The 133,734-nt window shown below is 39.6% G+C and overlaps 12 protein-coding genes across 15 annotated transcripts in view; 9 read left to right on the top strand and 3 right to left on the bottom strand.

The window, feature by feature from the left end:
- The window catches only part of LOC144654679 (THO complex subunit 2-like), a 33,479-nt gene extending 18,983 nt beyond the window's left edge, over positions 1 to 14,496 (top strand). The window contains exons 26-47 of the mRNA XM_078514884.1: positions 1 to 134; positions 542 to 699; positions 1,398 to 1,458; positions 1,689 to 1,756; positions 1,859 to 1,981; positions 2,525 to 2,593; positions 2,674 to 2,789; positions 2,906 to 2,975; positions 3,445 to 3,510; positions 3,953 to 3,992; positions 4,086 to 4,127; positions 4,834 to 4,873; positions 5,114 to 5,281; positions 5,755 to 5,907; positions 6,547 to 6,824; positions 7,632 to 7,678; positions 11,071 to 11,115; positions 11,238 to 11,315; positions 11,974 to 12,099; positions 12,597 to 12,725; positions 13,083 to 13,147; positions 14,062 to 14,496. The exon at positions 1 to 134 is cut by the window's left edge and continues 8 nt beyond it. Coding sequence (XP_078371010.1) covers positions 1 to 134; positions 542 to 699; positions 1,398 to 1,458; positions 1,689 to 1,756; positions 1,859 to 1,981; positions 2,525 to 2,593; positions 2,674 to 2,789; positions 2,906 to 2,975; positions 3,445 to 3,510; positions 3,953 to 3,992; positions 4,086 to 4,127; positions 4,834 to 4,873; positions 5,114 to 5,281; positions 5,755 to 5,907; positions 6,547 to 6,824; positions 7,632 to 7,678; positions 11,071 to 11,115; positions 11,238 to 11,315; positions 11,974 to 12,099; positions 12,597 to 12,725; positions 13,083 to 13,147; positions 14,062 to 14,098 — 2,113 coding nt within the window. The 3' untranslated portion in view covers positions 14,099 to 14,496. The remainder of the gene's footprint in view (positions 135 to 541; positions 700 to 1,397; positions 1,459 to 1,688; positions 1,757 to 1,858; positions 1,982 to 2,524; positions 2,594 to 2,673; positions 2,790 to 2,905; positions 2,976 to 3,444; positions 3,511 to 3,952; positions 3,993 to 4,085; positions 4,128 to 4,833; positions 4,874 to 5,113; positions 5,282 to 5,754; positions 5,908 to 6,546; positions 6,825 to 7,631; positions 7,679 to 11,070; positions 11,116 to 11,237; positions 11,316 to 11,973; positions 12,100 to 12,596; positions 12,726 to 13,082; positions 13,148 to 14,061) is intronic.
- A 1,383-nt stretch (positions 14,497 to 15,879) lies between these two features.
- Positions 15,880 to 22,154, top strand: LOC144654753 (fibroblast growth factor 9-like). 2 transcript variants are annotated; one of them, XM_078514989.1, is made up of 5 exons: positions 15,880 to 16,203; positions 18,438 to 18,521; positions 19,504 to 19,595; positions 20,362 to 20,465; positions 21,650 to 22,154. In XM_078514989.1, exons 2-5 carry the CDS (start codon positions 18,448 to 18,450, stop codon positions 21,842 to 21,844), a joined length of 465 nt encoding a protein of 154 aa, XP_078371115.1. In that variant the 5' UTR covers positions 15,880 to 16,203; positions 18,438 to 18,447; the 3' UTR covers positions 21,845 to 22,154. The 2 variants fall into 2 exon arrangements, with proteins under 2 accessions (XP_078371115.1, XP_078371114.1); XM_078514988.1 differs by lacking the exon at positions 15,880 to 16,203 and having other exon boundaries at positions 18,387 to 18,521.
- Positions 22,155 to 22,773: 619 nt separating this feature from the next.
- LOC144654718 (uncharacterized) lies at positions 22,774 to 33,341 on the bottom strand. The gene is made up of 10 exons (XM_078514943.1): positions 33,215 to 33,341; positions 32,045 to 32,181; positions 30,757 to 31,060; positions 29,481 to 29,775; positions 27,774 to 27,839; positions 26,384 to 26,491; positions 25,373 to 25,483; positions 24,531 to 24,636; positions 24,165 to 24,361; positions 22,774 to 23,357 (listed from the first exon to the last, which is right to left on the bottom strand). Exons 2-10 carry the CDS (start codon positions 32,118 to 32,120, stop codon positions 23,280 to 23,282), a joined length of 1,341 nt encoding a protein of 446 aa, XP_078371069.1. The 5' UTR covers positions 32,121 to 32,181; positions 33,215 to 33,341; the 3' UTR covers positions 22,774 to 23,279.
- Positions 33,342 to 37,983: 4,642 nt separating this feature from the next.
- On the bottom strand, positions 37,984 to 46,846 carry LOC144654717 (protein kinase C-binding protein NELL2-like). The gene is given in 10 exon segments (XM_078514942.1): positions 37,984 to 39,241; positions 40,054 to 40,262; positions 40,771 to 40,876; positions 41,648 to 41,764; positions 42,464 to 42,571; positions 42,968 to 43,000; positions 43,002 to 43,034; positions 43,418 to 43,712; positions 45,368 to 45,668; positions 46,669 to 46,846. Coding segments are annotated over 10 exon segments (1,356 nt in total). The 5' UTR covers positions 46,745 to 46,846; the 3' UTR covers positions 37,984 to 39,163.
- Positions 46,847 to 50,529: 3,683 nt separating this feature from the next.
- On the top strand, positions 50,530 to 53,458 carry LOC144654166 (uncharacterized; the record flags this gene model as incomplete). Its single annotated transcript, XM_078514258.1, has 2 exons — positions 50,530 to 50,817; positions 50,924 to 53,458. A coding segment is annotated over exon 2 (2,139 nt), but the record flags the coding sequence as incomplete, so codon positions are not given.
- Positions 53,459 to 53,479: 21 nt separating this feature from the next.
- LOC144654685 (uncharacterized) lies at positions 53,480 to 57,028 on the top strand. Its single transcript, XM_078514895.1, has one exon. It carries the CDS (start codon positions 53,486 to 53,488, stop codon positions 56,531 to 56,533), a length of 3,048 nt encoding a protein of 1,015 aa, XP_078371021.1. The 5' UTR covers positions 53,480 to 53,485; the 3' UTR covers positions 56,534 to 57,028.
- Positions 57,029 to 67,635: 10,607 nt separating this feature from the next.
- LOC144654724 (uncharacterized) lies at positions 67,636 to 71,784 on the top strand. 2 transcript variants are annotated; one of them, XM_078514949.1, is made up of 4 exons: positions 67,636 to 67,946; positions 68,428 to 69,944; positions 70,048 to 70,488; positions 70,700 to 71,784. In XM_078514949.1, the coding sequence occupies exons 2-4, from the start codon at positions 69,668 to 69,670 to the stop codon at positions 71,173 to 71,175; spliced, it is 1,194 nt and encodes a 397-aa protein (XP_078371075.1). In that variant the 5' UTR covers positions 67,636 to 67,946; positions 68,428 to 69,667; the 3' UTR covers positions 71,176 to 71,784. The 2 variants fall into 2 exon arrangements, with proteins under 2 accessions (XP_078371075.1, XP_078371074.1); XM_078514948.1 differs by lacking the exon at positions 67,636 to 67,946 and having other exon boundaries at positions 68,141 to 69,944.
- Positions 71,785 to 74,408: 2,624 nt separating this feature from the next.
- LOC144654688 (uncharacterized) lies at positions 74,409 to 105,084 on the top strand. Its single transcript, XM_078514899.1, has 14 exons — positions 74,409 to 74,500; positions 87,683 to 87,813; positions 88,622 to 89,381; positions 89,609 to 90,088; positions 90,504 to 90,653; positions 90,858 to 90,941; positions 91,851 to 92,078; positions 92,623 to 92,676; positions 92,963 to 92,992; positions 95,222 to 95,338; positions 95,939 to 96,133; positions 97,549 to 97,578; positions 102,905 to 102,991; positions 103,676 to 105,084. The coding sequence occupies exons 3-14, from the start codon at positions 88,658 to 88,660 to the stop codon at positions 104,302 to 104,304; spliced, it is 2,808 nt and encodes a 935-aa protein (XP_078371025.1). The 5' UTR covers positions 74,409 to 74,500; positions 87,683 to 87,813; positions 88,622 to 88,657; the 3' UTR covers positions 104,305 to 105,084.
- LOC144654691 (uncharacterized) lies at positions 74,497 to 81,880 on the top strand. The gene is made up of 5 exons (XM_078514901.1): positions 74,497 to 74,657; positions 75,919 to 76,726; positions 78,935 to 79,438; positions 79,709 to 80,559; positions 81,442 to 81,880. Exons 2-5 carry the CDS (start codon positions 75,952 to 75,954, stop codon positions 81,637 to 81,639), a joined length of 2,328 nt encoding a protein of 775 aa, XP_078371027.1. The 5' UTR covers positions 74,497 to 74,657; positions 75,919 to 75,951; the 3' UTR covers positions 81,640 to 81,880.
- A 1,437-nt stretch (positions 105,085 to 106,521) lies between the features above and the next one.
- LOC144654703 (uncharacterized) lies at positions 106,522 to 113,200 on the top strand. Its single transcript, XM_078514922.1, has 6 exons — positions 106,522 to 106,851; positions 107,912 to 108,409; positions 109,117 to 109,703; positions 110,731 to 110,826; positions 111,255 to 111,521; positions 112,075 to 113,200. The coding sequence occupies exons 2-6, from the start codon at positions 107,967 to 107,969 to the stop codon at positions 112,377 to 112,379; spliced, it is 1,698 nt and encodes a 565-aa protein (XP_078371048.1). The 5' UTR covers positions 106,522 to 106,851; positions 107,912 to 107,966; the 3' UTR covers positions 112,380 to 113,200.
- Positions 113,201 to 114,432: 1,232 nt separating this feature from the next.
- On the top strand, positions 114,433 to 122,301 carry LOC144654731 (uncharacterized). 2 transcript variants are annotated; one of them, XM_078514962.1, is made up of 5 exons: positions 114,433 to 114,473; positions 117,618 to 117,809; positions 118,394 to 118,746; positions 120,332 to 120,535; positions 121,743 to 122,301. In XM_078514962.1, exons 2-5 carry the CDS (start codon positions 117,632 to 117,634, stop codon positions 122,079 to 122,081), a joined length of 1,074 nt encoding a protein of 357 aa, XP_078371088.1. In that variant the 5' UTR covers positions 114,433 to 114,473; positions 117,618 to 117,631; the 3' UTR covers positions 122,082 to 122,301. The 2 variants fall into 2 exon arrangements, with proteins under 2 accessions (XP_078371088.1, XP_078371087.1); XM_078514961.1 differs by lacking the exon at positions 114,433 to 114,473 and adding an exon at positions 114,762 to 114,799.
- Positions 122,302 to 128,078: 5,777 nt separating this feature from the next.
- Positions 128,079 to 129,625, bottom strand: LOC144654728 (uncharacterized). The gene has a single exon (XM_078514959.1). It carries the CDS (start codon positions 129,186 to 129,188, stop codon positions 128,112 to 128,114), a length of 1,077 nt encoding a protein of 358 aa, XP_078371085.1. The 5' UTR covers positions 129,189 to 129,625; the 3' UTR covers positions 128,079 to 128,111.
- Positions 129,626 to 133,734: the final 4,109 nt, after the last annotated feature.

Below are 133,734 nucleotides of genomic sequence, written 5' to 3'. Positions count from 1 at the left end.
CAAGAGAAAGAAGGAGAAAGAAAGATGTTCCCTTTTAGTTGAAAAATTAAAAGAAGAGTTCAAACAACAAGAAGAACACAACCAGCGAGTAATGGCTTCACTAAAACACGAAAGAGACTCCTGGCTTCCAGCAAGTTAGTTTAAACTTTAAACTGACACCCGCAAATTTTACTTAAGATATCATCAAATGCTTAAATAATTTTGACGTTTCTGGGGAAGAAGTAGCCTGCGAGAGCAGACGCATAAGCGACGGCCGGAAATGCGTCTGCTCTCGCAGGCTAGGGAAGAAGAAGATTAAAAAAATTTATGGGTTTTCTTGAGTATTGTATTTGCCAAACTCTCTTATTGGTTGAAAAAGTAGTGCAACGTTATGGTTTGTTTTCAGCCAATCAGAGACAAGAGTAACATCTAACATGGCTCGGTATATGCACTTTTCCTGCGCTAGGCACAGGTTGTACGTTTTCCCTCGCTTGGCACAATTGCTTTTTTCATAAGTCATCAGTAGACCTTTTTAATGTAATTTTCATTTGTTGTCTTTTAGAAGCGACAAAGAGTGAGACGATCACGCAATTTCTTCAGCTCTGTATGTTCCCAAGATGTGTGTTCACTGCAAGTGATGCCGTGTATTGTGCCAAGTTTGTTCACATGCTGCACAACCTCAAAACACCAAACTTTTCAACGCTACTTTGCTTCGACAGAGTAAGTCAGATCAAATGTTGCATTTCAAGTCCTGTTAACTTATCAGTTTTACAGTGGAACCTCGATTTAACGAAGTGCCAAGGGACTAATTAAATTTGTTCATTATATCGAGGGTTCGTTATATCGAAATTCCTCGATATAACGGATTCGCGGAAAAACAACCAAAATGTTCGTTATATCGAGGAAAAGTTAATCAGTTTGTAACGCTGTTACGTTGCACTACGTACACAGCATTGCCGGATATTATCGATTTCTGAAAAAAACATTTATAATGCATACTATATGCCCATAGATTTGGACATATGTATTTGAACTTGTTTCCTTGTTAGAGGATTAAAGGATTTTCATCCTTGTTGGTCTGATTCGCATTCATATTTTGTCACGTGTTGACTGAAATTCGTTATATCGAGATACATTTTACGTTTCAACTTTGGGCTTCCGGATTGTGTTCGTTATAACGAGGATTTCGTTATAACGAGGATTTCGTTATATCGAGGATTTCGTTATAACGAGGATTTCGTTATATCGAGGTCCTGTTCCATACATTTTACTGTAACTTTGGACGGGCTGAAGAATATCGTTCGTTAAACCGAGGACTTCGTTATACAGAGGTTCGTTAAATCGAGGTTCCACTGTAATAGATTTGTGTTGACTTTCACGGAGAGCAATTTTCAATGCATTTTTTATCTCTAACGTAGGTGTTTTCAGACATTTCATACACTGTAGCAAGCTGTACAGAAAACGAAGCCAGTAGATATGGTAAGTTCTGTGAATCAACATTGAGTTTCTCCTTACAAAGTCAATACAATGTCAAGGAGACAAGTGTTGAAAAAAGAGAAAATCATCAACTAGAGGATATTGTCTTTATGTAACACTAAATTCTCACAACTAACATTAAAAGAATATTATGGCGATCAGTAAGGAGAATTGAAACGTTGACCTTGGGGACTTAATTAATGGGTAATTTGTTTGCTAATACTCTCTTGTAGGTCGGTTTTTATGTTCAATGCTTGAAATTGTGATGCGATGGCACGCTGATAAGAAGACCTACGAGAAGGTACGTAACAGCATGCTGCTTTTGATGAGAGGGACTTGATTACTTGTGAGGAATATAAATTTAATTGTAATAAATGTTTTTTTTCGTTTTGATATTTGACAGGAATGCGGCAGCTACCCGGGATTTGTGACAGTTTTAAGAGCTACTAACAACGATAAAGCGGACCACTTAGACTACGAGAATTACAGACATGTTTGTCACAAGTGGCAGTACAAGCTCACCAAGGTACTCATCACTGTGTTCTCTTAGAATTGAGTCATTGACACTTAACAGTTTTGCATAATACAAAAGCGTAAATATCTCTAAAACTAAACACTTTTAAAAAAAAAAAAAAAAAACAAAAAAAGATATTTCAAAACGAAAAACACCATTTTTCTTTATTTTGAAAAGCCTTCAAAATAAGCAGCAATTATTTTTTACTTCGTATGCACTTTAAAGTTTTGTAAGTCAAAAGATTTTTTGTCACGTTTGGGTCTTCGAGCATTGATTGAGCCCGCGAAATTTGTTAGAGAGGCTATTATGCAACGTGCATAGCGTATCCTTACTACTTATAGTGGAATGATTCTCATTGGCTCATAAGAATTGGAAACCCTTCAAGCGGGTCGGACTTTTGAAATTCTTGGTTTGAATCTGAATTGCACTCATGCCTTGAACGAAACATATTTCTGTGGCAGTTTTGTTTGTAAGTTAGCCGCACGCACTGAAGAAAACATTTAATTACACTGTTTACTAATATGTATCTTGCTTTCTGCTTTTTCTTTTCCTTAGGCCCTTGTAGTGTGTTTAGAATCAAAGGATTATACTCAAATTCGAAACACGATCATGGTGTTAACAAAGGTATGTCTCAAGCTATATGAAAAGTCAAGTCTAAAATTTTTCACTGGTTCTTTTGTTGGTCGGTTTTCTCTTTTTCGTAGATTTCACCGTTTTATCCTAAAGTTTTAAACCTCGGTCAAGCTTTGGAAAGAAGAATTGATAAAATTTGTGAAGAGGAGAAGGAGAAAAGACAAGACATTTACACTCTAGCTGTAGGGTAAGAAAAGAGAATTTTTATAAAGGGTCAATTTTATAACTTGTTCTTACGGCTGATTCTAATTTTGTAGGAAATTTCGTAGAGCAGATATTTGATTGTTTTATTTTGAATTCCAGGTATGCTGGTCGTTTGAAGGTAAAGAAGCGAGAAATGGTTCTAGAAGGCGAGTTTCATCACAAAGAGAAGGTAAAAACTGTGGCGGAAATCTGAACGAACAAGATTTAGAAATCTGTTGATTATTATTCTGTCTCGAGCTATCTCATTAGCTTGTATCTTTCTGATTCTTATGACTTCTAAATCGTATCAAGATTAATTTTGCTCTTTCAAACTCTATCCATTGCTATGCTGTACAGCATCTGATGAATACCCTTCTCAAACAAACAAAACATAGCCTTGAATCGCCCTTACTGTGTAACTCGTATGTTTCCTTTTTCTAATGACTTAAAACATTTGTGTATTTTTTTTAAATCATGCATAGTATAATTTTTAATTCACATTCTTTGTATCAATTCTGCTTGGACAACCAAACTCATCTACAGGGAAAAGGTTGCCTAACAAACAGTGTATCTGGCGCCTTTGTTCTTTCTGTCAGTATTTAAATTACTTTTTATTGCTTTGACCATTCTTAAACGTGAGACTTGTATTGAATTTTCAGCCCCCTGCAGCAGCCACCCCATCATCAAGTCAAACTGAATCTGTAGCCGTCAAGCAAGAAAAAACGGTGAGTTTTCACAGAAAATGCAAAGATTTTGCTGTAAACCTATGTGTTGTAGTTTGGGTTGCCTATAACAAACTCCCCAGTGGGGAAAGGGTTGAAGCGAAAAAAGCCGAGAGGAAAGAGAGGGCCTGTTGAAAGCCCAGGGCTTCAGTTCAGGAGACCACTTTATCAGCGTTTAAATCCTCCTATCTGTTTCTCACATTTTCTATAAATTTCATGGGAAAATTGGTTCTTGGTCAAAATATGTTTCATTAGCTGAACAGGTCCTTCAATTTCCTTTCCTTGTTACTTGACTATGAGCTGAGGATTTAATAAATTGCCAATTGATAGACTGTGAAAATGGCAATCCAATGCACAAAAACGCGCGTGAAGCTAAAATGCTAAATAGGCAAGTGTTCAGAGATAAGCTGATTTTTTTTTCATGATTATCTCATTATTCCTCCAGGAAACTCCGGCTAACCCTGCAGTGAACTCGGACACGACAAGTAAGTATGCTGAGTACTTAAATTACATTCAGTCAGAGTAATTATGCGCCGTTAAAAGATAATTAACGCCAATTTCTGTTCTTTGTCTTTTAGAAAGTGTAAAAAGTGATTCGGATGTGAAACCCAAGGCAACAGGTTAGATTTATGATGATTTTGCTTAAGTTGTCTAATGTGAGTGTTAAATTCTATATCTGCTCGCCGATCCAAAACCAAAACGATCTGATAATTGCGCGATGCATGTCATGATGTGTAAGTCGGATTTGCGATGTAAAATGTTACCTTAAAATAAAAGGAAACCTTAAAAATTCAATTTACTCAGATAAGAAAACACCTAAGAGGCAGAAAATAAGCCAAAATAAAACAAGAATGATTAAAGGGGCAGTATCACGAAAAATCACTCCGAAGTCAAAAGAAATATTTATATAAATGGAAACCTTACTATTCCAGTCCACTAAAGTAGCAAAAGAGGTGTTATCATGAGTTATACAGGCATGAGACTTCAATCAAAAATTCAAACCGTCTGGCAGACGTTTCAAACTCTGTCCATGTGTCATGGATAAATCGTAAAAAAATAAATACAGTTTGCTCTCCTTTGAAATATTCACGTAATATCTTCACCTTGGTGTTCTAGGTACATCTTGTGAATGAGTGAAGCTATTGAGGGATAATTTTAGCTCTGTTTTGGTGAAAGTACATCAAAATCGCCATGATATTGCCCCTTTAAGACTGGAGATGATTGAGACAGATTATGAACGACAAATTAGGAAGTTTAGGAAATTGTTTTTTCGAGATGCACCATTCCTGTCGTAAATCCTTTAACACGTTGTTTCCTTTGTTACAGTGAATATCAAGAAAGAACAAGAGAGTTCGAAATCTTCTAGGTAATTAACAATACTGGAAATTAACGAACGAACGAACAAATGAGCAGGCAAGCAAGATAACAAACAAATACACAAATTAACAAAGAAACAAGCAAGCAAGCAAACAAACAAAGAAACAAAGCATCACGCATAAAAAATAATATTGAAGGAGATTTTGCTTTTTAGCCTACACAATATTGTTCCGTTGGTCCTCGTCAATTAATGTTAACTGACTTTTTTGATTGCAATTTTCTTGCGCAGTCCTAGTAAGACAAAAACCGAGACCACGCCTTCATCTCAGGAAAAATCCGCTGGTAAATTAAGTGCAGGCTCATCCAGTACAAAACCGTCAGGCACCAGTACCCCAAGCGGTCAGTCGTCCCGGTCAGGACCCGCTGACTCGCCAGGCAGGAACACAACCAGTAACAAGTAAGATATGCTTTTGAGAAAATACAGTTCAATGCTCGAAAATAATTTTCTGCATCTGGCGTATTCCGGCAGTTCTTTCTATATCTTGCAACGCAACTTGTAACAAACTCTATGGCACGAGAACAAAACAAAATGTTACATTTTGAAAACAAGATGTTGTATTCTGCAAACTCAGTTAACAACAAATAACTTTGTCAATGTTGTAATATCCCCTACTTTCAAGCCAAAAACTGAAGGCGTTAAAAACTTATAAAACTTTGTAGGACGCTTATGCATTAATAAATCAAAGCTGCTTTATAGTCTGTTTCTTATACTTTAGTTTTTTTTTAGTTTTTTCCCCTTGCAAATTTTGTGAACCGTATGCTCTCCTCTCTAGTGCTAACTTTTGCAAAGGTATATTACACAGACAATTTCATCTTGTTTCGCTATGTCCTCGCGCTGAAAATCATAACCTGTTCTTTGTTTAATCTAAGATCTAGCACTACAAGCGGTAGCTCCAGTCAGCAAGTGTCAAAATCTGCTGCGTCGAATGCGAGCTCCAAAGGTACAAGAACTCCAACTAATGTGAAATCAGAAGGAAACACAAACGGAAATGACGTGTCCACCAGCAAAAAGGCTGAATCCAGGTGAGTGAGAACATGGGATCTGGTACTTGGTAATAATGACAGCAAACAGGGGAGCAGGGATGGTGCAGTGGTGAGAGCGCTCACCTCCCACCAATGTGGCCCGTGTTCGATTCTGGCCGGTGTCATATGTGGGTTGAGTTTGTTGTTCTTGTTCTTGCTCCGAGGGTTTTTCTCCGGGTTCTCCGGTTTTCCACCCTCCACAAAAACCAACAGTTCTAAATTCCAATTTGATCGGGAATACACGGCCCCACAAGCTTAAAGCTTTAATCCTTACCGTGTCTAAATAAAGGTAATTTATTTATTTATTTATTTATTATTATTATAAGCGTGTTAGAGTACTGCGTCATAGCTTCCATAGTTTTGGAAGATGAAGAAGATAGCATTGAAACTCTTGTTCGGCCTTTGACGGACATCTAAGAGACCAGACACAATGCTTGTAGAAATAACAGCCTTTAAGTTTACTTGAACAATTAACGATCTTTAAAGAAGAATAAATCAAATTATAAACTTGTACATAGATAAATAACTAGCACATTTTCAAAAGGGGACATGTGAAACGTTCTTACATATTGAAATTTTGTAAGAAGTTTTTGAAAATAAATGTTTGTTCAAATATGCATTTTTACACCTTATTTTCAGCAAACAAAAGGTAAAGGAGAAAGAAAAAGATAAAGATAAACAAATTGATAAGGAACAGAATGACAAACCCAAGGAAAAGGTGAAAGGAGAAAAATCTGAGAAAAAAGAACAGAAATCAAAAGACAAAGAAAAGGAACGAAGTAAGAGTAAAGAAAAAGAAGGGAAAGATAAAGTGAAAGAACGGCTCAAGGACAAGGATAGAGAAAGGTCTGGGAGCAAGAGTAAACATTCCTCGCCAGCAGTTTCTGAGTCACCGCGTGATGGGGAATATGAAAAAGGTATTTTTACTGATTCATTCTTCGTTAATGTTCAATTTTGTTCTTAGCCATAACAGTCTTAGTCTCTTCGCAGCTGTTGTTTGGACTCGTCACGCAACGCTCGCTCCCCACCAACGGCTGCATTGCGTGACGTCCCATATAACGGCTGCGAAGAGGCTATGACAGTCTTAGCTTTAAGCTATACTGACGAGACCCAAGAATCTGGTTTCCAACACTGCTAGCCCTTGAATATCTTTCCTTTTTTTGGAAGGGACAACCTGTTTAAACAGGCCACATTACAATAGCCGGCGTTGCAGACGAACAGGCTACAACGTCTGCAACGCAGGCTACATCACAAACGCACAAATAAATAAATAACAGATCACATTTTTGTAGTACAGTAAAAACCCGCGTATAAACAAGTGGATTGCACCGGCCTGATACCATGCACATCACCAGACAACACCAACCCCAAGCCCCCCACATACAGTACCAATCAAAAGGGCATGATCATCATGTGCCTAGTAGTTCCTTATTGAACTGCACCACTCAGGCTGATTTCGAAACCCTTAAAGACCAAATCAGCCTGACCGCCAAAATAGGTGTTCTTATATGCGGGTTTTTACTGTAGCCCGAAAACAGCAATAGGGGCAGTGTGCGTGTCGGTGAATGTATTTTTTCGGCTCAAATTATTTCGTTTGCCTCAAAATCGATTCATTTGTTGTAGGTTGCATGGGTTTGGTGCTGTAAACAGTTATAAACGGAAAACGACAAACTACACATGATATGAGGTGTATAGACTACTGACTGTGTCGTGTTTTGTTTCAGAGGCGAAACGTCGGAGACTTGAAGGCATCTCGTCACCTTCCTCGCAGGTTTGTCCCTCATCAAATGTTACTAATGAAGTCTATAATACGACAAGTATAGAAGGTCAAGTAATGATAAGTAAATCTGGCGGGAAGAGCCAAAAAAAAAACCTTTTGACATTACATGTAATAGTCGTTGGCAACTGCTTATAAAAAAAAGGTAAAGCAACTTTATTTATACACGGTTTGTGTTTAAAGCTAGAAGCTTGTGGGGCCGTGTATATGAAACAAATATAATCCATTAAATAAACATTAATGGTCAAAAACTGCAGGAGGCAGACCAGTTGGCTATTTACAACACCGAGGATTTGAACTCCGTGTCGCGGACTTACCGCGATGACTGGGGCAGGTAGGCCAGGTACGGAAAGAAAAGGCCGTACCTGCTAACTTGTGACTTTTTAGAACGTGGTTACGCGAGTGTGGAATTTCGTGTGAACTTTATGTAGTGACATTTGGACATTTGAGTTCTGTTGTTAGACTCGGCATTTATTCTCACCTCGGCAAATGTGGTAGCAGAGCGAGGTTATAAAACCTTTCAAACGTGGAAATGGTGGATGTATCGTCAGCGTGGGCCCGACGAAGAAGCGACTGAAGGATCGAATCAACAGGTTGAACTTCTTCAACAATTTTCTCTGAGAAACCGAGTACAAACAACCAATTACTCCTCAATGAGGAAATTGAAACTTATAAAATTTACTGGAACAGCTACAAGAGGCATGCAAAGAGGACGAAGCTAAAAGCCAGCGACTGGAAAGTGAGATGGAAGACTTCAGTGTTCTCGCGCTTGATGGAGACGAAGCTATTTGCGATCTTAAAACACTTCTGATTAATATTGCCAAACGAAAACAGCAGAAACTGAAAAGGAGGGAAGAGAGAAGGAAAGGCTCATCAAAGAGAACTTCAAATGGAAAACTTCAACAGGAGAAGGATCTTCAATGGCAAAATAACAGAGAAAGAGATTCAAATGGAAAAGATGAAACTGGAATTGGAAATGTTGAGCAGAGTGAAATAGACAAACAGCGTGAACATGAACTAAAGAAATTGGAAGTGGAATTGGAGGCTAAGAGAAAGTTGGTTCAAACTGAGCAGGAAATGGAGCTTAAAGAGCGGCTACGATACAGAACTTAAGATGAAAGCAGAAATGGAAAAAAACGTCTTGATGGAAAACAATTTGCACTCAATTACTCATCACCTCCCATTACTTCCCAAACTAATAATATGGAGTGTCTGAAGTGGCAGGTTTTGGGATCTTTGTGCCTCCATTCACAAAAATCAAATTTCAACTGTGGAAAATTCAACTATTTGAGTTGTTGGAGGGGCTGCAAGTGCAGTTATCTCTGGGCTGGAGCTTACTAACTCCAACTATGAGTGGCAATAAATTTACTTCATGAGAGATTTGGGAGACAGATCTCAGGATGGATGCTCACTACTCACGTTGATGGATCTTCTTCTCTTCCCTTTCACTGCTAAACTCCGTGAAACCTATGACACGATTGAGAGCATCTTCGTTCTCTTAAACCCTTGGTGAGAATGTGGAACAGCCACATTTTTTTTTCTGATTAAATCAAAGCTGCCAAAGAAGTTGTGTCCCGTATGGAAGAGTACAAAGATATAGAGGAGAAATGGACGGTGGAAAGCATCCGAAAAGCTTTCAAACGTTATGTTTGTGCTCAAGAGGTTGGTGAGCGTCAAACTCCATTGATTTATAGTCCTGAAGACCAAGATACTAAAGTGAAGTCTCAGAACAGAAATCACTGTTTGCGAAATGGCCTGGAGGTACAACTACTGGGGCCTTACTTTCTGGAAATGCAGTATCTTCCACTAAAGGTCAAACATTAGGCTGTTTTTACTGCCAAAAAAGGATCACTGGAGTGACCAGTGTAAAACGTATCCAACTGTTGAGTCAAGAAAGGCAAAAATCAAAGGAAATTGTTTCATCTGTTTAAAGCCAAATCATTTACTGAAAGAATGCAAGGTTAGCAAACATTTTCCACTGCAGAGTTAAAAATCACACGTCTTCAAGAAGGTTTTTTTGGAAACTGAGTTCGTTCTGCGACAAGTACTTTGCAGACTGCACTGACAGATACTGTGAACCTCGGAAGCCACATTGTGGCGGACTACATATGAGGATTTAGTAAACTTAATGGCCCAGCATCTGATCTAACTGTTTACGTTTGGCTCCACGAAGCCCAAGGAACTTAAAACTACACTGGTTGAACTTGGTTTGAAATTAAAGAATGGAGAGAAATGAAATTCAAGCAAAGTAGTTCAAAGATTACTGGATGATTCAGAGGTCACTGTCAATTCTGAGTTGACCCCTTGTAAGGGGACATGAACTTGCTAACACTCTCCCAAATGAATAGAGGTATCAAGTGTGGAATTGCTGATTGGAATGATATAAGTATTTGGTTTGCCAGAAAGGAAGAAAGTGAGACCTGGACTGTACTTGCTTGGATCTCATCTTGGTTGGATTCTCTCTGGTCGACTGCCAACTGAAGAAACTAAAACGTCAGAAATTTCCTCCACCACTATGCATCCCACCCGAGCAGCAGCTACCCAAGCAAGGCAACTGATGCAGAATCTCCTTTCCTCGGAAATCGGAACTTTCTCCTGGGGGAGTGTCGCGGACTTACCGCGATGAACTGGGGCAGAGTAAAGGCCAGGTTACGGAAAGAAAAGGCCTGGTTACCTGCTCAACTTGTGACTTTTTAGAAAACGTGGTTTACGAACGAGTGTGGACATTTTTCGTGTGATACTTTAGATAATTTGTAGTGACATTTGGACCATTTGAAGTTCTGTTGTTAGACTCGGCAATATGTGATTCTCACCTCGGCAACACTCCGGACGACCGATAACAAATCCAGATAGTGGTCAGAACGGGACTTGAACCCGGGACCACCGGATTTCAAGTCCGGCGCTCTAACCACTCGGCCACGCTGCCTCCTTATTATAAACATCGGTACATTACTTTTTAGTGGGCACTTGAAGGAAAGTTTATTCTGTCACTATGTTCTTTACTTGTCAAATCATTTGTTTAGTGTCGAACAGTTCCCGGTCACTGTTGTCCATTACAGAATATCACAAGAACTAGAAAGTATTAACAAATAAATTCTCTATACTGGACTCCAATCATTTCTTTTACTATTTGTGGGGAGAATTTGTTCTAATATCAGGACAACTGAGTTTCTGTGATGATAAATTTCTTCAGTTCACGTTTTCTATTTGCTTGATTATGTATTAGAATTACCAGGAGAAAATCACTCTTAGGGACATAGTGCTGGGATGTCTTGATGATGCCTTGATACCTCTTTGCTCAGAATTAATTTAGAAGATGCCCGCTTTCAAGAATTTGGGCTTAAATGCATTGATCCACTTTGAAACATTTGAATGGTTCTTTTTAGGAAAACTCTCCAGCCCGGTTAGCTGGTGATTCCGACTCATTTAAGGTTAGTTCAGGGTAACACACATTCTTACTTGAAAGAGACACACTAAGTTATATGTTCACATCATGTTTTCGAATAGCTACTGAAAAAACGTACCAAACTTTGTTTTTGCGTTTTCTCCTCAGAGTCCAGAAAACCAGGAGCGTAAATCAAAACTCCCAGAATACGAAAAGGAAAAGACTTCAAAGTCGGAAAGGAAACGGGTAAGTGAATTTGTGTGTCATTCCCATCGCCGATAATAGCCCAATTTCGATATATTAAAATTCAGCCTAAAACAATAGACCTCAGGACGAGGCTCCGGGGACCAAACTATAGAGTTTGTGGGGTTTATTCCCCGGAGCCTCGTAGTGATGTCTATTGTTTTAGGCTGAATTTTAAAATATCGAAATTGGGCTATTACATTAGCAGTTCATTTTCTTATCTATAGTGGACTAAGTTTGAGTGGCTCGGCTGATTGCACCTGGCCTCTCTAATTACAAGTGCCATGTTCAGCAATGTTCATTAAAGTATTCGAAGGTTTCCCGATTCTTATTAGCCAATCAAAACCTAGTCACGTGTGTTCGGAAAATTGTAACGTGAGCATGACGCAATGACGATAGGACATGTTGCTTAGCAACGAAAATTACGTTTTGCCGTCAATTCTGGGACGGGATTTGGCACCCAGCAACGTTCTCTTACAGTGACCTTGAGCTATAATGATTGTTGAACTCAAAGAGGAATTAATCCTGGTGTGAACGCAAGACATTGAATCACTTGTGTTAAACTGTCACCTGGGCAGAAGATAACCATGGCCTTCGATTTTAAGGAATTGTGTTTTTTTCTGCTTTGTTGTTGCTAATGATGCTTTCTCGCTTGTTTTAGTCGTCATTAGAACCCGCTGAAGGGAAAGAAGCCAAAAGAAGAAGAGAAGACGCAGATGTCACGGTGGCTGTTTCCAAAACTTCCAACTCACACGGGTCTGAGACGAAAGTCAAGGTCAAGAGTGAGGTAAGGAGGGATACAAACTTACGTGACTGATTAAGGTTTGTCACACAATCTCGTGTAGCAATGATAAAATGGAGATTGCGTGACACGCAAAAAAGAATGGTCAAGCCTCAAGGTTGAGCGTTCAAGATTGAGGTGCTTCGTGTACCTTCATTGAATTAAGGATCTAATTGACATTTCATATTTTATATACAGTCTCTTCCAGATTAGTAGAAAAAATATATGGTCAATCCCTGACAGGGTGTAGAGAAATTACTTTTTTCGGGTTACCCTTTGTTGGAGTCACTGTGAGATTTTCCAAAAGGCCTTTCAAAATGTCTTTAATTCAACTGCGGACAAAATCGTCAGTTGTATTAGTAGTAAGGCACTATTAATAAGAATTTAAGTGTCAACGGTGTTAAGCTTTAAAATACCAATTGTGGACGCTAATACAAAGTAAAAAATTATGAAAAAAATCAAAAGGAATGTTATCAACATTTTACGTTCTGCTTTGGTTTTAGGATAAACCAAAAATAGTGAAAGTTGTGCGAAAAGCGACAGCAGATGGTTCACCGCCTGCGAAAAAAGAGAAAGAAAAAGATAAAGAACGAGAAAAAGACAAGGAAGTCAAACCGGCAGCAAGTAAAAAGGTATTTGTCATAATATTTGATATTAGAAGGCGACAACCGGTCCTGTCAACAATCGATAACGGTTAAAACAAATGGAGCCAGTTGACGTTACGGTCACAGGTCACGCAAGTGTCACGCCATGTTAAAAGGGATCCTGAACTAAAAAGTTTTACCTCCATTTATTTCTGGGTACCACTATACAGTATATTTTCGATTTTTCAACTTAAACTACCCCTGCACTCACGTGCAGTTAAAATAAACAGATGTAAATGGTAGGGCGAGTCCACAATTTTTGTACTTGTACTGTTGTCTTGCAAACATCAAAAAAGAGAAAATTTTGGTCTTTCCAATAACAACAATTGATTTTTCCCTTTGCAGAAAGAGTCGCGTCATCAAGAAGCGAAAGACTCCGAATCTAAGGAAGAGGAGCGATCCAGAAAACAATATCCTTTTACATGCGTTGCTCTCCAGTGAAGAGGGAAATGTTTAAGTGTTTCGTTTAGCTATCTTCCCTTGTGAGTTCAGTCGCTTTTTTTTGTAAATGGAGTCAAGGGGAGGAGACCAGGCTAGGCACTCGTTTGTCGATAGAAAAAAAGACCACCCCATTTGTGTTTGAACTTTCTGAATTTTTTTTCGAAATTGTTTGTCGTCTCTTCTTGGCCCGGTCCAGACGCCAAACTTTTCATGAGCCGAACCTAATAGATTGAATTAAGTACATTAAAGGTTTGGCGTCAGATTCAATTAAGAACGACTATTTCAATTTGGAACGGCTCACCCGTTCTTCCCACCTAGCTTGGCCGAGAATTTGGTTCATGTGCCGATCCTAATGCGAAATATTATTATAATGCATTTTGCAAACAGTTAAACTCACAACGCATGCTTCGTGGAGAGTGTTCACCATCAGACATATTAGGAACGGCTGCAGAGCGGCTAATTGTTAATTTGGGTCGGTCCAAATTCGAACTAAGTTCGGCTCATGAAAGTTCGGCGTCTGAACCGGGCCCTTAAATTATTCGTTTTCATTAAATTTTTATATTTTTTTGTACGTGAGTTATGTAATAGCCCTTCTTCTTTGAACCTACTAACTTGGCCATCGTGAAAGTTTGTGGCAAAATGTGGCGGCCAATGAAGGCTGTGTTAGACGTTATGTACTAAAACTTGCAACACCCGTATAAAAACCAACCTCTACCACTAACCGCTAGGGTCCTCGGCTCCAGTCTGGACAACGGCCAAACTATCCTCGCAATGCCGTTCCACACAAATTTGATGTGAAGTTTCCACTAAACCTCCCAACTGAGACAACTGAATCACACAAATGACTTTTTTCTAACGAGTTCCTTTCCTTGACACTTGTTACTCATTCTAGGTCAGCGTCAAGAAATCGAAGAACCTGAACATAGAAGAGCCATGAAAATATTTTTGTCCTTCGTCCTGTCACGGCTGCCGCACTATCAAGCATCCTTGCCGCGCAGATACAATGGAAGCCTTCACGCTAAGCAAAACATGCCGGTCATCTAACAACAGTACACAAGCTAAAACTAAGTTTTATTTTCACCGTCGAGTTAGCGTGTTATAAAGAAGTGTTTCTTAATTTTGTTTCACGTGTTCACATGCACGCAGACTGGCGTGCGAAGGAAGCATCGTGCATTCGTGGAACACTCCGTTTTAAACGTTTTTTAGTCTCCGCCACTGTACGTAGACACGTTGCTGAATAAACCAGCTAGTAATGAATGATAAATATTTTGAAGTAAGCGACATAATTGAATAAAATTCTACTTTGTACAGTAATAAAGGCCTTCCTTGTTTATATGCGCTTTTGAGCGCGTTGCGCTTTGAAGAGGGGTTGACGCTTTTCTAAGCTTACTTCTGCTTACTGTTAACCCTTTCTGCAACGGTCTTACCTGGATAGAGTTAACTGGCCGTTGTGTTCGAAAGACGGTCGGGAGAGAAAATTCTGGCCGTTTAAGAGATATATTTTTTTTAAAAAAAGAAAAAAAAAAAAAAAGGGAGGAAGGGAGATCTAGGAGGTGATACAAGGAACTGCTCTCAATCGAGGCTGACACTCGAATCTTCAACTGTACAAACCCAGATATGGCGGCAGCCATTTATACACCTTCAGGAAGGTATCGTAAGAGGAACTTGTATTGCTCAAGAACACAACAATGACCCGGCCGGAGCCAACCGAGACCGATGGGCCAGAGTTTAGCTTTGCAACAGCGCCTCCCAAAGAATGAATTGAAGTGTGGCTGGCTCAGCCTTGTCCCCGGCGGACCAGAAAGTTTGGATGTGACGTCTTACGCCAAGCTTGTTGGGAGAGTTGGTTCCAGGCCTCCTCAGCTCACTCGCATAGCGCGGATTGGCCTGGGGACTAGGCTATGGCTGGCTAAAAAAGATAACCCGTGTCGCCCTGAAAGGTGTCGGCAATTCTGAAGGAAATGTTCGACGTTTTACAGAAGCTACAAACTTTTCCTTCTGGCCAGTTCTCATTAGGGTTAGGAAGGGTAGGTATGCGTTCGAGCCTAGTGTCCCATCAAGCCGGTACCCATTTATACACCTGGGCCGGGTTGTTCGAAAGACGATTAACGCTAACCCAGGATTAAAAGATGATCAAGATATTAATTTTTCTTGTTTTTTAAAAAGGGTTTCCCAAAGCTAATATTTTGTTAAGTTTGAGATTGGTCCATGCCAAAACAGTGGGACAGAAAATATTAACAGAAAACCTCAACGAAATTATATAAAATTGAAATCAAATTTCACGCTAATCCTGGATTAGCTTAATCGTGCTTTGAACAACCGGGCCCTGGGTGGAGAGAAGAACTATGAGAGTAAAGCGTTATGTCCAAGAGCACGATGCAGTGCGCCGGCCTGGGCTCAAACCCGGACCAATCGATCCGAAGTTCAGCATAACCATTAGGCCACCGCGCCTCTCACTACAATAGGGTAAAAAAAAAAACTAAAAAACAAAACATATTTGATTTTATTTGCCCGATATTCGGTTTGCAAAAAAATCCTACTTGGGCTAAAAAGACTTTCTCTCTTTTACTTTGTCTCAAGATTTTTACCGATCTAGTACCACCAATGATCCGGCTCTCCTTATTTGTGTGTCGCTATGATTTATTAACTTGAGTTTTAACATACTTCACACCTTATTTACGGCAATCATAGCTGACAACAAGTCAATTTCAATACCACCCCAGGCATTCCTAACCGCATAACTGCTTCAAATCGTTTCAGTATTGTTGTTTGTTTGAATCTTTTCATGACTATTTTTCATCTCGGTGGGTTAGCAAGGCTGTGAAATGCGCGTTCACAGGAAAAACATCCAAACGAATTGATTGCTATGCGGGGGCACGTTGTTTGTTTAAGTGTCATTCCAGCTTAAACCTTGGGCAAACGTTCTAGCTAGCTTTCAGTGTTAGCCGTATCATTTGGACTTACAGAAGAGCTTTTCTCGTTGTGCACGGATTTCATTAAATTGAAGATTTATTTCTGGTGGCAAGTAAGTATTTCATGCAGTATCTTTGCCATTCGCGCTAAAAACTGGGCTGTCTGACTGATATTAATTGACCACTGTGTAAATTTGTTTTATTCTTGAAAACTCATTCCTCAATTCGTTTTATTGACCTGCTCCGAAGTTAAATAACAACTGTAATGCATATACAAGCTGAACAGCAATCTTTAGGGATTCATGTGGGATCAGATAGTTTTACATCAGCTGTCAAGTCTTACTTTTGTCTTTACTTTCAAAGATTTAAGGGATATGTGCATTTATCCATGCATTTACATGCATGAAGATTTGTAAATAACAATTAAGACTGAATTCCACGTCCGTTCTTTGCAAGCAGGTTTTACATAACTGCTAGACTGAACTATTTTGCAATGGCTCTAAGTCCTGAAAATAAGAAAAAACTTTGAACTTAAGCTAACAGTTTCTGCCAAAGAACTACGTTGCGTTGCTGCACAGAGCACGCGCAGTAAACGCGGACGAACTAGGGGTACACTAACCGACTAACTGACAATGACAGTTATATTTTTAACGTACTCGTTTAGTCACTTGTATAAATCGCTTCTGAAGTCGTAGGTTCGTTTTGTGCCTGTAAAACATTTGTTAATCAATGCAAAGTTATCTTAGGGCCTGTTTACATGATTCCGGAATGACTTTCATTCCGGAACGAGTTTCGTTCCGGAATGAAATTCGTTCTACATTTATAATTACATGACCGAGTCGACCGGTTCAACCAAAGGCATTTTCACGTGCACGATTTCCGCGCGAGATCAAAACAAGGTGGCGCATGTTTCGCGCGAGATCAAAACAAGATGGCGCATGTTTCGCGCAAACATGTTTTTGTGCCCATTAATGGCCGTATCTGCAGTTTTGACGAGTAATTTGACCATAGAGCTGCTTCTTTGGGCTAAACAGTAAATGCTATTACGTTTTTTCGCTCTGAATTCAAACTGTGGAGTCCGTATGCGGTTGAACAAGTTGCGAGTTCATCTCGGAACGAAATTCGTTCTGTGTTTACATGATACCAGAATGAAATGTCATCCCAGAACGAAACTTTCATTCCGGAATGAAAACCGGAATGAACTCATTCCGGAATGACTTGAGTTTCGTCTCGGTATCATGTAAACAGATACAGAGAAATGTATGGGGATGGAATGAACTCGTTCCGGAATGAAGATACAATGCACTCTCCAGTATAATTTCATTATACAACTCGCGAGAGCATACAGCCTACATTAACATAAACAGCTCTGAACAGAAGCCGGCTAACGCATAACATTTCCTTGTGTAACTCGATTTTAAGTTTCTCGTTTTCGTTCTGTTGTCTTGCTACTCTGGCAGAACATTTAAAGACCTAATTAACTAAGGGCCTGTTTACATGATTCCGGAATGACTTTCATTCCGGAACGAGTTCATTCCATCCCCATACATTTCTCTGTATCTGTTTACATGATACCGAGACGAAAGTCAAGTCATTCCGGAATGAGTTCATTCCGGTTTTCATTCCGGAATGAAAGTTTCGTTCTGGAATGACATTTCATTCTGGTATCATGTAAACACAGAACGAATTTCGTTCCGAGATGAAGCCGCAACTCGCGAAACCGCATACGGACACGTACATTGCTAATGATAGTGTAAGGGCCTGTTTACATGATTCCGGAATGACTTTCATTCCGGAACGAGTTTCGTTCCGGAATGAAGTTCGTTCTGCATTTACATGACAAGGTCGATCGGTTCAACCAAAGGCATTTTCACGTGCGCGGTTTTCGCGCGAGGTCAAAACAAGATGGCGCATGTTTCGCGCAAACATGTTTTTGTGCCCATTAATGGCCGTATCTGCAATTTTAACGAGTAATTTGACCATAGAGCTGCTTCTTTGGGCTAAACAGTAAATGCTATTACGTTTTTCGCTCTGAATTCAAACTGTGGAGTCCGTATGCGGTTTCGCGAGTTGCGGCTTTATCTCGGAACGAAATTCGTTCTGTGTTTACATGATACCAGAATGAAATGTCATTCCAGAACGAAACTTTCATTCCGGAATGAAAACCGGAATGAACTCATTCCGGAATGACTTGACTTTCGTCTCGGTGTCATGTAAACAGATACAAAGAAATGTATGGGGATGGAATGAACTCGTTCCGGAATGAAAGTCATTCCGGAATCATGTAAACAGGCCCTAAGTTTAACTATTTAATGCATGTTTCTCTCACCAAATTCAATGCAATTAGCAGCTGAACAATGTATATGCACGGGTTGATTTTATCCAGTCAAGCAAGCTCCCGAGAGTCATGTGGAGATCACAACATGGCCAGGTAAGTTAGCGTCTTGCATTATTAAGTTCTAAGAGATAGAGACCCGGTCGGTCGCCGTCAACAAACGAACTACCGAGGGATTGGAGCGAACGGACAAAAGGGAACGAAAGAACAAACGAAACGAGCTTTTCAACGATCAACCAACCCGCCTGCCACCTGTCCGTCCGTTTATCCGTCCACCCGTGTGCTCGCGCGCCCGTCCGTCTATCTGTCTGTCTGTCCGTTCATTCGTTCGTTCGTGCTTCCGTCCGTCCGTCCGTCAATCAGTCAAAGTCAATTGATAAGCATAGCCCAGTGACCGACTATTAGGCAAACTCGCAATGTGATTGGCTACTCTAGGGCCGTCAGTCAGTCAGTTGACACAAATGAATTATTTTCGATAGCCTGCCCTGTAAGCGCGCGCAAGTAAAATTGCCGAGCCACACCTATAATCAAACCACTTTTACTGAATATCATGGTAACATTGAAATCTCAAAAACGAAATTTCGTGTGACTGTGTAGCGCATATAATTAGTGCAAACGTTAATTTAAAATGTAAAATGTAAAATGCACCAGAGATAGAAAAATGTTTCCAGACGTTTCGGGGTTACTTCCCCTTCTTCAGTGGAAGTACATTTTAAATTATCGTTTGCACTTTTAATGAAGTTTAGTTGAATAGATCGGAGGACTCCCACATGAAAAAGACGGTGATTTTCGTCGAGAAATTGGAATTGAACCCTTAAAGGAGACCAAAAGATATCATTATTTTCGTTCTAGACCGCGATGACAGTATGACAGCATTTTATAATTCTTCACGAGTAGACTTTGACGGTTATTATGTGCACACTTGATAAGACCAAAATTCTTAATTTACTATTCGAGACGACGAGCATTCCCATTCCGTCCTTTCGTATGGGAGTTCCTCCCTCTGGATTTAAATTCTGGCTGATTCATCACCAGTCATCCATTTTCTAATGTACAACAATTTCTTCTTTTTCTTTAGAAGGCGCAAACTATACTGCATGAACGGCCAATATTTAGAGATTGGTAACAATGGACGAGTGAAGGGGACACAAAATTATCACAGTCCGCACGGTAAGGATCATCCTCGGAGACCCAGGGGCAGTTAGTGGGGCGAAACGAAGGAATAAACCGGGCTGAAATCGTAGCGACGAAAGTTTTCAAGAACGGCACGTTCTTAAAAAATTTCGTCGCTACGAGGATGGGTAAGGATTAGTTTGTTCAGCGTTTTTGTTTGGTTTTAATAATTCACAAAGTAGAGTATCAAGGGAAGGGGTGTGTACGAGAGGGGGTGTGGGGTTTGAATAGCCCTAAACATTTTTCAATTCGGTACTTTTTCCTCATATTTATACTCCAAACTCTCACCTCAAAGGCAGACTCGTTCCCAATCCGTACTTATTCGTTCTCAAAGGTGATGAAAAACTGAGGAGAAATGATATGAAGGTTGCGGGACAGACTGGGAAGGGCGAAGAAAATGCGCACTAGACACTAAACCGTCTCGGGAGCGACTGGGAACGAGTCTGCCTTGGAGGCGTCTCACGGGATGCCCGCTGGCACCTGGTACCAAGCTACAAAATGCTAAAGCTATAAGTTGCGATTCACGAAAGTTCAAAGCGATGTGAATATAGTTCAGACAGGCTGTTACAATCTAATTTTATTTTTGCAATTAAAATTATTGTGTGACAGCAAGAGAAAATGATATTATACTCTCTTGGTGACAGACATGACTGATACGAGCGCCGATTTACGCAACGATTTTCTTTTAAAAGAAAATGAAAGCGTAATAAATAAATTCTGCTTACAATCTTAACGTCTTTCGATCTTTTTCACCTCTTTACAGTCGTGTTGGAGCTCGCGCCGGTAGCAAGAGACCTCATTCACATAAAAGGCGTTCAGACGGGTTTCTATCTTGCAGTAAATAAGTATGGCGAGGTTTACACTACAGTAAGTAATATTTCTTTCATATGTAGTTTTGGAATTAATTAAAGGGGCTCATCATACTTATCGCCTTCCCGACGATGCTGACCAAGCACATTTAGTTGAAATCTAAAAAAATAAATAAAATAAAACCCTCAAAACTTTCCTTAAGCAGTTCTAAAAATACAAGTCTCAAAATAGGGTACGTTTGACTTCTTTTAGTGTTGCCCTTCTGAAGTCATAGTGGTTAAGATTTGTTTATCAGTAAAACCTTCACAAGTTGTTCATCAACATTAAGGGTGGCTGTGATGTAATTGTGATGTAATGACAAAAACGATGTAATAAAATTTAGCCTGGGAATACCGACTGATTTCTGCCTGTTGTTTCAACGGTGTAAATCCGCTATGGGGGGCGGGTGGTCCTCAAACTTGTTTATTTGAAATAATTCCTTATCATATCATCACAAGTGAACATACTTTACATTTTCTTGATCATCATGATTATATTCACGATTGTTTGCTTAATTTACGTTTCGGACGATTGTTGCGTTTCCTATCAGTTTACATTGAGAATCGGTCTGTGTTAATTTTACAGAAAGAAAGTTTAAAAATAGACGAGTAACCAGGGTAAGACATTTTAAAATATTAAAATGCGCTCTCTGGTCAAAAATATGATAAAAACGAGCTTTCGACTACCAGTCTGTAGTCTTTGACAAATAATGAATAGAAAGCCAGGAAAGCGCGAACGTTAAAATATATACTACAAAAAGTTAAGAGTGAAAAAGCAAAATTATAATAAAAAACATTGGAATCCTGGCACACAGCAATGCCATGCTGACAATAATGCGAAACAATTGCCAAGACAATATTCAATTTTATTTTGAACCTTTCATTAGCATTTTCACCCGCACTTAAACATTTTTATTGTTTTAATTATAATTTTGCTTTTTCACACTTTTTGTAGTATATATTTTAACGTTCGCGCTTTTTATTCATTACTTGTCAAAGACTACAGACTGGTAGTCGAAAGCTCGTTTTTATCATATTTTTAACCAGAGAGCGTATTTTGATATTTTACAGGAAAGAAAGTTATTGCTCAATTCAAACCAAGAGAAAATTTCATATATGCTTAAAACTGATTGCGAGCCATCTTAACATGTACTGTTCAACTCTGCTTTAAATAAAGCATTTCTCTTCCTTTCACACTTACAGGTAATGCGAAACGAAGAATGCATCTTCAGAGAAAAACTGACGCGGAACTTCTACGATAATTACTGTTCATATAAATACAGTCACAAGGGCCTGGCACTAGGACTCATGAAAACTGGGGCAGCGGTCACCGTCTCAAGAACAGCGGGCTCCGGAATAGACTACGAGACACAATTTATAACAATGGTAACCCTCTAATTAACTGTTAGTTGCAACGATGTAAAGTAAAGATGGCTCTCTCTGACACCGACAACAAGAAAAGGCTTTGCCTTTATTAGCAAAGCGCGCGAGGTCTAAAAATAGATTGCAAATTTTTGGATCCCCCGCGCGAGATTCAGATCCAGGCAACAATAGCGCGTTCTGAGAGAAATTGAAGCAACGTAGGCGAAGTTTTCGTTTCAGAATCAATATGAAGAAAGCTCAGATCGTCCACCATTCTGGTATGTTTGTCCGAGTCTTATCTGAGTCGATATCACTCGCGCGCTTTGCTATTCTCAGAAATTATATTAAAGAAATATATATGGCGATTAAAGAAGTGAAGAATATTATTTTACATGACACGAGCGTGGGACAAAGAAAAAATCTGAGTCCCCGACGACATTGCTGATCCTAGCAGTATGCAGGACGCGTGTCATATATCAACCTAGTAAATGGCCTAGCTCACAGCGAGTCTCACGTAGCTCAGTTGGTTAGAGCGCCCAACCGGTATTCTGGGAGGCCATGGGTTCGATTCCCGTCGGGGACTCAGATTTTTTCTTTGTCCCGCGCTCGTGTCATGTAGAATAATATTCTTCACTATTTATCACCGAGCTTAAAATCTACCATCTTTATTATTTACTATATTAAAGAAATATATATGGCGATTAGTTAAGACCAGCACAACATTGGAACATTCTAGAAGCACTTTATTATAGTTTTTAAAACGTAATCGCTACATAAAATTATATTAATACGATAAATTAAAAGTATGAGTCATGTACGAGTTGAACGCTTACTACTTTCTACTTTCTATATAACAACTACTATAAACATCTCTTTGTTCAATTTAATTAACAATGTCTTGTCTAGCGAAGAACGCAACGCAACAATGCCCAAGATACTGATTTCACTTAAATGAACTGAGTTCATTTAAGTGAAATCAGTATCTTGGGCATTGTTAAGGTAGCAGAACTACTCAGCTTTATATTGCTTTGTTTAAGTTATTTTTATACAATAAAACGTTTTAATGGTGATAGTTGTTTGTATCTCCCGTTATAACAAAGAACCAATGAAAGGCGCCCTCTGATTGGCTACAAAGCGTGCTCAATAAAAGCACAACGCGGAGTCATTGGCACGCGCTAAATGAAAGTGACGATATCACTTGCTTTTTTATAGTACAGAAAAGCTTTGTTTTCTTAGTGTAAAGAGTACTAAATTAATAATGTAGTTCGCATTTTAAAATTGGAATAAATGTTTTCTTCTATTTCTTCTAGCTGACCCACGTTCAGATTTTTATGACATGTGTTCCTTAAAAAAACGAGATGTTTTAAAATATTTTTCAGTTATATGTGAAGCGTCCAACTTTTTCGATGAATCAAACGTTCCTTATCCGGGCATCTTGGTTTTCATAATCCGGGAATCCTGATTTATGTTTTCAGCAGAGCATTTGGCAGTTCATTTTCCCGCCAAGACATAAGCAGAACTGGCAGGCGTCTTCGTAAGATTCATTAGGCTGTTAGGGACAGAGAAAAAAATAAAATGCTTCGTTAGTATAAACTAAATTACATTAGTAGAAACTCAGCTGTATTCTATTGGAAATCCGCGAATCTGATTGGTTCTCCCACTGTTTTCTATTCGCCGATAGAAAACAGTCGCGCGCGCGAGTAGCTTTTTAAGTGGTAAATTTTCTTGATTTTTGTCTTCAAAGTGCACAATATTGTAGGTTTTGGACTACAATCCTTTAAAGTTTCTACTAAAACAATTAGACTACTCGCCCTCGTTTTCTATGAACGATAGTCAACTCGGCTGCGCCTCGTTGACTATTTGCTCATAGAAAACTCGGGCTCGTAGTCTAATTGTTAATTCAAACCTTCACTGACAAACACCTTTCTAGGCTAGCTTTCCACAACGCCAAGCTACGATTCTCTCATTAAAACCTCTCGGCCACTTCTCTACAACGGTGATTTATGCTCTGTACCACGGTATTTTTGTAGAGAGGTTCAATTGAAGACTAAACAAATCACTGGAACAAAGAGCCTGACTCAAAAAAGGATCCAGAAAGTGTTAATACCTGCTCGGATTTTAAAACAAAGAGTGTCGAAGAGAACGTGCTTTTTTTCTAATCAAGCCACTTCCCATATTATTCTTAACGTACTTGCGTTTTCAGTATAAATTAAGCACATTTTTCTAGGTGATGGGCTTTGCGATCTATTTTTACTTCTTCAAACTGGAATGCTTTCTGCATAGAAAATTTTCGGAAGGGCATTTTTCCAAGTGATGCCAAGAGTTTTTATTATTCCACTTGAATGAACTTCCTTACCTTGTATTCCTTTCCCTTGAAAAAACATGTACAGCGAACCTGCGCGATGCATTTTTTGTCCTTGTTCAACACCTGTCCTCTTGGGCAGAAGCATCCTTCAGTGCATGATTTACACTGGGATGCTTGATCCTCAGTGGAACATGTTGTATCACAACCACAATTTTTGTAAACTTTTCCTGTTCCGTCGCATTGGTCCTCTGAAGAAGAAATCAAAAGAAATTGCACAATCAGTTTTTGTAGGAGAGCTACGTAGTAAGATATTTATAGTTTTGCTTTGGGTCTTTAAATGTATGTTTGATTTTGTATTTATGTCAAAAAATAAATTAAATCAACTTTTAGCCTTTGCTATATAAAGCTGTTCAGTACCTTTGCAAATTGGGCAGCACTGTCCTTTGAGGGTTATCGTATCCCCAGACTTTCCACTACAATCAGGTTTGGGGCAGACTGGGGGCGAGCAGGTAGTCTTGCCGTCCTAAAACAAGAAGATAGACACAAATTATTGGTCAAAATTCATCTTGTGCACTGAACCAATAAGACGCTGAAAAGTCCTTGCACTACCATAAAGAAATACTCTGGCTATAACTAAACATTTTAATCTGTGATTTACTTGGCCACAATCTGTGGTTTAATGGCCACACTTGCCTGTGGCCAGCATTTAAAGATGATTTCCAGTCCGTACTGCGCAGACTCAGGGTTTGTTTTCATTTTTGTTTTGAATTCGTTGAAACGTTACACTTCGGTGATAGCGTACATGAGGTTTTTTAGTTCGCCATTACGGATCGTTTCGTTCAAGAATTCACGATGAGCTAAAACGTCCGTTTGAAATACCGTCGAGCTTCTTTTACTCGTTATTATTGTTTTGAAAGGATATTTGGCGTTAATAATGAAGAAAAAGGTAAGTTTTGTCCCGGAATTTTTATTTTTGCTAGTAAACATTCTTCTGTTTGTGAGACTCACAAACATTGCAGGCGGAGATTGCGCAGTACGTACTGGAAATCATCTTTAAATGAAAGCTATCGAGCAGCACTTTCATGGGATAGAAACCCTGGAAACGAGGTTGCACTGTTCATGATGGTTCCAACGTTTTGGACTGCGAACTTTACCCTTGTGTGCCCATTCAAACAATATATATGTTTATTCAAAAATTAATTGCATCCTGCAATTTGAGTTAGCGTTCTTAGGAGCGAAAGAGAATGTGTACGACGCACCTCACATTTGCAGGTCTGACAGTTTCCTGATTTCCATGTCTCGCCGTGCAGATATGTTTGACCGTTGTCCTTACAGACTTGGCACGTGGACGTGCAAATCACTTGTCCCCACTATTAACAAAAAACAAAACAAAACTAAAATAACATTTTTCAGATTTTTCGACGGTTGTAACACATTTACGTCGAGCGCATTTGTAACACCCATTTATTTTTCTGGGTAGAGACATTCTTGAACTGAAAGAGTGAAGTGTCTTGCCAAAGAACACACCGCAATTATCCCGACTAGCGCTCTTACTCAAACAGCCTTTCTCTGACCCGGGTGGGGGGGGGGGGTACTCCCTATAATGGCCTATACGAGGAGGCTCCGCCCGAAAGGGGTACCTTTTTCAGGCTCCAGGTATTTAAAAGGATAGGGATTTCACAAGTTTAGGTATATGAAAGGGTAGGGAAATCTGCCATAATGATATTTTAAAAGGCCTTTACATTAAATATTTTGAGCAGACGCAACTTTTGGCTGTATCGTCTTAATTTTTTAAGCGCTACATAAAAATGACAAGAAAACCTCCCGTTTTAGGTAAATGTGATGTCGTCTAGGTATATGAAAGGGGTGCCTTTTTGCAATAAAAGGTATACAAAAGGGGTACCTTTTCTATCAAAATGGTATATAAAAGGGTAAGGGGTTAGATCTCCGGGCGGAGCCTCCCCGTACAAAACTTTTTCAAGTACCCCCCCCCCCCGGGTTCTCTGAAGCCTTAACCAAAACGCTATAAACCGCCAACTGTCAAATAAAACTCTTTGTACAGGCTTCTCGAGTTTGGGTGCTTGCAACAAGCTAGCTTTGATGGAAAGCCAATTGAAAGACTTTTAAAAGCTGGTTCCCATTTTTAACTTAGCTTTGTAATAACTTAGCTTTGTTGTTTTTTATCTATAATGTGTTTTTGTTTCTGGTTTAACTCCTCTTTACTATTGTTAGTATAAAAATGATCCAATGTTCTTAGTACGCAATCTTACCTTACACTGACACACGGTACATTTGTCCTTTGTCCAGCGGCTTCCATCTTCATACCTGAGCCCGCCCATCACACACTCCTTCGTTCCGACAAAATCTGAACATTGGCACTGCAGTAGAAGAGAATGTTTGTGTACACTGATTAGAATAATGAGTAAGCAAAGCGTGTATTTGTAAGTTGCAATTATAACACAGCAATCACATGCACGACAGAACAAGTGAGAGCTAGGAACCCACTTTTCGAAAAAAAAAAAAGACTCTTAAAGGGACTATGTCACGGAGATTTCGCAGATGTTTGGTCTAAACTGTTCTGAAATTAGTGGAAGGCAACTTAACTCATAAAAAGCAATATCTTTGAACATCTAAAGGATTATATAACCTTAATTTGCGGATAGAAATCAAGCTACGGCTAAAAATATCGATTTTTGAAGACGCGCTGAAACGATTTGAAAACGTTTGCCTAACGTTTTCAAATTGCAATCTGTTTCCATCCGCGCTATCCGCAGCCAATAATGCTAGTTAACAGTTTCAGTGCTCTAATATAGCAATTTTTAATAAAAACAGACTATTATTTCTAGGTTTCATGCGACACAAATATAAATTTTGGCTGTTCAAAAATCTGGTAAAAACCATGACATTGTCCCTTCAAAGCATTTTTTGTGTCACAAACCGTAATTTGACCACCGTTTCAGAATATCCTCTTTCCCTACAGAGTTTGAGCTTTTCGCCCCCGCCACCTCGACCCACCTTAAAATTACTCTCCCCCTTCCCTCATTAATTAAAGGATTCTTTATTTGTCCCTAGGACAAAAACCAATCGACAAAAGTTCGCATTTTACATGTCTTTTCTTGGCTAGGCGTTGTGTGGTTTTGCCACGAGCCCCCGGTAAGGATCAACATCGAATTTCTCATAAAGAGAACAATGCAGTGTGAAGAAGACACGTGATGAGAATAAGGAAAATAATCAACAACCAGAAATAATGCTTAATGCGACAGCAGATTGAGGTAACTAGCAAAAAATGTGTAGCTATTAAGTCGTTATTAGTAGAAACTCCGTCATGTTCTGTTATGTTGGGAATCCGCGAATCTGACTGGTATTCCCATTGTTTTCTATTCGCTGATAGAACACGATTTTCTTCGACTTCGGCTGAAAAATACATAAAATTGTAGGTTTTGGACTGCAATTCCTTAGACTGTCCCCAGCCTCTCTATTTTCCAACGCAAAAAAAGCGAGAGAATCGTTTTGTGCTGGTGTCCAGTCCTCTCGCGTTCTTTCCCCGCGCTCAATTCCTTAGAGTTTCTACTAAACAATTAGACTACTCGCCCTCGTTTTCTATGAGCGATAGTCAACTCGTTGAAGAATCCTTTATTTTCCTTGCGCGGTTGGCTTTACCTTTGGAGGTTTTGGACAATCGTCCTGGCTTGATCCCTTGCGAAACTTTACGTCTTGAAGATCCCCCTGCAAACAAAATTAAAAATAAAACTATTACTGTGTGTGCCGAACCACGATTTATGTAACCTGCAATCTTGACCTCTCTTACAACTCATCGTCCTTGTTCCTTAAAAAAAAAACCGCTGGATCGCAGGTTATGATTCAAGGTTTGCAAAATACCCAATTTTTTAAATTTCAGATTCCAAGGAAAGTAAAAAAAGAGGTTTAAAAATGCTAGGAGAAAAACGATTTCTCGTACAGAACGAATTTGAGAGTTTTAGTTGAAAAAGAATTAGGTCATTTTCACAAATACGCAATATTTTTTTGGTCATTTTCGAATAGATAACCAACTCTACAAACTTCCTGGAGAAGCATAATTAATTTTATTTTTTTCTTTGTTCGTGAGCGGGCGGTATTCTACAAATCCTGCGATCTGATTGGTTCCGGGAGCGGGCGGTATTCTCCAATCCGGCCCTCGACAGCGGGCGGTATCCGTTGCGAGATGAATCGTTGAGTGTACTTTCCGCGCGAAATCATTTTGCAGCGTTGTACGAACGAACACATGAAAGATTTGCTCAGCAAAATCGAAATAGCCGCTCACCAACTGTTGTAAATGCGAAAAGACAGAATAGAAGTGGAATTAAAGGCCTCGAAGTTCTTCTAAAGGCGAGTGTTGATTTTGTTTATCGACAAATTAAGTTCTAGTTGATAGTTTGTTGAGTTTGTGGTTGTTTGTGCATTTTGCAATCATTTGCACGCCATTTTAATACGATAAGCTGCGCCGGTTTTAAACTTCAATTTTGAGTAAAAACTGTCTTTTTATCGGCCACTTCTTTGCCAAAACAAAACACTTGTTGCCATCATTCAAGAAAATGAGATTCGTTAATTAAAAACAGCCAAAATAATTCTGACAATATTGTGCCGTACGTCCAAGCTTCGCATTTCATTTAGTTTCACTTTCGCACTGTTTATCACAAAATAATTATGCTGGGAATCAACGCAGAGCTTATTAATTCGTTAAATACAAGTGTGTATAGCTATACCGCAACTGTCTTTCCGTCAGATAGTTTTTTTTTTCGGGAAATTCTCAAACTTAACATCCTGCGAACAGAGTTCTTTATCAAAACATTCATCGTCAATTCATCGGGAAGCCGGAATCGGCGTTTAGTTTTGTCAATGATAATGCTTTGGCTCGATTTTACATTTATGATATATTTACTACTTCAATTTCTTTGATTGAATCTCTTCAGTGTTAATTTAATATGCTGAACCTTTCTGTAAATACGGTTCATTTAATTTATTTCGAACTAAATAACAAACAGCATTTTACACTCTTGCTACTGAACCCGTCGATCGACTCAACATTGAAATTAAATGGCGCGCGTATACAAACAAAGATTTTGTGACACAATCTTTCTAGGTTTCTTTTAAAAACAAATAAAGTGGGAAAAAAATAAAAACGTTATTCACCAGCCTAGGTCGGTCCGTATTGGGAAAAACTGTGCCCTCGGTCTTGGAACCGCCCTCGGCCTGCGGCCTCGGGCGGTATCCAAGACCTCGGGCACAGTTTTTCCCAATACGGACCTCCCGGCTGGTGAATAACCTATATTTCTTAGCGAGATTCCCACCAATTAATGATCAATATCCAGAAGTCTCCTTACAGCTTACCCTAAATCTTTCATTGATTTGAACCTGATTTTCCGTATAGGGTGCGGAAACTTGTGCGAGGCGAAGTGTGGCGTTCTGTGGGTAAGAAGCAATCTGATAATCGAAGACAAACGCTTTGAAAATTTTGTCGTCTACGAAAATCTTTAGCACATGTTGGGTGTCCTGTATGCGAACCGCGACCTTGTGCCATTTCCTGAGGTCTACGTATCTCTTAGTAGTTGTAAATGTCCTGGATAATCCTCCCTTCAATTCAATTGTTACAGAGATGCCAAGATCTGTGCCTTGACTGTTGGCACTAAAATGAAGACAACAAAAAAAGTCTTTAGATATACAATCCACTTCCGTTTCATCAAATCGAACCTTAAACCTGTTAGGGATAATTTGGTTCGATAAATCGGGAGTTAGAGATATCGGGGAACAAAAATGAAGGATCTGACTGAATAAAGCAAACGCAAGGAAATTTATTGTTGGTTCGAGTTATCGGGAGGTTTGAAAGATCTGGATTTTACTGTATTTCAACTTCCTTATGAATAGTTTTTCTTTTAAGAAACTTGACTATTTCCCTTTTGTCTTACGATGATTTCTTTGCAGATTATACTCTAACACAGGCTTTAATTTATTGTTTTTATTATTTTATTTGGCAAAGGTCACGCGACAGTTTCCCTTCAGCAATAAATCTACAAAAACAAAAACAACTACAAAAATATGCAATGTAATTATGAATTGTTCCTTATGGCTAAAGGAAGTTTTTTTTTTTCAAACTAACGAAAAGACGTTTACCGGTTGATCTTTCCTGTACCACTTCTAAGACCTGTCCTCTGAAAAACAGTTTGTGCCGAGAAGCGGAATTTCATCGCATTGTTATCAAATCTAACGGACTTATTCTCAATCTTTTCTGTCTTGTTTTTTTATGGAGTGATACCAGTTGGCCAAATAGCAAAAAACCTATCGTCAGTAACTTACCGAAAGTAGTTGTAAATAAGCAAAAATATATGGCTCTACAAACCAAACTCGGAAAATTTTTAAGTCGTTTTTATGCGGAGGGTCTTATAAACTTATAATTAATGAACTTATATTGCGCAAGTATCAATCAAGGATTTTCACTTGCTGAAGAGGGAGAAATTCGCTTCTTTTTATTGCGTGAAGAAATGAAAGATTTTTCCCAGTCTTGTACCAAATCAGCTTATCAGAGTTTGTATCAAACGGAAATACTAATCAATCTTTTAAATAAAAGAACATAGGCTGCAAAAATAAGTAAATCAAATGTAGAACTCACGAGACCATTAACTTGAAAAACAGCCATCCCTTTTGTGAAGAAATCGAAACAATTGGGTTGTCGGGGTAGTAGTCTATTGCCTTTGGATCAATCTTGAAGAAAGCCGAGACGATGAAATCATGGCTGTTATGGATCAGTTTATCGGTCCGTTCGAACGCCTTCTGACTTGCTATGAGGTCAGGTGTCTTGGAGGCGAAATGATACGCGGCACTTTTGTCGTTTTGTCCTGTGGTTTTCGTGACATCTGTGAACGCTTTGTCGCCAAGTCCAACTGCTTTGAAAAGATCGATTTCTTTGGCCAGTTCTGTAAACAAAATAACAAGTTTGAAATGCTTAGAAACACGCAACCAGGCGCAAGACGAAGGGCAAAATCTAAGAACTTGTAAAGAATTGTGTTTCAGCCCGTTTCATACTCCGTTGAATTGAAATGAAAGCTGGATTTTATATGGCTTTCAATATTTCTTTTTATACAAACAATCAATAGATAGTTGACTTCTGGAAGCAACTCAAATCATTTTAATTTTTATATTTTATTATTTTTTGATATATATTTTTTTTAATTTTCAATTTTTTTATAATTTTTTTTATTAATTTATTGGCTCGAAGTTTAACTCGAAGTCCAACTCGAAGTCCAACTCCAACTCGAACTCGAACTCGAATCCAAACTCGAGAATGCGGGATTCCCAATGGCCCACAAGACGATTATGAATGACTAAAGCAAGCAGCAATGAGGAAACATGTTTCAAATCGAATTTCTAATTGGTATAAAGTGGATAGAAAAACAAAAGGCACTACAAAGTCTTGACTGGCACTGAAATATGATCATGCAAAATTCTAGAAACGCAGAGATTTAAAGCTTGCGCAATTCAAACTATAAATCCTTTCTGAACTGAGGCACAATAAAACATACAGAAAGGCTGCTATGAACGATTTTTCTTTAAATTATTACAGTTGCTGTTACTCTTCGATGCTCCAGATGGTTGTTGAATTGTAAACGTAGCCAAAGAGACTTTGTTCAGCCATAAAATATTTTTAGAAAGCGTTCAACACTATTTTAGTTCAATTGACATAATAACATAACCCTAAGCCCTAAGACGACGTTGCTTGGGACTGAAAAATCTAGACAGACCTAAGTTTGGCAAAAGGCAGTCTCTTATAACGTAAGATCATCTTTTTCACCTCCAAAGCAAAGGTACAGTTTCGGTCACCCGACCCGCTAATGCGTTCCCAACGTCTTGAAAGCTAGGTTATTTACAAAATTATGTTTTCACTTGCAATCAGGCCTTACCTTCGTTTGCCGATGTCCCCTCTGTAAGGAAAAATACCAGAATTGCTGCAAAAATCATGTCAAAAACCGATGCCATTGCCGTGTCTTAATTGTTGTATCTGAATCTGATTTGCGTGTTGGTGACTCCTCTTCTCTGTCTGTCGAAATAGTAAAGATAAGATAAGATAAGAAACTTTATAAGTGTCAAAAAACCCTTATAAACTGGGGAAAACATCATACTAATTAGGGGACACTGCTAAAAAACTAAAAACTACACTAATGCTAACATAAATACAATAAAAATATATATAAGTCATATAGAAAATGTTATTATAATCTATGATATTGAAACATGTTAAAATCTTTAACTAATTGTTGAAAAATATATATGTATATATATAACTTCAAATTTCTTGTGTGGAACGATTTTCGGAGAGCGCTCAACTTTTAAGGAGCGGTACTAAGTTATTCAGAAAGGTTCCAGGCTTCAATAGTATTCCATCGATTTATTGCTACAGCTCTGTTTCGTATGGTCAAAAGATGACCACACTCTTCAGGCAATTTTTCGATGTGCAGCATAGGATGCAGCCCTTACAGCCGGTGTCCGTTAAGCGAGGCCCTTTTGCGAATACAGTTTGTAAAAGCCTACATAACGTCAAGAGTGTTTCCATAAGTAACAGTGTTGTATCTAGGAGTAGAAAAATCTGATTGACTCAGGTTATATGTGGAACTTATGCTCATTAAAAATGTTACAGATGCTATTAGGACATAATCTACGTTTAACTTTATACATGAGAATATATATGTCCTGTAAACGTCTGTTCGCTAGCGTTGGCAACTTGGCTCTCTCTGAGGATCGGTCAGGACATATCTTGCCTACTAAATCATTAGGCTAAAAACATACATAGGTTTCCCCACTAACAGAATCCAAGAAGAAGAAATTCTAGCATGAACATTTTTCTTTGACTTTGTAGATGTACGATTTTGCTATATTTTTTTTTATTTGCGGTCGGCTTTGCAAGAGTAAAATATGTTTTGGAGCCTTGTAATTTGCAAAATGAACAGGAACAGTTTTGAGTGAGAACTATCTTCATGAACTCGTTTGGCATGGCTTAAGAGCACGAAAACGCGAGCAACCATACTAACTAAATCAGTGTTAATATTGCAAAACTTGCCACAAACATGACTCACCGCAGTGGGATTTTCTCGTTCAGGTGTTTTCTTCTTCTGTAATAAGCCTTCGTTACTAGTTAGCTCGCTGCGAAGAACTGAATGCAATCGGTGGCTTTCTGTGCTTTACGTGGCCCTCGATAGTACCGATCAAATATAAAATTGGCATATGTCAAGAACGAAAGTTGTGTTTAATTGCTGGTTTCAGCTATCTAGACTTACTGGCGCCAGTTGGGCCTGCAAACAGCGCATTCTTAGTTGCATTCACTTTCCCATAAATATAGAATTTTCGCCGAGTTAAAAAAACTGCAAATTCTCCCTTTTCATATAATCTTCAACAAAAGTATAAGCAGCCATAGAGAGTGTGAATACTAGCAGTTATTTTTATATTTTGAAACTCCAATTTAAGGCTAAAACAAGGCGAAAATAACGCTCAAAAAATTTCATTTTCTTAAAATAAATGAACAAACACTACGAAGTAATGATGACGAAGCAGGGGTGCCAGTTGTTACCTACGAATATCATTAGTTAAGTTCAGAAGGCTTTTGTTGACATTTTAAATTCAAGGATACATAACGTGACTGTTTAAAAGCACATAGTAAATGAAAAGGACAGTTAATGTCAACTAAACTTACTTTTAAGGAAAATACTTTCTAGTTTCTCCTAAGCAGACGAAACGTTTATCTGAATTGTCTCACATGACATGGCGCTAATTGTTCACCATTACAGATCACGAAATGAAAAAGCGAAATGTTGTTCTTCTAACCAAACCGGGTTTAGCGAGTAATAAATTATTTGAAATGAAACCTACTATTTGGAAACTGGGAAACTGTTTCACGGTTGCAAATCACAATTTTTGGAGGGTGGCGATATTGGTTTTGAGTCGATGCATTAGTTTGGTAAATTTCGGATAAGCTGATTTTTCCCATAGCAACATATTCTCATTTTACAAAATTTAAAAGGTCTGTAATTGAACCAGTGCTTTGATTGCTTTTGGGTTACATTTAAAGATGATTGGTTAAGTTCAGCGAAAGCTTCTATTTATGTTAACATTCGAGTTTCAAGGAAAAATAACGTGACTGTTTAAAAGCACATAGTTAATGAAAAGGACTGCCGTTAACCCCCCCTGACAACTAAACTAAATTTTAAGGAAAATACTTCCTCTTATAAAGCAGACGAAACGTTTATCTGAATTGTCTCACATGACATGGCGCTAATTGTTCACCATTACAGATCACGAAATGAGAAGGCGATCAGTGTTGTTGTTTTTTTAACGAAACCGGGTTTAGCGAGTAATAAATTATTTTGAAATGAAACCTACTTTTTGGAAACTGGGAAACTGTTTCACGATTGCAAATCACAATTTTTGGAGGGTGGCGCTATTGGTTTTGAGTCGATGCATGATTTTAGTAAATGTCTGATAAGCTGATTTTTTCCCATAGCAACATATTCCCATTTTACAAAATTTAAAAGGTCTGTAATTGATCCAGTGCTTTGTTTGCTTTTGGGTTCCAAGTAGGGATGACGAAGGAGGTTTGTTAATGGTTACATTTAAAGATAATTTGTTAAGTTCAGAGAAAGCTTTTGCTTACATTTGAGTTTCAACGAAACATAACGCGACTGTTTAAAAGCACTTAGTAAATGAGAAGGACAGTTAATGACAACTAAAGTGACTTTTTAAGAAAATACTTTCTCGCAAACAGACGAAGCATTTATCTTAATGGTCTCCGCACATGACATGGCGCTAATTGTTCACCATTACAGATCACGAAAATGGCGATTAATACTTCCTCTCAAACAGGTGACACATTTTTTTTCGGAATTGCCCTCATATGGCGCCAGTTGATTACCTATTATAAGTCACGAACTAAAAAGGCGAAAATTAAAGGCGATCATGCAATGTTGTTTTTCTAACGAAACCGGGTTAAACGAGCAATAAATTGTTTGTTTGAAATGAAACCTACTATTTGGAAACTGGGAAACTTTTCACGATTGTAAATCACAATTTTTTTAAGGTTGGCGATATTGGTTTAATTAAAGGCGAATGAATAATCATTCTGGTAAATTTCTGAAAGGCCGGTGATTGTAATGTTTCCATTAAGAAGAGTAAAAAGGCTTCTAGTGATCAAGTGCTTTGTTTACTTTTGAGATCTTTTGATTTCCAAGTAGAGTACAGAAAGCTTTTATTGACATTTTGCCGCACTTAGTAAGTACGACAAACGGTCCTCTGAATACTGCAAACTGAGTCCTAACTAACAATGAGTTTGTTATAAATGTGACCCTCAACGGGAAAACAGGGACAAAAGTGAAAGCACGCTCACAACACGCTTCCACTTTAAAACATGCAAAATATTTCAAATTAAGCACGCTTTAAGTGTGTTCAGAAACTTGCCTCATTACTGAATTTTTTGTTTCACAGGACACACAAACACAATAAAGCGTGCGCAGCAGAACAAAGAAACGTGCAAAGCTAAAAAACAAAAGCTGCGTGCGAAATAACACAACACGCTAAGTACGCGAAAAAGCACACAAAGCATGACCAAGGTAAAAATAGTTGAAACAATTCTCAACCCATTTTCAACCCTCACTCTCGTCCGAATTTCTCACCAGCAAAAGGACGTTGGCCAGCAGCAATCCTGGGAAAAAAAACAAAGTTTTCATGCACGGAAAGCGAAACATCAGTGCGCGATGGAATGTTTTATAACATAGCGTGTGCAAGCCCTATCTAATTCCTATCGAGCGATCATGGTGTGTTTCGTTATCTATGCACGGCCGTGCGTATATAAGATGACGTGTGCATTTGCAGTTAGCTAAGTCGAGTTTTATAGCTGCAAGTTCCCGTCGTTTTCTCCGAGTTGGCTATAACTACTCGTAGCCAACAAGGGCGAATGGCATAATTAGCAAGTGTGAGAGTTTTCTTCCGAAGATTTCCCTCGAACAATCACCTCCAAAGTCGTCTACGCATCCTAGAAAATTGTGAAAACAATTAAGGCTTAAGGAAAGACCCGAAGCAATCGTTATTGTGCAAGCCGAACGAAGCAATGGTTTACAGAATTTTGTTAAGCCGGCGACACACTTGGCGATTTCATTCGCCAAATGTGCCCGCCCGGTGGAGCGATTTCGATTTTCGCCGATCGCCGCGACCAGCTTATAAAATCGCCGATATCTGGCATGAACTGATCGGCGATTAAATTTGGCGGCATTCGCTGGCGTTCAAAGTCGCCGCGATCGGCGAATAAAATCACCTAGTGTGTCGCGGGCTTAAGCTTACATGTTTACGGCCCCAGGGCTGTCATCAAGACTACTAAGTATTTAATTTATTCATTGCTGAATCCGAAACGAAAGTGAGCTGAGAGTCTAACAAGCTAATTGATGTAGAGGTACAAACTTTAGTGTTGAGCCTAATGAATGCATTAATCGTGTTAGTTTTCGTGTCTTTTTTGCTGCTTTTCTTCTTCATTAAGTCGCTCTTTTTGTACCTTTACAAGTATTTTGAAATAACATGTTCGCATCAATCCTTTTGTTTTGCGTTGTTGAGTTAACTACGTGCGGCCTTTTTGCAGTTTTGTGATTTTAGGAAAGTCACTGCCGATTACTGTACTTCTTGCTTATAAAGTTCGCCAAATTCGCTCTTTTCAGCCAACTTTGGAGTAGCTTTGTTATTAAAGATTTGGAACATGAAATCCCGCTTTTTATTTAATTTGTTGTGAAGACGCGACCTAAAGCTTTGAACATGAAATCCTGCTTTTTATTTGTTGTGAAGACGCGAACTAAAGCTTTGAACATGAAATCCCGCTTTTTATTTGTTATGGAGACGCGAACTAAAGCCTTTGAACGTGAAATTCCGCTTAACTTTTTATTTCTTATGAAGAAGCGAACTAAAGCATTGAACATAAAATCCCGCTTTTTATTTGTTGCGAAGACGCAAACTAAAGCTTTGAACATGAAATCCTGCTTTTTATTTGTTGTGAAGAGGCGAACTAATGCTTTTAACATCAAATCCCGCTTTTAATTTGTTGCGAAGACGCGAACTAAAGCTTTGAATATGAAATCCCGCTTTTAATTTGTTGTGAAAACGCGAACTAAAGCCTTTGAATATGAAATCCCGTGTAACTTTTTATTTGTTATGAAGAAGCGAACTAACGCATTGAACATAAAATCCCGCTTTTTATTTGTTGTGAAGACGCTTCTTAATATTTATCGGAGGAAAAATTAAGCATAAAAATTACTGTGAGAGTTTGCAATTTAAAGCAAAAGGCAACAAAGACTGGATGACGAAGCAAGTTTTCATTTGTTACCTAGGAATTTAAAACGTCTTTAACGAAACACTACTTCCGATGAGACAAAATACGATCGTTTAAAACCTGAGTGAGGTTGGATCAGCTAGACGTTTTTTACCACCGAAAATGTCTAAGAAGAATCCTTGGAATATTCTGGCCTTACACCATCTCTGACTGTGATCTCTATGAAAGAACTAAGCAGAGACCCATTTCAGAAACCGTAAGGATCTGGCGATGGAGATGGATAGGTATATCTTGAGGAGGGAAAAATACAACAATTGCCGAGTTGCCCTCACCTGGTCCCCTGAAGGTAAGAAAAAATCGAGGAAGACCCAAGATTTCGTGGAGAAGAACTGTGGAAGGTGAGCGTAAAGACCTGGGCTGGACTAGCTGGAATGAGGTGGAACAGCGAGCAAAAGACCGTGAAGATAGAGGACGTTTCTGGGTAGCCTTATGCTCCAGTTAGAGGAGCGAAGAGGATGAGTGAGTGAGTGAGGTTGGATCGAATGATTTAATAGGCAAATTATAGAATCACTTTATTATTGTTTTTAAAACGTAATCGCTACACAAAAATATATCAATACAATAAATTAAAGTACGAGTGATGTACGAGTTTGACGCTTACTACTGTTTACTTTCTATATAACAACTACTAACATCTCTTTATTCAATGTAATTAACAATGTCTTTTCTAGCGAAGGACGCCACGCAAATTTAATTTAAATGAGTCAAGTCAATCATTTACATACATTTTTTCAATCAGTAACTGGGACATTGATGAGTTAGCAGAACTACTCAGCTTTATGTCGCTTTGTTTCGGTGAAGTCTGCATACAAAAATGTTTAAAATGGCAATAAATGTTTATTTCTCTTCTTATAAAAAAGAACCAATGAGACACACCCCCTAATTAGTTACGAAGCAGGCTCTACAACAACCTAAAGCATAATCCTTCCATGCGCTTAATGACTAAGGTCGACGTTGCTTATGTTTGTTCTTTCGTAAAATAAACGAATGTCAGTTCAGCAGAGTTGATTTTTCTTTCACTGAGCGCGGTTCTGTCACTAGCGACGGCGTCAGAGTCGGAGTCGTAATCAGAAGCGCAGACCGTTACGATCTAGTGAAAAACAAACCGATGGATTTGTGAATAGTTTCTTATTCCGCCTAGGGCGGACTCCGTCGCTTATGATCTGGTGAAAACTAGGTTGTCGGAGTCGCACGTAGAAAGGAAATACTTGGAGGGATTGAGAACTAGCATTGTGACGGGTTTGTTCTTGTGCTTCTGCTTGTGACACCGTCAATCTACTGGATCATAAACGACGAAGTCATATAAGCGAAATCGAAAGAATTGATTGCTCTTGGATGTAAGCGCTCTTACGGTTCCGAATCCGTCGCTAATGTTTTTTTTTTTGCTTCTTTATAGCATAGTCAAGCATTGTTTTCTTAATAAGCGAAAATAAAAAATTGATATATTGATAATAGTTTAACTTTTAAAATTGGAACAAATGTTTTCTTCTACTTCTTCTTGCTGACCCATGCTCAGATTTTTTTATCATTTGATCCTGAAAAATATATATATAATAAATATATACAGTTATGTAAAACATAACGTCTGTGCTAACTATGCTGATGAATGATCGGTTCCTTATCCCGGATCTTGGTTCTCGTTATCCGGGAATCCTGGTCTGTGTTTTCAGCAGAACTTATGGCAGTTCATTTTCCCGCCAAGACATAAACAGAACTGGCAGGCGTCATCGTAAGATTCATTAGGCTGTTAGGGACACAGAAAAATAAAATGTTTCGTCAGTATAAACGTAAATACATGCAAACCTTCACTGACAGGCACCTTTCTAGGCTAGCTTTCCACAACGCCAAGCTACGATTCTCTTATTAAAACCTCCCGGCCACTTCTCTACAACGGTGATTTATGCTCAGTCACCACGGTATTTTTGTAGAGAGGTTCAATTGAAGACTAAAAAAATCACTGGAACAAAGAGCCTGACTCAAAAAAGGATCCAGAAAGCGTTAATACCTGCTCGGATTTTAAAACAAAGCGTGTCAGTATAAACGTAAATACAGGCAAACCTTCACTGACAGACACTTTTTTTAGGCTTTCCACAACACCAAGCTAGGATACTGCCTCCCGACCGTTGCGCCTATACATACACTTTTCTCTTATTAAAACCTCCTGGCCACTTCTATACAACGGTGATTTATGCTCTGTTCCACGGTTTCCGTTGTAGAGGGGTCAATTGAAGATTAAAAAAATGAGTGGAACAAACAGCCTGACTCAAAAAAGGATCCAGAAAGTGTTTATACCTGCTCCGATTTCATAACAAAGCGTGTCGAAGAAAACGTATTTTTTTTCTTTAAATCAAGCCACTTCCCCTTAGTACTATTCTCAACGTATTGTGTTTTTCAGCATAAATAAAGCACATTTTTTAGGTGATCATGATGGGCTTTCCGATGAATTTTTACTTCTTCAAACTGGAGTGCTTTCTGTAGAAAAATTTTTCAGGCGGAAATTTTTCCAAGTGAAGCCAAGGGATTTTATTATCATTTCAGTTGAATGAACTTCCCTACCTTGTATTCCTTTCCCTTGAAAAAACAGTTGCATCGAGCAGACGCGACGCATTTGTTGTCCTTATTCAACACCCGTCCTCTTGGGCAGAAGCAGCCTTCGGTGCATGATTTACACTGGGATCCTTGGCTCACAAAATCTTGATAAGTGGAACATGTTGTATCACAACCACATTTTTTGTAAACCTTTCCTGTTCCGCGACATTGGTCCTCTGAAGAAGAAATCAAAAGAAATTGCTCAATCAGTTTTATGAGAAAAACATACGTATTTATAATTTGAAGTGTCGTTTTTAGCGCGCTCGACTACTAGTTGAACGGCCCGAGTTCGAGTCTTGGCCGGGGCGCTGCGTTGGGCAAGACACTTTACTCTCAGTGCCTCTCTTCACCCAGGTGTATAAATGGGTACCGGCGAATTTACTGCTGGGGGGTACCCTGCGATGGACTGGCATCCCATCCAGGGGGGAGTAGCAATACTCTCAGTCGATTAATGCTTCGGAAACCGGGATAAGCTCCGGCTGTATGAGCCACTTGGTTCGGACACAGATGCTTGATTATGTATCGGTGTTGGGAAGAGAAGCAAATACTCATGCAAGTGGAAGATGATTTAAAAACCTCAACTACATTTAACGCACTAAGACAGTTTAAAAATGGAGGCTAATTAATTAAGGCTGGCATTATAAAATCAACTTTTAGCCTTTGCTATATAAAGCTGTTCAGTACCTTTGCAGATTGGGCAGCACTGTCCTTTGAGGGTTATCGTATCCCCAGACTTTCCACTACAATCAGGTTTGGGGCAGACTGGGGGCGAGCAGGTAGTCTTGCCGTCCTAAAACAAGAAGATGAACACAAATTATTGGTCAAAATTCATCTTGTGCACTGAACCAATAAGACGCTGAAAAGTCCTTGCACTACCATAAAGAAATAATGTGGCTATAACGGAAATTTTTAGGTCTGTGGTTAAAACACTTGTCTGTGGCCATTCATAAATGAAAACTATTGAGCAGTACTTTCATGTTGTACTGTTAACTATACAGTACAAGGTGGTTCTAACTTTCAAGTCTGTGGTTAAAACCCTAGTGTGTGATCATTTAAATGAAAGCTATTGAGCATTACTAGATCAGGTAGTATAGTTTATTTTGCTGTACAAGGTGGTTCTAACTTTCGAGTCTGTGGATAAAACCCTAGTGTGTGATCATTTAAATGAAAGCTATTGAGCATTACTTTCATAAGGTAGCATAGTTTATTTTGCATTACAAGGTGGTTCTAACTTTTGAGTCTGTGGTTGAGACCCTAGTGTGACAATTCTGTCTATTTAAAATATAGATCTATCGTGCCGTACATGGTGATTCTAACGTTAAGCTCGTGGTTAAGTCCCATTAGTTCAAATGAAAGCTTTCCTGTTATATAAAGTCTTTAACTTTAAATTCCTATAGTCTATGATCACTTCACATGAGAGCCATCAAACATGATGGTTCTAACATTTTGGTCTGTGATCTTTTCCCTATTGTGTGACCAGTCAAATGTTTATTCAAAATTGATTGCACCGTGAAATTTGAGTCAGCATTCTTAGGAGCGAAAAAGAATGTGTACGACTCACCTCACATTTACAGGTCTGGCAGCTGTCGTTTCCTGATTTCCATGTCTCGCCGTGCAGATATGTTTGACCGTTGTCCTTACAGACTTGACACGTGTACGTACAAATTACTTGTCCCCACTATTAACAAAAAAACAAAAACAAAACAAAACTAAAATAAGCTTTTTCAGATTTTTCGACAGTTGTAACACATGACGCCGAACGCATTTATTAAGAGACATTCTGGCACTGAAAGAGTAAAGTTGAAGTGTCTTGACAAAGAACACACCGACTAGCGCTTTTACTGAGAGGGGTGAGGGGGGGATAGGGGTGCGCAAATCCACCGATCCGTGCTATTTCTTGGCCAAATCCGTTTCGTTCAAATCCGAATCCACATTATTTGAATACTTTGTTTGGTATAGTTTCTCTGCAACCGACAGTAGATTTTTTTATGCCACTTTTTTTTAGGAAGTATCGCCTCCTGTGTTATAAATAATTGAGATGGTAAACTATTGCGTCAGTTCTTATTTTTACGAAAATTCCGCCAACATACCGATCGATCCGAAAACCTATTAAGCCCCCTTCTTACCCAAACAGCCTAAAACAAAACGCTATGAAATTACCCAAATGAGAAATAAAACTTTCCGTGAAGGCTTCTCGCCTGCATCCTTGAGACAAGTTAACTTTGATGGAAAGGCAAATAGAAAGACATCAAAAAGTAGGTCCTAGTTTAGCTTTGTTACTAGTTGTTTATCTTTAATGTGTTTTTGTTTTTGGTTTAACTCCTCTTTACTATTGTTAGTATAGTAATGATCCAATGCTCTTTGTGCGCAATCTCACCTTACACTGACACACGGTACATTTGTCCTTTGTCCAGCGGCTTCCATCTTCATACCTGAGCCCGCCCATCACACACTCCTTCGTTCCGACAAAATCTGAACATTGGCACTACAACAGAAGAGAAGATTTGTGTACAATGATTAGAATATTTAGTAGGCAAAGCGTGTGTTTGTAAGTGCAATTATAACACAGCAATAAAAAGGCACGACAAAGCCTTTTAGCATTTTTAAAGTGCCAAGAAAACCGTAATTTGACCACTGTTTCAGTTCACATAAAATTGTAGGTTTTGGACTGCAATTCCTTAGAGTTTCCACTAAATAAATTAGACTAGTCGCCCTCGTTTTCTATGAGCGATAGTCAACTGACTCTCAACACGGCTGCGCCTCGTTGACTGTTCTATTATAGAAAAATTCGGGCTCATAGTCTTAAAAGTTACGTTAAGGCGGTTTTCCAACTGGCCCAAGAGTTGAAGAACCCTTAATTTCCCTTGCACAGTTGCTTTACCTTTGCAGTTGTTTGACAATCGTCCTGGGTTGCATCCCTTAAGAAACTTTACGTCTTGAAGATCCCCCTGCAAAAAAAAAAAAAACTATTACTGTGTGTGCCGAGCCATGATTCAAGTAATCTGCGAACTTGACCTCTCTTACTTCTCATCGTCCTTGTCCCTTAAAAAAAGAAAAACGCTGGATCGCAGGTTATGATTCAAGGTTTGCAAAAAAAAAAACTTTTTTTTAAATTTCAGAACCCAGGAATCCTTAAACGAAGAAACGAAAAAAGAGGTCGAAAAGTGCTAGGAGAAAAATGATTTCTCGTACAGGGAAAAGCGAATTTAAAAGTTTTAGTTTAAAAAAAAAAAAAAAATATATCAGTTGAATTTCACAAGTGTGCAACAATTTTTTTTCTTGGAGAGATTTCCACCGATAGTCAATATCCATAAGCTTCCTTTCAGCTTACCCTAAATCTACCGGTGATTTGAGCAGTATTTTCCAAATAGACTTCGTAAAATTGTGCAAGACGAAGTTGGGCGTTCTGTGGGTAAGAAGCAATCTGATAATTGAAGGAAACCACGGAGACCATTACGTCGTCTACGAAAATCCTTAGCAAAGATTGGGTGTCCTGTACGCGAACCGCAACCTTGTGCCATTTTGTGAGGTCTAGGTATCTCTTAGTGCCTGTAAATGTCTTGGATGATCCTCCCTTCATTTGAATTGATGCAGAGATGGAAAGACCAGTGCCTTGACTGTTGGCACTAAATATAAAATGAAGACAACAAACAGAGTCTTTAGGTCTTTAAAAAGATAAGTATGTTTATGTGGTCATGCACTTAGCTTCATATCTCAACGAGATAACTAGTTTACAGGCATGCCACTGAAACAGAGAAAGGTATAGATATACAATCGACATCCGTTTCATCAAATCGAACCTTCAACCTGTTAACGATAATTTGGTTCGATAAATCGGGAGCAGAGATATCAGGGATCAGAAATGCAGGATCTGACTGAATAAAGCAAACGCAAGGAAATTTATTTTTGGTTCGAGTTATCGGGAAGTTTGAGAGATCGGTAGTTCACTGTACTTCAACTTCCTTGCTAATATATTTTACCTTTAAGAATCTTGACTATTTTCCTTTTGTCTTACGATGATTCCTTTGCAGATTATACCCTTATGGTGGATTTCCCGACGCGTAATTTTTTACGTGCGGGAAAATAGGACAATGTATGAACGACTTGGTGAACGTTTACGCAAGCCGTTCATACATTGTCTCTAATTTTTTCACGCACGTAATACGGTCGGAAATCCACCATTACACAGGTTTTAATTCATTATTTTTATTATTAATTTTATACGGCAGAGGTCCTGCGACAGTTCCCTTTCAGCAATAAATCTTGGAAACAACTACAAAAATATGTAATGTATTTATGATTTGTTCCTTTTGGCTAAAGGAAGTGTTGTTCAAACAAACGAAAAGGAGTTTACCGGTTGAATTTTCCTGTACAACTTTAGACTGTCCACAGCCTCTCGATTTTTCAACGCAAAAAAGCAAACGCCGTTTTGCGCTGGCGTCCAGTTCTCTCACCGTTCTCACCGCGCGCTCATCGATCAAAAAAAAAAACACGAAAAAAAGAGGGCTGTGAACAGTCTAGTACAACTTTAAAGACCTTACTCTGAAGAACAATCTGTACCAAATCTAACGGACTTATTCTTAATCTTTTCTGTCTTGGTTTTTATGCAGTGATACCAGTTGGCCAAATAGCAAAAAACCTATTGTCATGCTGGAACAGTACCTTACTGGAAGTAGTTGTAAATAAGCAAAAATATGGCTCTACAAACCAAACTCGGAAAATTTTAAAGTCGTTTTTATGTGCAGGGTTATATTAAACTTGCTCACCACATAAAAGCGTCTGCGAAATTCCCCGACTTTATAATTATTAATTATAATAATTAAAATTTGCATAGCGCAAGTTTCATAAAAACCCGCGATCAAATGCGAGTTCACTTCTAAAACTTTGCGATTTGCCAGATACGACTAACAAACTTGGCCTTTTTACTTATTTCGCTACATGGCCAATATCATAAGGTGAAAAAAATGCCTGGAAAGGACTATTTATATAAACTAATAGGGTAAAAAGAAAAATAGGAAAAAAAAAACACAAAGCAGAACTATGTGTCTAACCAAGGAGTAATGTATTGGACAAAAAAAGGATACTCCAAAACAATGAAAATATTTTTTTTCCAAGAGGGAGAATTTCGCTTCTTTTAATTGCGTGAAGAAATGAAAGATTTTTCCCAGTCTGAACCAAATCAGCTTATCAGATTTTGTATCAAACGGAAATACTGATCGATCTTTTTAAATAAAATTACAAACGCCGCAGAAATTAAAAGTGAATCAAACGTAGCACTCACGAGACGATTAACTTGAAAAACAGCTCATGTCCATCTTGTGAAGAAATCGAAACAATTGGGTTGTCGTCGTATTTGGAGTTTTTATCAATCTTGAAGAAAGCCGAGACGATGAAATCATGGCTGTCATGGATCAGTTTATCGGTCTGTTCAAACGCCTTCTGACTTGCTATGAGGTGAGATGTCGAGGAAGCGAATCGATACGCGGCACTTTTGTCGTGTTGTCCTGCGGTTTTCGTGACTCCTGTGAACGCTTTGTCGCCAAGTCCCACTGCTTTGAAAAGATCGATTTCCTTGGCCAGATCTGTAAAGAAAAAACGTTTGAAATTCTTTATAGGAGCGCGCAACCAGGCGTAAGACGAAGTGTGAAATCCAAAAACTTGTAAAGAATCGGCGTTTCAGCCCGTTTCATACTCCGCCGGTTGTATTGAAATAAAAATAAGATTTTATATGTCTTTCAATATTTCTCTCTATACAAACAATCAATTGATAGTTGACTTCTGAAAGCAACTCAAATCAAATATTCTTATCTGAAGAATAAATAACTATTGTTTATTTCAGTATAATGTAAAATCACATAAAGTTATTTCCGTGCAAATGGCCTGCGACATGAATATGAATGACTGCGTTAAGCAACAATGGGGAAATAAGTTTCAAATATAATTTCTATTTGGTAAACACGTTTTGTAAAAGGTTCTACAGTATCTGGTCTTCTTCGAGCCAAACAACGGCTGCGAAGGAGATTGTGAGTCTCGACTGACAAAAATGTGATCAAAATTCTTGAAATGCAGAGATTTAGACCTTGCGCAATTCAATCTGTTTTGTAAACCCACCTATCCTTTCTGAACTAAGGCACCATTAAACATACAGAAAGGCTGCTATAAACGGTTTTCTTAAATTATTACAGTTGTAAAGGCTGAAACCGTTACCCTTCGATAGAGTCTCGATACTCCAAACGGTTGCTCGAATTGTAAACGTAGCCAAAGACATTGTTTTTCCATAAAATATTTCTAGAAAGCGTTCCACCTCGGGCGTTCTACACTTAGTTTAGTTTATTGATCATGCTATAATAACATAACCCTAAGCCCTAAGATAAGAGTATGCAATCACATTCTTAAGTTTCGACCTTGCTTGGGACTAAAGACCACTAAACAAATCAGTACAGACCTAATTTTGGCAGAAGGCATTATCTTTATCTTCTTTACCTCTAAATCAATCGGTCACCCGACCCGCTTATACGTTTTCTACGTCTTGAAAGTTAGATTATTTACAAAATAATGTTTTCACTGGCAATCAGGGCTTACCTTGGTTTGCCGATGTCCCCTCTGTAAGGAAAAACACCAGCATTGCTGCAAAAATCATGTCAAAAACCCGTGCCATCGCTGCGTCTTAATATGCGTTGTTGTATACTCGAGTAGCCTTTCCCAAACTGATATGCGTGTTGGTGACTCCTCTTATCTGTCTGTCGAAACAGTCAATTAATGGTCGTATTTATTCAATACGCAACTTGAGAAACAATAGGGAGGGGCGCGATCCAATAACCTTTGTGACGTAAATCTCTTGTCACACAGGACAGGAAACATTGAAACGACGTAATGGCCAGTTTTGGAAATATTTGGACACAGGCACAACAAAAGAAACAACCACTTATGAGCAAAGGAAACAATGTGGTTTGGAAAAATCTAACAAATCGGATTTGACACCGCAGTTCTTTTGCACGAACGTGCAAACGTGCGACAATAACATTTCATTTCGCTTTCATCACAGGAAATAGCAAGCGTTCTAGAACAGACTAGCAATTCCCAAGAGACGAATAATGATCATGACATCTTGCTGTTGTTATTTTTTGAGCTTCGATTGCGCCTGTGTAGTTTCGAGTGCGCGTATTGGAAACGCGAAAGGCGCGAGACTGCCACGCGATCTAGCGACCTTTTTGAAACGCGCCCTACAAAAAAAACTACCGTCAGGCGCCTTCTCATTACGATATACCTTATTACATAAAATTACTCCTTCGCGACACGTTAATGTTCGCGTAACACGTTTTTAGGTGCGCAAATTTCGCGACACTTAAATTTCGCGAAAATTTTGCAAAAATTTGTAGTTTGAATCACTTTAATTTCGCGTTTTTGAGCATGACACAATTTACATTTCCTTGGCAATATTATTCTTCATGCCCTTGAATCGTTTTTGAAACGTCAAAATTAACAAAAAAGCAAGGGTGGGACTAAGTCTCGGTAATAGCTTCCGGCAGAGCAGTTCCGTAATGTCTACAACTCAGTAGGTTATGCTTGTACGTGCATGAGTTATTGTTCTTGAGTCAATTGACGACAACATCCATTTAGATTGATTTCCTTCCTTCAGTGGCACTAAACTTATTTTTCTTAATTACCGACATAATGTGAGTCTGAGTCACTTAATTTTCGCGTCATATAATGTTCGCGACACTTATTGTTCGCGCTCACTTTAATTTCGCGATTTTTTTGGAATCGCGAAATTCGCGAAATTTAAGTGTCGCGAAAATTTCATGTAATAAGGTGCACACGGTATGCTGTTTCACAATGAAAAAAGAACACGTCATTTTGCTTCAACAGCAGCCACACCCAAATCTCCTGTTCCGCTTTCGATCGAGACGTGATAATTTCCTAACCGGAAGTATATAGTTTACAGAGGTAACAAGAATCAATTTGTCGTCATTTGTTTTGCTAGCAAGGCTGCTAGGGCGTAAAGAACCCAGGAAAAGCGCGCGAAAAAATATAAGATCGAAAACTGATGATAACGTGATTGACGTGATTCGTATTTGATTTATTTATAGACTTAAAACATTCGCTCTAATGTTTGGCGCCGAAATGAGTTCTGAAATTTTGGCCGGGTGAAGGACAAACGTCGATCCCGATCCCTTGTTCTCTTATACAGTTACCGTAAAATTCCGGTTATAAGCCCTCCCGCTTATAAGCCCCCCCGATTATAGGCCCATCTATCTGGCGACAAAAAAATACATCCGATTATAAGCCCTACCGGATATAAGCCCCCCTCTGCCGGATGACAGTACTAGACTGAACAGGGCTAAATGTTGCTTTATTATGCGTTTTTAACCTAAAAACGTATTTCGATCAACACTCCCGTGGCTCGTTTCGAAACGTTTTTTTTTTTCGCTTATAAGCCCTCCCGGATATGAACCCCTCCGTTTATAAGCCCACCCATAACCCCTTACGAAGTTGTATAAGCCCAGGGCTTATAACCGGAATTTTACGGTATGCCATCGCGCTTGATGCCACTCGGGGGGTCTACGATCGAACGCCGGGTGACAACGAGTGTGACGAACCGTTGATGTCAGCGCAGAAATGTACAGAGTCTCTGCGAATTCTAATTTTTTCATAATATCGGAATGTTCTGAAATATATAAACTCAACATACGGTCCCCGGGGGGGGGGGGGTAGTCCTTGGAATTTTTGGTGGGGGTGTGCCGCCCGCATCTCCAAATCCAGACCCAATTTTAGACCAAAAAATGCAATTTTTCACACCCGTTTTCAGACCTGGCCTAAAAAATCAATACGCGTTTTCAGACCTGACCTTAGGCGGGCTGCTTACTGAACGGAAGTCAACGTAACAAAGATGAATAGGTAAAAATTTAGCTGGAATGGTATATTTTATCTGTTTCTCTTTCTCTCTTACCAGTTACTCGCCCCGGTTGCTGGGAAGAAAAAAAAGTTTATAAGCTTTCGTGAACGTTCCCCCGATAATCATACCCAATTTCAGACCAAAATGTTTAAAATCTATATGACCCGTTTTCAGACCAAAACGGCTCAAAAACTATACCCTTTGGGGTGGCACATTCCTACCTATATACCTGATATACGGAAGTACCCCCCTCCCCGGGCATACGGCTCATTCGAGTTGCTATTTCTCTGTGTCGCTACTAGAGAAAGAACGAACTGTAAACAAAAGAATGCCCGTTCGTTGGTGCCGGCCTCAAGAGTCCTCATGGGCCCGATGAGGATAAGTAAGTAAGTAGTTTGTTAATTGTGTGAAATGGAGAAAATTAAAATTAAACTACAAAGTAAAAATAGAAGCAATCAGTCTGCCGACTATATCTGACATTTTAAGTAATTTACTGATCCGACACTTCTTCGGCACTATTCATGGGTTAGTCGCATGGTCGTGAATATTACATTCGTTTAACAAAAAAATAATGCTATAGGCATTCTCATCCCAGAGCCGCTTGTCCTCTTAGCCGGCAGAACCTGGGGCACGAAGAACAATCAAATCATATGTCCCCAGAGCCACTTGTTCCTCGTGTCCCATGTTCTGCCGGCTAAGAAGGACAAGCGGCTCTGGGGACGAGAATGTATGATACCGTATTTACTCGAATAAGCGCCGCATTTGGGACAAAAAAGATAATAAGCGCCGCCCCCGATGAAACAAACTTGGTCATTTCTTTTCGTTAAAAACGATGTTTTGCGGTTCAAAGTGATTGTTTTACCGCTCACCCATTAGTTTTTCCATCCAACATTCTAAAAATGTGCGGTTCTGTAAATGTTGTGAAGGCCGCGAACTTTGTCAGGACAGCTAGCGCCACCTCTCTCTTAAGCAAGAGACAAAGACTGACAATCAAAATACGCTATTTTCAATTATTCTAAAAGATTAGACTCTTTGCGGCGTCCAAATTTTAAATAAGCGCCGCACTTGAGACGCAAAAAATTTAATAAGCGCCGCGGCGTTTATTCGAGTAAATACGGTAGGTTGTAAAAAGATTTAACAGTTATTGGAGCAAAATATCGTGATTTGTCAGTGGCGAGCAGATCACGATATTTTGCAAGAACCGAGTTCAATAATTGTTTTATCATTCGATCACTGAATTTGTTTCGCACAAAGTACCTTCGGGAACTGCGTGGAAACTGCACTATTTCTTGCTGAATTAATGCAGACGAAAGTGTAACTTTGCCTCCGATAATACGAGCTGGTCTTCATCCAATTCTCTCTCTTTCAGATATTGCCGAAATACAATAAGAGGAAATTCCATTGCCTTCTATGTAGTTTCGCTGTTTTTTCGGGCCAAGTAGACAAATCCAACCGCTCTTCTTCATCTCTGGAAAATGAGCTGCCATTTTTCTCGGAAGTGGACGCAACTACGCATGAGCAGAACATTATTTGTAGGCAATTGTTTCGTTGATCAAATAGGCGTTGTCTCCTATTGACAGACATTTACTTGATTACTTTATGATTGAAAATCTTGATTGACATTTGATCTAGACATTTATTCAAAGTGTTTCACAATAGGTTAAAAAAACACATTTCAGTTCAGTTCAGTAAAATCGGATGTTGAAGTAAGAACGACGTTTGTTTTGTCGTCACTGTTAAATGCGCTAACCAGGACTGAGAATTTGTAAGGAAAGCTAACCGGAAAGCTAACCTGTGAAGTGAAGTACAACTGATGTTTACGACCCGCCACAGAAGTAAGTTTCGATCGGGTTGATTAAGTTTGCTGTGGAGTTTTCTGTTACGAAATCAAGTATAAGGTTATGTTTGTTCTAATCACGACGTTAAATGTATCTCTCTTAGATCGAATAATTATATTAAAGCCTGGATTTGATATTATGCGGTTTGTGGTGGTTGTCTTCTGTGCTAACCAGTTCCAAGAGGAAACATTTCATTCGATTTCTGTGTAACTTGGAGGCGTTCCCGAGGATAAACAATGGCGGAAGATCTTGAAGCCGCGAAGAAAACGGCAAAAATCAGCAGAAGGACTGCCAAGTCAGCACTTACAAGATCGGGAAAGCTGGTGAATAACCTTATCGAAGGCAAGCGCCCGAGGCAAGAGGTAAGAGAGATGCTCGATAAACTGCAAGCTAATTTCGATGAATTAGTATAAAACACGAAGCTTACACGTCACTCATAGACGAAGATCCCGAGTTCGAAGCAGAAGAGGCATGGCTAGGAGAATGCCAGGAAAACTTTATGGATGTGGAATACAGGGCTAAGATTTATTTAGACACGATTGTTGAAGGGAAAGGGAAGGCCGTAATAGACGGGAAAGGGGCTTCGAATAAAGAAACAATTGATTTAGCGGGAAGCGATGGAATTTCAGTTATGCCTGCCAGCGGCACACCCTTGCCTAACACAAGTAATGGAAGTAACAGTGACATTAACCAGATCACCCCTAGCCCTAGCGACCCCAAGAGTGAGAGTGTCAAGGACATTAACCAGAACACCCCTGGCATGAGCGGTACGCAGCATGGCACTACCGGTGACGTTATCCAGACCGCTAACCCTTCAGGCCCAAGCGGCGGCGATACACACAGTAATAAGGACAGTGTTGACAACATCCAGACTATTAAAGACAGTGTTGACAACATCCAGACTCAAATGCAAACAACAGACGTCACGGACGGTGTACAAGCTACAAACAAAACAGGAGAACAGTTACCATGCAATTTCAAACTGGAAAAACCCAAGCTTCCAAAATTCACTGGAGACGTAAGGGAATACGCCATTTTCCGTTCAGATTGGAAACACATTGTCGACACGCGATATGCAAAGCGAGACGCGATAACTCTCCTTCGCGCAAACTTAAGTAACAAACCACTTGAACTCATCAAGGGTATCGGGACGGATTATGACGCTGCGTGGGATTATCTGGACGCCATTTATGGAGACCCGCGCTTTGTGTCGGATAGCGTCACGCAAGACATCAGTAAGTTTAAACCGCTACAAGACGGAGAAGACGCGAGGTTTTGCGATCTTGTGCACCTCGTACGGCGATCGTACAATACCCTAAAGGAAGTCGGAGTGCCAGGAGACATGGATAATAGCCACATGTTGTCCATAATCGAGCGTAAGATGGGCCCCGACGACAGAAAAGTGTGGTCACGCGACCTCGAGCGGGAAGGGAAGTCAGCGACTCTCCAAGGGCTACTGAGCTGGATGACATCTGAAATGAAGTCACGCATGCGCGCCATCGCACCAGTGAGAAGTGATTCGAGCCACCGGTCGATCAACCATTTTAAAACAGAGGAGGGTAGCCAAGAAAAGCACAAATGTTGGATCTGCAAGGTCTCGACGCACTGGCCAGACCAATGTCGTACATTCCAATCACTGAGCATTGATGATCGCATTAAAGCCATTAAAGATAACCACGCATGTTTTAGTTGCTTGAAAAAGGCCGGAAGGAATCATCGAGCGTTTAACTGCAGCAGACGCAAGAAATGTGTTAAATCTGAGAATAGCCAGGAATGTCAGGCATACCATCACCCACTCCTACACAAAACAGCAGCCGTGGGCGTCGCATCAGCAGCTGCACTTGACAGCATTGGAATCATCTTACCAGTAGTATCCGCCACACTTCAAGGTCAAGACGGAATGCAAAAGCAAGGGAACATTTTATTGGACTCTGGAGCACAGATCAGCTTGATTCGAAATGAAACCGCCGCCTCGCTAGGCTTGAAAGGAAGGGACACTTCCATAACGATCACAAAGGTTGGTGGAGATGAGGAAACGATTACGACTAAAGTTTACAAGGTACCAGTTTGTACTCCCGACCTTGGTAACACGTACTCTGTGAAGGCAATCGGAATTACCCACATCAGCGACGATGTAACACCAGTGCAGATACGGCCAATGGCCGAGCAGCTCTGTATAGAGAACGAGAAGATTCGCCGCGGAAAGGGACCGGTTGACCTGCTCATCGGCATCGACCACGCCCAGTTACACACAGGCGAAACAAAGCAGTCCGGACAGCTGGTAGCAAGAAAGACGCCCCTAGGATGGGTACTATTCGGAGGCAATTCATCAGGTACCGAGGTAGCCAGTCAAATCTACCACGTGACGTACGCAACACCAGTGGAGTTAACCGATTTTTGGAAGACCGAGGCCATGGGGGTAGAAGTGAAACCCTGCATCTGCGACGCGGACAAGTTAAGTCAAATTGAGAGAGAGGAAGCTGAGATTATTAGCAGTTCATGTAAGAAAATTGGAGACCAGTGGCTAGTCCCATACTCCTGGAAAAAAAACCCGAGGCTTCTTCCAGATAACATGGCCGTAGCAACAAAACGGCTGGAGGCTACGGAGCGACGACTCAAGAAAAATCCTGAGCATGCTACCGCGTATAACAAGCAGATGAATGAGATGTGTGAAATGGGGTTCGCCAGGAAGCTCACAGAGGACGAACGGACAAGCTACCAGGGACCCGTGCATTACATAAGTCACCATGAAATAGTTCGCCCTGGAAACCGAAGCACCCCAATCCGTATTGTCTTCAATTCTTCTTCCAGTTATCAAGGACATGTTCTCAATGAATACTGGATGAAAGGGCCGGACTTGTTGAATGACTTGTTTGGAGTTATTCTGCGATTCAGGGAGAGAGAATGTGCATTAATGGGAGACTTGTCCAAGATGTACCACAGGGTCTTAATACCGGAAGTGCCAGATCAACACGTTCATCGCTATCTATGGCGAAACATGGAAACTGAAAGACCGCCAGATGTCTATGTCAAAACGGTTTTGACATTTGGCGATAAACCCGCACCGGCTATGGCTCAAATTGCGTTGAGGAAAACTGCAGAGGAAGGCGAGGAGTTATATCCTGAGGCAGCGAAGGTGCTGAAGGAAGACGTATACATGGATGACATTTGCCACTCAGAGGACACTGTACAAGAAACTCGAAAGGTAGCTGAAGACTTAGACAAGATCTTAAGGAAGGGAGGTTTCAGTGTGAAAAACTGGAAATCAAACAAGCCATTGACACCCGTTAGCGAGGAATCAAGCGAAGAAGAAATGAAGGTGTTCCATACAACGAGTTCTGGAGAAGAAGATAGTGTATTAGGAACAGCATGGAATAGTGCGACAGACACCATCTCCCTGAAAGTCCGTTCAGACCTCCTGAAGCTCTCCGCAACAGATCATCAAAGAATGGAGAAAATCAAGCTAACAAAGAGAATGTTGCTAAGGAACATAGCGAAGATTTACGACCCCATCGGATTAGCAGCTGCGCTCACCATTCGCGCCAAGATTGGAATGCAAGAGCTCTGGCGAATGGGTTTCGACTGGGACGATGAGTTACCGCTACAGGTGAAGACAAAGTGGGTGCAACTCCTGGATGAAATGCAAGAGCTTGGCAATGTTACATTTGCAAGGTGTCTTCTAACAACCGGAGCCGTGGAGCCGCCACTTCTGTGCGTCTTCTCAGATGCGTCGACCGAAGCTTTTGGGTGTTGCGCATACATCAGGAAGAAGAATCCAGACAGCACTTATGAAGTTAAACTAATAGCTGCCAAGTCACGAGTGGCCCCCCTCAAACAGCTGACCGTCCCGCGTCTCGAGCTGCAAGCAGCGGTACTCGCCTCCCGACTCGCCAAGACAATACGGGAGGAGTCTAGGATACAGTTCAAGTCCGTCCACTTTTTCACAGACAGCACTATCACCCTGGCTTGGATAAAGAGTCCTTCACGCGCCTTCAAGCCGTTCGTATCTGCAAGAATTGGAGAGATTCAAAGTAATTCCGAACCAAGTAAGTGGAGGCATATTCCTGGTGAGGTAAACGTGGCTGACGACCTATTCAGAGGAATCAGCGTTCAGGATTTGACGGGGAGATGGAGTGAAGGACCAGAGTTTCTACGACTTCCGGAAGAACTCTGGCCACAGCCAGACGCAGCGCAGGCACCCCCAGAAGAGCACATGGAGCGCCGGCGAGCAGAAGCGGTTTGTCAGCTGAAGATAGCTGAAAATCCGATTGACCCTCAAGCATTTTCCAGCTGGAGGAGACTGATTAGAGTCACAGCGCGTATAAGGAGACTGGCCGAGAAAATACGTCTCAGGAAACACGCCCAAGAGGGGCGCCAGGGTTCGTTAACCCCCGAGGAACTCCTGCAAGCAGAAATGTTCTGGATTAAAGATGCACAGAAAAGCCTACATGATCGCATGGCAAAGGGCGAGTTCAAGACACTGAGTCCCTTCACTGACGACAAGGGAATCATAAGGGTTGGAGGAAGACTGGACAAAGCGATTGTGTCCTACGAGATGAAACACCCCGCCCTGCTCCCGAGTACACACTGGATATCACTCTTGATAACGCGACACATGCATCAATTCGGCCATCCAGGAGTGGTTACTACAACCGCCAAGATAAGACAGCAGTACTGGATCCTGAAGGCCAACAAGCTGAGCAAATCGGTGAAATCCCGTTGTGTTTTCTGCAGAGAAATGGCGCATAAGACCGAGGAGCAACTGATGGCTGACCTGCCCGATCTACGTCTGGCTCCGCATACCCCGCCATTCTACTATACTTCATGCGACTACTTCGGACCTTACAACGTCAAGATTGGAAGAAACAAGCAGATGAAGCACTATGGCGTAATATTTACCTGCCTGAACACTCGAGCAGTCCACCTGGAGTTAGCCGTGGACTTGTCTACGATGGAGTTCATGCAAGTCTTGCGGAGATTTTTCTCCATTCGAGGTCGTCCAGCGCTCCTGATGAGTGACAATGGGTCACAGATGGTTGGAGCAGAGAGAGAATTACGAGAGATGATCGAAGGTTGGGATGTTGACGAGCTGAAGACGTTTTGTGCAGAAAAGGGAATCCAATGGAAGTTTGTAACACCTGCAGCTCCGCATCAGAATGGCTGTGTTGAGTCTCTCGTCAAGACGTGCAAGAAAGCGCTGAAAGCTGCCATCGGTGACCAAGTGTTAACGCCGTTTGAGTTATACACCTGTCTGATGGAAGTCGGTAACCTCGTTAACCAACGCCCGATCGGTCACATTCCTAACGACCCGGATGACGGTGCGTACCTGTGCCCAAACGACATGCTGCTAGGGCGAGCTTCATCGACAGTACCACAGGAACCGTTTAAGGAGACGAAGAATCCACGGCACAGGGTAGAGTTCATTCAACGGATTGTGGACTCGTTCTGGAAACGCTGGGCCAGAGACGTCTTCCCGACACTCGTTCCGAGGAAGAGATGGCACGCAGAGCGCCGTAATGTACGAGTCGATGATGTCGTAGTCATGGCTGATAACAATGCTGTCCGCGGTAACTGGAGTATCGGCAGAGTACTTGAAGTTTATCCTGGAACGGACGGTTGTGTGCGCAACGTCAAAGTGAAAACATCAGCCGGGGAGTACAATCGACCAGTCACCAAGATAGCAGTGATCTACCCTGCAGAGGGATATGACTAAAGACTGTTAGACTGAGTTCAACTAGGATAAGGACTACGCCCTTATCGGGGCGGAGAGAATGTTTCGTTGATCAAATAGGCGTTGTCTCCTATTGACAGACATTTACTTGATTACTTTATGATTGAAAATCTTGATTGACATTTGATCTAGACATTTATTCAAAGTGTTTCACAATAGGTTAAAAAAACACATTTCAGTTCAGTTCAGTAAAATCGGATGTTGAAGTAAGAACGACGTTTGTTTTGTCGTCACTGTTAAATGCGCTAACCAGGACTGAGAATTTGTAAGGAAAGCTAACCGGAAAGCTAACCTGTGAAGTGAAGTACAACTGATGTTTACGACCCGCCACAGAAGTAAGTTTCGATCGGGTTGATTAAGTTTGCTGTGGAGTTTTCTGTTACGAAATCAAGTATAAGGTTATGTTTGTTCTAATCACGACGTTAAATGTATCTCTCTTAGATCGAATAATTATATTAAAGCCTGGATTTGATATTATGCGGTTTGCCTGGTGGTTGTCTTCTGTGCTAACCAGTTCCAAGAGGAAACAGCAATCTCGTCCCCAGAGGCCGCGATCCTTCTGATCTGCGCCAGGGATCGTGACCTCTGGGCTATTCTAAAAAGCCGCTGAAACAATGAAAACACTTCTGATTGGTCGATCTGTAACGCGCCAAAATTTGAACGTGCGTCGGGATGGTTGTCCTGGCCCCTGGGGAATTGAATGTCTGTGCTTTATGCAAATCAAAGATTGTGCACGCAATCAAAATATCATTCTCGTCCCCATAGCCCTTTCGTTTCTCTTAGGGCCTGTTTATATGGAGGAGAGTTGTCCCAGGTAGGAGGGCTACCCTCTCCCCTGAGCTAACTTTTGCCAAGCGTTAATATGAAAAATAGGTCCGCAATGCGTACGTGTGCCTAGGGCTGAAAGCCACTTGTGATTGTAGAAATTGGAAGTCTCCCTCGTACCTCTAATTTGCTTTAAAATATGCGCGGATATTTGTTCGTGTACAGGATTGCTTGGTTAAGAAGCATAACAAATGATTGGTTAATGATTGCCCTTGGTTGTTACCTAAACAATCCTACAAAATTGCTCAGTCAGCTTAAAGTATCTGGAGTGTGGAACTGAGTGTAATGATTATATGTAATTTGTAATAACAAATATTTCAATAAAGTAGACTGTTTCCCAACGTTGTGCCATATCTTTATTAGGCAATAAGAATGATAAACCTAGTATAATGGTAACAAATGATTATTTATGAAATAAATGATCATATAACAGCAATGGTATATGTAAATGTAGTCGAGAACAGAACAGAATGACAGGAACAGCATGAAATAAGTACATGCTGCTGAAATAATGTACGTCTTTGATGGCAAAAACTGAGAATTAGGCAATAAAAATAATAAAATACGAGTATGATACTGAGAAATTATGATCATAACAGGAATGTTTCTTAAAGAACACAACAAAAATAACAGTAACCAAACAAAGTAAATTAATGCTGCCGAAACAACAGTGAATCAAGACACATAAAAACTATGGTACATGTAACAATAACAGGCAGTCGAAGACTGCGTGAGGATGCTGGTAGTGGTATAAAGATATTTTAAAGCAGTGACAGAAACGATCAGAAGACCGTGGTACAAAAAACTCAAAACTTTTAGCGCACCCACCCTCAGTTAACAAAATTTCTTCACCTACAAATATCTCAAAATGAATTGCTGTATTTTATCGAATTTGAATCAGTTCTCCCGAAACTTCGCGATTTTATTAAATTCAACATGGCGAATGCAATCTATTTATGTACCCTATTAAAAATGACATTCTGACCGCGAATAGTGTTAATTTCTGACTTTTGTGGCCTTGATGGAGAAAGTCAGTAACTCAGGTAATTCGAGATGAAATTATTTACGAAACACAGCAGTGTGTTTGAGCAGCGTGAAGCAGCGTAAAATTGGCTTAAAATCGTCCCTTGAACTCGACTCACGATACTTTCAATTGCTTCCATTTAACCTTCAATAAAAAAAAACTCAATTTCCTTTTTGAAGTACTGTAATAATTCTCAATTCAAAACAAAAAGCGGCTTACCTGAAAGTAAATAACACAAGACGTACGGCTCGCCGTAAAGATGCTTATCGGCTATAACTTTTGTCTTAAATCTTATTAATAAGTTTATATATGTTGCCTAAAATTTCGAACTTTTAAGTTTAAGAGATATAGAAAAATCAAAGAAACTTGAAAGAAATTCTGTTTCAGATTTATTTTCATTCATACCAAGATAAGGAATGTATTTAAAACCGACAAAATAGCGAAAACTTGAAAGACGTGAGATTCCGCTACACAAGCAAATGTTTTGAATTTTGGCTGCTCGCGGCGGCTTTTAATAACCGATTCTTCCAAAAATTCCATCAAAATTCGAAGCAACACTGTACATTACCATTTTGCTTTGTAAAGTGTTCAGAATCCGCACAAAGTCCACGATTACGGCGGTGTCACACTTGATATTGGTTAAGAAGCTCTGAATAGCATCGTTGAAAGCAGTGTACGTAACCATCTTATCCCCAATCTTCATGAGTAGTTGAGAGGAATTTCGCGGTGATCTTCCACGAACCTTCGTCTTTCTTTTTCCCGAACTGAAATTATCTTCAACGAAAATACAGCACCTTTCGAAGAATACAGCAATACACCTCTACAAGTTTTACCAGATCGAACGAGAACGGGTCGACGTATCGCTGACGCAATGACGAAATGCTCTGTTCTGATTGGATCGATTGACAATTCTATTGTTAACAAGAATATCTTCCATCACAAAGTGGTTCGATCACATATTGCCTAGGGGCTAGGCGGCCTAGGCCCTAGGCACAACTAGGGGCTAGGCGGCCTAGGCCCTAGGCACAAAAAGTTGTCCCTGTTGACCGAGCAAAAACTTTGGCCCTCTCGGTTCAATATGCTAGTCCGAACGTGACAAAATATCAAGTGGGATAATGTTTTATTTTAAGATATATTTTTATACATCATCCTTTTTATATTTATGTCAAGTTGTCATTTATTTATGTCAAAAAACATTTTCCTTTATCATTGTGTTTTTTGCTATATCAAATGATGTTTTCATTAAAACAAAAAACACTGTTTCATACATAACGTGATTGATCTTGATGCCAAGTTGTCGCACATTTTTACACATCAAGAACGTTTCTTACATGACGTAAGTATTTTTTTCATGTCAAGTTGTTGCACATTTTTATATATCAAGAAAGGAGATATCGTCTCTTGATCAGCAAATATCGCGGTCAGGCAGGAGTCTGGGTATGACCAGTTGAGCACAAACAAAATGGCGGCCAGTAATCGGTTCGAATATACCGGGTAGGTCGTTTATTATAAGCCCCCAAGACATTAAGCGCCGGGTCGATTAGCCGCCAACTGAAGTTGTTTAGCCCCCAACCCGAAGTCGATTAGCCCCCAAATAAAATTTGTCTACAAACTAAGTAAACTATCGAATACTACAAAGAAATCAATTCTATATTTCGTTTTAAAGTTTCGCTTCTAGTTTTCTGTTCAAAGTTTCGCTTCTAGTTTTCGCTTATAGTTCTCTATTTACATTCACATCAACTCGACAAAAGGTAGGCTACCGGTACTTGGTTATAAACATTCGATAAGGTTCGGTTTCGGTATTTGATTGAATACACAAAACCTCGCAATATTTGTGAAAGCAGTTAAATTGAGTTTCGCTTCTAGTTTTCGCTTCTAGACTTGTTATCTATTTACACTTTCAACTCAACTCGAAAAAAGTAGGCTACTTGTTTGTTATCATTCAATGAGGTTCGTTCTCGGTATTAATTGTTTGAATTGAATACTCAAAGCCTTGTTAACATTCGATGAAGTTCGATTTCGATAGATACTTGCAAATTGAACGACAGTTTTGAAGACAAACTGGGGGGCTAATCGCAGGTCCGTAACTAGCAAGAGGCAAGACGAGGCACTCACGCGTCGTCTAAATTTTTACCCAAACTTAAAATAAAATATATTTTGTTGGCAAAATAATCCCCAGTTAAACAAGATTGATTTTTCTCTGAAAGAGATTCATGCCTTCTAGATTTCTGCAGGGCATGCCCTTAGAACCCACTAGCAAAATCTTGCCACGTCCATGGAAAAGGTCTGGTTACGGCCCTGAATCGACTTCGGGTTGGGGGCTAATCGACGTCGTTGGGGAAATCGACCAGGGGCTAAACAACCGACGTTCGAACCGATTATTGGCCGCCATTTTGTTCGTGCCCAACTGGTCATACCCAGACTCCTGCCTGACGGCGATATTTGCTGATCAAAAGATTATCTCTCCTTTCTTGATATATAAAAATGTGCGACAACTTGACATGAAAAAATTACTTACGTCATGTAATAAACGTTCTTGATGTCTAAAAATGTGTGACCACTTGACATCAAGATCAATCACGTTATGTATGAAACAATGATTATTTGTTTTAATATAAAGGAAAATGTTTTTTGACATAAATAAATGACAACTTGACATAAATATAAAAAGGATGATGTATAAAAATATATCTTAAAATAAAACATTATCCCACTTGATATTTTGTCACGTTCGGACTAGCATAGTTCAAAAGACCGGCGAGAGTTGTTTTAAAACATATATTATGTCTGCCTTTTTAAATAAGGAACGCTGAAACATCGACCACGACCATTTTTTGGACAAATTTACCGCCGACTTCGATTTCAATGTATCTGCAATTTTGTTTTGGTCGACTGCAGCGTTTGCGCATGCTCTGTATGTGTCAACTTGTCCCTGGTAGGCGAGGCGAAAGTAACCAAACTGTTTATATGGAAAAAAGTTGGTTCGCTCCCCAGGGTCACCCTACCTTCAAAGCGAGTAACCCTCCACCCAGGGTCACCCTGCCCCCCGAGCCAACTTTGCAATTTCTCATATAAACAGTTCGCAGCTATTTATAAAAAAACGTATGAAAAGCTCTCTCGTCCGGGGTGGCTCGGTATGGAGGGTAACCCTCCTACCAGGGACAACTCTTCTCCATATAAACAGGCCCTTAGCCGGCTTGGCACGAGAAAACGGAGGGCTCTGGGGACATAGGATTTTGAATTAATTCGCAGTTTTTTTTGATTGGCTGTTTGGAACAAAGAATTCCTAAACGGAAGTCCAAAACGTAACGACTCTCTCATACATTCTTTTGAAACGTCATGACTGCATACATGAAGACTGGAAGTCCTAGAATCTAGGACTGGAAATTCTGTGTCCCCAGAGCCCTTTGTTTCCTCGTGCCAAGGCCCAGTCGGCTAAGAGAAACGAAAGGGCTATGGGGACGAGAATGTCAAAATATGTCTAACTTGATTTGATAAAAGGTGGCTATCGGGCTGTTAAGAAATGTATGGGGTTTCATTTTTTTTTTTTTTTTTTTTTTTTTTTGAGGATACGGAGAATTGTTTGGCTTTCTTCCAATGAAATGTCGCCCTGTCTAATGTAGTGAATTCAATCTTACTTTTTTTTTCTTCCTCCCTGTCTCTCCCCCCCCCCCCCCCGTCACCCTCCCTCTAGATTTACTTGTGGTTAGTCTCAGTCTCTAACTCCAACCCCTCTCTATCATTTGAATGTTAGTTGCGCGCGCTAACTAGTAGAACAGTTGTGATCTATAGCTTTCATTCTGCTGTCTAAAGGAAGTTTGCCGGAGGACATCATTAAGTCCCGTGAAGGTGAAAGTCTTACGATTTGCAAGTTGTGCGTCGGCTGTTATCGTACCTCAAACCGAGCTTTAGGCGGTTAAACACAGATAACCGGTCGGCTCGTTTTGCCAGGTACAGATAATGTTGAGCTTGCTTTAGACAGCAAAGGTCTTTAGCCACATCAATTAGGACTCGGAACTAGACTATACGGGCTGATTTGAAGGCGGTCATAACGATATTTGGCTTGAACTTTACCGTGGCTAAAGACTTAGTTTTTTACTGTTGAAGTTTGGGAAGCGGGCGTTACGCGCTCGACGACATTCAAATACATCCGGGACATTGTCGGTTATTTCTAAAAGAAACATGTCGGAGTGGATAGCCAAGGAATCGCTTCAAGCGCTGATGTGAGTACATAGTTTTCTTTTTTCCTCAATTTTAGGCGTTCTCCGCCTAGCTAACACTCATAGTTCATAGTTCTCTGTGATTCGCTAGTGGGAGGCGATGCGATCGTGTGCATTTCCGGCCGCGACAATGAAGTTGACAATTGAGATAACACATGCCCGCTTCCTCAGATATTTCGCCTGATTTGCTTAAAGTTGAATCGAATGTCGATGTAGAATGCTTTAGTTCAGTTTATTTGAGACGTGCATGCTTTAAGAAAGCTACAGTTCAGCTCTCCGCCGAGTGTTTTCTTATGTCTATCTTGGTATTAATTTTGACTCACATTTCAAGTTGTAAACACTCTTAAGAACGCCTTCGCGTTAATATCAACTATACTTGGAAATAGGCCAAAATGAAATTCCTTCAAACTCGGCCTGAATAAAGCCCCAGGGGCACTAGTTACAAAAATATAAGTTTAAGATCAATCGGTTAATTTTCGATTTTTTAACAATTTTTTTCTTCTCAAAGCCCGAAACAGGACAAAATCGAACACAAAAGTATGGTAAATTCGAAGGCTTCTACAATCGAAAATAAAGTTTGTCATTAAAAACGAATTTCATATCGTCTTTGTACCTCCATTCTACTATCCTCAAAAATAATTAGATCGCAATTTGATAAGAAGGCAAATATTTTACAAAATTTTGAAAGTCGCTACCTCAAGACAGCTAAAAATAGGCCAAAATTTACCATATTTTCAACTGCTTTAAAAGCCTTCTGGTACATCGCTTTGCCCAAAACGGCTTAATCAGCCTGAAAGAGCATGTTTTTTACTACAAATCTGTGAAATAAAATTTTTGGGTAATTAAAATCGCGAGCGCTGAGGCGGCGAAGTAAATGCAGCTATCTTCCTAAAAACCCGACCTTTGACCTTGCCGCAACGAAATCGCTAATAACGAGTTGTGGCAATCTTTTCCTTAGTTTGCGTAGTTTTCTTGTTTTATCGGTTGAAAACACGTATTACGTGATGAATGCAATCTTACTTGATGCATGAAACGCCCAAAAGTCACATATAGACTTCTGTTTGGACAAAATAAAGCACTTCGTTTATAAATACGCATGCCGAAATTTAAACTTGAACGAATTCAATATTGAATTTGGTTTATGCGTTAAACTGCTTAAATCACGACAATACCCACCTGAATATTCATATTCACAGCGGTGCCATATCCCTGGAATAACGTTGAAAGGGAGCTGAATCAAAACTTTGCAATGTTTGCGACTGATACGAATCGAATTAATGTTAAAATTGTCACGCGCTGATTGTTCATGAGAGGTAAACGAATGTATTGTTTCCACGGGCAACCCAAAATAGGCACTTCCGTAACATGAGCGATAAAGTTTTTTTTTTTTCATTATAGGCTGTCTTATAGGATAAACAATATAAAACCACACTTACAAATTATTTTCTTTTTAAGGGACCTTTTTTTTATCTAAAGTAAATTAATTTGAAATTGGTTTACGCTGGAATTTACACAGAATGTTTGTTTATATAAAGCTCACTTCACATAAACTAGCGACACTGCTCCAATTCAATCTGAGCGGGAAAAAAACTACAAAATACATGAACTATTTACAGTCTGTTAGGCCAGAAGGAGTATGGATGGAAAAAAATACTGTAGTAGCAAGGGACCCTCGGATGCTTTCATTTCTCTGCATAACTGCTACTGCTGCTCATGGCAGGAACATGACTCTATAAGTTTGCCTATTAGCGCAATATATCGCGGCTTCCTTCGTACTGTTTCGTACTGTGGGAGGCGCGGTGGCCTAATGGCTAGCGCGCGGGTTCGAGGCCTGTTCTTGGGCAAGACACTTTACTCTCACATTGCCTCTCTCCACCCAGGTGTATAAATGGGTACCGGCGAATTTACTGCTGGGGGGTAACCCTGCGATGGACTAGCATCCCATCCAGCAATACTCCAAGTCGCTTAATGCTACGGAAACCGGGATAAGCTCCGGCTGTATGGGCCTCATGGCTCGGAGAAACACTTTACTTTTTTTTTCCCTTCGTACTGCAAGTTGTTCCTTGTTTACGTCAAAGTATTCACAAATATACTTTAACATGTCAACACTGAGCTTATTCAGCCTGTTTGCATCATACATGGCGCAAAGATCAAAGTTGTCATAAATGACAGGATGCTGAAGCTGGACCTCTCGAAGAACTTGTTCACGAGTGTCCCAGTATTGCTGTTGCTCGAGAGCAGCCTCGTGATCACTCACACCGTCATCCTCTGTGTGCTGATGACGTAGCTTGGCTGCGTTGCGTGAAAAGTAAGATTGTACTTGTTGTGCAGTTAGGAATTGATCTCTGGTAAAAAGCGGGTACCCTCTGAAGTTTTGGCATAGCGCATGTCACAAGCTACTGACCCTGGATCCATTTTGTGACCCGTTTGCTGGCCGATGTTAAACTTATCGTCAAGGTACTTCCTCTGCGCTTCACTGAATCGCCCAGCTTTTTTTGTTTGCTTTAACGCCCACCCTCTGATTGGAAATTTCGGCTATTCCCCGGGCAGCGGCCTCTTCATCATGGCTTGTTACTCCTCCGCTCGTTCCCTCTGTTAACTTAATTAACAATTACCCTGCGAAATCGCGCGGAACATCGCCTGATACTTAGCCGACGAGGCCGTAGGCCGAGTTGGCTAAAATCAGACGATATTCCGCAAGATTGAGCAGGATAATTGTTTTATTATTCAACAAATTGTCAACGAAACACATTTTGCAGAAAGAAAAACTGTAAATTATGCAGCGCTTTACAAGATTTCGGAATAATCTTCGCAACCTACGTATAACGCAGGATATCTGTTATGTACGGATGACAGATATCGTTAACATTTTGACCATATATGGGCAAGAAGAAGAGATAGTTATTTATCCACTTAAAATAATAATTTTTTTTCTGAAACTTAGGACAACTGACATTTTCATACTTTCGGGACTTTCGTTTTCTTGCGAAGAGATATTTGTAAGCTAGTGCGTGTGGAATTATATTCAGCATACGTAATATGCAAGATCGTGAACGTGAATAAAACAATGAATGCATGTCGTACATGTCTTGTCAAAATAAAAACTCATTCATTCGACCTTGAACCATATGTTATACAAGGATTTTATTTTTAGTAAATGGTTTGAACCCAGGAGTATCAGAAAGGTCGTATCGTGTGATCGTCCGGGTGACAGTATAGTTCTGTCGTATGAAGAACAGTTTTCACTGTTGTTGGTGACTGACGGTTCGACAACCTTAGGGGAAATCATGTCCTGACTCTGACTCTAAAGATTGCTTTCACTCTGATTGTGACTAACCCCCTCGCGATCGCGATTGAATATTTATAATAACTGCACTCTGTTGTTTTTTTTAAGGTGTTTTTTGTAAAGAAGAACATGTTTAATTTATTTTGTACATTGCTTTGATTGATCACCGTTTACAATTCCACCCATTTCACACGTTTCATACAGTGTAAAATAGACTTTCCTTAATCGAGTAGAGTAGGTAGGGGGGGGGGGGGGGGCATGACAACACACTATTGGGAAAATACTACATCAAAACAATAAATAAAATGGGGGACGTGACATTTTTCTCACCAATAAAAGGGATTGGTAGGTGGCTGTTATTTGTAAGGCACTATGAGTAATTTTTCAGATTGGCTTCAAAGCACTAATAAATGAAAGCCCCTTCGTTGAATCCTCAGGTTCGTCACGCAATCTTTTCTCCCCAATGTGGGAAGAAAGGCGTAACGAGACCAAAGGATATTTGCGTTCAATCAAACAACGGGTGAGGGTAAAGTGAAGGTCGAAACATTTCTCACAAGAAGTTCTAAAAACGTACTTGAACCAACAGGGATTATGACTGTGGTGACTTTGTAAAGGCGACGGGACTGCCCAAGTGTTATCCCTCGCTCCCCTTTACATTAGGTTTTCTATGCGCTGCCCATGAAGTCGGAATTGAGCAGGTTTTTCTGTTTTTTTTTCGCCACCTTAGCCCAAATGCGTCGCGGTGTCTTGGGCAAATTGTTAGATTTAAATTCGACTCGTCTTCATCAAATATACCTTTAACAGGGAAAGATAAAAACAAAATGTCCAGAGACAAAATAAAATATATTTGATTGTGTAAACAATGCAAAAACTGCATTAACTTGAGTTTCACTTACCTGCCCTAGCCAGCAAAAGTGTTGCCTCTGAATTTAATGACGAATCAGAAACACAGCAAGTTTTTAGGTGGACTTTGATATCTTTACAGCATTCAGCTACTCGTACACACTCATCATGATCGTTCGCTTGTCGTTCTGTACTCGAACCACAATCACCGCCAACATGTTTTGCGTATCCACAGCAAGCCATAATATTAAACGCTCAACGAGCGAACACAAGAATTTTTTTCGAGTAAACGTACTTACTTACTTACTTTAAACTTTTCGCCTTTTTTTTCCTCTTATGTCAAAAATGCAATCACAGTTCAATGAGAAAACTAAAAGAAGATTTCTTTTTTTGCAAGTTTCGATACTGAAATGAACATTTATCGGAAAACTGGTGACACCTGTCAATAATTCTGTGTAAATTCCAACGTAAACGAACTTCAAATTATTTTACAAAAGATAAAAATTGGTTCATTGAAAAGGAAATGATTTGTAAGTGTGGTTTAATATATTGTTTATCCTATATTAAAGACAGCCTTTAATGAAAAAAAAAACTTTATCGCTCATGTTACGGAAGTGCCTATTTTGGGGTTGCCCGTGGAAACAATACATTCGTTTACCTCTCATGAACAATCAGCGCGTGACAATTTTAACATTAATTCGATTCGTATCAGTCGCAAACATTGCAAAGTTTTGATTCAGCTCCCTTTCAACGTTATTCCAGGGATATGGCACCGCTGTGAATATGAATATTCAGGTGGGTATTGTCGTGATTTAAGCAGTTTAACGCATAAACCAAATTCAATATTGAATTCGTTCAAGTTTAAATTTCGGCGGGAAAGCAGTATTTAGCATAATATGCGAAAAAATTCCTTCGAACATAATGTGATTTTGGAAGCGAGTCGCACGTTCCTATATTGTGCGCGCGGAAGCGAAACGTTCCGCTTCCAATGCTAATGGGGACTGGAAGCGAAACGTCTCGCTTGCAGGCCCACAATACACTATTAGTCAGGGGAAAGATGCGAAACGTTTCGCTTCCACGCCCACAATATATAGATTATTAGTCAGGGAAAAGATGCGAAACGTTTCGCTTCCAACAGCCAATGGGCAAAAGTATGCGAAACATCTCGCTTCCACGCCCACAATATATAGATTATTAGTCAGGGAAAAGATGCGAAACGTTTCGCTTCCAACAGCCAATGGGCAAAAGTATGCGAAACATCTCGCTTCGACGCCCACAATATATAGATTATTAGTCAGGGAAAAGATGCGAAACGTTTCGCTTCCAACAGCCAATGGGCAAAAGTATGCGAAACATCTCGCTTCCATGCCCACAATATATAGATTATTAGTCAGGGAAAAGATGCGAAACGTTTCGCTTCCAACAACCAATGGGCAAAAGTATGCGAAACATCTCGCTTCCATGCCCACAATATATAGATTATTAGTCGGGAAAAAGATGCGAAACGTTTCGCTTCCAACAGCCAATGGGCAAAAGTATGCGAAACATCTCGCTTCCATGCCCACAATATATAGATTATTAGTCGGGGAAAAGATGCGAAACGTTTCGCTTCCAACAGCCAATGGGCAAAAGTATGCGAAACATCTCGCTTCCATGCCCACAATATATAGATTATTAGTCGGGGAAAAGATGCGAAACGTTTCGCTTCCAACAGCCAATGGGCACAAGTATGCGAAACATCTCGCTTCCACGCCCATCACCTTGAAGCACAAGAGAAATGCTGCTTTTCCTGTGAGATTGAAAGTGCTTCAGCAGTTGATATTTCAAAGTATTTGCTGATGTTACTAACTGCCATTCGTTTCCAGAGGTACGAGCAAACAAGTCGCACCTTGACAGTTAGCTCAAAAGGAATGGAATTCGTTGAGAAAGTTTCACCTGTCAATGTTCCAGAACCGTGTTCGCTACAGCATCTTCTAAAGCCGCATCAAGAAAAAGTGGAGGATAAAAAAGGAGAAATCCCAAAGACGCAACACAAACCCTCTAAACATTTCTTGCCTGGCGTAAAGGAAATGATGGAAGATTCATCTACATGGGTGAAATGCGTTGGCAAAGAATACCAGTACCCTGGTTTTGACACCGAGCCTGGTAAACTGTTGTACGTGGAGAACTGCAAACAGTTGCCTCAGTCATCACAATTCGATACACATTTTCTGTATAATGATATCCAACTGTCCAGAGGACCGGCCAATAAGCCTTCAACCAAACAATGGTTTGTCGATGGTGCATCTTCCAAATTTGTAATCAAGAAGAGTGGTTGTGAAGGCGTTAAGAGTTGTAGTGAGCCCGACTGCACTTATATAGTGTCTCGGCGGCAGCATCTAAATCGTTGTAGAAATCTGAAACCTGTAACGTCATGTTTGTCTACATTCACCCAGAAGATTGTGAAAATGATACAAGACGTTGGCTTGGAGTCGTTAGCTGTACCCCAGGTGAAGCATCTCACTCTCATGGAAAACCAGCTCCAAGCAAGATACCAACCATGTTAGAAGAACAAATTGTGGAATGTGTACAAAGCGACTTCACAAAGACTGCCAAAGACGTGCAGTTAGGTTATGGAATGTCCTACATGCCTGCTGATGTATCTTCCGTAGCAGCAAATATAGACGTTATAAATCGTGTAGTGAAGAAAGCAAGAGTGGATCCCAACTTGGTGAAAGCTTACAGCATCATACAGAACTATGAAGCAATGGTTCAAGGTCGTGTCAATAAAGATGCCCACAAGAACCGTACGTCTACTGACAGCGAATTGCAAGACAAGACCAACTTTAACGACGAAGTGGATGCCTACTTGTGCCCTTACAAAGTAGAACACTACTTGACAGACAACCTTAATACAGTTTTTTTTTTTGAGCAGGCTTATGGCCAAGATTCTGTCAAGTGCAGATTTCATTGTCGTCGACGTTACTTTTCCATCCGTTGCCGACTTTCCATATCTGCTGAATGTTGTAGCATTCAATCACCTAACCATGGAATACATGATCTGTGGCAGGGCAAATTTAGACCGATTGACAGCAGAGGCATATCAGGTGGCCTTCAGTGGCATATTCAAAGCAGTTGGAAAGTACTACCCACAATTTGATCCTAAAGATTGCCTTCAGGCGGTAATTGTGGACTACTCAGATGCTCAAGTACAAGGTATGTTTTTTTTTTATTTTGATATATTTTATAATTTTACACGTATAAAAGGTGTTAGCAAAAAATTAATCAACGGTTGGCTTTTATTTTTTTTCAACTTCAGGTCTGATCCAGACTGTTGGACAGAATAAAGCTTTTAGCGTACTGAAAGGTTGTCAGCTGCATTGGATGCGGTCAGTGCTACGTGTTTCTAGTCGGGTGTGCCAGTCAGAGGATGAGCAGTTTGTTTTCAAAGCCATCGGAAGAGCTATTCCTCTGGCAGAAACAGAAGAGGATGTCCTTAAAATGCTCGACGTGCTATGTGGGAGAGCCAAAGTGTCCGAACTGGATGGAATTGTGAAGTTTGAAGATGTATCAAGTTCCGCAATTATAAACACTCACTGGAACAGAGCAGAATGCTGGTGTCAGTGGTGGATGCAGGAAAGGCACCTTAAACTATTATGCGAGGCCACGACAGACATGAATGCAACTGTTTGGGACACGACACCATTCACAACGAACGCAGTAGAATCAAAAAACAGATTGAGTGTGCCATCCTCAAAAGGTAAGCGTCCCTAGTATTTTAACAAACATAGCCAAATATCGTACATTTTGCTCCGGCGAACCACCAACGCTTAGTACACTATCTGCGTCAACATTTAAAATCTTTTAGCTTCAGTGGTTTTGTAACCTTTATCATCTTTTTGATAATCAACATTTGTTACCGCAGTACAACAATTTCTTTTGAAATGAATGACTTGGTTCATCTTTTTAAGGGTCTAGTAACCTACTTTTACAATTGGAGCACCAATACAGAATGGACAGGCTGGCTACTAAAAAGCATGTGGCGGCTGAGCATGATGTAATGATTCATCATCGATCAGATTCACAAGAGGCTTTGGCTCGGCGAGCGATGGCCAAAGCAACATGGAGGAGGCAGAAATTCTCGAAGACCTCAGACAACAGTGGCCCTCCCGAAACCGTGCTAGAAGCTAGCCCAGTAAGTGCACGTGGTAAAAGACCTAGTCCAAGCCAGCATAAAAACAGTCGCAGTAAGAAGACCAAAACGGAGCTACTTGGTCGACTTGTATCTGTGGAATGCATTGGGGATGACAAAGTTGCCTTAGGATGGTTTGATGCTAGAATTGAATCATACCATAAAAGTCTGGGATACCTTTTGCGATTTTTGGCGAACGAAGGGGAGTACATTTATGCCAAAAAAATTCCAGACAAAGACATAAAGCTTCTGTAAACGCTCTCTGTAAAGGGCTAAAGCCCCTCAGTTATGTGGTACAAACGCCTCAATAACTGATAGACTCCCAGGTTTCGAGTTTTTTGAGTTACAAACTTGAACGTACAAAGTTAAGCGGACATCGCATTTCCATTTTTCTTGTTATTAATTTGTAAATCCTATTATTACGATTGTCAGTCTAACGTAGAATATTCTTAAGGTTATACCGTTGCTCAAGTAGTTATTCAAGTAAGTTTCTGAGATATTTAAAACAGACAATTGTGTTCAACAGCCTTAAAGCATTTTCGTTTTTTAACATTTTCTACATGATCGAATTCGCTCGGGAAGGGCTGTAATTGACGGAATAACGAATGCGAGGCTTTTTGTTGTATTTTATACATAAGACGTAGGGACAAATACAAGTTAACTTGCGGCATGGATAGAAATATGTCAAAAAATTTATATTTATGTGGCTCTAGATCTTTTTATTAGGAAAATGTTGGGCTTTCCACAGAGGGTCTGTGCAATGAAATGTTTCGCATCTTTTTGCCCATTGGCTGTTGGAAGCGAAACGTTTCGCATCTTTTCCCCGACTACTAGTGTATATATTGTGGGCGTGGAAGCGAGATGTTTCGCATACTTTTGCCCATTGGCTGTTGGAAGCGAAACGTTTCGCATCTTTTCCCCGACTACTAGTGTATATATTGTGGGCGTGGAAGCGAGATGTTTCGCATACTTTTGCCCATTGGCTGTTGGAAGCGAAACGTTTCGCATCTTTTCCCCGACTAGTAATATATATATTGTGGGCGTGGAAGCGAGATGTTTCGCATACTTTTGCCCATTGGCTGTTGGAAGCGAAACGTTTCGCATCTTTTCGCCGACTACTAGTATATATATTGTGGGCGTGGAAGCGAGATGTTTCGCATACTTTTGCCCATTGGCTGTTGGAAGCGAAACGTTTCGCATCTTTTCCCCGACTAGTAATATATATATTGTGGGCGTGGAAGCGAGATGTTTCGCATACTTTTGCCCATTGGCTGTTGGAAGCGAAACGTTTCGCATCTTTTCGCCGACTACTAGTATATATATTGTGGGCGTGGAAGCGAGATGTTTCGCATACTTTTGCCCATTGGCTGTTGGAAGCGAAACGTTTCGCATCTTTTCCCCGACTACTAGTATATATATTGTGGGCGTGGAAGCGAGATGTTTCGCATACTTTTGCCCATTGTCTGTAGGAAGCGAAATGTTTCGCATCTTTTCCCCGACTACTAGTATATATATTGTGGGCGTGGAAGCGAGACGTTTCGCTTTCACCCGCCATTAGCTTTGGAAGCGAAACGTCTTGCTTCCGCGCGCACAATATAGGAACGCACGACTGGCTTCAAAAATCACATTATGTTCGAAGGAATTCTTTGGCATATTATGCCAACTGCTAATGCCCCAATTTCGGCATGCGTATTTATAAACGAAGTGCTTTATTTTGTCCAAACAGAAGTCTATATGTGACTTTTGGGCGTTTCATGCATCAAGTAAGATTGCATTCATCACGTAATACGTGTTTTCAACCGATAAAACAAGAAAACTACGCAAACTAAGGAAAAGATTGCCACAACTCGTTATTAGCGGTTTCGTTGCGGCAAGGTCAAAGGTCGGGTTTTTAGGAAGATAGCTGCATTTACTTCGCCGCCTCAGCGCTCGCGATTTTAATTACCCAAAAATTTTATTTCACAGATTTGTAGTAAAAAACATGCTCTTTCAGGCTGATTAAGCCGTTTTGGGCAAAGCGATGTACCAGAAGGCTTTTAAAGCAGTTGAAAATATGGTAAATTTTGGCCTATTTTTAGCTGTCTTGAGGTAGCGACTTTCAAAATTTTGTAAAATATTTGCCTTCTTATCAAATTGCGATCTAATTATTTTTGAGGATAGTAGAATGGAGGTACAAAGACGATATAAAATTCGTTTTTAATGACAAACTTTATTTTCGATTGTAGAAGCCTTCGAATTTACCATACTTTTGTGTTCGATTTTGTCCGGTTTCGGCCTTTGGGAAGAAAAAAATTGTTAAAAAATCGAAAATTAACCGATTGATCTTAAACTTATATTTTTGTAACTAGTGCCCCTAGGGCTTTATTCAGGCCGAGTTTGAAGGAATTTCATTTTGGCCTATTTCCAAGTATAGTTGATATTAACGCAAAGGCGTTCTTAATTAAATTGATAGAATTCTTGATTTAAACAAAATGCCGTATATGCAGTCTTTTTGGTTAAAAAACACATAAACTAGAGTACCTTACGTTAAACTTGAGCTAAAATTAGCCCTCATTCAGCGTTCGTTACAGAAATAGGGCTTCAGAACTACGGTGTCATGTCAAATTTCGGGAGACACCTTTTGTCAAATCAAGTTAGATGTGCAGTTTTTGGATGTATTTCTGTTTGGAGACGACATCAACAGTCTCAGAGCAATTCTTTTTCACTTAAATAAGCATGTTTAATGTATAACGATGTTTAACAGTAGAGAATGATCCCAAAACAGAGTTAATTACAATTACGTGACACAACCTGAATTTGCATAAAACCGCAGACATGTCTAGTCTCCTGTGAATGAATTAACGGTCGAATGACTTTTTAATTATTCAGTGGAACGTGGAGCGTGCGCAGAAGAGTCTTGCAATCTCTGGCGCACGCGCACAATCAAACCGGAACCAGGATTTCCTGGTTCCGGTTTGGATTCGTCCAGAGCCGTTGAGTTTCCTGACCGCTAGTCAAGGGGAACACAGGCTCTGGGGACGAGATTGTATTTGTAGGCAGTTATTTGCAGATCATGTGGTGGGCTCTCGGCCAATGAAAAGGAAGAAAAAATTGCATCGAATGATAGTACTATTTAGCTGCAAAGAGAGAGTAGAAATATTCCACGTCTTGTAAAGGAACGTTTATAATTGCTGGAAATTTGTTGTGCTGTATCCTTTTATCACGTAGTAACTGTGATCAAGGAATCAAAGCTCGCGTCCTTCTTTGTACGCGTTACGTGCCTACCTAGTTTTGACCGTCCCGTGAATCTTTGCAACTTCCGCCCTCTCGATCGAGGGATCGGGACAAGATGAGACGCGGTGAGTATTATTGTTGTTCAAACTTCCTTATGAAATAATTACATGTACAAAGATTGCCAACTTTTCTATGTGGCACATTGTTTTTACTCAATTTAAGCGGCTTTTGCGGAGCGAACACGAATCGATCTCTTTTAATAGACAAACTGCTTCTAATTTAGCAAACATGCTTTCAGTAAAACACAGTTGAAAGCCGAACATAGTATTAAGCTGTAGCTTTTCATTTATCTTTACTTATTATGCAGGTGATAACTCGACTTTAGCTTCGAATTAAGGCCTTGTACAGAAGAAAAGAAGATCTTTAGATCCTGAAAAGTCAAAACGTAACCTGCTGAGGGAAGACTTGAATACTCGCGCAAACATCGTCACGCTCTGTAAAAGGTAATCCTAAGACAGGCAAGTCTAAAGTTTTCTTTGTTGGTACCGTAGCCAGGCACAGTCTCGCTCCATAACATTCGCTATGATTTCCGTGACAAAGACAAAGTTTCAGTATCATTTTGTAAAAAAACTTCAAGTTTGCTATTGCTAAATACAAAAACAGCCATTTTGTGTAAACATATCTCAGACATACTAGTAACTTATGCATGTATTACCGAAAGGACTACAATGGGTCACGCTATTGGGGTCTATTTATAGGTCCACGCAAGATGCTTTCGTTGTTAATACGGCCGACTTTCTTTTGTTCCGAAGAAAAGTTACGCAGTCGTTTTCGTATTAATAATAATACAGTCTCCCAGTTACGAGGTTTTGGTTGGTAGATCGAGCAAGCGTTTTACGCAACGAAACTCCTCAAGATTGCATAAACCTTTTAAGGCATGAGTTCATGTCATGACCAAAAAGTATATTATGTACGGTAGTGAAGACATATTAAGTCAGTTAAGTCGATAAAAATATGATATAATATCAAATAACTGTTTTTTTCGGGTGTTTTGATTTAATCCTTGATTGGCGAGGACAAAATCTTGTAGCTCTGACTGTTTTTAAAGCGTGTTCTACAAGTTTCATCAAGCGATCAAAAACTCAGCAAATGCAAAAAGCTAAGAGAGTTACTTTCTTTCAAATGAGAACTATTTTATCACCCGAAAGTGTAGAGAATCAGTTGCAAAATATACAGGAAATCGTCAAGGGAACCTGTTAAGCAAAGGCCTAGTCAACTCATCTTTGACAGGAGTTAACAATACAGGAAAGCTAGGGGGATGAAAAGTTTTAATTTCTTGGTAAGTTTCATTCGCATCTCGCTTGTTGGAACTTACTTTCGCGCGGATTGGCTGCTCTTTATCTGTCGTCATACCAATACCGTTAAAGCTCTATCAAGCTAGGGCCGGGGAATTCTTTTCAAGATTTCTTTTAGAGGGGATCTAATTAAAGAGGGGGTTATCTCAAATCATATATCAGCAGTTACAATACAATTGCAAATAAAGAAATAAATTGGAATTTTTGATATTTCAGTGCTGTTTGACAACACATTTTCAAAAAGCAGTGAGCATAAAAAATAAATGTGGTGGATAAATAACTTAAAAAGTGTAATGTCAGCTTGTTTATTAATGATAAATCGACTACTACCGCCCCCACTAACAATTACAGTTCCTCGATATTTCTTAGTTTCTTTAAACTATTACTGAGAAAATCTGAGATAAATTTCCTGCTTACACTTTAGGAATACTTTTCTTGTATCCAGCTGCCGATCAGCTGTGACATGGCATCCGTCGCAGATGCAGAAGAAACTTTGCGTTCAACGAATGCCAAAGCAAATTTTCAGCGGTTAACAAGACTTCTGATGTGCGGGGGACTGAGGCTTTTGAGGGAGACGTTTGATTCCATTCACAAGCCAGCTGATCTTCCATTGAAGCTGAGTGATCCTGCCATACAGACTCAGCTGAGGGGAGCAAGACTTACCCGACCGGAGTGCGCTTGCCTGTACCCATCCACAGGGTTATACGGCAAGTCGAGCGACTTTGACATCACGTTAATTTTCAGGTTATTAAGGACAATATGTAACCTCACCCCTCCTCCTGGCCCCAGGGGATGGGACGATTTGCCAAACAGCTCAGACCACAGTCTCGAGGCAGATTTAGTGCGAATAAAATATTATCGCAATGAAGTTTATGGCCACAGCAAGACCATGGAAATATCTGACGCGAAGTTTACTGGCCTTTGGAAAAAAATTAGCGAGTGCCTGATAAGAATTGCTGCAAGCATCAGTCACGCCAAGAAAGACGAGTGGAAGAAGGCCATTGATGAATTTCTTGTTAATCCTCTAACGCCAGAAGAGGAAAGATATGTTGAAGAACTCGATAAGTGGTACAAGCAAGACATGGATGTTAAAATTGAGGTTGAGAAACTGGGTGATACAATCAAAACGTTAAAGGAAGATATGAAAGAAGGACATGACAGCATTCAAGAGGAAGTCCGAAGCTTCCGACAAGAAATGGAACAGACTAATCGTCCCGTGTACATGGCAGGACCTGTAGGTGAGTTAAAAAAAGTCAACGATATTTGCTTGAGGCCTATGATATTATAATGTTATAACGGAATACAAATTAAACAGGGGAGGGAAAGTGTTCATTTTGCTCGGATTGCCTCATTCAATTTGAATCTCCCAAAGGGATTGAAAGTTGTCTTCATCCCTTCTCTAGTCTGATTGCCAACGAGACAGCCGAGCCAAGAGGCGAGGCTGTAGAGGCATGAAAATCAAAAGCGGACTGTTGACTTCAAATAGAGTTTTCTTGACTTATGAGAATGCTGAAGTCGGGTAAATGCTTCCTTTTAGTGTTGATTGTGTTTATAGTAGTTGTTTGACCGATGATTTATTCCAAATCAAATACCGTTTATATTTTTTTTGCCACGCATTCGCTCCGCGTAGGAATAACATGAATACAAAGCGACGCTCACTAAAATTACTGCATGTCATACACACAAGAAAGTCAAACGTTTTTTTGCTTCTAACGGCAAATGTAATGTTAACTTGAATAAAAATGTTGTCTCCAAATAATCCTCGACCGTTCAAGTTTTGTTTTCTGTTCAAATTTTTCAAGTTTTGCGTAACTGAACATGACACTTCGCATGCGAGACTGAAATCTGACCCGTGCATTACTGTCTCTGATTACTGAAAATTATTTTTAAAAAAGCATCTTAGCAGTTTTGATTTTGGGATTTGATTTATAAGAAGTTCTTGAAATGCAACTATCCCTTTTGTGGACGGAAACATTTTAACCATCGCTTGTTGCATTTAAAAAACAGTGATGAAACCTCATTTATTGCCTACATTTTGTGACATTTTAACGTTGAAAAGAATTTAAAGATTTGTCAAGAGTTATCAATCTGTCAAACCCGTAGCCTGCGTAGCAGACATCTGTGTACGTTTTTTAGTGTGTTTAAAAGAGTGCGCGATCGCGAGAATACGCGCGCTGGAAACTACGACGCCTGCTACGCAGGCTATCAGGTAATTGCAATAAAAATGTAAAAAAAAAAGGCTATCAAGCCTGTGTCATTTATGAACACCAGAGAAAAAGCACTTTTTTTCGCATATTACCTAAAATACAATTTACCATGTTTTGGTCATTTCAAATATAGTTCTATCAAAAACCATTCAATATCTGTTCTTATGAACAAACATGAGTATTTCGCTCGTTGGCACTTACCGATAGGTACAACTAGTATACCATTGAGTTTAGCTTGATGATGACTGATTTGAGTACAATAGCTTCAAAATAGTTTTGAAGCTATTGTTTTTGCATTGTTTTGACTGAGGTAGACCGCCTCGTTGCTTCAAAAATTAAAGCAGTTTGAATCTGAGTCGTTTTCGCGTGTTTTTTTTTTCAAGATGTGTGATGGGGTGTTGTTAATGTTTTGCTGCTGGCTTGATTCGAGCTCAATGTTCATTTACGTTGTTTGGTACAGAAGTTGTTAGTTCTTTCTTTTTAAATTAACTTTTTTAAGTTGTGATAAATTTAAGCCTTTGACAGTGGCCTTTACGAGCGCTCCTTCGGTGAACCGAAAATACTTACCAACTCAAGGCCAGATCGTCCAGACTGGTATTACAAACACAGCCTCTTAAAGCTTTATCAACATGGCTTTACATGGAGTTGACTTACTCGAGTACTAGCAGAATGACAAAAAACGTATACGAGCTCCCAAAAAGACCATGGAAAGTATGGAAGTTCCCATCCTTGGAAACTCCCATCCTTACGAAATTCTATTGATTACTAATTATTATTCTTAGTTATGTGACTATTTGCACCTTCCGGCAAAAACTAGAGCATATTTTGTATTGGGAAGGCTTTGTTGTGGTTGTTTTGTGATAATGGAGATTTCGATATTTGTGAATCGAATTCCACTTCAAATGACACGTCCCAAAACATAAAGTATTGAAGGCCTACTGTAGCTTTCTCGTAAAGTGGAAGATGGAGTCGTAAAACTCGTTTCCAGCCTTAGGAGGTTTCCCTTCACAGATGACGTCCCAATGGCTAGAAATTTTGTTACACACTTGCTTATGACTGGTCAGGTTTGTGCCGACAACGATTCCACGGTTTTCGTAATACTGAATAAAACGGTTAAGTCAGAACTTTAGAGAACGAAAGAGTTACGTGCTGCCCCTCCCTCTAAGCCCTTCTCAAATCGCACCAATTCCCCGTACCTCATAAATTGCAGCGTATCTGAATGTCTCTTTTATTTTTAAGTCATACAGATACAATTGAACATCTCCGAGGGCATCACAAAGGCTGGATTGCCATTCAGGCCTCAGTTACTTGAAACAGTCGGGTCTGAAAGGATGTGTACCTCAATACCTGACCAAGAACAGGCTGCAGGAGTGGAGGATTCTGACTTCGAAGAACTTCAACTAAATCCGCTTGATCCTCCAACGGAGTTACAAATGTGGAACGTTATTTTATCATTTAAGAAATCTTTTGAATTGTTTTTACAATACCTAGGATATAAACTGAATGTTTTTGTGCGTGGCCACGACGTAGGAAGTTTGTTGATAAACGTTGAATATAGCTCATTGCAGGTCCTTGAAGGATTGTGGAAAGATTATAGCAGTGGCCATCTCAATGAAATCGCCCAAGAAATGCTTGTAACAGCAGAGGTTTTGGAGAAGCTTGGTGTTAATGAAGTGAAGCTGAAAACCTTCATTTCTGAGGACGAATACGATAACGGCAGACAGATCTTCATGACCAATCCAGGTGAGTCAATAGAACGGGAGAGAGGGGGTGGGGAGAACTCACGAATAAAGGTGTCATGAAAGCGCGAAGGATTTTTAGGCAATGAAAAGGCAATTTCCGTATTTTAAGTCGGAGTAAGTGGACTGCTGTGAAAAATAATTTATTAACTTTTACATCTTTTGTGATCATTGATATGGGGTATTCATTTGGGTATAAAATGGTTTAGTAGTTTTTTGGGTTTATTTGGGTGTTGAAAATGGCTTTACTTGCATCTCCCAACATTTTTTCAAGATCCACAAGGAAGGCAAATGAGAGGGGTGGAACAGCAACTGTCAAATGCCCAAGGACAGTTGCGAGGAATCGAAGAGATGAAACAGTTCCTCTTGCTACTGCATAAGCAGCTGAACTTTAAAAACCAACAATTGACTGAGTTGGAACAACAGGTGACAAACTTACAAGGTAGACTAAGAGAAAAAGAAGAAGAACTTGTTGATTTAGAGGAAAAACTAAGGTTCAAAGACAAAGAAGTGAATGACTTGAAGACTACTGGGCAAGAACAACGTGAACATCAACACCAACCGTCACCCGACTGGGTCATTTCCCGTGATCAAATTCAGCTGACAGACAAACTACTTGGTAGGGGAGGCTGGAGTGTTGTTGTCGAGGGCAAGTATTGTGGCTGTGCTGTAGCTGTGAAACAATTACACGAGTTAATTCTTTCTCCTCACAACCGAAGTTTGTTCGAAAGAGAAATGGACATTGCTTCAAGATGCCGCCATCCTTGTTTGCTGCAGTTCATTGGAGGAACAAATGATGAGGGAAGTCCTTTGTTTGTAACAGAGCTCATGGAATCAAGTTTACGAGCATTGCTAGAGCAGCGACCTCTCTCTGCTAAAGAAGTGTTCGTTGTTTCCCTGGATGTGGCTCGAGCATTAAGCTATCTACATCAAAAGAAACCTCCAATCCTTCACCGTGACATCAGTAGCGCTAACGTGTTGCTATGGCGCCAGGGTGACCAATGGCGAGGAAAAGTGTCACTTGGTATGAGCGCTACTTATTCCGTGAAACGAAGAATGTCGATTGGCCCTGGGTCTGTCATATACAGTGCACCTGAAACGTTGACTTCAAACCAAACCTTCAAGGTAAGCTATAACGTACTTATAGATGGTTTCCATTCAGTTTGTCAGGATTCAGTTCGGTTGTATGCACATACATATCTATGACAGACGTAAACATTGTACAAACAGAGTGAGTGGCCAGCGAGACAACCTTCTAAATTGGATATACAGTAGAATCCCGATTTCTTGAACTTCCGGATAACTCGAATCAAAAGTCGTCTTCCTCCCCCAGTGTTTTGAAGCAATTTTCTCCAACGCCATTTCTCGAACTCCTAGATTTCTCGAAGCAATTTTAGCCTCCCCTGGAGATTCGAGAAATCGAGATTCCACGGTATTTGTTGTAGAATACCAATGAAGACTTGAAGTTTAATTTAAAGAAGGTTGCTTTTAATTGACAAACATTGAAGACCTTGTTTTTATGAAGTGACAAGAAAGAAGCTCTTTAATAGCCCAGTGAGAACGAAATGGGACAATATCCAAAACCTAATTTCCTTAATTGAGATACTCTCAGCGTACATCCAGTTTTCATTGCCGGTGAATAAATAAACAATATCTTTCATATACAAATTATATCCACGGAACTGCCAAGAAGAGCAGCAACGAGCTTTGAAGAACAAATTAGGTCTGAGGAGGCATATTTCTGAAGCCCCATCGAGACAAGCAATTCTGTTGGTGTTCAAGAAGCAAACGTCAAACGCAAGTTTTGAATACGCTTGGGGATCTCTTCTGTGGGTTATCTTATGATGTTCACTGACCAGTTAAGGCTGCTTTACGTGACATATTTAGAATACTCGCTTGCCGAAAAATTTAGTTTTATATTGAACTTCACAACGTTAAACATCATTTTACAGTATCAAAAGTACTTGTACTATTGTATCTTTCTCTAAAAGTTGTTGTTATCTTTAGGTCGACGTGTACAGTTTTGGTGTTCTTCTCTGTGAAATGTGCATCCGGGAGTTGCCAGATCCTGAAAGGCGTGATCAACAGATTGCAATGGTGATGAACCGTGTGCTTCGAACCCTCATACAATCATGTGTGCAAACAGAGCCTGAGACAAGACCAAATATGGAAGTGATTATTGAGGAACTTGAACTTGAACTTTAAGGACCAGCTCAGTGGCATGTCACAGTTTAATACATTGCTCTCTTCAAACTGTATGAGTTTGAATATTCTTTCCAATGTGTATTTTTCAAACCGATGTGTTTTAGCAAATAACGTAATGGTAATGTTGTGATATTATCAAGAAAATAGCCAAAAAATACTTTTTGAATCGGTCATGTTTGTGTCTAGTGAAGTAACCATATACGTTTAACACGTTTTTGAAGTAATATATCAAACACGAGAGGCAGTGATTCATTGGGATATCCAAACACCGAGAAGAGAGTTGAAAAAACGATGCGCAGCGGAGTGTTTTTGATCTGACGTATTTTGAGGTGTTTGGATAGCCAATGAAACACTTTTTCGATTGTTTTGATTACGAAGTAAACGGAGAAAAAAATCGTAAAAATCTATGCTAATTAAGACCGGGTATCCAATCCTCCTTCACGGTTATGATTTTCTCTGTTTTAACTTGATGAATTATTAATTAGTTTGAGATCGGTTGGTGGACAACTACTACTAGAATAATGAGACTGTGTGAGATACTACTGACTGGAGTGATTTAAGCAAGGTTTTGCAAAAATTACGTGATTAAAAATATCATTAAGAATAAGTGTAGCAATTGCCACCATAGCATTCCGTAACTGACTCTGAAGAATTCAAGTGATCAGCGGATGACACGCCGATGAGGTTCGAAAGTTATTTTGAGATTCAACGCCGTTTCTAGCACGTTCAGCAAATTTCTCTAAAAAACTTATTAGACCCCCTCCATTGCGAGTGAATATCATTAAAAAGAGGTTCATGTCATTTGCATTTAAAAATATTTCTCGCATTAGATTTGAATCATGCAGTTGACCTTGCTTCCAAATCACCTGTGCCTGATCGAGAATTTGTTTATAGCTATAAGCACGTATCATCGATCAGATACGCGTTGTTTCCCTGTAGTCAATGCTGTTTCCAACAGAGCTTTAGCTGGCGGTTTCTTTGGAGCACTGTGACAAGATATACGAGTAGAAAAGCCCTAAGACAACTGATGAAGCGAAGGGAGTGAAAACAGGCATCAATCAATCATATCAAATCAAATAAAAAAAAGGTCCCATGGTATGCAGAAAACATAGCCTGCAGAGCAGAACTAGGTCGATACCCTTCAGCAATAGAGGTAAAAGCGTCACTTTTCTGCTATCGGCAAAGGTTAGACCATAAGAGAAACAGCCCTATATTATATGAATCACTTCTTTACGACAAAAAACTTAGTCCATTTGTTAGTTTCTTAAAATAATACATTGTAATGAAATTATTCCGATCATGACAAATCAGCTCAACAACTTTAAACGAATATAACGGGTAAAAAAGAGTATTTCCAAAATTGGTTGAAGGTCCGAAATAGCGCGTCATTCAGCTTTAGAGAAAAATTCACACACAAAGAAGTAAAAAAAAACTATCAGTTGGAAGAATATCTCACTTCAGTTAGAAAACCAGCACATCCAAAAAGTATTACTAGGCTACGATTAGGAGTACATTCTCTACGCATACTGGAAAATATGAAAATACAGGAGCCTCTATACCAGTTGAAGAACGGAAATGTTTGGCATGGTATGTAAGGAAAACCATATAGAGGACGAAAAACATTGTTTAATTGAAAAGGTCAATTGCCTTCCATACATGGTTTTTTCGATATAAATCTGGTAAATAGTCCAAAAGCAATCTGAAACGAGCATTAGTTTGCTTGCAAAGTGATATTGGGATTTTATGCTTAACCCTTTCACTCCTAAACGCGCATTCAGGCGCTATTTGGAGGTGCAGTCATTCATTCACTTGTGACGTCATTAATTAGCACGTCAGTGGAATTTCGTGATAAGAATCTGATAGAGCTTGAATCGACCTTTCTACAGGACTGTTCATTTTGAATATTAGTTGCATTCTGACAGAGCTAATCAAAGAAAAACAAAATCCATTTTTGGTGCAAAATCGTTGCTAAACACTCTGACACCTGTAATTGGTCAAGGTCCCCTTTTCAGGGTTTTCCAATGATAATGTCAAAACTTTTTTGGCCAAAAGATAGGATATGAAGAGTAGAAAGTAACGAGAATAAGGGTGTTTACCATTTACAAAAAATTTCCGGAAATTCCGGGTGGGATGTAAATGGAACACGACTTTTCGGTTCGTTCCACTGGAAAATTCCCAAAATAAACGGACAACCTGAAAAGGTAGTCCCGTTTTCCCGGTGGAAACTTCCCAATGGAAATTCGTGTTCCATTTACAGATTTCTCGTCTTTCTCACTAGTCCCAAGCCTTTTTCACAGCGGGTCTCACGGCTCCTCAACTAAAATGGCGGGTCAGTCTTATGTAAGTTTTTCATAGGTGAGTTTTCAGCGTTAAATCGAGTGCTCTACTCAAGTATTTGCATCAGATCTGCAAAATATACTGCATCACGATAAATGGTAGGTGAAATTTGTGTCTGAAGCCAAGCTTTCTTTGGGCAGAGCAAGTATATTGCATCGATCGAATTTGCCGACAAAGAGCATTGAAAATAGCGTTACTATTGAGGCACAGGTAGCGTCTCATGGACGTTGTAGCCGCTGCAAGGATACTTATTTCCCCATCATTTTTTTTGAATTTATACGCTTTCCTCGTCAACTAAGAACTTTATGATTTCATGCATCGATTATCACTTGAGTATAAACACCTTTCGCGGACGATTTGAGAGAGCAACAGAAACTGAACAGTGAGGAGCCTGTGAACGAATGAGACCCGTCTAAATGGAACGCACTCTTTCCAACGGAAATTCCCAACGGAAATTTTCTGAAATTTCTTGTAAATGGTAAACACCCTAAGAAAGCGAAAAAAAAGGAAGCAAAAGGGGCAAAAAAGAAATTTGGAACGGTTCAGCAAAAAAAAAAGTCCAAATTTTGGCTTATGCGCATGCACCAAAGTAAAATATTGTACATTTTTACACAGAATCTTTATGAAAATGTTGCTGAAGTGTAAAATAGTGCTTCTTTAGCAAAGTTGAGGTAAATTCCAGACCATAGCACCAAAATTTCAGTTTAGCGGCTAAAAAAACGCGTTTTTTGAGGAAAATTTGGGGGTCGAAGGGTTAATGTATTGCAAAGGGTATGATGATATTAGAAAGGAGCCTCATCGTGTCTCCTCAATTTGTCAATTTAGCTGATCGTGACAAGATAATGTACCTTCTTAAAGGCTGGTTCTCGTATAATCGCTTCGATCGTTTCTATCGCCTCTGCTACTTCGAAAAGTAGCAGGGCGATCGGGGCGATTATATGAGAACATTACTCAGACGATCGCTAACGTCTGTGGCGGTTGAGGCGACCACGATCGTTTGGATCGCCCGTGTTCTATCTTTCTAGCTTCTCTTTCCCTTCTTCGCCGTAAAACTACAATAACTAAGAAGATATGAGGCCACGAGTTTTGCTCTTTCTTTGAAGGCTGCCATTGTTTTGAATCTAGAGCCAAAATGATTGTTTTTCGTAGGTCTTCTCTCATACCAGGCGATTGGGACGATCATACGAGAACCCCCGATTGCTTCCAATCACTTTGATCGTCTCAGAATTTGCAAACGATCGATGCGATAGAAACGATCGGGGCGATCATATGAAAACCAGGCTTAAAGAGACTGCACTGTCACGAGCTTCACTTCAAAAATTTAAGCGCCTAAAGCGTATGGAAACTGACAAACAGTGGTCCAGTTTTGTTAAAAATCACCTTGCCAGTGTACTGAAGCTATAAACAAGTGATATTCTTGTGATGCCATTAGGAACTTTAGATCTCAACTTTAAAAAGTTAGGCCGATTTTTTCAAGTTCTGCCCTTGTGGCCTGAAAAAAAACAGCTAAAATCTAATAACGGCTCTCCACTTCCTCCAACAAAAATTTACTTTACATCTTCGTCCTGATGTTCTGGGTGCATTTCGTGTACGAGTGAGAGTACTTTGCCAATTTTAGTTCTTTTCACAGAAAAAGTGGAAAAATACCCATGACAGTGTTCCTTTAAACTAGATAATAACACTACCTCTAGAATCATAGCTTAACATATATATCTCATGTTTCAAAAAAGAAAGAACATTTTAAATCCAAAGTGTAATTGATTAATAGTTACATAATCAATAGTTCCATTGTTATCGTATGGGATTGCATTGTAATTTCGTTGCTTGTTGTAAGGTAACTCGTTACCATAGTTGCTACGTACGTAAACTTTATTGTAACTAGACCAATACCTCCCTTTGGAGAGTAAGGTGCAATAAAGATATACTGGTACTGTCAATCAATCAATCAATCAATCAATCAATCAATCAATCAATCAATCAATCAATCTTTATTCGCTATATTTCATTTTCTAAGTTCTAAGTTACAAGATTTCATTAAGTAGACTTATGGTGATTTCCACTGACGCGTAATTTTTTACGTGCGGGAAAAATCTAGAGACAACGTATGAACGACTTGCGTGAACGTTTACGCAAGCCATTCATACATTGTCTCTAAATTTTTTCACGCACGTAAAAAATTACGCGTCAGTGGAAATCCACCATAAGGGCAGGAACTCTCAGCAAACCCTATTGGGCTTTTCGAGGAGAGGTTCACATGGCTTTTTGAACTATCTTGCGTATAATTACAATGTATATAAGACGTAAGGTAGACTACGAGCAGTCCCTATTTTTTCGTAGAGTCCGTCCAGCTTGAAGCGAGATTTTTTTTCGAAGAGTTCGTCGAGCTTATAGCGAAAAAAAAAATACGCGCGGGGGGAGGAGGCGGGGCGAGGCGAGAAGCGAAAAAAATAGGTTTTTTTCGCTTCAAGCTCGACGAACTCTTCGAAAAAAATTCGCTTCAAGCTCGACAGACTGCGAAAAAAATAGGGACTGCTCGTAGTCTAGACGTAAGTATTTTTTAGTAATAAGTGCAATAATAATTTCTAATTGAAGAGTAGACAATCAATTGATTATTTCAGTTATATATTGTCAGTAAATCGTGTGAAATGGAGAAAATTACAATTAAACTACAAAGTAAAAGTAGAAGCAATCAGTCTGGCAACTATATTTCGAATTTTAAGTAATTTATTGATCCAGATCCGGCACCACTCATGGGTTAGTCATATGGTCTTGAAGATTTGATTACATTCGTTAAACAAATAGAATAGTACTGTTGGTTGTAAAGCGATAACTATTTACTTTTAAAGAGTTTACAGGAATATGCCACTTGTAAAAAGGAACATTTTTAATTGCTGGAAATTTGTTTTGCTGCATCCTTTTAGCACTTAGAAACTGTGATCAAGGAATCAAAGCTCGCGTCCTTCTTTGTACGCGTTACGTGCCTACCTAGTTTTGACCGTTTCATGATGCATCTCCCGTGAGTCTTTGCAGCTTCCGCCTTATGGAAGGATCGGGACTAGATGAGACGCGGTGAGTACTTATGTGCATTATTGTCACTTTCCATCAAACTTTCTTATGAATTAACTACATGTACAAAGATTTCAAACTTTTTCTTGTGTGCCACAAAGTTTTTAGTCAGTTTTAAGCGGCTCTTTTAGAGCGAACATGTATCGATCTCTTTTAATAGACAAACTACTTCCAATTTAGAAGACTTCAGTTAAACATCGCTGAAAGCCAAACAAAGTATTTTATTATACATTGGTGTCACCAGCTTGATTTTGATTGGCTATAAGCACGCAGCTAATTCTTGCTTGCTGTTTCTCTTACGTCATACCTACAGACATTAGATTTTACATATGTAGAAGTGACGTCATACCTACAGACAATAGTTTTATGCATTCAGATTTTGCAGATTTTGTGCAGATTTTGTGCGCGCTCTTGTCTTTACAAGTGCAGCTCAGGAATGTGCATAATAAAACAATTATTGGATTCGGTTTTCGCATGATAGCGATAATTATCAAGGCCTCAGTTTCTGTTATCCGCCTCAGCCTTCGGCTTCGGCAGATAACAGAAACTTTGGCCTTGATAATTATCGCTATCATGCTCAACCTCATCCAATAATTGTTAAATAACTGTAGCTATTCATTAATCTCTGCTAATTATGCAGGTGATAACTCGACTCAAGCTTCAAGAACTTGCACACAGGAACGAAGATCTCTAGATCCAGAAGAGTCAAAACGTAATCTGTTGATGAAAGACTAGAATATTCACAAACACTGTTACGCTCCAAAGAATAAGGTAATCATCAGACATGAAAGTCTGTAAAAGTATTATTAGACATGCATATGTATCTTAAATGCTCACGCTTCGCAAACGTTTTATTATCATTTAGTGAAAAAACTTCTGTTTCAAGCTGTTTCAATTATGTTATTGCTAAAGATAAAAACATCCATTTTGCATAAACATATTTCAGACGTACATGTACGAGTAATTATAACTTGCGCATGTATTATCGAAGCGGCAACAATAGGTCACGCTATTTGATTCAAAGTGCACTAGAAGTCCGCCTTACGGCCGTCTCCTTATCAAGGCCACTTTCCTTTGGCCCAAGCCGTACGCATTCATTTTACCCAGTAACGAGGATTGGATTAACGGAGTTCCACTGAAAATCTAGTAGATCAAGCCAGTCTTTTAAAACTCCTCTTGCACTGAATAAACTATAAGCTAGGCATATTACTGAATTTTAATATGTCGTGACCCAAAAATATATTATGTACGGTAGTGAAAACATAAACTCGTTGAAAAAAATAGCTGTCAATAATATCTCTGATTGCCATAAAGCGTGTTCTACAAGTTTCATTAACCGATCAATGGATAAATAACTTTAAAATTGTAATGTTAGCTTGTTTTCTTGTTGATAAATAGTCTACTAACTTGTAAGGACGGGGACAAAGATTGCCAAAAAACATGGAATTTGTGAAATCTCGACTTCTTTGAATTCCGTTTTGATAACAGCTACAGCTCCTTGACCTTAATTAGTTTCTTTAAACAATTACTGAGAAAAACCTTCGAAAAACCTAAAATGAATTTCCTGCTTAAATTTTAGAATTAAACTTGCATCAAGCTGCTGATTAGCCGTAACATGGCGTCCTCCACAGATGCAGAAGAAACTTTGCGTTCAACCACTCCCAAAGCAAGTTTTCAGCGGTTAACACGACTTCTGGTGTGTGGAGGACTGAGGCTTTTAAGAGAGACATTTGATTCCATTATCTCACCAGCTAATCTTCCTTCAAAGCTGAGTGATCCAGCAACAGAGGCAGCTTTGAAAAAGGCAAGAACAACCAAACCAGAGTGGGATAAGCTGTACCCATCCACAGGGGTGTACGGCAAGTCCACTGATTTTGACATCACATTAATCTTCAGGTTATTAAGGACAATATGTAACCTCACCCCTCCTCCCGGTCCCAGGGGATGGGACGATTTACCAAACAGCTCAGACCACAGTCGTGAGGCAGATTTAGTGCGAATCAAATATTATCGCAATGAGGTTTATGGCCACAAAAAGACCATGGAAATATCTGACACCGAGTTTGTTCGTCTTTGGAAAGAAATCAGTGAGACCCTGATAAGAATCGCCGGAACCATAAGTCCTGCAAAGAAAAACGAGTGGAAGACGGCCATTGGAAAATTTTTACACGATCCTTTGACGCCGGAAGCAGAGCGGTATGCTGAAGAACTAGACTCTTGGTACAAGAAAGACTATGAAGTAATAGAAGCGGTGGAGCGACAGATTGAGGGCCAGGAAAAACTTCAAGAAGAAGTCCAAGCCCTGCGAAAAGACGTGAAGCAATTGACAAAAAACAGAGGTTAGTTTCGAACGTTTTCTTTTATAAATAATCAAGAATAATTCCTGAACGAACGCTAACCACAAAATCCCTGGTCGACATAATACAAATATGTTTTCTTCCTGTTACAACTATCAATTTAACACTGGAAACTCTTTTTATCCTTTCTAGTAACAAACCCTGTATGATACGTTAAGTTTTCTGAATTTCGCTTACGTCAAGAAAATTGTTTCGTTATTCTCATACAGAGCTGCATATCCACATCCATATTGACAGCATTTCACAAGGTGATGTTCCAATCAGCTTCAGCCATTCACCGAGGGTGGTCGAGTCAGACATGACGTGCACCGTGCCTATATCGCCAGAGCAGCCACAAGAAGTAGGGACAGAGGGTGAGCATCACCAGAATCCTCCTACAGAGAGTGAAGTCTGGAATGTTATAAAGAAATACGTCGACAGAGTTTTTGAATACTTACGAACGCTTAACGTCATCGTTCGAAGCATTGCACCGGGAAGTTTATTAATTACAGTTGAATGTAGCTCATTGCAGATCCTTGAAGCACTGTGGGAAGATTACCGTAGTGGCCATCTTGGTGAGATGGTTCAAAAACTGTTGATAACACCACAAGTTTTGGAGAAGCTTGGCCTTACTGACGTGAAGCTGAAATCTTTCATTTCTGAGGAGGAGTATATGAAAGGCAAACAGATCTTTATGGAAAATCTTTCAGGTGAGTATATAATCCAATTATAAGGTTTTGCCCGTACTTTTTAGCCAGTCGTCGGTGGTGGAATTATTCCTCCACATTAGTTGTCACATTAATTATCCAGGCTTATTTTATAAGAAAAATAAATTTTAATGGGAAATGGTTTTAGTAGAAATTTTCTGAGATTATAAAGCTATGGCCTCGGGTCGCATCTATCAAGGAAAAATGCTGTTTCGCTTTAAAGAGGCCATAAAACGAAACGGGCAACGAATATGCCAAAAGATTACTTGTGAGTAAAGTGCTAATTTAGGCTAAAAACGAGATAGTTATTTTAGTAGTAGTTCTAAGTGACTAAGTGAATAATCTATAAGAGGATGATTTTCTGAAGTCAAACATTTGTCGTCCATAGCCTCTTCCTGTTTATCATTTACAGATACAGACAGAAGCGAAAGCCAAGTTGAAGCACAAAATACGTTTTCAGAATCGGTTCCTGGAGAACATACCACGCCGAAAGAAAAGGATATTGTTGATGTCTCCGCAAAGAAGCCTAATCCAAGTGCTCAAGTGCATGACTCAGACAGCGGTCAAGGTAACAAAATATTACTTTCAAATGATGCCTTTAATGTTCGAGTATGAGTGAAAGTACCTGCAGTTGTCGATTCAGTGGATTGCATCTTGGTACAGCCACGATCATGGCCATCAGCTGGATAAGTAGCTATAAATGAAAGTAAAATCTTTGTTAATATTGACCTATGAACGTATTTCAGTTTTAATTTTTTCTTTCACAAATAAGATTACTTGCAGAAGATATCAAAACTTGAGAAGGAGAACAATGAGCTGAGGATTAGAGTTGAAGCTATTGAAAAAGCGTTACAAGGTAAGGCAAGCTGACAAAATGCGAGTGACTGTGAAAAATCATCACTGTGGGGGGTAGGAGAAGAATGGGATGACGAGGGGTGAAAATCCTTTGGAATTTGGCTGCTCACTAATACTTTGTCTAGAAAATGACATACTTGTACAATGGCTAGAAACAGAATACTTAGTATGCCGTAAAGAATATGAAGTAATTCATATAATGTGAACTGCGGATGAGATGTAAAGTGAAGAAATGATCCTCGCAGTGAAATGCAATTAAGGAAATTGCCAAGGAAGAAGCTTCTTCCTTGGCAATTTCCTTAATTGCATTTCACTGCGAGGATCATTTCTTCACTTTACAGAGTATTTAGTGCTACCATCTCCAAACAAAAATCTTGCTAGTCCGCTAACGTATTTTTGTAAACGCCCTTTACTTCAGACTATAGGTAAAATAATTAAGTGAGTCAAACTGCACACCTTTGCCCTGGCAAAGGCTTGTAACCGGCAGGTCTGTTACAAACGGGTGCTTTTGACACCGCAGAGGGTCTGATCCAAGCTGGCCAATGTTATGCTGCTGAACTTCAAAGTTAAAAAAAATCATTGAGAACCAAGGGATTGTGAACAATGCGATGGTGCGTGTCAAAAAGGGGCGAGTACAAGTAAAGCACTTTAAAGAACGATGTCGTCCGGAAATCGCTAGATCATGATTGGTTGGAGACAAAATACGCTCAATACCTCACACGCTTTAGTCTATGGCATGGGCCGCTGCCTTTACAGAGGCCTTGTCATAAAATACATTGTGATGTTGTATTGTCATAATGGTTTCTTTTAATTTTGCACATGACAATTTCCACATTCCCCGCATATAAGCAATGAACGGGTACTTAAATGCTTTTTTTCTCATATGATTTATTGTTTTTGTGATTTCAAGGCAAATGGGAGGATCAGCGTCAACGAAAAGAGTCGAGAAAAATGGTCCAGCTTGAGAGAAAAATAATCGAGCTGGAGTCGAGTTTGTCAGTCGAGCTCAGGCAGTTAAAAGATGAAGTTCGTTTGACCAGAAAGCAACCCGAGAAATACCAAACTAGCGAATACCATGGCGAACCTTTCGGTCAACGCAGTTTCGCAGAAAAACTCATGCTGCCGGCCCGTGGATCAAGTATGTTAATATTTTATTAATTGAAACAACCTTAATTAAATTATATGTGACGTGACCAGGACGTGGTTATATGTGTTTTAAAGTTGGGACTGTATTGCTTTTTCCGAATGTGGGATCATTTTTAATTAGGGCAACCAAAATGCACCCTTTGTACCTTCGTTAAAGCTTTGTTAGTTTCAGACACTCTTTTGTCAGTGCACCTCGGGATAGATCATTATCATCAGCAATTCAACGTGATGTGAAGACACCAATATAGTGCGAGATTTTGCAATGAGTTCGTTCCGGTAGTAAGAGTTTGGAGCTTCATCTCCTAGACCTGTTCCCTTCACGAGGCTGACAAGTCTGGTCTGCCTGACTATTTAACCCATAGTTGGGATTGGGGTTGCAAAGAAGCAAAGCATACCCATACGGTAGTGGGTTGTACCATCGGGGTCCCAGCTCCTCCACTCATCATATTTATACTCCGTAACGTAAGGGTAGGCCTCTTATTCCCCCTCTCACTAGTCCCCTTATGGTTGACGCCTGTTTATTGGTTTTTCCACAGGTCCCTTATCTCCCGCGGGCACCCCGTGGGAAACCTGGGAACAATTACCAACAGGTTTGTTTATGAGATAACTTGTAGAGCCAAAACAACTTAAGAAAAATAATGTGACGAGTTATGTGACACTTTGTCAATTACGCGTTAACCAGTAAAACAAAAAGAGAAACATAGCGGCATGTAAGACCAATTGATAAAGGAATAGATCTTTGCTTCGATTATTATTTGCTTTGCCTCAGGACCTCTGCTCATCATACTTATACCCCGTGATGTAAAGGGAGGCATTTTCTTCACCCGCCCACTGGTCCCTTTATGGTTGACGCATGTTTTTTGTGTAATTCCACAGATTACTCCAGTGACAAAGACAGTCCTGCAGGTAGTCCTCCCCTGACGCATCCTCAATAAACTCTTCACATTGAATGTCTCGTGTTAGTGTAGTCAGAATAACCAATAAACAGGCGTCAACCATAAAGTAGCCAGCGTAGCTTGGCGTTCTAGTCAGTCGGGGAGAGCGAGAAATCGCGCGCGCGAGTAAAGCGACGGCGGTTGCTCTCCCCGATTGACTAGAACGCCAAGCTACGCTGGCTACTTTATGGTTGACGCCTGTTTATTGGTTATTCTGACTACACTAACACGAGACATTCAATGTGAAGAGTTTATTGGGGATGCGTCAGTCAGCCATCTGATGCAAAATGTATCCTAATACGGTCATCTGATGCAAAATGCATCCTGATTACAATCTAAAATTTAGCAAAAAACAACAGTTCGTTTTAAGAGTATAAAGGTGTGTGCTACGCCAGAATAAGTGGAAAACGTATTCCTCATCTAATGCAGCAGCACGAGACCCCGAGGAAAGGGCACTAAATAATCTAAAGCATTTTTCAATAGACTTCTTACAAAATCTGAACAAACAACACTTTAAAGAAAAAAGAAAAGCAAGCGAAGACGAGGACTGACGACGTAGAATGACCTAAATCTCCCGCCAAAACCTATTTAACAAATCGACCACATTTTTCCATGGTCTACACTCTTATAGACCATAGAAATGACGTCAGAAAATGTTCAAAACTTAAGTGGAACCACGAGGCATCAGCCGAGTGGTTTCACTGCGAAGTTTTGGACATTTTATGGCGTCATTTCTATGGTCTATTTAACAAATCGACCACATTTTTCCATGGTCTACACTCTTATAGACCATAGAAATGACGTCAGAAATTGTTCAAAACTCAAGTGGAACCACGAGGCGTTAGCCGAGTGGTTTCACTGCAAAGTTTTAAACATTTTATGGAGTCATTTCTATGGTCTATAAGAGTGTAGACCATGGAAAAATGTGGTCGATTTGTTTTATACCATAACAAAACTCGAACAAGTATTTATCAAAAGCAATGCCTGACCGTGAAGAAATTTTGCCGGTTGGACGTAAAGATTCCGGTCCGACACGTAAAAACGACAATGATACGAAAGAAGATAAACAAGAATTCAAAGAATAACAATTTTAATTACCTTTTATTCTCTCGTTGAGTGTGTGCCTATCGCTTGATGCGAGCAAGATGATTTTTCTTTCTAAAGATCTTGTTAGAGCTCGTTCACTAAACATCGACAGTCCCCTGCCGGTTCGCTAGCACCCTTCTTCTCAGTTAGACCAAAAATTCAAAACCCTTGTCAATTTTCTTTCGACAGATCACCTAAGTAGAAGTCCAATCCTGAATTCCGAAAACAAATGCGTACTTGATTCAAACAAAACACGATGAAATTCGCTTTCATTCATGGAGACCAAACTCACACATCTTTTAGCCCGCGCGTGTGCGTGGCGTGATCTGACGTCACTTTCATGGTCTATACTCTCATCGACCATAACTTTGGACCAATCAGCGCGCGAGAATTCTCTCGGTTATGGTATAAAAGAGTGTAGATCATGGAAAAATGTGGTCGATTTGTTTTATACCATAACAAACTCGAACAAGTATTTATCAAAAGCGATGCCTGAGTGAGCGTAAAGAAACTTTGCCGGTGGGACGTAAAGATTCCGGTCCGACACGTAAAAACGACAATGATACAAAAGAAGATGAACAAGAATTCAAAGAATAACAATTTTAATTACCTTTTCCTCTCTCGTTGAGTGTGTGCCTATCGCTTGAAGCGAGCAAGATTATTTTTCTTTCTGAAGATCTTGTTAGCGCTCGTTCACTGAACATCGACAGTCTCCTGCCGGTTCGCTAGCACACCGTTCTTCTCACTTAGACCAAAAATTCAAAATCCTGGTCAATTTTCTTCTCGATAGATCACCTAAGTTGAAGTCCAATCCTGAATTCCGAAAACAAATACCCTTATTCGCACTTGATTCAAACAAAACACAATGAAATTTGCTTTTATTCATGGAGACCAAACTTACACATCTTTTAGCCCGCGCGTGTGCGTGGCGTGATCTGACGTCACTTTTTATATGGTCTATACTCTCATCGACCATAACTTTGGACCAATCAGCGCGCGAGAATTCTCTCGGTTATGGTATAAATATACCTAGACATCCCATAACAACCCGCGAACCATTCAATCGTGCCGTCAGAATAGTAAGTTCTGTCTAATTCATTCATTCATACGTCAGAAATGACATATTCCACAGATTACTCCAGTCTGCCATACAGTCAGCCTATTTCTTCCCTAGTTTCGCCACTGTTTGACCCAACTGAGGAGTATACAGAGACGTTCCAGTTAGGAGAAGGTTTGTTAAGGGGACTTCTTGTAAAGCCAAAATAACGTAAGCATAATATGCGAGACTTTCTGTGGCCTTTTGTGATTTAACGGTTAACCAGTAACCTCATTACTTGAGTCAAACTGCACACTAGTTAAGCTATTGAAAAAGCGTTACAAGGTAAGGCAAACTGAAAAAATACGAGTGACTGTGAAAAATCATCACTGTGGGGGTTAGGGCAAGAATGGGATGACGAGGGGTGAAAATCCCTTGGAATTTGCCTAGAAAATGACATACTTGTACATTGCGTGTCCAATAGTGGCGAGTACAATGTAAAACACTTTAAAGAACGATGTCGTCCGGAAATCGCTAGATCATGATTGGTTGGAGACAAAATACGCTCAATACTTCACACGCCTTAGCCTCTGGGCCACTGCCTAGGAGCTCAGTCACTGACAACTCATCTTGTCCCAGTTTTTTCAAGTTTGTCAGTCGTAATCCGTCTTAATCTTCGTCAGACAAACGGCCATCCTTGGTAATTTTCGGGTTTTGATTACTTCTTTGTTGTTTTTCTACATTACACAACTATTATTTTGAGGTTTCCTTCAATTTCGTTTTTGTGATTTCAAGGCAAAAAGGAAGATCAGCAACGGAAAGAGTCAAGCAAAATGGTCCAGCTTGAGAGCAAAATTATCGAGCTGGAGAAGAGACATGAGAGAGTGTCAGTCGAACTGAAGCAGGTAAAGGATGAAGTTCGTTCGATCAGAAAGAAACCCGAGAAACACCAAACTGTGGCTTACTATGGTAAACGCCCCGATTGGCTCGGTATGTTGATTTTTTTTTTATAATTGGAACAACATTTATGTAATAACATGTGACGTGGCTGAATGTGCTTTAAAGTTGGGACAGAAATTTTCTTTCTTATTTGAACTCAACTGTAATTTAGGATGCCTTGTAAAACTAAATTTGAGATCATTTCTAATAAGGCCAGCCAAAATGCACCCTTCATACCTTCAGTAAAGCTTTGCTAGTTTCATATACTCTTTTGTGGATGCTCCTCGGGATAGATCATTATCATCAGCAATTCAACGTGATGTGAAGACACCAATAGTGCGAGATTATTCCACATCTCGTTCCGGTAAGAGTTTTGAGTAGCCGTCACCTAGACCAGTTGCGGTTACCCAGCTCAGTAACGAGCCTGTTCTGCTTGACTATTTATGGTCGGGATCACAAGCAGAGCATACCCATACGCCGGTGGGTCGATCGTGCCATTGGGGTCCTAGCTCCTCTACTCATCATATTTATACTCTTTTTTTTTTTTATTCATCCACAACACAAAGTACAAAACATACAATTACAAATGGTTACAAATTTTTGGTAGCCTAAAACAGCCGCGCAATTGCTGTTTTGGCAATTAATATGTTCTTAATTACTTAACAATATAATTACTTACAATAATATTTACTTAAACAATAATATAATTACAGATGCTCTCTTTTACTATTTTACATCAAGTTACATGTATACAAAAAAGTAATGAAAATGAGAAAACAAATGAAAAAGGGGATAAGTTAAACTAAGATTGGAAAATTTCTCGTCCATTTCTTATAAAATACTTCTAATTCGTTATTTTTGGTCGCGATGTATTTTCCTGTCTGATATTTACGGCCGTACACATTTCCTCCTGCAATCCCAAATATAAACTTTACCGATTAAAATAAGATAGTTTAGTAAGAGGCATGATGATGCTGTAATACCTATAATGATTTCTTGAAGGCTGAGAACTTTAAGTTGTTTTGTTAGGTCAAAGTAGTATTTTTCCAGATGTTTTCAAAATAGATTTGAGTGGGGACAGTCACTCCGTAACGTAAGGGTAGGGCTCTTATGCCCCGTCCCACTAGTCCTCTTATGGTTGACGCCTGTTTATTGCTTATTCCACGGGTTACTCAGCTGCCGCGGGAACCCTGTGGGGGAAGCGGGTGACGAGTTCTGTGGCACTTTGTCAATTAAGTGTTAACCAGTAAAAGAAAAAGAGAAACAAAGCGGAAATTAAAGGGAAAAAATAAATAAGGCCAATTATATTGATATAGGAATAGAACTTTGCTTCGTATTATTATTTGCTTTGCCAGTCAGGTCCTCTGCTCATCATATTTATACCCCGTGATGTAAAGGGGGGCATTTTCTGCACCCGCCCACTGGTCCCTTTATTGTTGACGCCTGTTTTTTGTGTAATTCCACAGATTCCTCCAGTGACGAAGACAGTCCTCCAGGTAGTCCTCCCCTAAACATAATTTCCCAAGCTCCTCACTTATTAGAAATTTTTGTAGCAATTACAAGAAATGGTTTATTTTGTGTAACTCTGAACATTTTTACAGTAAATATGTTTTTTTCATAAACAAACAGAAAGAGAAAAAAAGATACAAGTATTGCACTGGTAAACAGAAAGAGTTATCAATTGACATGCTTCAAACAAAGTCTGACTACAGTCACAATAGCGCTTTTGGTCATATTTTCCAAAGTTCAAATTTAAAAGGAGGTATGCTTCCTGCAAATGAAAGTTGTAATTTGCCTTGGGTATCTCTTAATGAGAGACTTTCATTAATAAGTTTAATGCCTTATGATGTTGGTGGGAGTGGAGACTGTTTTGTTAGGTCAGTTTCACACCAACTGTAAGAAACTGCAGAGTTGCATTTTCAAATTCGTGCTGCTGGTATTAGGCACTTGAATAATCATCCAGAATTTTATGTTGAGAGCGTTTCTGACAATAGTTGGCAGGGACACATATTCAAGCGGGTCAACAAACATTGCGACTCATGCAAAGCTGCCTAAACTCGAGTTGAAGAAATTTTCCGGCAATCCTATCTACTGGCATCCCTTCTGGGAATCGTTTGAATCGGCTATTGACAAAAACACCAGCTTGAATGATGTGGACAAGTTTCAGTATCTGAAATCACTCCTAGAAGGTCCCGCAGCTCAAACAATTTCTGGATTAACGCTGACAAGCTCGAATTACAGCCATGCGGTTGAGTTGTTGAACAAGCGCTTCGGAAGCAAACAAGTCATCATTTCGAAGCATATCGAATTGTTGATGCAACTTTCAAGGGTAAACGATGGAAACGATCTAAAGCAATTGCGGCAACTTTTGGACAGAACAGAGGCAGCAGTTAGAAGCCTTCAAGGAATCGGCGTTCCAACCGAAACATATGGAACATTCTTGACGCCTGTAATTATGGGAAAGATTCCGCAAGAATTCCGTCTTATCCTGAGTCGAGAGGCATCCGATGAATGGGACCTTGATACTATCATGAAGTCGTTCACAGAAGAATTACGAATTCGCGAGAGGTGTGCTTTGGGACCGGTGACCGAACAAGAAAGGTCAAAGGAAAAACATGGGTTTGGACTTGGATTTCGTCCTGGTCAAAACAGAAGACCCCCCACATCGTCAACTCTATTTTCAAGCAACGAAGGACCGCCGCTAAACAAGGATACGTGGTGTACTTTCTGTAATGGACCACATCCTACAACCAGATGTGCTGTTGTAACCGACCCCGAAGCAAGAAAGAAAATTCTCCGTCGAAAAGGGAAATGTTTTGGTTGTCTGAGGAGTGGTCATTTGAGTCGTGATTGTCAGGCTCGATGTTACCGTTGTGGCGGGAAACATCATTTAGCATTGTGCAACGTCCAAGAATATCCAGGTCAACCTTCTCCAGCCGGACAAGCGAGAGGCAACAATCAGGAACAAACTGTGAGTACAAATTTGTATTTCACTCAAGATGTTAAGAACAACTGTGTTTTGTTGCAAACGGCTAGAGCGATTGTCAGAAATCCTAATGGAGAAAGTTCCTGTAATGTGAGAATCCTGCTCGATTCTTGTTCTCAGAAGTCTTACATAAACACGCGATTAAGGAGCAAATTAGGCCTATCGCCGATTGCAACTGAAACAGTCCTAATTAAAACGTTTGGAAATAGTGAAGCATCATTGAAGAAATGTGACGTTGTTCAGTTTGCATTGGAATGTCAAGACAATTTGACAGTGTTTGTTAATGCCTATGAAGTTGATTTGATTTGCGGCCCTATTGCAAACCAAACGATTGAAGTTGCACAGCAGTGTTACCCACATCTGCAAGGTTTACCTCTAGCTGATTATTCACAAGGGGATGAGGAACTTGAAGTGGACATATTAATTGGAGCAGATTATTACTGGTCAGTCGTTCAAAACCATGTGGTACGGGGGGAGATTCATGACCCTGTTGCAATTCGCACAAGATTGGGGTATGTGTTGAGTGGTTCTGTAAATGTCGCAAATTCATGCCAAAGTCCCTCAAGTGTTAACATGTCACATGTAATGAAGACGGAGTGTAGGGTGGTCGAGGAAGATTTTGTCTCAAAGAATGATTCCCTCAAAAATGAACTGAGCAAGTTCTGGGACTATGACACTCTTGGAGTTAAAGAAGAAGAAGAATTTCTTGGAGATTATCTGACCAAGGTGAAGTTTAACGGGGTCCGTTATGAAGTGTCTCTCCCATTTAAGGAAGAACATCCTGTTATTCCAGATAACTACTTGTTGGCACAAAACCGTCTCGCATCTTCCTTGAAGAGATTGAAAGCTAAGCCGGAGCAAATGTTTACATCAAGGTGACAACCTCTAATGTCTGCTCTTCACATCTGCTAGCCTCGAAGACCCGAGTTGCCCCCTTAAATGGAGAAACAATTCCTCGACTGGAGTTGATGGCTGCGTTAACGTTAGCAAATCTGATGACAGTTGTGTATGAGGCACTGGTCCACACTGTGAAGGTAGATGCAGTGTTTAATTGGACAGACTCTCAAATTGTGTGGTGGTGGATCAATGGAGAGTCTAAGCAGTTTAAGCAGTTTGTGCAAAATCGTGTTCAGAAGATCCGAAGTCTTTGGAAGAAGGAACATTGGAGATACTGCCCATCTGAACTTAATCCAGCTGACATAGCTTCACGAGGAGCTAAGAGTTCTATCATCGCATCCAGCGAACTTTGGTGGAAGGGAGCACCATTTCTAAAGGAGGAAGTGTTTGACTGGCCAAGCTTACCCAACTGTCCAGCAAGTGGAACAGCAGTCCCAGAAGAAGCTCTAAGTGAATTAAAGAAAGAAAGTTCATCTGAAATCTCAAGAGTTATGACAGTATCAGTGCAAAGTTCTCAGAGCATCTCAGCAGTTATTCAACCAGAAAGATTTAGCAGTCTCAGCAAACTTCTCAGAGTGACCGCTCTTGTGCTGAAATTCCTCCAAAGGCTCAGAAAGAAGACAGAAAACATGATATCAGCATGGAGGACATGAATGCAGCTAAGCATCTCTGGTACAAAGAGGTCCAAACTAAACTTGAAGAAAGGGAGAAGTCTAGCTCTACATGGGAACAATTAGCAGTCTTCAAGGATGAACAAGGAGTTCTACGGTGCAAGGGAAGGATCCAGAATTCTTCATTACCGTATTCAGCTAAATTTCCTATCCTGTTACCAAGGAAACAGCACTTCACAAAGTTGGTGATAATGCAAGCTCATGGGAACGTGAAACACAATGGTGTTAGAGAAACTCTTACTGAAATCCGAGCCCAATTCTGGATTATCAAAGGTCGTCAAGCGGTCAAGGATGTACTCTCGAAGTGTGTCACATGCAAGAAGATCCTAGGAAGAGCCTACAGTACTCCACCCGCTCCACCTCTACCTTCATTTCGAGTTTCAGATGATCTGGCATTTTCCAAAGTTGGAGTGGACTTTGCTGGTCCCCTGTATGTAAAGAATATCTACGAGTCCAAAGGAGAGATGTTCAAATGTTACATTGCTCTTTTCACGTGTGCCAGTACAAGAGCTATTCACGTTGAACTTGTTCCAGACCTCACCGCTTCCTCGTTCTTAAGAGTGCTTAAGCGATTCTGCTTTAGAAGAGGATTACCGAACTTGTTCATTTCAGACAATGGGAAAACCTTCAAGGATGGAAAAGTGAAGAAGTTTGTTCTTAATCTGAACATTGACTGGAAATTCAATGTGCCCACAGCCAGTTGGTGGGGAGGTTTCTTTGAAATCTGCGTCAAACTAGTAAAGCGGTGTCTCAAGAAAGTGCTTGGAAACGCAAAGTTGAGTTATGAAGAACTGGAAACAGTCTTGATTGAAACTGAAGGAGTTTTAAATTCCAGGCCCTTAACCTATGTCTACGATGAGTTATCAGAAGGTCCTCTCACTCCTTCTCATCTTGTGATTGGCCGTCGACTGTTAGACCAGTCCCCTGTTGTCACTGCACCTATGAACACGTTGGTCAGGCGAGAAAGATATTTGAACAATCTCCTCGCCCACTTCAGAAACCGATGGAAGGAAGAATATCTGACTGGGATCCGTGAGTACCAGAAACTTAAGGGAGGAGAGCCGAGAAGAGCCATTCAAGTAGGAGATATTGTTCACATCTATGCAGACAAGAAACCTAGACAGCAGTGGAGACTGGGGAAAGTAGAGAAACTATTGCGGGGACGAGACAACGTCGCGCGCGCAGCAGAAGTGGTGACAGTGGACAATTCTCTCAACAAGACTCTTCTGAAACGTCCGATTCAGAAGCTCTACCCTCTTGAAGTTAATGAACTTGACGAAGTCACAGCTAATGCGGAAGCTGTACAGCCAAACAGCGGATGGAACATTCAGATGGTCAGGGATGAAGACATCCCAACAGTTACTGTTGCATGAACTGTCTGAACCAATTTGAACACTGAACTGAATTTAAGAGTCATAGTTAAAGTTTGTCTCGCCTTATGATTGACTCCGTCAATCAGGGGGGAGTGTGTTGTAAATAAGCTAGGGACTAGGGCCGATTTTGACCTGCGAGGTCTGAGTCGAGTCTAGTGATTGACAGTTAAAAAAACGTGCTCAAGGAAGGAATCGAAAAAAGAACGGAAAGGAGTCTAGAGTGAACATTGGTCTATCTCTGTAGTACGGAATATCTATCGAATCACGGAATTATCTCTTAGGATACTATTGTCATTTCTCGGAATCTATCAAGGAGTCGAAATAAAGAGTATGGATCGATACAACAAAGGCTGAGAACTTTAAGTTGCTTTGTTAGGCCAAAGTAGTATTTTTCCAGATGTTTCCAAAATAGATTTGAGTGGGGACAGTTACTCCGTAACGTAAGGGTGGGGCTCTTATGCCCCGTCCCACTAGTCCCCTTATGGTTGACGCCTGTTTATTGGTTATTCCACAGGTTACTCAGCTACCGCGGACACCCTGTGGGGGACGCGGGAACAATTACCAGAAGTTTTGTTTAGGAGATAACCTGTAGGGAAGGAAAATAATGTGACGAGTTCTGTGGCACTTTGTCAATTAAGTGTTAACCAGTAAAAGAAAAAGAGAAACATGGCGGAAATTAAAGGAAAAAAATAACTAAGGCTAATTATATTGATATAGGAATAGAACTTTGCTTCGTATTATTATTTGCTTTGCCAGTCAGGTCCTCTGCTCATCATATTTATACCCCGTGATGTAAAGGGGGCATTTTCTGCACCCGCCCACTGGTCCCTTTATTGTTGACGCCTGTTTATTGGTCATTCCACAGATTACTCCAGTGGCGAAGACAGTCCTCCAGGTAGTCCTCCCCTAGTTTCGCCACGGTACTCACCTAGAGTACCTACTGAGGTCACCCTGATGGAGCTCACGGAAAAGTTACAAAAAGGTTTGTTAAGGGGATTTTTTGTAAAGCCAAAATAACGTAAGAAAAGTTTGGGAAGCTTTCTATGGCCTATTGTGATTTAAGCGTTAACCAGTAAAAGAAAAAGAGAAACCAAGCGGCATTTGAAAGTAAAACAAATCTGATAAAGGAATGGAACTTTACTTCGAATCAAAATAATACACCAAGAACATTTTTAAAAAACTTGCCATCGGCGTGAAAGTGTACTTGTAGTTGATTGGAGTAGTCTTAATGGGGGCTGGATAAATCCCTTTAAATTGTTTTGCATGTCTGTCGTCGGCATTGAATGGCTTTTGAATTAGAATATGTCAATGTGTTAGTTGTTAACTTGGAAATTTTGTTAAGTGCGGCTTAACCTTTTTAAACGTATTTTCCATTTGATCGATGCGATCGTAGCTATTACATGGAAATCATTCCTCACTGCTGAATGAATGTGATGGTTTTAAGCTAATTCAGTGTTGTTAAGAATGTATTGTGTTCACTGTTGACGTCTTTTGAAGCTGGAATATTGATTTGAGACCAATTGGACCGGGAGGACGTGGGGAGAGGTTCTACAAAAACAGCTCGATACAATCGAAATTCGACTTAATACTTTTTTGCAACTGACTAGATTAAGTTGTCAATTAAATTTCCTACTTATATTTCTTCTTACTACTTATTTATTTATAGCTGCATCTTTGAAAGCAAGGAAAGGTTTTTGTCAGATCATCGTTAATAGACAAAAACACGAAGCTCTCTTAGACGAAGAAGTGGAATTGAGTGGTGTTTTCCAAGATCTCGGTTTTGATGTACCCAAAGCAGTATGTGGACCAAATCATGACGTAGAAACAATAATCAATTCTTTAACTACGAAGAGTTATAGAGATAATACTATCTTTGTTTGCTTCATACTTTCCAATGTAACCGAGAATTGGGAAATAAAAACTTTGGGTGGGCAGCCCTTGAGTGTTACCAAACTTATGGGCAAGTTCAGCTCGTCGAAATGGTCAACTCTGATAACGAAACCAAAGATTTTCATTATTCTAGGTCACCGAGAAACCACAGCACTTGAAACTGACGAGCCTGTTGAAGACAAAAAATTTACTGTTGAGCTCCCTCCGGGCGGAAACTTCTTATGTTTGTTTGTTCCGTACTGGAAGGGATATATTTCCACACTACTTAGTGTCATTAAGTTGTACGGTTCAAGCCGTGATCTCCTGTCCATTTTGTCAGAGGCAAAGAAATTGTTTTACGAAAAAAGTCACATCACTATTCCTGATCCAGTACATAACTTTAAAGGTAAAGTGTACCTAAAGTGATCAAAAAGATTTTGATAGCCTGTGTACAGCCGCTACTGATATTTAGATTTTGGGTTAAGAAAATTGGACATTTAATTCAACCTTGTCTTTGTCAGATATAAAGACACTCATTAAACATTAGTTTTCTTTGTATTTTCTTTATGAATTATGAATGAGTTTTTGAATCTTTATAGTATTTTAGTTCCGAATTTGTGAACAGAAGCAATGAACTCCGTGATTCCGCAAATAGCTCGCCTTTCTCCTACCATGCACGTACAAACTACGTATACGTTACAAAAAGCTTAAGCTACAGACCAGTTTTCTGGGACAGTCTACCTCTAATTCTATGGCAAGGGGAATTTCTTAAGAATTTTTAAACATCTTCGACCGATTATTACATCAGCTTTTAGAGGCACGGCATTCATGGAAAGCAGGATTAATGTTTGTATTATACTTAAGTACAATAAACACCCACGTATAAGAAAGTACATTTAAATTTTTATAAGTCAGCCTGAAATAGGTTCTTTATAGAGTGTTTAGTAGGAAATCAGGCTGTTCAGGTTCTTTTAAGAATAATTAACATTAGATTCTTATTTTTCCAGGGGTTTTAACTGTTTGCTACTGTTCAGAATAGTATCATTCATTTCCAAATTTCAGCATGTGGGTTTTTAGTCCACTACGTTCTCATATAAAGTGCAAATTTTACCTCTAGCTTTAGCTCCAATATAGACTCGAAGTTGTGTGTAAATTTTTGTTTTACATTTCTGTAAACATGATAGATTTGTTGTGAATAAAAAAAGTTATCTATCTTGTCTTGAAAAAATAACCCTAAGCTCTGTAAAATGGCAGTTGGACGCGTTCATTGTGCTGTCAGATTTGGACAGAGCACTTCACCCCACCCGTGGGAGCCCAAATTAATGGGCCATGGGTCTTTTCGGGAGGGGGTGGGAATTAAGGCATTTTATTAGGATAGACCCTTATTTTGGATCAAAACTAGTAAAAGAAGAATAAAACTGCTGGAGCGATCTGTAGTCATAGCTTAAAATATAAAATGTTTAACACAGATCTAAAAATATAAAACGATACTCTAAATTTTCGATCGCCTTCTGCGGTCTTTTTCAGCGAATGATGGATTTTTGTAAGGTTCGCAGAATTCTAATAAGCTACAGCGACGTTGGTTGGCCCCCTGGGGAGCAACAAGCGATGCGTAAACCCTTGGGAAGGGCGCTCTTTCGTTTATAGTGTTTTTGTCCAGGAAGGAATTCAAGGATTCCAGAAACAGTCTTTTGTTCTTGCTGCTTACACCTGTTTCAAGAATTTCGGCGTAACTTGGATGTATGTCGTGGCCGATTTCTGCATGATGTTTAATCGCGGAGTTGATATTTCCGTTTGTTCCGGACTTGTGTTCGGCTCCCCGCGATTTCCAGTTTCTTTTGCTTTCCCCAACGTATGCAAATGGACATGTCCTGCAAGTCACTTTGTATACGATTCCTTTCAATTGATCTTTATTCGGTCGGTCCTTGGGCTTTTTGAAGATATTTCCTAACGTTCATACTGGTTTAAACGCTGTCTTGATGTTTTCGCGGCTCAAAATCCGTCGAACGCGCTCCGATACTCCTTTCACATATGGAATGGACGTGTATGCCTTCGGATTCTCCGCTGGGTTCTTGGTTGCGTGTTTGTTTTGTTTGATTCGCCAGCTGACTTGATGAAGCTCTCGGGATAACCGTTAGCTTTTAAGTCATTAATAACGCGTTGTTTTCGTTTTGTCTTTGCGCAGTTGTTGATGGAATGCACTTAGCTCGGTCCATTAAAGTCTTAACGACGGCTCTCTTGCTTTGCGTTGGGCTGTGTGAAAGGAAGTCTAAATACTTGCTCGTATGTGTGGTAGTAAAAGAAGTGTTGCGGAAATTAACTAGATAACTAGCGTGCGTTGCAGCCGGACGTGCCTACGACGCAGGCTACAATTAACGAGCCATAAAATTAACACGACTTTAATAAGTACAAACTTAGATAATTCGAGTTAGTTTCATGGAACGCTAAGCTCCTTCTAAATATATACCAAACACTTTGAAACGCAAAATTCCTTGCCAACCCCCCCCCCCCCCCTTCCCCCGATAAAGAGCCCACAGAAAATTAAGCGCCAAAGCTTTTAAGCTTGTCTAAGATAAGTGGCGAAAGCAGACGATATTTTACCGGTGGCTTACACTGCCGAAAAAATGTTTTAATTTTTTAATTGTTGTATTTTTTTGTATTATTTTTTTCAGCGTCAAACAAGAGGCGAAAAATTGTTATTAGCTGTAAGTCCACCGGCGCGGCACCTGACGGAAAGCGCGCGAGAAAATCCCCTGCCACCCAGCATTATCCTTCCCTTCTCCCCCACAGGAATTTGCTTGTCCCCTGCTCAAATTACCACAGACAAATGACCTTTTGTTGATTTCATGCTCGCTGGTAGCTGCCTTCTAAAAAACAGTTGCAGGTTCAAAAACCGCCGGTTAAGGTGTGTTAAATTTGTTTGGTTATCATTTTTGCTGAGGAAAGATTCCAAGAGAGGTAGAAAGGAGAAGGGTGAGTATGGAGCTGACCCATAGCTGGCATAATTAACTAATGATGTAACACCGCCGCTTTAGAGCTGACTTCAACGAAGCTGTTTAGCAAATGGAGCCAAATGGCTGCTACAGTTTTATGGCAATAACCAACTGTTTTTATGTTCTCTTTTGGTGTGTATAGAAAACCTTTGATTGGATGGTAGGTAGAAGCTGATTTTGTTTACTATTTTTGCGGGAGTACCACACCCCAGTGAAGGTTTTGCGCTACCGTTCGAACGTGATCGGTCTTGATTAATTTGCTGCTGGAAGTGTAGATCCAAATCGGACTTCTTGCGATTGATTTCATTAATATATCAAGGATAATTAATTGCCTTCTAAAATATAAGTTATAAATTGAACAACTTGGACCAAGAACATATTAATTAATTTCGGAAAGAATCGACTCGTTAAATAATTGTGTGACATATCAGTTTATCATCAGGAGCCCATCACCTGGGCTCTTGTTTATCATTGTTTTAATTGTCACGCTATTAGATCAGGGCCGTAACTAGCTAGAGGCAAGACATGGCACTTGCCTCGTCTAGATTTCTATCCAAAATTAAAAACAAAATATGTTTTATGGGAAAATAATCCCCAGTTGAACAAGATTGATTTTCTCAAGAAATACCTCATGAAAAATGTCTCTGAAAGAGATTCAGAGCTTGTAGATTTCACAATTTTCTGGAGGGCATGCCCCCAGACCCCCTAGCAAGATCTTGCCTCGTCTATTGCAAAGGACTGGTTACGGCCCTGTTAGACCATAACTAAGCAGTGGAATATTATACACCGTTTCTGTCCTAAACAAACTTGCGGTCCTGTACTCTGATGTTTATATAGAAACATTATCGATCGACTCTATTTACCTTTTCAGACAGCCAGACTTGATAGGGGGTTCTAGGGGCATACCCCCAGGAAATTTTTTAAGTCTAGAAATGATCTGAAACGGGTTTCACAACATTTTCCGTAAGTAATTTCTTGTTCAACTGGGAGTTATTTGACCAACTGACCCATTTCGTTTTTAATTTTGCGTTAAAATCTAGATGAGGCAAGTACCTCGTCTTGCCTCTTGCTAGTCACCGCCCTACTGAGTTCAAGATGGCAGAAGAAATTACCAAAGCAGCTGTAGAAGCAGGAACCAAAGCAGTAATGGACTTGTCCGTTTCAGGAGCAGGGTTTTCTGTCTCGCTCAAGATTGACAATGTTTGGTTAGCAGGAGCTGTAAGCATTGGCGCATTATCATTAGGGGCGTTCTACCTGGCCTGCAAGGGCCCCGCTGAGAATGCCATTAAAAGAGCCTTGGAGAGAAACGTCTTTGGCATGGTGGACCCCGAGGTTACGAATATCACGGACGGGCATTCTATTCTTGTGGAACTGTACTGTCGCACAGAAACGAGCCTTCTGTTGTTCTTGGAAGATTTCGAGACGAAAACAGCTAAGTTCAGATTAGTAGAAGAATTTAAAAAGATTGGTTTTAAAGATGAACTAGACGTCACCATCAGGAATGCGGATAAGGTGAAGGAGGAAGCCAGACAAATAAGGTATTGGTTTATAGCCTTTGGTAAACAGACTTTTCTCTTGGCGCGCTTATATTATTTCTTCCCGCGCTAGAAAGACGTCTGAGATTCGACTCTGATGACGTAGCTCTACAGAAATCCGTGTAGTGTCTCTGATTGGTTGTTACTTGCGCGCGAAAATTCAAAACTGGGCAACAACCAATCAGACAAAAGTTTCCATGAAACTAAGTCATCAGTATGAATATGAAGAAAATGGAAGGGGGCAAATGAAAGGGGAAGGGAGAGGGGAGGGAAAAAATGTAAAAATTTAAATGTAAGTCTAGATGCACTCAGCTTCACATCTCTTAGAGATAGCTAGTTTACAGGCTTGCCACTGAAACAGAGGAAACAAGTATTTTAAATGAACATAACAAAGTTAAAAATCCCAAATAGTCAAAAATCCCAAGAGAGGGGAAAGAACTAAGCGTTGAGGGGGAAGTCGTTTGCTTGGTTAAGGTATGTAACGGTTGAACGCTACTTTGACTTGCTAATCAGCTGCGCCTCGTTGACTACTCACTCATAGAAAACTCGGGCTTGTAGTCCAATTGTTAAATAGAGTTTTTACCAAGCAGTGCGCCTTCTTTCAAAATAAGAACAGAATGATTAGAAATAAGTATCCTATTCAGTAAAGTTGAATAGTATTAAGGATTGAAAAAGAAAACAGTTGTTGATATATAATTTATTTCTGACAGGGAGAGGTCCAAAGGTCAGGAAGAAGTAAATCAAAAGGAAAACTGGAAACAAAAATATGAAGAGCTTGTAAAAAAGATCAACAACGTGTATGAGATGCAGGCGCCTATTCTTCAACTTACGGACAAGCAAACGACCCAGAGCACCGAAGAACCGATACATCGACTACAACAGTTAGAGAGACACTTCAGCGAATTAGCGCAGAAAGAAAAACGTGCTGATGATTCAAGCGAACTTCTAGAATCTAAGGATTTGTTGGAAGAACTCAACAGCGTAAAGGAAACACTGAAGCGAGAAATGGCAATTTCTAAGGGCCTGCGCAGAACGATTGAAAAGCTTCAAGAGGAAAACCAGAGACTGGGTAAGACTATGGAGCATGAAAGGGCTGATGAGATAGACACTCGGAAGGATATAAATCTGGAATTAACAGATCAAATGAAAACAAGGGATGAAGAGAGCAAAGTCATGAAAAGTGACATTCTGGAGCTTCGTGAAAAGGTGCACGAGTTAGAGAAGGATAATAAATCGTTGCAGCAAAAGTTGGCGAAAAAGGATAAAGAACTAGAACGCTTTCAGGAGGAAGAAACAGGTAATTCAGTTGTTAGATTTGTTATTACTTTTCAATGCTCGGATATTTTTGTATAAAACCAAAATAATTAAAATACCAGGAAGTCAGGAACATGATATGTAATTCTCGGGCTATTACTTTTCGTGCATACTGGAACCATCAACATTGTGGATTTTTGTTATCAGAAATAAAAATTAAAAACGTTGGGGATTAAGGCACTTTGATTGCGTTCGACGAAGGAGAACGCTTACTAATCGCGTCGTTTGCCCGACGTCAGTCCCGCGGGATCTATGGTTTAGTCCCGCGGATATCAATCGCCTGATGCCATAACCGTTTGAGATTTTATGGACTGCTACAAGTGACCTCGACCTCATGCAGGTGGCCTCAATCTCATGTGAGAAGACATAAGAAAGCAATTAATTGCGTCACATCAACGTCACAATGACATTAAGCCGCGAAGACAGCGCGCGCAAAAACAATTCAATTAAGCCGATACCGCTAGGCTGTAAACAATTTTTGCGTTCGACGGTAGGAGAACGCATCCTTATCTTTTGGTGGCGTGGTGGTCTCGTGGCTGTCCTGTGAGAGCCGTTCTATGTGTCGTTCTGTGTATCTTTGTATGTGGCAGATTGGCTAATTAATGACGTCACAGTTTCGTCTCAAGATACCCTGGGAACGAGGTTGATTCGATCTAACGATCTTCTTCGGTTTGCTTTTTCGAGTTTGACCTGTGAGTTGTGCTGGAAAATAAACGTTTCGGCTGTGCTCCCTTCAACAGCAGCAAAAAAATTTGCTATGCTGTCTCGTGCACTGTTGGATTGAGATTGTTTCGCTGATAGTTTCCTAAAGTGATGTTGGACGCACGCTTTATGTTGCGCGCGCGGTCGTTTCAAATTTGTATGACGATATAAAAGTTTACGTTTGCTAGCCTAATGTACCTATCTTGGGTCGAACGCACTCCCCTAATCTCTGATTATTACTAGTATTATATTGGGGTTTGCGATAAATGTGATTTGGAAGCACTGTTTAAACTTGTTTCCTTCTCTAGATGACGCCACAGCTCAATCTCGACCCAGGGCCTCTTCGGCGACATCATTAGGAGCGAGCTCTGGTTACCAATCTGAAGAAGAGCCAGATGAATCAAGTTAGTTTCTTCTCTTTTTATTCCAATAACACGGCAGTGTAGAAGTAAAGCTTCACAAGTCTTTAACGTAAAAACTGTTTTTAAGCTCCATTCAATGGAAAACGGTTTTGAACTTCTCACTCCGTGCAGTTCAAAAAACAGCAATCATTAGGCTAATTTTTGCCTGGTTTTAAAGTAATTTGTTATCTTTGGGTTTAAACTTGTAAAATGACTCCCATGCAACAAATCAGTTCTCACAATTCATAATCTCTGTAACAGACAAAGAGGAAGCAAACAAGAAAGTCTTACAAGAAACGAATGTTACATTCCCTAAGGAGCCTCCCAACACACGGGGAGACCATACTAGGAATGTATCGGGGGGGGGAGGATGCTGAAGTTCGTTATTATTCAACTCATTATCTGGTGATTACTTTATACATTATCTGCAGGCTTAGAGATCATTCAGATGCCTCAATCCCAGGCCGTGCAAGAAGGGAAGAAGTTAGTGTTAAGCTGCCGTACCAGAGGTCTACCGGATGTCCGGTACCGGTGGGTAAAAGATGATGTAGAAATCCCCGGGGCCAATCGTCCTGACCTGGTATTGGAGCCGGCAAGGATGCAGGACTTTGGACGCTATCTTTGTCGTGTGTGGGATAAAAGTGGATCTGTGACTTCAGACACTGCTGAAATTGATGTATTTCCTGCTCCTCAAATGAGTAAGTTGAATGTCAGTTTCTTCATTGATACGGCAATTACCATATTTAATCGAATAAGCGCCGCCCCCGAATAAGCGCCGCATTTGGGACAAAAAAGATAATAAGCGCCGCCCCCGGATAAGTGCCGCAGTCCCGATGCGGTACTTATTCGTGAGGCCAAGTGACGTTTATATGGGAATAAGTGATGAACGAATGAATAAATGAACAAATAGATGGATGATGATTCAGCCTGTCCGTCCTTCCGTTATCAGCTGTTTAATATTTTTAATGTTAATGAGCAAAATAAATAAATAAATAAATAAATAAATAAATAAATAAATAAATAAATAAATGAAGGAAGGAGGGAAGGAAGGAAGGAATAAACAAATGCATAAATGAATGACCGAATGACCGATTGAACGAACAGACGAACCAACCGATCAAACCAACCAAGCACCCAATGCAACCAAGCAATTACTTCATTTTTTCCCTTATTTGTAATCTATCAAACTTTTACACCCCCTTCCTCATTCTTCTAAAATAAATAAACTAAGTGGTTTTTTCTTCTCATCAGGATTTAGAGGTTTACATGAAATGGATACAGGCACAAAACAAGCCATTACTGATCTGCTAAGCAAGAAACGTCTTCCCGGACTAGCAACATGGAAGCAAGTAGCCCGAAGGTACGCCATGAGGGAAACCGAAATATCCTCGTTAGAGATTGAGAAAACTCCTGCTGGTGCCATGTTGGATAGGCTGGCTTCCCTTGCGCCTAATCTGACTGTTTATTATCTCTGCAAGACTTTCAAGGAGCCTGGTCTAAGGCGACAGGATGTTGTAAACGTGCTTTCTAAGCAGATGGTGATATCTGTACAGTAATTGGCTCACTATTGTTACTCTGAATAGATTTTTGACTCATTATTAATCTTTTACCCTATTCACACCAAACTTAAAACACGTTCAGTAAAAGCTGTTTAGTTAAACACGGTTTAAATTTGTTTTCTTCGGTGAAGTTGCTAACTGATGTTTGTCGACTTTAAATTTAGCAAAATGAAAGCACAAGTTAGAGCAAACTTGAACCCGATGTAAAACGCAGACTTTTCGTTTTCTGTTGCTGATTTTCATTTAATTTGTTGAACCTGGTTTTACTAAACACGATTTGCTAGTGCGAATGGGGTATTTCATTCATTCCTAATCTTAACTTAAAAACACGTTTTTTCATTCATCAGAAGCCTTAAATAAATACAAGATCCAGCGAAAACGTTTGATTCGTTGGAATAAAATGATTTGAAAAGGAGTCGACGAATAAATTTCTTAGTTTTCTGTCTGCAACTCAAATCATACTGACCGCAATTCAGTGATCTTTGATTACTACTTTAAAAAAATTAACGTTATTGGTTTTGTATTGCTCAAATAAAAATTGGCAGCAGCAGCAGCAGCAGCAGCAGCAATGCATATTTTTCAACTTGACAAAAATATATCAAAAAAAGAAACTTTTACCGAGTATGTTTGAAGTTTAATAAACTCTTGTTCTTTGGCCATTTAAGCCAGAAGTTCAAATTTTGAACTTCTATTTTAGCTTAATGAAGATAAAACTCAAACAGCGGTAATAAACATTATAAATCGCATGCTGTTTAAAAGCTTGACGTTCTGTATGCTAAGTAACATGCATTTTCAAAAGTGACTGTTAAACTGGAACAACAAACAAATTATATAAATGTAAAAGAAGGTCTGGTGTTTGTGTTTTATTTAAAGTTATTTGCCTCCTAATCGACTCGAGTTAAAAACAGGACTGGCCCAAAGTTTGACTTCTTTTACCATACAGGTTTTTGCTGAAGCCGGGTTATTCGCCTATATCACTCGGGTAGCTGTGGTAGGGAGAACCCCCATTATCACTTGCTTTTGCGATTATGTGACTTTCGCGGCCGAAATGCCATCACTGGAAGCAGGCTGGAAGCCATTTTGTTTGCGCCACGTGATAATATTTGGCGGGAAAACGACTGCTGACGAGTGCGACAGACGAAAATTTCGTAAGTATCATGATCTTTATCAGAATAAATCATTCGACAGGTCCTCGACCGGTGAAGATTCAGTTCTCGACACAATAAAGAACAGACCAATTTTTTTCGACCGTTCGCCGCCGCTATCATTGATCGAGCGCCCACCGTTAATTCGAGTGGGTTTACATATCTCTGGCTAACTTGTTATTTGTGGTCGGTTTGTACGATCTACGGTCCACCAGTATTGCGCTGATGGATAACTGAATATTTCTGTTTGATCATGCAAGGTTACACATAACCTTCAGGGGCACCTAACAGACCGTTGCGGTGAATATCTGTTCGAAAAACATATTTTCGCCTACGATTTTCGGATTTATGTGTGATGAAAAACTGGAGATTTCTACAGCTCAAACTTTCGTGACATGGGGAAAGTAATGCCTGCTGTTTTCGGAGAGAGAAAAATGTCGTTTTGGGTGCGAAAAAAGGCCAGCTACGATTTTCGTGAAGGCAACAGCGGCTCGTAAATTCGGGTAATAATATCTCGTTCCCTAAAATTTTCTGAAGTCTGAAAGTTCAGCTAGCGTTTCCGAAAAGATACGCTTTTCTTAGCGTTTAAAAATAAGGCTTTACAAAAAACGCACAGAGAGGACAGATAAAACGTAAAAACAGGTTCCGATACCTATAGTAAAATTTTCTCGTTGGGTGCCCCTGAACCTTCTCTTCCGTCATAAAATTGAAATTTACATAAAACACTAGCAAGACATTCAGCTGACAACGCGTAATATCTAGATGAAAAATTATGATGAGTCTCATTATTCATAACTTTTAACGCTGCCAATCACCAAACACAGTGTCACTCATTTTTGAGCATACATGTACCCTACGGCGTCAATTAGCTTATAGGTTGAACACCGTCCTTATAATTAGTCGGTTTGGGCAGAACTTGTGAGAGGAAGTTACAAGTAGGATACATGTGAGTAGTTTTTCAAATTTGATTTTATTCTCTGTACTAACAAAGGATCTGCAACTAAAAAGACTGACCTTAAGGCTTGAGGCACTTGAGATAGGACGCCGTCTTGAATCTTCAAGGTTGGTGCAATCTCCCGATTTATACGGCTCATACTGCCGTGCATGATAAACTCTTTAACCTTTAGATAATATAATTTTATTTTGGCCAGCTTAGCACGTTACAGGAACTTTCCTAGAAGTAAACTGCTTTGACAAGGTAGCCTGTACAGACTGTACAGACACACATCCTCAACGAAGGACAGTCGGCAAGTGTACACAGGCTAGGACAAGGTACGTGCTTTCTAACAGAACGCGCTTATTTTGTAATGTATGGTTTATGGTGGGACGCTGTCAACTTGCGAGAACCGGCACGTTTTTAAAACATCCAGTTCTTTATATGTCACTAATGTAGCCTTTGAAAATAAAACTAGTTGTTGGACTTCGAGAAGAAAAATAGCTGCAAACAGTCCACAAAAAGGCACTGTATGAAGCGCGTCAAGTTCAGTGAAACCGCTCTTGAACTGTAGTAGTTACTAATTCCGCTAAGGCGCACTTTATTTGCGCAATGTTATTGTTTTATTTATTTCTTAAATAAAACGACGATTTTGAATTTAACAGACATGTTTCGATAGAAACTTCTACCTTCTTTAATAGTGTAAGTGTTACAGGAGATGTAAACTTTGAATATAAATAAAATGCTAATGAGTACGCTTTCTCTCATATCGACACGTTTTTCTTTCTTTTTTTCATCGCTCCCGGATATTTCTTTTTAATTATTTTTTATTTTAATTTTCTTATTAATTATAAATTATTTCTTGCGAAAAGACAAACCGGCCGGATGCGATGAGAGGTGGCTAGTGTTTCCAGTAAACAAAATTAATGTAACAGTTTTACCCCCATTTAATTTTACACTGCCACAAGGGTTTTTAATTTCGTTTTACAGTCGAAGCTCTCGTAAGCGGACACCCTCGGGACGCGAAAAAAGTGTCCGTAACTAGAGGTGTAGGGGATATATGGCCGCTTACAAGAGCTTGCCCAGCTAACAATAACCGGACGGACGTGGATGACGACAAAACAAGCACTGAAATGTGGTCCTGTAATTACTGTAAAATAATTGTCACGAATGGCGACGTGAAGTTGACAGATAAAAACAATTTACAGAGGCTGTTAACAGAATTTTCTTTGGGGTGTCCGCTTACGGGAGCAAAAAAACAAAGAAAAAGTCTAAGTCGTAATCTCTGAAAGTGTCCGCGGCCGCTTACAGGAATGTCCGCTTACGAGAGTGTAAAAATACAGAGTTTGTATGGGAGTTAAAACGGGGTTTCAAACAAGGCGGCCGTAAGTAGAGCTGTCCGCTTACGAGAGTGTCCGTTAAGAGAGCTTCGACTGTATTTGTTTATTTATTTTACTTTTCTGGGGGAGGTTGTGGGAACACTCTAGGTCTTGCTCTCATTAACAGCCTCCGCATAGAAACTCTTTTCAGTAAGACAAAATTAGATAATTATTCATACTACTCAGCCCTGGCGAAATGGACGATAATTTCAAAATTTTAGAATTACACTTGAAATATTGGAATATAATATGCTATATTTGAATAAGCTATAAGGTATATTTGAATAACCTTTAATATTTTACAATATTATCAAATTTTCTGGTCTGCCTTGTCAGCTGAAAAATTGAACAGATGGTCCTTAACATGCAAAGAAATGTGCTTTCTTTAGCACTGAGTAATTACTGACGGGTAAGGGCTTGACTTTCCGAGCCGGTCAGTAATATGACATTAAGTGATGTCAAATTCAGAAGAATTGGACGCCAATAATGAAAAATCGGTCCGCGATGCGTACGTGTGGGGGCTTGATAATTTCAAATTTGATTCTTCTATTTTGTGAATTCATTTATGAATTTTGAGGAAACATAAACGGGCCATCGTTAGATGTCATAAACACACTTCCTGTTAACAACTCACTCTATTGTAATGTATACAATTTGTCAAAAAGTGAAACAATGCCTGGCACATCATTTAAGAGCAAATAATCATTTGTTCGCACAGAATATCTTATAGAAGTGTACAGGTTATTTCCAATACCCAAAATATTATTCAAAGTTGAAGAAGTCCACAAATTAACATCTTCTATATGATGGTAAATAAATCACTAAGTGACATTGCTACACATTGCTTACCAGCATTTTCTCCAAAGAGCAATTCATTTCCTTGGCTGTAGTCAGCACATACTGTTGTTGTTGGGTCAATGATATCAAATATTGTAGGGCCTGGATTTTCCTCCACATCATTTGCTTGTCTTATAATCAATTGATTATAAATATTGTAGAATGTCAAGACGTGTTTAGCGCAAATCTTTCTGAGTCGTTGTTAAAACATTATGGAGTTGCCGGGCTTTGTAAAATCCAGATAATGCTACGGAAGTTTAAAGCTCTCTGTCATACATTATCAGGAGCTTTTATCCTCATTCAGTTATATAGGTATGGTCTGAAATGTGCGACTTCAATTCATGCTTCTAATCTTCCTTCTTTACGAGCTGTCGCGTATATAAGCAAATCCTAATCTCATACCCAGATGTCTACTTACCACGGTAGTTCCTTTCGAGGGTTGAGAAGATCTGGGTACGAGATTAAGCAGATCCTCGATTGGTAGCTTTCAGTAGTTTCGTTAAGCCTCTCTTGTGCTGCACAACTTTCAGTTGCTAGTACTATGGTTTATATACTGAAATGTTTTTGTTCTCTCTAAACCCTTCGACAGTGGTCGCCATTTTGTTTTGTCGCGCTTTCGCGGATTTCCCATTAGTCAATTTCATTTTAATTTCCTGCATTTAATTTCAACTTTCTGCACTGTTTGGGATTAATTGACGTGCTCTCAGCCAATAAGCATGCTGAAATTTTTACATAAATATTTTTAGAACTTGTTAATATCAGTAGAACAGAGTTCTACTCATTTTTCAGACCAGAGTTTTTTTTCCAATCCATAGAAAGTAAAGTTAACAAACGATTTTCATACTTTCTCCTGATCAGGTTCCAAAATCTGTAGGAAACCTTTCTATATAGTATTTACTGCACTGAAACTTGCTGCAACCCTTCGCTTTTTCCCTTTCAGAAACAATTTTGACGATGAGATTTCCTCTGCTGTTTACATTGCTTTTGGTTAGCTCTGGTTTGGTTCTTTACATTTTTAGTCGCAAAATAGAAAATGAAGCGTCAAAAATTCCAGAAATGTCCTCGTGGAAAGAGCATGTTCGACTGGATAGCGAAGAGTCGTCCACTGCTTCCCAGCGAGGCCTCAAAACCGGTAAGTAACCGGTTTGGCGATATTCTACTACCTTGAACAGCGGTAAGACTGGCTCTCCTCTAAATCTCAGTTTGACCTTGACCTAGACTGCAAAACAGTCGTGTTTTTCTCTAAAGTAGTTGGAAACATTGGCTCCAGACCTCTCGCTCTCGTTCGAAGACCGAGCGCGTTCGCAGAAGATACGACTGTTTTGCAGTCTAAGTTTGACCCTACAAAAAACACACACACAAGGCCTCAGAACTATTTCACGCTCATATATCTACCCCCGATGTATATTTACTCACATACTAGCGCGCAAACCTAAACAAACATTAGATACCAATCCTTAGTCAAACGCAGGAACATACTATTACTTCGACGTTTGACTGGGCGCCAATCTACAGATCGGCACATTTTTTAATTTTTTTACTTATTTATTTATTTATTATTTAAATTTAAAAAAGTCTTGAAAAAATATTGACAAATAAACGAATATTGACGTATTGTCTTGTTGAGTCTGCAATTGAGCCAAGTCGTTATATATGTAAAGTAAGTTAACAACGAATTACCAAAGAATTATTATCAAACGGATTTCTTTTTTATAGCAGATAGGCGTCTCCCATCAAAGAAACTGTGTAAATTGTACGACGGAGTGGAGACATTTGTGATGTTCATTGGATATCCTCGCAGTAGTCACAGCGTAGTAGGCGCCTTGTTGGATGCACACCCAGAAATGATTATCCCACACGAGTACGATTTGATGAAAAATTGGAAAAACTATCAATCACCAGAACTTAAACAGAAAAACCTGCAAAAATGTGTGTTGTTTTACGACCTTCACCAGTTTTCCAGAGAACAAACTAAGTTTGGATTCCGTGCCATCAACTCCACCATAACTAAAAGATACACATACAACGTGCCTGGTTTATGGCAAGGAGGATATCAAACGAGATTAAAGGTAAGCTGGTCCTTTGTCAAGTGTGCTAAAATCGCTGAATTTAGTACTCGCTAAAATTTGTCTCGGTCAAATTTAATGAGCGTTAAATTATTACCCCCTTAGAAATGCATAATTAAATATAGTGGCCATGTTCAACTATATGACAACGTCAGAAGGTAGGGCGACAATTAAGAAGGGTTGGGAGAGAGCTGGGATCGCCGGCATCGTGGAAAATATGTCTGATTTCTCTGACGAGGACGACTTTTCAACATTTGCAATTCACTTTGTTCTTTCTGACAATGATAATGTTTGTTCATTTTCAAGTTACTTTGTTCTATTGCTGAAATTTATTTCCATCGTAGCTATTTATTTAAATTGTTTTTTTTTTAACTTTCGGAGAATCTATAATCGCTAAATATTGCTTAGAAAAAACGCCAAAATTAGTAGTCGCTAAAAATAGTAACCTTAAGGTAGTACGCGTCGCACGGCTAATTCAAGTGGCAATTTGACATTGTCAAAAGTAATATAAGGCGGTCAGTCAGTCAGTCAGTCAGTCAGTCAGTCAGTCAGTCAGTCAGTCAGTCAGTCAGTCAGTCAGTCAAACACAGCAGCAATCAGTCAGTCAGTCAAACAGTCAGTCAGTCAGTCAGTCAGTAAATAAGTAAGCGGTTTCCACATAGTAGATCTTCATCTGTTACTATCTAAATTAAAATATAATAAGCTACTGCATGCATAAACTATAACTTTTTTAAAATATGACAATTTCACATATCATGCACAATCTACTGCTAGATTTCACAAATCACTGAACAAATACTGTAAAAACTAGTGGTAACCACAGGTTAGAAAGTGCGGGCCTTGACGCACTTAGACAAGGTACTGGTAGGCAGTGCCGATAATTATAAATAAACGACTGAACAAGGAGGACTGAAATGATCAAATGGACAATAGACAATTATTCTGAGTAACGCGTCACGCAAGGACTTTTCGCACGCGCTGCAGTGTGAATTTAGATGTGATTTTTCTCAGTCGGTAAACTCGCTATGTTGTCAGTGTTATAACGAATTTCTCGACAATAACCGTTGTTGGAATAATTCGCTTTACCGTGGTTTATCTGTGATACAATCACAGCAAATGTTCTCAAAAGCAACACATAACGCCTTCAATGTCACAGAAGGTTTATCTAATGTGACAAGCTGTTTTTAAAATATCGCTCTTGGAGAACAGATTTTTCTCTTCCGGTGTTACGACAAACTGTCGTGATTAACACATTTTAGCATTCCGATCGTGCTTAGTGGAAGAACAAAAATTTTCAACTTCCGGTTCGGTCCTGGTTTATAAACGTGGCGCGCACGCGTAAAACGCAATCCGCTGGTCACTGTCAAGATTAGGGTTGCGGGCCTCTCTTGGGCCCGCAATAAATCAAGAACAAGTACACTATTGGCACTAACTGACTTACTTTCAAAAGTTAAAACCTTTGGAATAAATCTTTGGGAAATGGTTATTGACAACACGAGCCCTGTATTAGCTTTAATAATCCTGCAGGTTGAAAAATACATAGGTTTTACTGTATTTATAGAAGTGTTACATTAACTTTTTTTGGAAGGTTATCGGCGACAAGAAAGGGGGTGGTACAGCATTGGCGTTAAGCAGAAACCGCAGAAAAATGAATGTCCTTGAAGAAATCCATCAAGTTGTTCAAGTACCAATGAAATTCATACACGTCACCAGGAACCCCTTTGACAACATATCAACCATGATGCTTCGCGATACGCATTCACGTGACAAAGCTAGAGAAGAAGGAGTACGAGTGAGTCGGTTATTTCATAATAATTATTATGAAGCCGTAAACCATTCATCATCATCGTCATCATCATCATCATCATCATCATCATCAGTCATTATCATCATCATCTTTTATTAATCAAAACTAAAATAAAATTCTGCGAAATCGCCTGATACTTAGCCAACGAGACCGTAGGCCAAAGTGGCTAAAATCAGAGTGTATTCCCTCAAGGTTGAGCAGAATAATTGTCTTATTATTCAGCAAATTGTCAACGATCCTATTTTATAGCTAGATGGACTCTGGCTGTGCAGCGCTTTGCGAGTGTTCTTCAACGCATTTCTAAACATGGTAAATTACGTATATCGTCGGAACTCTGTTTCCTACGAATGACAAAGTACTTCAGGATTGGCCAAGCGAAGCAATAAACAAATAACAAATACAATATAGCCCTAATATAGCCCTGATAACAAGTGTGGATTGCGGAACGAACGAGTATGAGTATGAATGAAAACAGAGTTTATGAAAGTGTTGCAGGTCGGCTGGACACGTATAAAATATTTCCTCACCTTATATGTACATCGTGACGTTTTGTTAAATAATATGATTGGTTGCTAGCAGGCTCTTTTCGAGCACCAATTACATCAATATGAAAAAAGTTCTTTCTTTAAAAATATAACTTTGTATCATTGACTTGCAACGTTTTTACGTATATCAGATATATAACTGTGTCTGTAAGAGTTGCCGCAAGCAAGTGGGGGGAGTTGAGTGGGGACTGGAAGGTATTGGCCCTAAAAGAGGACTGGATCGAATGACCCAATGACGATCAACCGAGTATGCGCACTGTTTTATGGGGCTGTGCTAAATTCGGCAACTTCTCGACCATTGTGCATCCGTTGAACGAGCAACAAACAACACCGTGTTAGAAGGCACGAAAGTGGCGCGATCAGATGCAGCTCACCAATGTCTTCAAACAAAAGATTCACTTCCTTATCCCCCTCCCCCTCTCCTCCTGCTGCTATCCATTTAATGTTGCATCATTTGAATGCTTGGTTTAGAGCAGGCTGTCAACCGTAACCCTTTAACTATATCCTCATCCTAGTTATATTCACAGCTATGAGAATTGATGTATTTATATTGATCAGAAGAATTTGAAAATGCGGAAACGTGACGTCAACAAATGCTTGCCAATGGTCTATTTGGTTTGTTATTTTTCTTGTTTTCTCTCCTACAGATAAACAAGACAAAAGCACTAGACTATGAAATTAAAAGATACTTTAGTATGGCCGCCGCTAATCAACGTGTCCGGGAACGGTACGGAGATGCTGTTCTCGATATTCCAGGACATGAAACAGTGCTAAGACCCAAAGAAACGCTGCTAAGATTGTGTGACCATTTGCAAGTCACTTGTTCTCAGGATTACATCGCAAAATGCAGCAAGGTTTTGTACGGAACTCCTTCAGTAACCAGGGACAAAGTAGTCTGGACCGAGGAGCAAAAAGCGCGCGTAACAGAGCTGATGAAGAAATACCCTTTTCTGAAACAATATTCATTTGACGAATATCCTAAATAATATTCTCAACTTTTTATTTTAAAATGGATTTAGTAGATAACAGGATATGCTATTTGTTGTTCTTCTATGAGCTCTTTGAGGTTTTACAGAATTAAAAGTGCTGATTTAGTTCCACGGTGGTGCAGTGGAAGGTTGAATGATAGTTGGTGATTTTTAATTTATGAAAGATGAAAAATGGAATGAGGAAAAGAGGTTTTTAAATACATAAAGAGATTAAAATAACAACAATATGGCAACGAAAAGTAATCTGGTTTTTAGATCTCTTAGGCACTTGTTTACTGGACGCTTGCAGCAACCCAAATTCTAAGCAACATTTTTGTTACTGGAATCTTTGCAAACAGCACAACTTGGTTTCACTTTCGAAGCCACTAGGGTAATACTTCAGATGCATGTGTTAATCTGAGAAACTTATTCCGTCTCTCAAAGCACGGTTATTTTCGTTTGTTTGAAGAAGTAAGATATTGCTAAAGTGGAACTTGACAAGATTAGCCGCGATCCATCCTTTTAATGTGAACTTTACCAGACCTTAACACTTATTTATTCTGTTTTTGAACTCCACGTTTACAGCATACTAGCCAGATGTTGAGTGTGATCATTATTATTGTTCATGTTTTTATATGCGAAGAGTTCAAGATTATTTTATCAGTTAACTAGGGGCTTGCTTTAGTTCATTTGGCTCGCGTTTCTTTAATGAGACATTTTACTTCGAACCGTGCACACTGTAAGTGTTAAAACACTTTACAATTAAAATGCAATCTTAAATCTTTACAATTAAAATGCAAATGCCCATCTAATCAGATGCTCCTTTATAACAGCTAGTTTAGGAGTAAACAACCAAGTTAATTTATAATACTGGGGTAAGTTGGGTTTACCATCTTGTACTAAACACTTGTTGTTTGTATAACGTAATGATTTGTGCAAGAACTGATCTTGTATTTTCGTCGTCAGTGTATTGTGGCTTGTAACGTTGTCTGCTGTCTGCGGAAATTCAAGGCATAGTTTTGAGCTCGGCCTGGCATGTTTTTTTCCGGCTAAACAAATGTATGCTTTCGTAGGAGAGAGAAAAAATTGAACAAAAACATGACAGCGTTGCCAAAAAAAAAACATTCGGGCTTAAACCTCAAGCGTCTAGCCAAAACAAGCCACGTACAGGAACGATCTAAACTGTTCAAAGCTTATTTCCGCAGACAACGGTTACAAGCCACAATAGACCACAATACACTGAGGACGAAAATACAAGATCAGTTCTTGCACAAATCATTATAAACCCACCTTTACCTCAGTATTATAAATTAACTTGGTTGTTTACTCCTAAACTAGCTGTTATAAAGGAGCATCTGATTAGATAGGCATTTGTATTTTAAAGATAGTTTTAACACTTACAGTGTGCGCAAAAAAAATGTCTCATTAAAGAAACACGAGCCAAATGACTGAAGCAAGCTCCTAGTTAATAAAATAATCTTGAACTCTCCACTACAACATCCGGTTTATAAATGGGTACCGGCGAATTTAATGCTGGGGGGTAACCCAGCGATGGATTAGCATCCTATCCCAGGGGGGGGGGGGGGTAGAAATACTCCTAGTCCCTTCATGCCACGGAAACCGAGATAAGCTCCGGCCTGATGAGCTACTAGGCTCGTATGCAGACTTTACCTACCTACCTACCCCACCACGACGTCCAATACCCATTTCTTTCTTTGCTTTTACCTCTTTTTTTTGTGACAGATTGCTTGATAAATAACTTTACTTGTGTAGAAACTGAATTTCTATCAAAATCTTTGCTTTTTTTCTCTATAAACAGACATCCTGCGTATCTTCCCTTAAATGTCTTATATCAATTAATCTCTTATTTATCTTAGAATCGCTGCATATGCGGAAATGAACAAAAATACCTACTACTGTATTCTTACTTATTTTTGAGAAACCTTACATCTGCCATTTAAGTGAACGCGACGATTGAGGCTCGCGAGAAAAAGGAGGTGTTGCGAAATTTGAATATCTATTTCCTGATTAAAACAAATACACAATTCAATTAACCCTTTAACTACCAATCGTACAAATTTGTACGAAAAACACCAGCAGTAATTAAAAAATCTCTAGCCTTTACATATCTGGACACATGATAGTAATGATTGCTTTTTATGGCAAAGTGATAACTTTCATAGCTTTAAAAGCCAACTAACTGACTACAACTCTTGATTTCCGTTGCATATGGTTGTTTGTTCAGCAGCAAATCCGAAAATGTCCGTTTTCTACCTAACAGGACATGCAACAGCAAAAAACACACATCTTTGCTTCCTTTTTGTAATGAAAAAAATAATTCTGACTTCAAAAATATACATTTGCAGCAAACTTCAACCCTATTTCTTTCCGTTCACCAAGGAAATCTCCCATCAATCATTCAGCAGACTCAGCAATTACTATTCGATTAGAGCTATGCTTGCAAACCTGTAATTTCCTCATTGGTGACCAAAAGGGATGCCTGGGAAAAACAGTCATGGCGGCGGCATGGAAGTCTACCTACCTCTATTCCATATATTTTTTATAAGTGTCGAGCCACCCAATCCTGCCGGCAAAATTTTGCACCGATTGCATTCTTTTGAAGTCAAAATTCGTCCAAATTGCCATAGCAGGTCTTGGAATCCACCCACAGAACGGCCAGAGAGACAACTTTACTCATGAACCGCCATCTTTCGATTCGAACATTTTTGGCGTTCCAATCAAGACAAAATCATCTCTCACCTCTGGTTTCTTTCAGACGCTGGCCTCTACCCACCATTCTAGCTTAATGATGCCAGCCTGGGGGCTTCTGCAGTGAAAAATGACTCCAAAAATCACTTATAAATACAAAACATGCCAAATCAAAGCCCAACAGCTCGCCTATGAAGGAAGCAACTGTCGACTACTGACGTCACAATAGAAATTTGAGCGCTCGGTGTATCGAAACAGCACACATTTTTACTTAAACTTCTTATATGCAATCACGAAGTTCTACAGAATGTCTAAGCCAAGAAAAAACCTTTAAAAAGTCACAGAAACTTGGTAGTTAAAGGGTTAAAGCTGCTTTATATAATTTAAATACGAATAAGGCCCCAGCTCCCTTACCATATGACTCTTGACAGTCTTGAATACGTAGGGGATGATAGTATTATTCAGTTTATAAATGATACTGTCTATGCAATCGGGCTTTTTAGTATGCAATATATTAAAATACCTAGTTTTGGACTGTCTATAAGGTTATTAAATCATTTTAAACTTACCTATTGGTTGCTTTATTTATGTATATGTAAGGATCGAGATCTTGCGTTAAAAATTCCATTTATTTCAGGGAATTAACCGTTGTGTTAAATTGGCAAACTTAATTAGTCTTTAAGCAAATGCCACCAAACTTTCCTAACTAAATCTGACATTTATCTCGAAACAATTTGATATGATATTTGTTTCCCACTTTCAAATTTCAAGACCATTTTAGCATTCTTTATTAGTATTTTTTGTTTTCAGGTGACGTCATCAAAATCCTAAATATTAAAAACGCAAGACCCGAGTTTTTTAGACGACTTAAATATACATCATTTTTTTTTTTGAGGAGGCAAGCGTGGCCGAGTGGTTTAGGGCACTGGTGCCGTGTAATCCGAAGGTCCCCGGTTCAAGACCCGCCCTGGCCACTAGCTGGATTTGTTTCTCGGTTGTCCCGAATTCAAATCCTCGACCACGCTTTATATATAGCCAACTGGTCTGCCTCCTGCCAGTTGGGATTTTCAACCTTGTTATGTTCATTTAAAAATATTTGTTTTCTATGTTTCAGTGGCATGCCTGTAAACTAGCTATCTCGTAGAAGGGGTCATGAATGGTCCCTCAAAATGTCGCAGTGCTCGCAATGCTCGCAAAATTTTAGTGGGTGCTCGTTTGCTCGTGCTCGCAGATTTTTACAAGTGCTCGCATGCTCGGTTTTTAGTGGAGGTAGGTTTTTTTAAAGTGCTCGTTGCTCGCAAGGCTAATTTTTTGTCAATGCTCGTGCTCGCAAAGAAAAACGCTGTGCTCGCATGCTCGCAAATGCTCGCAAAGACCATTTGATACCCCTCGTAGAGATATGAAGCTAAGTGCATGACCACTATAAACACCATTTATTTATTTTTTTATTTTTTGAAGGCTTTCATCGATAGCATCTTTCGTCTTTAAAGTAAAGCATTTTGAATCTCGGAGTTCGAGAATTGATACCAAATAATATTGTTTTTAAACTGCCTTATTAAAATACCGGAGAAACTCCTGCTCTGTATTAAAGAAACTCCTGCTCTGCGCGTCATTTTTAGTCGGTTCGAGAAATTAAAACATGCAGTCTTAGCTGCCTTATTAAAATGCAACAAACCGATGAGTGGTGCCGGATCTATTGAAGACCTGGATCAGTAACTTAGTTAAAACGGAAAATATACACGGCAAACTGATTCTGACGGCTACTTTACATCCTCTTGGCATAAACAGACGTGACGAAACACGTCATTGACACTTGTTAATTAGTATAACAAATCATTGTTTAGTACAGTTTATTTTTCCTCGCGAAGCGAGGCCGAAGGCCGAGCGTAGCGGGGTGTATAATTTTGTCCCTCAAAGGGCTCAGGCGGGATGAAATCTCGTGTGGAGTTTACGGTCATATTTGTGAGCTTGGTGTCTGGCGGAAATGACGTCACACGGCCGCGCGCTGGTGGCCTAATGGTGTGACGCGCTGGCTTGAAATCAGATCTTCGGGACTGAGGGCAGGGGTTCGAATCTGGCTAGGTTTTTTTTTTTTTTTTTTTTTTTTTTTTTTTTTCTACTATTAATTTTTTTTTTGTGGGTTCGAATCCTGAGCCTTTCATTTTTATCGTTTTTCTTTTCGGATTAAAATAACACTGATTTCCACATAATACTCCCCTCAACGCCTATTCAGGCTATAAACTGCTGGTGTTGAAAACTGTTCATTGTCTGCTGTATTTTGTCGAAGTCTCTGTAATCGGGCAGTTCATTGTTGTTCAGTTTCTGTTTGTATTCTGTCTGCTGTATTTTGTCGAAGTCTCTGTAATCGTGCAGTTCGTTGTCGTTCAGTTTCTGTTTCTATTCTGTCTGCTGTATTTTGTCCGTTACTAGGCAACAATAACCCAGAGCTTCGCGAGGTCCTGCGAGTCACGTATTACTAGTAAATTTTTCTATTTGTATGGACCCTTTTACTTTTCTCACTTTTTTTTTCCGCCCAAGGAAGGTTTGTTTTGCAAACCGAAATATAGGGCAAATTTTTTTTCAATATATTCTTTTTTTTATCCACTTTGTTTATTTTTTACCGCTTTAGCCGTCAGGATCAGTTTGCCGGCTATATTTTCCTTATTAAAATGCCTGAGAATTCCCGGCTCTGTGGTAATACATTACTTGCGTCGTTTCAATTGGTCGAAAACTCTCTCCTCCGCAGAGGCTCCTTCAATGGGGAAGGCGAAAAATACGAAAAATGAGAAATAGGGGGAGCGAAGGGGACGACGGGAAAGGCGAAGCGTCCCAGTGTCCCTCGCGCGCTTTCGTTTCAAATCTCCTCAGGCTCCGCGCGCTTACTTTTCACCTCTCTCTATTTCCCAGCGCGTCCGAAAAAAATAAGAGGCCTCTGGGGAGGAGAAAAGAGTCGAAAAAATTAAAACAGTAACGGTATTTACATATACATGCTGTGCCTATTAAAAAAAACTCCTGCTCTGCGGTATTGACGTCTGGTCACGTGTCAGACATCAATCCAATCACTGATTCAGTAAAAAAATTCATTTTAAGGATAGAGCATTGAAACGAAAAATGAAATCTAATATCCATTCGTGAATTCATTACCTTATTTGTAATTCAACATAGCGATGTTTTCGCCAAATTCAATGTATTTGAATTCTTATTTGAAGGCCGGAAAATATAGCAACCAGAAATACTGTTCCTTCAATTTCGCGTTAATGACGTGCAAGCTGGAGGGCTAAAAACTGTCAGCATTACAGCAAACCAAAAAGGGAAATTTTTAACTTAGGACAGGAAGGTTCAAGACTCATTAAGCAAATGCCTGTATGGAATAATCGGCTGGCGGCGAGTTACGTTCACACAAAACGACCGCGACTGTTTGTTAAGATACAACTTCGGATTCTCGTGTAACTTTTCGAATATAACATGATTTCGTAGCTTTGAAGGAGCCTCTTGTTTGATCCTCTCTACAAATTCACGCGATATTGCCGTCAAATTTGTTGAGGATCTATCATACTTGCGATGTTTGGGATTGCCAGCTGTGACTGGAGCAAACAGGAGTGCTTGGCCGCCAAATTTGACCTCGACAGCGATCATAGTGTCTCTATTACTTGCAAAAATACACCCGTGTTCATATTGCGTCGGGTAGGGAAGGACATGTTCCACAGCTTTATGATGAAATGCGTTAAAGATGGCATCGAAAAACACGGTAGGAAGAACTAACGATGTTTCGTTTATACCACAAAAATCTTTCCTTTTTTTAAGCACAGTGTTTGCTCCGTGATGAATGGCGTAGTCCAATACTCCTACCGCTGGCTCGTAATCTAACAACCACTTTTCCACAACTCGAAACGGCGACATCTTAGTCATGTTGGCGGGTGTAAAGCTGTTGTACTTGAGAATCGTGTCGTCGTTTATAAAAATGTAATAATGGTAACCCGGTCTTCGATCCATTGCAGCAAAAAAGAGCACATTTCGTCCTGATGCAAAGAGGGTATTTGGATCAAACAAATAACTGATGTGTGATCGATTGTTTTCTTGACACTTGACTCGAAAACTCAGCACTATCACATCACAGTTGCAAGTCTCGGGATCGCCAATTTGAGAAGAAGTTGCCAAGTTTGGAGGAAGGCATTGCTCGGTTTCCGTGAGATAAATGAATGGCTTTCTTGTTGGCAATTCCGAACTTCTTTGAGCTGTATTATGATAATCGCGAAATTCCGAGTTGTAGGCGTAGAATTCAGCTGCTGAATCAATGTCCATCCCTTTACTAAATTTGACCACCTCTTGAACGGTTTCTTTCATGTAAGCAATCATGCCAAGAATTATAACCGAACTTAAGGCCACCATAAAGAGAAATATACCTCTTAACTTCATTTCACTGTGGTGTTTAGCTAAACACGGGTATTGAGGAAGTGCTTAACATAAAGCCGCGCCAGGAATAAAATAAATTAAAGGATTGCGTGAGTAAGGAATAGGTAAAATCAAATAGTTACCCAGTATCTGCGATTACTTGGAAACAACTATTAGTGCAGTTTTCGACCCATCACTCCAGTTTGACATAATGGCAAAAATTCTAAATTGCTTTCCAAAATAACGTGACAATGTTATGCGTCTAAAATAATTGTTCGTTTCAAGATTGAAAAGAACTCAAAAACAAAAACAAAACTGCAATCTAGTTTTGCTCGCCCCGGAGCAAAAGCATATAACCCCCGAAGTCATGTCAGAATTTTTACAGAATCGTGATCGATGGCCAAGGCAGTGTGGTCATTAAATATTACTGAGCTGGTGACAAAGAAAAATTTACTTAACATACACTCTTATTTTTCTATTAGAATTTATTTAATAAGATTATCAGGGCTGAAATTTGTGAAATTTTTAGAATATTCAGTTTAAGAATAAACCCGAGGCTGAGATTTTGAAAAGAATATAATTTTGTGTGTTAAAAATGTGTAAATACAATTATATATTTTTAACTAAACTATATAAAATTCATCATTTCTCTGAACCATGTAAACGACAAAACTAGCCAATATTAAAAACAATAAAAACCTGCCAGTGCCAATGACAGTTTGATGAATGGTACATGTAATAAATATGTATGGCATACAGCACAAAAGGAAATGTCATAGGCTACAATCTAAGAATATTAACAAGAATATTTTCAGCCTAACATCGGCAGAAAAATAAGATGTTTAATTGTATTTTGCGCTGCCCTGATCCAATCAGAAACAAGAAAATAACAAGGCCTGCCAATCAAAACTTGAAGTTAACCAACTTTTCGCGTCGTGTTCTTGCTGGCCGGCAGCACTTCAAGCGCAATTTCACTCGAGCGCTGCCATCAGGCACTGCAATCTACCGTTGAGTTTTATAACGACAAAATGGCTGAAAACCCTAACGAGGAAGCAAATTCTAAGTCTTCTCAGTTAGATGAAAAGGAATTAAAAAAAGTTGTAGGAGTATAACAATAAAGTTGATGTTATTGGGTATAAATATGTTTTTGGCCCTTTTGTAGCCCTTGCCTGCGGTTTCGGGCCGGCTAAAAACTTATTTTAATACGCTTGCGAACGTCAATTCTATTGTTATATTATATTATGTTCTAAGAGCTTGTTCGACAATCTTTTAATCAAATCGATTAATCGATGTTTGTGTTGAAAGTATGCTTTGATTTTAAATCTTTTATGGAAATAAAGAAAAAAGGAAACAGAAAACAAACAAAAGGAAATGGCCATGGATGTGCAACAATCCGGACCGCTTGAGCGCGTGCAATTAGCCAATCAGATTCAAAGATTGAGGATTCCGGTCCGCTGAGATGCTTGAGAAAAAAAATAACACCCCTTATTTTAGTGTTAAAAATGCCTTTAAAAAATTAAACGAATCGGTTTCGTCCGTCCATATCTATCCGTTTCACGGATATATTTTTTACGGGTTGGCCTTGAATCATTCTTAAATACTCCCTCTCTTCTTCTGAAATCAATATTTGATCGACAAAGTTGTATCACCAAGCACTTTTATATGCTGTTCCAACTTAGGGACCAGTCATTATTTATGTAGAGGGGGGGGAGGGAAAAAAGAAGGGGGGGTCAAGGCTATTTCAGAGTGGCAAGAGGGGGGGGGGCTAAAAATTTTTATAAAGAAGTTTAGGGGGGGATCAGCAGTTTGAGGTGGGTAAAACAGTTAAATAGAAGAGTGCAAACACTATAAGTGAAACAGTGACGCTAAATTGTACAATTTTATGCTATTTCTATTGTTTTCTTTTGTTTAAACTCCACTAATTATGTACAACTTTTATAGTGATTTGTATTTTACAGAAATACTGTTTGCACTCTAAACTTCATTGTTATCTCAAATTTTAGTTAAATATTAAAAGAATCCAGACCTATCTGCTTTAATATCTGGTTTGACTGAAATTATTTCTTTTTACAAAATGATTATCACTGCAATAGCCCAAGAAGTAATAAAACATGATATAACAACAAGAAAGTAGTTGTTTTACACTTTAGGAAAATCATTGGAAAAGATTATATTTTGCATGGTTATTACATTTGTGTTCACCATGAGAGCATAATTTGTAAAAACTATCACTTTTCCAAAGTTGAGGAGTTAATAATTGAGGTATGTTTACTATACACATAACTCGTCCAAAATTTGCCCTATTGCTGGAAGAGTATCCATAGCAAAGAAGCCTTGGCTGACTAAGTGTTGATCCAGCCTTTGAGCATCAGAACAAGTGTGCAATTAAGATTGTATGTAACATGCATTTAATAATTACTTAAGGCATGTAAAGAAGATATGAGGTGAGGGGGGGGGGGGTCATAACGTAAATATTGAATAAAGAAGGGGGGGTCACTTGCTACTTACATGGCCTGGAGGGGGGGGCCTTACAGAAATTTTGACCTTTCCAACATATTTTTCCCTCCCCCCCTCTACATAAATAATGACCGGTCCCTTAGAACTTGGTCTTGCTTGTGGACCTCTGTTGAGTCTTTTAACGTTTCGAGTTTCGAGACCGGTGGCAAAAAAAGCCCGATTGATTACAAGCAAAACTTAAAAGACCTTGAAACGGCAAGGGACCGCCAACGATAATGCTGCTAATGTAGGATTACAAAGAGATCTATAAATCAGCCAAAACATGAAATCACAAACACAATACCGTATAGTTAGTTTCTTGTAACTTTTTGAATTCTTAAACTATTTTATAATGAAATAAAACGCTAAAAAATTGTTAAAATTCATTTTAAAACTTTTAAAACTTTAAAAAAGTAGACGACGTTTCGGCGCTACTCTACTCCATTATCAAGTCAAAAGAAGTGATAGTTAAAATAAGAATATATATAACGTGAAACAATAAAAATAGTTGTGTGTCCTATGGGCATAATACGTAAAGTAAAACAATAGAAAAACTAAAAGTTCTAATTAAAATAGAGAAGTGTCAAGTAAATAATTTGGCGCGGATAGAGTCACTTTGTGTGTTGAGCGAAGGATTAATGTCCCTGATAAACAGCATTTCGTAGACGAGACAGCCAAACTTGCTTCTGCATTTCTTTAAAACTCTAGATCTGAAAAGGTTATCAATCTTTGCTCCTTTGCTGCCATGTTGTGCCTCAAGGTGTCTACCGATCGCAGAATAACAGTGCTCACTAATGCGTTGATGTAGGTGTCGGGCAGTAAACCCGACATACTTTGCATCGCACAATCACATTGAAACAAGTAAACAATGCATTGTGTGTTCACGATCGGAGGCTTTTTAATCTCTTAATTTTGGATTTGAACTATTATTTTGCAGGGCCTCACTGAATAACACCTTTGGTGATGTGAGCTCCCTGGATAAATAACATTTTTATTATTATGATCTAATAAACGCCCACTCTCAAATAAACGCCTCGTATCTAATAAACGCTCCCCCCCCTGAAGTGTAAAGTTTGTATTAGACGCCCCTCTCTAATAAACGCCCCGTATCTAATAGACGCCCCCTCCAAGAATAATCTCAAAAACCAAGAAAATGCCCCATATAGTAAAATCACGCAATATACTTATTCTTGCTAATTTTCGCGCGTACTTAATTTCGCGAAAATTCTAGAGCTGAATTTCGCGAGTATTAATTTTCGCGATTGCAAGAAAAAATAGAAAAAAGTGTACTAAATTTTGCGATTTTGTCAGTTTTATCTGGTTCAGTCTTTAAAGACTAAGGAACCACTGGAATTCACAAAGGTCTGGCACAATGTAACTACAAGGAACCTGCAAACGGAAACTTTATTGACTGTACTAAAGAGGTTTTGAACCAATATACAAGCTCGAAACAGTAATCAGAGGAAGGGTGCCAGTCAAAAACAAGACGGAAATATAGTTTTAAAGGAAGATAGTTGCAGTTCCAAACATTTAAAATTTTTATTGTTTTGATATATGATATGAGATTGATTTTCGCGTCTTTAAATTTCGTGCAATGTTTTTTTCGCGCGTACTAAATTTCGCGATTATTTTGAAATCGCGAAAATCGCGAAAATTAGTACTCGCGAAAATTAGTAAGAATAAGGTAGTTAGTTTCTTGTTTGAGTCGGACATCAAAGAGGTCAACAACGCCAAAATTAACATGGTTGACCCCGATGACGATCAAAACGTCGATACCGAACTATGAACGACATCTCTAGGCTTTGCATTAGCGCAGGATAGATAAGTCTCCTACTCTCCAAATCTATTTTGTATCTTACTCCGCTAGCAAACTACGCATCCTATTTGCTTTGCTGGCGTTACTACAGTTTAAGTTAAATAAAAGCCTCTCTCTAATAAACGCCTCGTATCTATTAAACACCTCCCCTTGGACCCCTAAAATTTAATAGACGCCCCGGGCGTTTATTAGATCATTTTCCGTATAGAAACATTTTAAGGCCAAAATTTTAACAATCGTTAAGATACCGATGACGTC

Source organism: Oculina patagonica, chromosome 5, assembly GCF_052425735.1.
Source record: "Oculina patagonica isolate OP01 chromosome 5, crgOcupat, whole genome shotgun sequence".
Lineage (NCBI taxonomy): Eukaryota > Metazoa > Cnidaria > Anthozoa > Scleractinia > Oculinidae > Oculina > Oculina patagonica.
The sequence above is the reverse complement of the archived record's forward strand: the minus strand, read 5'-3'. Positions and strand labels throughout refer to the sequence as shown.

Coding starts and splice junctions, on each gene's coding strand:
- LOC144654753 (XM_078514989.1), top strand. CDS start 18,448: ATGTATATGCACGGGTTGATTTTATCCAGTCAAGCAAGCTCCCGAGAG. Junction 19,596..20,361: donor AAATTATCACAGTCCGCACG/GTAAGGATCATC, acceptor ACCTCTTTACAG/TCGTGTTGGAGCTCGCGCCG. Junction 20,466..21,649: donor ATGGCGAGGTTTACACTACA/GTAAGTAATATT, acceptor TCACACTTACAG/GTAATGCGAAACGAAGAATG.
- LOC144654718 (XM_078514943.1), bottom strand. CDS start 32,120: ATGGCATCGGTTTTTGACATGATTTTTGCAGCAATTCTGGTATTTTTC. Junction 27,840..29,480: donor AAATCAATGAAAGATTTAGG/GTAAGCTGTAAG, acceptor TTTTGTTTGCAG/GGGGATCTTCAAGACGTAAA. Junction 23,358..24,164: donor TCAAGGGAAAGGAATACAAG/GTAAGGAAGTTC, acceptor TGTCCCTAACAG/CCTAATGAATCTTACGAAGA.
- LOC144654685 (XM_078514895.1), top strand. CDS start 53,486: ATGTGTGAAATGGGGTTCGCCAGGAAGCTCACAGAGGACGAACGGACA.
- LOC144654724 (XM_078514949.1), top strand. CDS start 69,668: ATGGCCAAGATTCTGTCAAGTGCAGATTTCATTGTCGTCGACGTTACT. Junction 69,945..70,047: donor CTCAGATGCTCAAGTACAAG/GTATGTTTTTTT, acceptor TTTCAACTTCAG/GTCTGATCCAGACTGTTGGA. Junction 70,489..70,699: donor GAGTGTGCCATCCTCAAAAG/GTAAGCGTCCCT, acceptor CATCTTTTTAAG/GGTCTAGTAACCTACTTTTA.
- LOC144654691 (XM_078514901.1), top strand. CDS start 75,952: ATGGCATCCGTCGCAGATGCAGAAGAAACTTTGCGTTCAACGAATGCC. Junction 79,439..79,708: donor GATCTTCATGACCAATCCAG/GTGAGTCAATAG, acceptor CATTTTTTCAAG/ATCCACAAGGAAGGCAAATG. Junction 80,560..81,441: donor CTTCAAACCAAACCTTCAAG/GTAAGCTATAAC, acceptor TGTTATCTTTAG/GTCGACGTGTACAGTTTTGG.
- LOC144654688 (XM_078514899.1), top strand. CDS start 88,658: ATGGCGTCCTCCACAGATGCAGAAGAAACTTTGCGTTCAACCACTCCC. Junction 95,339..95,938: donor GACGTTCCAGTTAGGAGAAG/GTTTGTTAAGGG, acceptor TGTGATTTCAAG/GCAAAAAGGAAGATCAGCAA. Junction 96,134..97,548: donor TAAACGCCCCGATTGGCTCG/GTATGTTGATTT, acceptor GTAATTCCACAG/ATTCCTCCAGTGACGAAGAC.
- LOC144654703 (XM_078514922.1), top strand. CDS start 107,967: ATGGCAGAAGAAATTACCAAAGCAGCTGTAGAAGCAGGAACCAAAGCA. Junction 109,704..110,730: donor CTTTCAGGAGGAAGAAACAG/GTAATTCAGTTG, acceptor TTCCTTCTCTAG/ATGACGCCACAGCTCAATCT. Junction 110,827..111,254: donor AGAAGAGCCAGATGAATCAA/GTTAGTTTCTTC, acceptor CATTATCTGCAG/GCTTAGAGATCATTCAGATG.
- LOC144654731 (XM_078514962.1), top strand. CDS start 117,632: ATGAGATTTCCTCTGCTGTTTACATTGCTTTTGGTTAGCTCTGGTTTG. Junction 118,747..120,331: donor GATATCAAACGAGATTAAAG/GTAAGCTGGTCC, acceptor TTTTTTTGGAAG/GTTATCGGCGACAAGAAAGG. Junction 120,536..121,742: donor CTAGAGAAGAAGGAGTACGA/GTGAGTCGGTTA, acceptor TCTCTCCTACAG/ATAAACAAGACAAAAGCACT.
- LOC144654728 (XM_078514959.1), bottom strand. CDS start 129,188: ATGAAGTTAAGAGGTATATTTCTCTTTATGGTGGCCTTAAGTTCGGTT.